This window comes from Lygodium microphyllum, chromosome 20, assembly GCF_053477565.2.
Source record: "Lygodium microphyllum isolate KBCC chromosome 20, Lygodium_microphyllum_v1.1.10, whole genome shotgun sequence".
NCBI classification, from domain to species: Eukaryota; Viridiplantae; Streptophyta; class Polypodiopsida; order Schizaeales; family Lygodiaceae; genus Lygodium; species Lygodium microphyllum.
Window position 1 is genome coordinate 51,978,899 of NC_141154.1, and position 144,179 is coordinate 52,123,077.

The following is a 144,179-nucleotide window of genomic DNA, read 5'->3' on the forward strand; positions in this document are numbered from 1 at the left end:
TTTAAATTGAATTGTATTGACTGAAAAGTAAAATGTCACAAGGATAGCAAAACCGTGACAAGACGATTAATATTACCTTCCAAGAGTTAACTAAACCAATCTAAACATAGAAATATTCATACCCTAAGCACTTGACTACTTTCCTTATTGTAGGGTCAATAAATTCGTAAAGATAAAGAACTAGGATTTGTCCCTAAGGTTCTTTAAAAAAAAGAAACCCTAGGCCCGACATACGTCAGCTTAAAGGATCTAAAACAGATTATTCCATCGCAGGACTTGCGCAGCAAGTACGAAATCATTTAGTCTTGTGATTGATTCACAAGGAGAAAGGGTAAAAACCCTCATCAAGGATGGCAGATCCCTACGCAAGTTATCTTGCAAAAGGACGTATTTTTGGATATCCTTCTAAATAAGGAAAGTTGTAAACCAGAAACTAGCATATCTAAGGAACTTTAGGGTTGACCAAGTTGGGTTAATAAGGTACGCCCTACACCGAAATGTAAAGGATCTTGCCAATTTACAAGACACCTTGGGAACGAGTGCTAATACGCTCAAAAGGAAAGAACACTTCCTTAGCAGTTTGCCAAACAACTCGGTTGATTAACGGAAATGTTTGTGCTTGCTAGAGATTTTAGGGCTCTGTTTGAATTATGAATTACAAATTAAATGAGTACCTATACTTCAAGTTAAAGGCCTGAAGGGAGAGGCAGCTTCAGTTACCCCCGACTGCCTGCCTGACCCTAACCAAGGGGGTTGTTGACCGCGCCGGGAACGTGGACCGAACCCGCCGTGAGAGGTCTCTCCGTTGAGTTCTACTTGGAGCAGGAGGACGCTTGGGTGCCAGGGGGGGCTCTGGCCGTAAATCCCTCGCCTTCCAGGTCCTGCACAAGAGGCTAACGTGACTCGGGATTGGACCTCGAGGCCTGCATACTAGTTTACGGGCGGAAGCTTAGAATAGTGATCCCTGGGAATCACTGGATAGCCTTCGGGCGGATTATGGACAAGCCTACGGGCGGAACTCCTTGTATTTCAAAGATAAAATGATGAAATGTAAAAAAAAGAACTTGCTTGATATTGTTTTTCTATGTCACGTGATAAGATTACGTGAAGGAACCAGTGCTTAACATGATTAATTAAAGAAGCTGATTGTTATATGTCAAATTAATGTGTTAGATAATTACATAACTAAAAAAAACCGATGAAAGTGCGGAGGATGGGCCATGGGTCCGTCCTACGGTTGGGTGGTCCCGGTTAGCCGGGAACTTTTCTCAAAAATCTCAAAGAACAGCGGGATGATCATCATCATAAAACGAATAACGAGAGCGATGACCTAGAGTTATGTCTTACCCGATTTACGCTATTTTAGGGAAACGGAATGGGATTATGCCTTATGGCAGAGAGGTTGAGCCTTGCATCCCTCTCGTTTCCCATTCTCCTTGAACCAAGTGCAGCGTGAATCCGCTTCGGACCTGGTGTTTCTGCGTAAAGTAGTTCGCTCGGGTCTGACGCTAGTTGCTGTTAGCTAATGACCAATCAGGAAAATCCTAATTCCGATCGATCCTAAGTGGGAATGGCCAGGATACTTCCGCTACGTGGCAGACGTGGGAAGACCTAGATCGCAAAACCCGTAACATTCCATGGGAGTGCTGGGCGGAGTTTTCTAGACATCCTTTCCGATGGACTGCTAAGACGTGTCCGGGATGATACTAGTGGACACGTTACAGACCTGCACAAATTGTGGGATGTTTGGTCACGAGGACCCTACATGTTGAGACCCTAGGCAATTTTCCTATGTTGCATCTTATGAAAATTGTGGGCCCCCATAACTTGGACCACAGTAAATGGATCATTTTGTTTCCCTAATTTATAGACTTATAGCCTCTTAAGTTTACATTAACCCATTTGGTATCCAATGGCCTTCAAGCCTAATCACAACTCACCCACCTAGTGATGCCTTAGTTGTGAGGAGAAGGATCATACCAACATGTATGTCTCATATGATGAAGAAGGAAATTTGGTGCTTATGGACTATAAACTAATCCCGATCATGATATTTGGATGAGGTCAAGGACATGGCATGATGGAAGCTCATGAGACCCTTTCTTGTTGGGACATGTGGCCAAACCTGGTCACATCTCAACTTGTTGTCCTTAGAAACATGAACAATTGAAGGAGAATGAAGATGACCTAAGGTGCTTTGAATGTGGAATCACTCACATGTATCTTGATTTCCTGAAGTGGAAAAGTTAGCTCTAGCAAAGCTATAGTACCCATTGTTTCCTTGACTCTCTTTGTAGTCAAAATGTTGAATGATGAGGATGTGATACCCATTTCAATTACTACCATTACTTAGCGTAAGCTAAGCAGGGTTGAGTCACTATGCCTAGCCCATCTTTGGTGACTAGCTTTGCCATTTGAAAGAACAATGATAAGATTGTTGATCTAAAGATCAAGAATGATTGCAAGGAGACTTTCGTCTCCACAGTTGCTTCAAGTGTTGAGCAAGATACATCTATCCCACATAGCAAAATGTGTGCATTAGCGAAAATAGGTGAATATTATGACCCTTAGCATCAGCTTAAGTTGATTAGTAAAGTGAAGGACTAGTTATAAGAGGCTCAAGCTAAAATAAGGGCTAAAGAAGCCAAGGACAATTTGGAGCCACATGGCCTCAATAGCATCATCAACAATTGGAACTAATATATTTGGAAGACCCACTATTGATCAGCCAAGGAAGTTGTAGTATCATGACGTAGACCCTAGCCTTTTAGCTACCTTAGCCTCTACAAGTGTCTCCATCTCATTGGGCATGCTCTTCACCACAAAAAATCTTGCCATTTGAACAAATTTCTCATAATAATGACTATCACTTAGTGAGTAGCTAGTTGTGATTATTTGAACAAAAGTTTATGTACGATGGGTGTAATGACTCGAAAAGATAGCACTTAGAAGTAACCAAAGAGGAGCAACATTTTAGAAGCCTTCTCACCAAAAGTATTGCTCTAAATGGGAGAAGACAAACAAGTTCAACTCTTTCTCCATGTGCATTCAAACTTAAAATAATCAAAAGTTGCCTTGACTTGATTTGTCTCTATCAATCATATTCTAAATGTTGACTCACTTTTTGTTGATCATGTAGGGTTGATCCTCTAATGCATATCACTACATATACCTAACCAAAATTCTTGTCCCAATAAATAACCTACCAATCACTTATCTCAAGCCACATATAGTTTAAATGAGGCCTAAAAAATAGAATTGTATCTCCAAGCAATACAGATGGTAATTGAATTGGAAATCAGAAAAGGTCACTAAGTAGCATAATCCACCTCCACAATCGTGAACTTCCACCCAAGGCTCATTTAATATTGCAATCTTCAATGGTGTAGTAATTCCATTAACATCAAAATCTCCTCCAAAGCATTGCTTTTAGAATCCACCTTGGATATCAAAAGGAGAAGAGACTTAGAAATTTGGATTCAATTCAACTCCCTGTCAATCCTCCAATCTTGATTTATTGAGCCCTAATTATATAGCAAATCTTCCCGAGTTTATAAACTTTCCCAATTGTCTCCCCTAATGTTGATGCAAGACACATGCTCATGAACACAAGGAAAATGGGGAATTCCTCAACCCCAAAATATGACCTCTCTTCATAAGGAATCAACTAACCATGCAAAGTGAATAATTTTTCAAGCATGAATAGATTAATTATTTCCACTTTATGATTGATTGCTACTGCAAAATAATGTCACTAGGAAACTTGGTTTCATGCAAACATGATTACAATATTACACAACTAGCTAGGATTATTGCACATGATTTCATTATGCTATGGAAATCAATAATGAAAATGAAGTGAGAGATGAAAGATTCTTGTGGAGATGAGCTAACAAGAGGTTGATAAACACGGATGCTTGAGCAAGGTCTAGCTCTGGGGGATGGAAGTCAATGATAAGAAGCATGATGAGAACTGACACTAGATAATCTTAGTTACTCAAGTGAATTAGGTTCCAAGATCGATTATCTTGGACTCATAAACACAATCTTGAGTATGTTGAGAAATAGACAAATGATGTATGCTCCAAGAGGAGCTGTCCTGAATCCCATATGCACAGTGAGGAGAGTGGAACAACTCAAAGCCTATAAAGCATTGTACTTGACTATGAAATGAACACAATATCATGATGCTTTGTACTTTCAGTTAAGTGTCTGTCATTGTCAATTCTACACAAGATTGTGTTTATGAATCCAAGCTAATCTATCTTGGAACCTAATTCACTTGTGTAATAGTTTGTTTCTACTTGTCCATGTCATTATGAACTAGGTTTACATCTTTGATCCACCATAGCTTGTGTCATGTCCTAGATCCACATAATTTAACATGGTATTAGAGCCCAGTTGGGCATGGCATAGCTCACTCTCTGAATCTCTAGTCTCCCTTCATCTCTGGTGATCTCTAACCAGCCCACATTCAGCTCATATCTTCAGTTTCAACTTCAAATCTCAGTTGGACCTTGTGGCAGCCATAGCCAGCAGCACCCTGTCATCTTGAAGCTCCTGTATCTCACTCCACATACCAAATCTCTCTGAGCTTCCTTCTGAAAATTTGTTCTCCACCTCACAAAGCTTCCCTATATCACATCCATCCATGAGATTTGGCTATCTGGACCTCAACATTGTCACTATTGTCAGTTGCTACCATAGCCCCAGTTTGTGGCCTGCAGGACATACCTCACTTTGAGCTCTCATATCTCTCAAATCAGGCAAGATTTCAGTGTGCTTTCTTCAAGAGGATTGTTCTTCTACTCAAGGATCTTCTTCCTATCACATCTAAGCCTGAAATTGGATACGTACAAGCCTGGCATTGCCGAAATTCAACATCGCTGCCATAATTGCGCCTGGTTACGTTTCACTGATCTGCGCGCATGCTGCTGTACCCGATCTTGACGATTATCATGGGGCTCTTATAGAGCATGGAGTAAGCTATATTTTCATAAAAAAAGTTTTCAAAATGATCAACTCTAGCTCTAGATATCTGAAAAAAACAAGGCCTGGGTCAAAACCCTAATCTAGGAAGCCATAGCCATCAAGGTGCAAGCTCATTTTTTCTTCAATTTCTCATTCACTTCAACTCAGGGCAAACACTGCCACTCTTATCTGAGTTTGAACTCAGTTCCCAGCAAGATTAGCACTTCAAATCAACAAGCAAGAAGAAGATCAAGCACCGACATTCAATACTAAGCTCAAGAATAGTATCTATTGATACTCAACTAGTGTCAGTTGACACTAACCTCCTTGTGACACTTCACAAAGCCCCCTTGCTGGTCTTTTCTCAGTTAATTGGAGCTGCTCAACATGGCAGAACTTGAGCAAATAGCAAAGTTCAATGGAGAAGGCTTCCATTCCTGGAAGGAAAAGACCATGTACCACCTGATGCGCCGAAAGGACTTATGGGACTTGTTTGAAGATGATGCAGATAACAAGAAGGAAGATGATGAAGACGGGTTCGTTGAAGAAGACCAGTTCAAATCCAAAGAATGGAAGAAGATGAATAATAAGGCACTAGGCATCATTGCTTGGGGATTAAGTGATGATGTGCTACATCATATATCTGGCATTAGAAATGCTAAAACCACCTAGGAGGAACTTGATAAAATGTTTGGTACTCAAGCAAAGAATTCAAAGGTAAAACTTCTCATGTAGTTTTATAAACTGGATATCAAAGACAGTGCTTCTATGACCATACACATTAATAAGTTTAAGATTTTAAAAACTCAACTTACATCTCTTAAAAAGAATATTGAGGAAGATGAAGCAATAGCCATATTGCTTGCAAGTGTAAACAAGGATCCATATGAAAATCTTGTGTCCACTTTGAGTAATGTTCCAAGCCTCACACTTAAAGATATTGAGCACTCACTACTCGATGAAGAAGGCAAAGTAAAAATCAAGAATGCAAAAGACAATGTCTCATCATCTAGGGACAATCTTTTGTACACCAAAGGAGCTGTTGGACCTAAAGGAAGAGGTCGAGGATTCATCAACAACAATAACAAGGATCGGATTACATGTCACTATTGTGGTAAGACTGGCCATGTAGCCAGTGAATGTTTCCACAAGAAGAGAGCCCAAAAATTGCAAAGTGATCATCACCAGAACCAATTCATGGAAGAAGGAGAAGAAGAAGAATATGCTTCCACTACCATCAACAACTCTGACAGATTGTTTTGAAGAACTTTCATTGTATCTTTTATATGTTTTTCCCATAGTGGATCTTTCTTTTCTTTAGTGAATTTGATTTGTACAACCCTTGCCAAGATGTAAAGTCTCAAGCTTTAACTTGACTAGGCTGCCTATGAGCTAGTCTTCCGGGCCATGTTATCATGAAGGGGGGGCAAAAGCCAGCAAGTGTAGGGACTCATCATTTGAGGGGGGGTGTTGAGAAATAGATAAATGATGTATGCTCCAAGAGGAGCTGTCCTGAATCCCATATGCACAGTGAGGAGAGTGGAATAACTCAAAGCCTATAAAGCATTGTACTTGACTATGAAATGAACACAATATCATGATGCTTTGTACTTTCAGTTAAGTATCTGTCATTGTCAATTCTACACAAGATTGTGTTTATGAGTCCAAGCTAATCTATCTTGGAACCTAATTCACTTGTGTAATAGTTTGTCTCTACTTGTCCATGTCATTATGAACTTGGTTTACATCTTTGATCCACCATAGCTTGTGTCATGTCCTAGATCCACATCATTTAACAGAGTAGAGAGACAAGACTAAAGATACAAAGTACAATAGCATTCATCATTTAATTCAATGTCAAGTACATGCTTTTATAGTTGTAGGATGCTTTCCTTTTTCTCATTGTGCCTATGGGATTTAGATATCTTCCCTAGGATATTTCATGTCCCTTGCCCTATTGTTGCATATAGAGAGGATGTCTTAGGAGTGTGATTATATAAACCTCAAGTTACAATGTAGAAGATAGAAAACTCATCCAAATTTATGTACAGAGGGAGATGCTCAATGTCCCTTTTGATTTGCAAGAGTCGTTGGGTGGGTGATCTTGATGAGAAGTTTATGGAGTAGAAAGAATTTTATTCTAAACATGTAGAGTCTCTCTTAATTAACAATGATGTCTGCTTTAATGATGTGATAAAAGCAACTAATGCTTCCGGAACAAATTTACTTATGAGGTATTATCTTATTAATAAAGAGTTGAGAAGGCATGAAATAAACTATATTTTTCATAGGGATAAGTAGTAGTGCCTTCTCATTCAAAGAGAGATATGTTTTCTTATGTTTCTCCAATATATAAAGGATTCTCCTTTAGAGAAAGGATGAAGATGCTTCATATATGGATAAGAAGGTTGAAGACAAGGTAGAGATGTTTCAAGAGGATGTTGGGAACTAGCTATGCAAGGTTTTGATCCTGTTGTGTTCAAGACCAAGAACATCACAAAGATTGAAGAAGAAGATATAAAATTAAGTACATGGATTAAAGAAGGCTCGTTGGACCGTGTGATCTCTACATGTCCTACCTACCTTATCAACAAAAAAAGATATGTATTACTCAATGACATTCAACATCTACTTGATCTCAGAGAAGATTACTGCTTAGCCATCCTAGTAGCATGGGGCTAGACTAATGAGAATTACATAAGTTATAAACCATGCCCACTAGTATCTTTAGATGTTGAGAGGGAGAATTGTCACGATAGCTCCATGGCCTTGCACACATGTATCAATGAGATTGTGGACAATGAGAAGAAGGGACTACCCATAGAAGAAGAGTTTGTTAGAGGTTCCAAAGAGGCTTAGCATTGAGGGAATGGGATATGAAGACACACTAAAGCATCCATCAAAGAAGAAGCCAAAGAACTCAATAAGTCTCGATGATGAGAACCTTCTTGAAGATAATGAAAACCTAAAGGTATTAAAAATATTTTCAATATCTTCCTAGGCTTGATAGTAGGTATTAAAGATAAGTGACTTTAATATTTTCATCAATTGACAAGGAAAACTTTCTTCTTTCTTAGGCATGGAAGATCATGATAATGTTCTTAGAAGAGCCAAGGGCTCTAGGCCATTGAAGCTTAGAGAAAGTTAAGGACTTGGCCACTGTATTGAAAACTTAAATAATCAAATTGTTGCAATTTATCACAACATATTCTCAAGCTCTCCAAATTTTCCAATGGTGGCTTTAAAATCTATTTGCAAATTCAATGGATCTTAAGTTTTCAATAGACGAATTGGGAATATCATTTTGGTAGAGAAGGAAGAAGCCAAAATGGTCTTTGGCTACATGCATGGTTGCCTGCATGGTTGCAGTGGGTCTAGAGTTGGATACTTTGGAATCCTTAGCTCCTATTTACTCTCCCAGATGGGACATGCAAATAATTTGAATCTTCTCTTGAGCTTTAAAAAGCAAGAGTTCTTGAAATATAGAGATCTTATTCAGTCATATGAATCCAATGATTCCTCTACGCAAAAAAGACAAATTGAAAGATCCTAAAGAATCAAAGATTTATTGAAACCCATCTTCTCCCTTCTCTTTTTTTAGTTTGTAACCATTCTAGAAACCTCTTCTTTTTTGCACAAGAGTTTCAATATCCCTCTTTCCTTTTCTTTGTAACAATTTGTATAGTCTTTGCCAAAGATGATGTATTGCATGATGTAACTGTATCTTTAAGTTTGGATTTATGCCAAGTTTTTCTATCAAACCATTCAAAGACCTTCAGTAAACTATTTTCTTTGACTCTTCCTCCTCCATGTCTTGTTTGCCTAAAGTATTTTGTTCTTACTTCATAATGTGACTTTTTCATACCTCAGGTTGACAAGATGAATAATCTTTCATACTATTTGATAAAATATATAGCATGGTTGTGAAAAATATGTTGCACAATTAGCAAACAAAGTGAGTTAGTTAAAAATATTATATGAGTTAGAAAATAAAGAAACATATCAACTTCTTATCATACAAAAATAAGAACTTCTTACTATATAATGACTGAAGTGTTGATTACCTCAAGCTTCTATCATTGCCTTTTTGAAAAGGTCCAATTGGTCTTTAAAGTCTTTGAGAACATCATCTTTCCTATCAATTTTATGGCAAAAAAAGAATATTTTATCTAGTGCTTCCAAAACTTTGGCTTTTCTATTTTGAGCCTATCCATTATCAATGTGATCCTTACTTGCATTATGTAGGGATTTCCACTAATTATATATAAGGGTTGAACCCCCATTTCTAGAGTTAATCTTGCCAAACTTTCCATGAAAGCCTATGAACCTTCTAGCCTTCACCCCACCAATAGATGGATTTTTGGGGATACAATTTCCATCCTTAGACTTTTCAAGATCTAGTTCAATAATAACATTATCTCCATGTAAACCAATTGTAGATAAAACTTGCTTGATATGTGATGTAGTATCTTCTCATGGCAGTTGATTAGTGTTTCAGCTTTCAAGCAAACCCTATGTAAAGATGAAAGAGATTTTCAATTATTCTATAGAGTAGTGCATGAAGTGTACATATATGAGCATTGGCCAAAGGAATATCTAAAATTGGCTTGAATTGATGGACTTTGATATTCCTAAAGGGGTCTCTATTCCACTTGCTTGAGCTCAACTATGAAAATACTATGGATATGCAATAAAGATAGGGAAATCTAGATTTTTCTTTTTTAGATACATTGGACATGCATTAGTGTATCTTTAAGTCACCAACTATGTACCATTCGACCTTGTAGTTCTCGAATCCCTCAATAAATAGCTCTTCTCCTGCTTGTTGTTGGATCTTAATCACATCACGTGTTAAAGTTTGACAGAAAACCTAATACAATATATCAAAATGCTCTATGTATACTATAAAAGCTCCTAACTACTAGATATTATATTCAAATTGAATGTTAAATGAAATTGAACAATTGCAATGACTTAATGAAAAAACTCTATTCATCAAAGTAATGGAGACTCTGTCTCTATCTTTGTATACTTTAAAATCTCACTTTTATGAAGTTTAATCACAAACATGGCTACTCCTTGTGCCTTTTCTAAAGACAAATCATAGAATCTAATCATCAAACATTAGGGGGGAGAAAAATCAAGAAAAATGCTATTAAATTCATCGTAAAAAATCTCTTTCTTCATGCTCTTGAAGTTAGCCTTGATATGGAGAGGCTCACCCAAACTTCCATCACCTTGCCATTGACTCTTTGCCTAACACTCTTCACCAATGATGGCCGTGGAAGTAAATAATTTTTTATTTGACCCTATTTCATATTTGATTGCATTAGCTAGAAAATTTGTGTATGTGCATCCTAACTAATACCCATATTATCCGAAGTTTTCTGCACTAGCTTAGAATCCAAATAATGATCCCTAATAAAAGAATCCAAGAACTCTCTTTACTTTTTTAAATTTTTTCTTTTCAAGAATATCCTTCGGCATTGCTGAGGAAAAGAGATGATAATAAAACTCACATGTATTTGAAGTATCTCTCTCACTTAAATTCAGTTGAAGAAGAGACCTAAAAAAGATCAACATCATAACTTCAATACTATTAGAAGCAAAGTTATCTTCAACAATTCTTAAGTAAAAAGATATACATTGCTGCTTTGATTCTTTTACAACAACCACCTTCTTCTCATTTAAGATTCTCAATATTCTTGGGAAATCTTGATCAATTTTAAAGGCCTAAACTAGTTTGTTTTCTTTGGTATGCTTTGATGTATTTCTTCAATGAATGATTCGTTTGTTGAAAATCCTATAGCTTTGCAACAATGCATCTCTATGTTTTGTTAACAAGTGATTCTCCAATTCAAGAACATCCTTCTCTGTAATAAGATTAAATATATAGCCCAAAAATTCATTATAGCCATCACCAATAAACTGCATTAGTGAAGAGCTATTATAGAAACGAGGAGCACTATTTTTGATAGGATCTTTGGGGTATAATCTTCCTTCCAACCAAACATCAATATATTTCTTTTCTTCAAATTGAATACATGTTTCATGGACTCTAAAACAATATTTAGTGTTTTTATATTTTCTAATTGGTTCATACTCACATTCTAACTCAATGTGAAGGTGATAGAGAGCTCTTTTGTACGTGTTACAATGACCATTGGATGATTTATCCATAGCTAAAGATGTGATTTGCAACTCTAAATAATAATAGTATGTGAATTCAAAAAAGTCAAATAATGAGTAAGTAAACAACAAGGAGAAGAATAAGGAAAGGAGCAAACGAGAATGGAGGCAGGTAATGAGATGTCAAAAAAATTCAAATTGAATACTCAATTACACTTATATCAAGAAAAGATAGGATCCTTATTAAATCAGTCATTATCATCTTTACAATAGCCTATATTTCTAGGTTTGATGCAAGCTAGAAGAATATTATGATAACGATATTTTAACAATTTTAGATATGCTTATCTATCAAAATATAATTTAAAAAAAAACTCCAAAATTTTTTCCTAAAATATTTTCTCTCTCTAGGATCTTTTATAAGGCATTCTTAAAGACCTAAAATCTCCCCTAATGGATCAAATGAAATGTTTTTACATGGAGTGCCAAAACTGTTGAGATATCGAGCTCCACTCGTGATACGCCAGGGTGACCGTTGTGTATTTATGTCACCGACTTGTCAGTTGCAGACGCGGTTGGTACACCGCCCATGAATAATAGCTACATGACAGCTATCCTTATCTACTCTAGTTCGTGGCTCAGTTAGTATGCCACCTTAGTTAGTTGAGTTTGGTTTGAGACCCATATATAGGGTTCTTCTATTTCTTTGTATATGAGTTCTTTTTGGCTTACACAACTAAGAAGAGAAAAATTGTTTTCAGCCTCCATCTCTGTGTGTATTCCCCCATTATGCAAGCAAGAAAGCTACAAGTGAGACTCCTTCCCTCTCTCCCACAATCTTGACATGGTATCAGAGCCTTGTTCGTGGTAAGGAGCTCAAGAAAGCAAGCCAAGCTCGCGGTGTTCTGGTAAGAGGAGCACTGTTGCTTTCATTTTCTGTTTTGGGAGCAGATCTCTGCAGGTAGCACAGCCGGAAAGTGCAGGAGTGCATTGTCTCAGGTTGAGACGCCCTTCGCGGTGAAGCAAGAGGGCAGTATATGCTGCGGGCAAGGGCTTTAGCCCTTGGCGACCTTGTTTTTTTTATTTGAGGCCATTTCGGGGCCTGTTTTGGAGGCGGAAGTTTTCTGCACGCACTCAAGAAAAGGCCCAGTTTTATGCTGTGCAGCCACTGTTCTACAGGTCGGTGAAAAGTTACTGTAGAAATTGCATCGTATGCTTGTGCGCAGAGACATTGGGAGTTACAGAATCATCCTTGTTGCCTGTTGATGCAAAATCGTCACTAGGAAGTGACTGTGTGGTCAAATACCACTCTCGTCAGTTTTGCAGATTTGCCTTTGTGAGGCTGAAGCTGTGTTCTTTGCAGTGACAGAATTTTTTGTAGTGTTCTGTAATGGCGTCTGACTCTCTTTCACAGATTGTCACTGAAAAGCTTGACAAGAACAACTTCCAAGCATGGAAGTTTAGAATGACGAATTTCCTTATGGGAAAAGGATATTGGGAATTTGTTGCAGGAAATGAAGAAGAACCAGTTTTTCCTGATGTTCCCAATCAACAGCAAATGCAGGCATTTAAAGCATGGCATGAGAGAGCCAGGAAAGTTATGTACTGGCTGTCTATCAGCATTTCAGACTCTATGATTGTGCATATTCAAGATGCAAGTACGCCAAAGGAGGCATGGGATACTTTGTCAAAAATGTATAGCACAAATACGCAAGCCAGGAAAATGCAGCTCAAGCAAGAGTTGCATAATGTGCAAAGAGAAAGTATGAGCATCAATGACTACCACATGAAGGTGAAGAAGATTGCAGATGCACTTGCTTCCATTGGGTCGCCAGTGGAAGATGATGATTTAGTTTCTGTGACCTTGAATGGTCTAGGAAAGGATTATGCGCAGTTTCGGACATCCATTTCAGTTCGTGAAAGATTTCCTGATTTTGAGGAGTTGATTGCTCTTCTAATTTCTGAGGAGCAGAGAAATGGTGGTGCATCTTCTTCAGGAGGAACTTCAAAAGAAGTTGTCTTCTACTCAAATGCTGGAAGAGGTAGAGGCAGAGGTAGAGGAGGCCGTTTTGGAGGCCGTGGTAGAAATCAGAATATGCAGCAAACTCAAGAAAACCAGTCCTATGGAGGAGGACGTGGTAACTCTAGAGGCAGGGGGAGCCAAAGAGGTCGTGGTGGATGGCAAAGAGGCCAAAATACAAACAGTAATGTTGAATGCTACTACTGTGGTAAAATGGGTCATATGGCTAAAGACTGCTATAAAAAGCAGAATGACATCATGAATGGAAAACTGCAACAAGGGAATTATGCATCTTCTAGTAGACAGGGTGATGACAGAAATGAGCATTTGTTTATGGTACAACACATGAACAATTCTGTGACAAGTGCAGAAGAAAGCAATGATGTATGGTATGTTGACTCAGATGCATCAAACCACATGATAGGTCATGCAGAATGGATGGAGGATGCAAGGAAAATGGAAAAACCAGGATTTGTGGAGACTGGTGATGATACTGCACATCCTATTGTGCAGATTGGAAAATTTCCTTTGTCTATGCAGGATGGGAAAAAGAAATACCTGTCCGATGTATTTCATGTCCCGAATATCACCAAGAATCTGGTTTCTGTTGGTCAAATGGTTGAGCAGGGCTTGCAAGTCAGATTTAATCCTCAAGGATGCTTTGTTGAGGATATGAAAAATAAAGGTCGCTTGATAGCAAAAGGAAAGAAGAAGGGCAGAATGTTCACGTTGGATGCAGACATGCCTGAATTGAGTGCAACAATGTTTGCACATGGGACCGGTGTAGTTGCAGATATTGATATCTGGCATAAACGCATTGGTCATGTTAATGTACAGCGACTTAAATCAATGCAGGCCCAAAATATTGTTGCAGGATTGCCCAAATTCAAGGTTGCAGAAATGCATAAGGTATGTGAAGCCTGTCAGTTTGGAAAACAGGCAAGGAAACCATTTCCTAGACATGTTCAAGAGAGTGAGAAGCCATTGGAATTAATCCACTCTGATGTGTGGACTACTAAAGCTGCATCTCTTGGAGGCTGTCATTATTTTGCCACTTTTATTGATGACTATAGCAGAAAAGTTTGGGTGTATTTTATGAAAAAGAAAAGTGAAGTTTTTGGGCACTTCAAAACTCTTAAAGCTATGGTTGAAAAAGAAACAGGCATGCAGATAAAATGCCTAAGGTCAGATGGAGGGGGAGAGTACCTCTCAAATGAGTTTGCAAGGTTCCTGCAGGAGCATGGCATAAAGCAGCAATATTCATGCAGTCATACCCCACAACAAAATGGAATTGCAGAAAGGAAAAACAGGCATATTGGAGAGGTATCTCGTGCCATGCTCAATGAAAAAGACTTGCCAGATTTTTATTGGGCTGAGGCAGTTGCTACAGCAGTCTACATAATGAACAAGACTCCCACTACAGCAATACATGGAATGACTCCAGAGGAGAGGTATACTGGTAGGAAACCAGATATTTCTCATTTGAAAATTTTTGGTTGCATTGTCTATGTACATATGCCAGATGAGTTGAGATCCAAGTTGGATCCAAAAGCTGAGAAGTGCATCTTTATTGGTTACTCTCTGCAGCAAAAAGGGTATAGATGCTATAACCCTTCGACTCGTAAGTTTACAATGAGCAGAGATGTTGTTTTTGATGAGATGAGTAGCTGGTATAAACCAGTAAATGTGATTGATGATGTAGATGCACAAAATGGTAATGCTGCACAGAATTCACAGCAGCAGTCACAAAATATTAGTGGACCTGGAGCGTCCTCTAGCAGTGGTTCACATTCTTCACCATGGACAGGCAGATTGAGATCAGGAGAATCTTCTCAAAGCAATGCAGATAGTGGTATGGAGGTATCACGAAAAGGAAAAGAGAAGGTTGATCAGCCCATGTTTGATGTGAATGCAGGTCACTCTTATGTGGATGGTGAATCCAGTGGCTCAGAACAGAGCATTGATGATGAGTTGGGTATTCCTTCTATTGTTACACCTGGAGTAAGGAAGACCAGGGATGTTTTGAGAGCACCTGGGAGTGAACCTACTTTGCGCAAGTCTACGAGAGCTAGGTATCCTGTGGATAGGCTGAAATATGATGATTTACAGCCATTCACTATGCATATATGGTTAAAGTGATACAGGAACCAGAACCCACTTCTTTTGAGCAAGCCATGGGAAAAGAAAAATGGGAGAAAGCCATGGATGAAGAAATGGATGCCTTGGAATCAAAGGCTACATGGGAATTGGTACCTTTGCCTAAAGGTAAAAATGCAATTGGCTGTAAGTGGATTTATAAGGTGAAGCACAATGCAGATGGTTCTGTGAACAGATACAAGGCAAGATTAGTAGTCAAGGGGTATGGACAAATGTATGGCATTGACTATGAAGAAACATTTAGTCCAGTTGCAAGGATGGCAACCGTAAGAGCAGTCATTGCTATGGCTGCATCAAAGGGATGGTCTTTACATCAGATGGATGTAAAGAATGCCTTCTTGCATGGTGATTTGCAAGAAGAGGTCTATATGGAGCAGCCACCAGGTTATGTGCATGCTGTTCATCCTGAGTTTGTTTGCAGGTTGAAGAAAGCCTTGTATGGATTGAAGCAAGCACCTAGAGCATGGTCTGACAAGATAGGACAGTATCTTGTCACTATTGGCTTTCAGATTTCCAAGGCAGATTTCTCACTTTATGTGAGAAAAACAGAGAAAGGTATTATGCTACTTGTCATTTATGTTGATGATTTGATTATGACAGTGACAGTGATGAAGATATCCTTCATGTGAAAATGCTATTGAAGCAGAAGTTTGAGATGAAGGATTTGGGAGAGCTGCGTTATTTCTTGGGTATTGAGGTGATTAGATCACCAAGTGGGATACAGCTCTTGCAGAGGCAATATGGATTGGACATGCTGTCCAAATATGGGATGACAGGCTGTAAGCCTATTTCAGTTCCTTTGGAGCAGAATGTGAAGCTGAGCACAGATGCAGGTGGGCTTCTAGAAGACCCTACTATGTACAGATGCATAGTAGGAAGTTTGATTTATATGACTATTACCAGGCCAGATTTGAGCTATGCTGTTGGATTGGTAAGTCAGTTTATGCAGGCTCCAAGGAAACCACATTTGGATGCGGCTAGACGCATACTCAGGTATGTGAAGTCCACATTGCAGTATGGACTATTTTATGAGACTCGGGTTCAGATACAGTTGCATGGATACACTGATGCTGATTGGGCTAGTAGTATTTCTGATAGACGATCTACCAGTGGATATGTGTTCTCTTTTGGGAGTGCTGCAGTCACTTGGAGCAGCAAGAAACAGCCTACAGTTGCCTTGTCGAGCACAGAGGCTGAGTACAGGGGTGCAGCAATGGCTGCATGTGAGGTAGCTTGGTTGCATAAGCTACTTTATGATATGCATCAGTCTACAGATGGGCCAGTTGTCATTTATTGTGACAACATGAGTAGTATACACTTGGCAAATAACCCAGTCTATCATGCTAGAACAAAGCACATTGAGGTGCATTATCACTATGTGTGAGAGAGGGTTTTACTAGGTCTTATTGATCTAGTTTATGTCAGCACAGAGGATCAGGTAGCTGACATATTCACGAAGGCATTGGGCGCAGAGAAGCTGCGCAAATTCAGAGACCTGCTTGGTGTGCAGGAATTGGGATTGAGCTCGAGGGGGAGTGTTGAGATATCGAGCTCCACTCGTGATAAGCCAGGGTGACCATTGTGTATTTATGTCACCGACTTGTCAGTTGCAGACGCGGTTGGTACACCGCCCATGAATAATAGCTACATGACAGCTATCCTTATCTACTCTAGTTCGTGGCTCAGTTAGTATGCCACCTTAGTTAGTTGAGTTTGGTTTGAGACCCATATATAGGGTTCTTCTATTTCTTTGTATATGAGTTCTTTTTGGCTTACACAAATAAGAAGAGAAAAACTGTTTTCAGCCTCCATCTCTGTGTGTATTCCCCCATTGTGCAAGCAAGAAAGCTACAAGTGAGACTCCTTCCTTCTCTCCCACAATCTTGACAAAAACTTCTTCAAAATATGCATTGGATCAAGCAAATGAGTGATCTTTTAGTCTTTCCCATACTCTAAAGACTATGATATGGACAATGATAGGGCCACTGACCATTTTTCAATGGCTTGTAAGCTTAGCTTTCACTTGTATTTCTTGTGAGGATACTAAGGAGAACCCCTTCTCAGGGTGTCTTGAGGAAGTTGGGTTTTATTGAGAAGGGCGTGGTTCATTCCTAGACTATGAAGTGCCATTGTCCAAGACTCCATGAAGATTAATATGATATGGAGCTCTCAGGGAAAGCTTCCTCATGGCTATCTTAGACCTAGCCATCTTCTCTACACATAGCAAGAGATTTGAAATCTCAATGAATAAGATAGAAAGTAAAACCATCTTATATAGTACTTAAACTTTAATACTAATTCACATAGATGTACTCTCTTTCTCTCTAAAATAATGAATTGCATTCACACTAAATGCATTCTTCATCTTACTATTTTAGCTCTTTTCAAACCCATTTGTTGTCTTCTTGAAACCTTGCTTCTAGCCACTTGGCATGGTTTTCTTTGGCACTAAGGCATCATAATGTACTCTTTTAGTGACACGAAATGATTCAATCATGTCTAGAGTCGACTCATCAACACTTTTATTTACACTCTTCTACGATTGTTGAGATTCATCTACTATTATGATTTTTTACCATCTAGATAGCAATTTTATCATTGAATTATTGCAATTTACCTCTCCACCATGATTGGTGAATCGTTGATATGCAGTGGGCGCTATCCAATGTGAATTTTCTATCACTTGTGTGCATCAATCTCTGATGCTTCCTTTCTCTAAAAAGTATGGCCCATGTACCTCAAGTATATGATACAAAGACACATATCATATATAAATAAAAGTATGCTCAATAATTTATACAATTCATACACTTTTAAATTATTGACTTAGTACACACCATATAATGTGTAATAGAACATTTTCTGTATGTCTCCTCCATGTTTTTGTAGAAGCTATACATAACATCTATAAAATCTAGCTTATCTTCATTTTCAAACACTATCTTTCAAAGTAAAGGAGTCAACTTATAGAGACTAATCTATGCTTGAACCATCTTTTACCTCCATTACTTCAATCAGGAGAGTTGCACTATGCACCTTTTCTCATCGACAAACTCTGACATTTCCTTCCTTACTAATGGATGTAAAAAGAACCTTCCTAGCCTTTGCTCCTTCAAAGTAAGGCTTATTTGTGGAAAGTTACCATTTTCCTTTCTCTCTTCTAATCTATTTCAGTCATTACTTGATGCTTGTATAGCCCAATTTTTAATAGCATTCACTCCACATTCCTACATGTTGTTAATGAATTTATTTTTTGATTGCATCCTGAAAGCAAGGAAAATTATGCTCATACAAAAGTTTCTCCATGATTTTGACAAAAGCATGCAATAAAAAAATATGAATATGATTCAATGAAATATTGAATATGGGCTTCAAACTGAGACCTTCTTTATCACGCATCGCTACAACACTTGTAACCCTTTACCAGTTCTTCTTCCTATCCTTTCTTTCCACCCTCTCTATCAAGCAATGTAGGCATGTATGCTTTATATTTGCACATTTGGAGAATCTACACATGCATTTTAAAGTTTCTAAGTCTTGTAAGATCCCATTCCACTAAATATTGACCATACCCTTCAAGTGAGAGAATATTATCATTTTTCTAACAATGGATGATGTTTGGAATGCTTATGTGCATAAAGAACAGCTATAGAATCTCAAATGTTTTTTTCAAGATCTCAAATATAGCAAGACATGTTGTCGTGATCTAAAATGGGCCCGACACTAGCTCTATGGCATTAGCCAGGCCTCTACTACTCATCTAAAACAACCCCACATGGCCTTGCGTGGCCAGGAGCATCTAAGAACTTTATGCTTGTACGACTTGTAACCCAACAAATAATCTTTCCCACACTCTTCAGAGGAATTCCTACACATATTAGTTTTATACACCATGTAGACACACACAAAGGGAGCATGCCTTGACTAATCACCACAGCTCCATTACAACTCTCCTACACCTTGGGGATTGACCCCAAGATACACCATGAACATAGAGCACATTGGAAACAAACCCCACTTTTTCAATTGATCAATCTAGGTGATGATAGATAAACCTCACCAAATATCCCTCAAATAACCAAATATCTAAACCTATAGCTTGGGATACCTCACACTCTCAACGTAAGTCATCACTCATACAAACAGGTGCTATGCATCCAGGATATGATGCCATATGTTGCATGCAATGCAATTGTGAATGACTACCATACTCAAACAAGTTTATTCATTAACAATCAACATCATGAAAGCACAAAGATAGTTCGTTTTCGTGCTTTTCTTGTAATATGTGATTGCTTCCTTGCTTAGGGCTGGTATTGAGCTTTCTCATGCTACTGGTAGACCCTTTCAATTTTAGAAAACAACGAACTCTATATGTCATGAATCATAAAATATTAGAATTAAATGTATTTTAAACACTCAACAACCCCCTTGTCCCTACTATTTAGAGTTATGCATTCATTGGTAAGTTCAAGGCATAATTTTCATATATTTTTATTTTGCAAAAAGCCATAAAGACCCAATTTAACAAATAGATAGGGTTGAACTAAGGCTAAACCTCATGTGTGAGCTATAACAAACATTCACAAATATAAATATTATTTCTTCTTATTTTTTGAATGCTAAAAATCTATTTTTCTCTTTTTAAAATTTTTCCTATTTATTTATAAAAATTTACTAATAATTACTAATTCACTAGTTTTGATTGATTGATCTTACTAAAAATGATTTTTTAATCATGTGTTAACCCATGAGAACAGTATACGTACGACAAAAACCCAAAAATCGCATATTTTTCCTTAAACTACATACTCTCTTGTTTTGCATGTTTCGCATAAAATCATTATATGACTGAAATTTTGTGATTTCACGATGACTCATGTAATATATCAAATGGAATAATGCAATTTTTTTTTATTTTCCCTCCCCAAAACTGACTGTCGTGCTGTAAGGGGAGGGAAATAGAATGGAGGACTAAGCTCCTTGATGGAGCTCGGCGCCTTCCACCGCCATGCATTTTGACACATAAGGAGGGGGAGGATTCCCCTCCCTCCCCTATTTAAGAGAGGGGGGTTGCTGTCGTGTAGAAGAAGGAAGAGAATACGGGAATACTGTCAGAGGGAGAGAGTTGAGGATTCTGTGCCAGCCGCCGACGCCGTAAGAAGGGTGAAAGGAGAGAGAGAGTTGGTCGTGTACTGCGCCGTGCCAAGGGAGAGTTGTGGAATCCGAAGGGGAGGAAGAAGCTCCTGTCGCCCGTGGAGCCGCCGTGCAAGAGGGGGTTGCTAGTCAGAGCAGCGCCACCTGTGGCATATGAGTCCTTGCGCCTTGAGGAAGAAAGGGAGCCGCCAGCCGGTCGTTTGTATTCGCCACCGACCCCCCATACTCCACGTCAGTACCACTCATCCCTCTTCCACGTGGGCATCATACTTTCCCCCCTACCACGTTGAAGCATAGAAGCTTCTTAAGGGGGTTAATTAAGCCCCATTTCACCCCCCCCGTGTCCCCTTTTATTCCTTTCCCCCCCCCCCCCCCCCCCCCCCCCCCCCCGGGTTTTTAAGACCCTTAAGCTCCATTTATTTTTCACCCGCCTTTCCAAAATATCCATGGGACTTGGCTTTCTTTTCCCTACTCGAAAAAGAGAAGAAGAGTATTGACGTGCAAGGGAGCGACGGTGGAATTCCGAAAAAGAGTGTAAAGCTGCTTCCACGTTCGAAGGACTACAATTGCAATGCCTCCTAAGAAAGTCCAAGGAGTAGCTGTGGGAGGGTCATCTCTCGGTATCCATGTGGATATCTCACCCCAAACCCAAGTTTTTTCTTCTTAATTTTATATGGTTATAATTCAATCATGCAAGATGAATTGTTAGGGATAGGATATATTTTGTCCTAGTTGTTCACGACGAAGGAATTTAGTTTAAATGAACATGCGAAATAGATAAAGCATACGCGTAATTTTTTTTCAAATAGCTTTATGCATGGAAAATGCAAATCATGAAAGGACTCTTACGATGCATAAACTTTATGAAATTATCATTGTTAACTGAAATAACTTAGCAAGGAAAAGGTTGCTTATTTAGCATGAGTTTGTTTGCAAAGAAAAGGGAAGATTAGTTGGATTTAACCTAACCTCAAATCAATGAAGTATAAGATTGAAAAGTCAATTGACATAGATAACAAATCATACGGAAGTAATCTCAAAATTACCTTCTAGAGTTAACCAAATTAAAATGCTGCGAAATATTCGTTGGGAATGAGTTAAAATTCCAAGAAACATCTATGCCTTAAATACTTGTCCACATTCCCTGAATGTAGGGTCAGTAAATTGTAACTGAAAAAGGAACTAGGGTTTGTCCCTGAGATTCATACAAGAATGAAGCTAGGAAACCCTAGGTCTAACAACATCAGCTTAAAGAACCCGAAACAGATTGATTCATGATTCCATTATCGCATAGTACGATGCGGCACTTGCACAGCAAGTACGATGGTCTTGTGATTGGATCACAAGAAGGAAGGCCAAATTCTTGCAATGAGGATGGCGGATCCTTATGCAAAGTTATCTTGCAAGAGGATGTGTACTTTGATATCCTCCTTGGGTAAGGAAGATTAATTGGAGATTAAACTGAAGTACCCAATGAACTTTGAAGTTTGACCAAGTTGGGCTAATAAGGTACACCTTAACCCGGAATATAAGGGATCTTGCCAAGTTGCAAGACACCCCGGATCGAGTGCTGGATGCATTCGAAAGGAAGGATTCCCTCCTTAGCAGTTTGCCAACAGCAAAATCGATCAATGGAAATGTTTGTGCTTGCTAGAGATTTTAGAGCACTGTTTGACTTGTTTGACCAATGAATTACAAAATAAATAAGTATCTATACTTCAGATTGAAGGCCTAAAGGTAAGAGGCAGCTTCAGTTACCCCCGACTGCCTGCTTGACCCTAACTAAGGGGGTTGTTGACCGCGTCGGGAACGTGGACCGAACCTGCCGTGAGAGGTCTCTCCATTGAGCGCTACTTGGAGCAGGAGGACGCTTGGGTGCCAGGGGGGGCTCTGGCCGTAAATCCCTTGCCTTTGGGTCCTGCACAAGAGGCTAACGTGACTCGAGATTGGATCTCGAGGCCCGTATACTAGTTGTCGGGCGGAAACTTGGAATAGTGATCCCTGTGGATTGCTGGATAGCCTTCAGGCGGAATGTGGATAAAGGATACTGGCGGAACTCTTGTATTTCAAAGTTAAATATGATGACCTATTATAAAGAACTTGTCTGATATTGTTTTTCTATGTCAAGTGAGAAGATTACCTGAAAGAACCAGTGCTTAATGGGTTAATTAAAGAAGCTAGTTGTTACATGTCCAACTATAGTGTTAGATAATTACATAACTAAGACAACCTGAGGAAAGTGCAGATGATGGGCCATGGGTCCATCCTACGATTGGGTGGTCTCGGTTGGCCGGGAACCTTTTCTCAAATCACGAAGAATAGTGGGATGATCATCAAAGGACATGAACAACAAAAGCGTTGACCTAGAGTTATGTCTTATCCCGATTTACGTTGTTTTAGGGGAACGGAATGGGACTATGCCTTATGGCAAAGAGGTTGAGCTTTGCATCCCTCTCGTTTCCCATTCTCCTTGAACCAAGTGCAGCATGAATCCGTTTCGGACCTAGCGTTTCTGTGTAAAGTAGTTCGCTTGGGTCCGACGCTAGTTGCTGTTAGGAAATGACCAATCAGGAAAACCCTAATTCAGGTTGATCCTAAGTGGGAACGGCTGGAATACTTCCGCTACATGGCAGACGCAGAAAGCCCTAGATCGCAAATCCTGTAACATTCCATGCGAGTGCTGGGCGGAGCTTTCTAGACATCCTTTCTGATGGACTGCTAAGACGTGTCCTGGATGATACTAGTGGACACGTTACAGTTGGTATCATAGCCGACCAACAACGGAATTGTTTTTTTTATAATAAGATAAAGTAAAGCAAATGTTGCTGTCCAATCATTTCCTTACCTTCAATGCTGTCTTGCAGAATTACGAAGCGTGGAACAAGTTCTTGGTATTTCGAGACATGTTTATGACTGCAATGCATTCTCCGCTTTATAGACAAAGGATTGGGATGATGAACATCCTGGAGCAAATCTATAATCCATCACCTTTGTACATGGAAGGAAGATGGACGGGTGCTTCAGGAATCTACTATATAGCCACCCACCGGTTTGCTTATCTACAGACCAACCTAAAGAGGATCAAGTGGTTGGAAGACTTGAAAGTCGTGAAGCTGTTCATTTTTGTGGAAGCTCACGTAAATTCGACTTTACATATTCGAGGTTGGAGGGTTGAGATGAACTCATATGTATATGAGGAAGTAACCCGTGTAATCCCCGCCGACAAAATTAAAGTGTTGGGCTGCCACGAGAAGTATGGATTCCAACGGAAAGGATATCCTGAACTTCCAATGACTTACCGATTCCTGAAGATCCATGACCCGAAACCTTATTATTATACAGTCCCTGTAGATAAATGTAATACAACGTTGTTCTCCCCAAACTAAATGTAACAATTGGCTTATCATCGCATGAAACGTTGTATTCAAAAGGGCTATACCCATATAAATACAACTAAAGACTTCTTTTTATGTCTGATTGTGCATAAGAGTTGATAAAAAGTTAAGTAGCTACATTGGTTACATGATAGCGGAATTGAAGATATAATAACGTTAAGAAAACCTTTATTCAGACACAACCCTAGGTACAGGTTCCTAATTCACCTCCTACATTAAGTACTGCTGTAATCCAAGAGAAGAAGTTCCTTCTCAAGCAGATTAAGCCACCCAAGTTTGACGGGAGAGGCAGATTCGTCCAAGCTGATGCTGAAATTTGGATTGAATCCCTAGAGGATTACTTTAAAGTAGCCGATATTGCACCTGCCAATCAGGCTATGCTCGCCAAGTTAAAGCTCACCGGCGAAGCCAGACTTTGGTGGAAGCAATGGTGTAGGGATCAAGGAATCACAGAGGGATCCGTTACCTGGGAGAAGCTGAAGAAAGCTGTGCAGGGAAGATACTTGCCACCTGCATATCGCACTCAAAAGATGAATGAGTTCTACGAGCTAAAACAGCTGGGACTCACTCTTGACGCATACTACTCTAAATTCATCTTACTTTTAAAGTATGCGCCACAGATGGACATGGCACAGCAGGTGTCCAAATTTTGTGCGGGTTTAATCCACCAGTAAATACCCGTCTCGAATCTATGCGTCCATCTGATCTTCAGGATGCACTCATTCGAGCGGCGCCTATAATTCAGGAGATGCAGTCTAGACCAAGGGGTAACAAAGCTTGGCCTTACAATGGCCCGAACAGAGGGGCATTCAGACCTCAAATTAAAAGAGTTCAAGGTCATAATCAGGGACAAAGAAAGAAAGCAAGGACGAATAATGTCAACAACTTTGTTCCTACTCAAAGTAATGGCCAAAACCTCCGTTGTTTCCACTGCAACGAACCCGGTCACTTCAAGAGGAATGTCCCAAGCTTGGTGGAGGACATCGCCAAGTGCCTTTCCAAGGAACAGGCTATGGTCAAGGAGCCGCTGCCCAAGGAAGAGGAAGAACCACCTGCATTGCCAATAGGCAAATGTGCGAAGAAGGAGAAGAAGAAGATCCGACCATGGAAGCAGAATTCGAAAGAGCAACAGTCCATGTTGCTTTACACAAGAAAGGGCTGAATCGCCAGTTCTCGGTGATTCAGACACCGTCAGACTATCAAGGTAAAGGTTTCAAGACCTTGATTGATTGAAAGAAGACTTCGGTCAAATTCAGAGTCATGAATTTAGGTATCCATGAGTGTCTACTCAAAATGGATTGGCTTAAGCCTAACGACGCCCACATTCACTGTGGAAAGGGTCAAGTTTCCTTTCGAAACTCCGAAAGGGAATTAATCACAACTCAAGGTGAGGCTAGAGTGTCGAGAATCCAATTGGTCAAAGTATCTCGGATCATAGAAGGAGTCAGAAAAGGATTACCTGTTTACTTGATCAAACTCAACAAATTAGATCAGAAGCAAGAGTCTCATGAAGGACCTTCTTGGCTAAAGGAATACGTGGATGTATTCCCTGAAGAGTTGACTGAACTTCCGCCTCAAAGAGAAGTGGATCATGAGATTAGGTTAGTACCAGGAGCTGCGCCAATTGCAAAAAGACCTTATAGAATGTCCATGCCAGAAGCAATTGAGCTGAAGGAACAACTCAAGCAACTACTAGATCAGGGCTACATCCGGCCTAGCAATTCACCGTGGGGAGCTCCAGTACTATTCCAAAAAAAGAAGGATGGGACACTTCGACTATGTATTGATTACCGAGGGTTGAATCAATCGACAATCAAGAACAAGTATCCTATTCCTAGAATAGATGAGCTTCTTGATCGTCTCCAGGGTTTGAAGATCTTCTCCAAGATTGATCTCAGGTCAGGTTACTATCAGATAAGGATCAAGGAAGAAGATATCCCAAAGACGGCCTTCAATACAAGATATGGGCACTTTGAGTTCCTAGTTATGTCATTCGGGCTTACGAATTCACCTGCCACCTTCAATAGGTTAATACAGGATATCTTTAGGCCATATCTTGATGATTTTGTGCTTGTCTTCTTCGATGACACTTTAGTCTATTCTAAAAAGGAAGAAGATCATGAACCCCAACTTCGGATTGTCCTTGAGACAATGAGGTCACATAAGCTGTATGCTAAAATGAAGAAGTGTGCATTCTTCAAGCGTCAGATTGAATACCTGGGATTCATAGTATCAGCAGAAGGAATATCAGTGGACCCAGCAAAGGTCAGAGATGTGCTTGAGTGGCCAATACCAGTATCCGTCAAAGAGATACGTAGCTTTCTTGGATTGACAGGATGGTAGAGGGTCTTCATCAAAAACTATGCTTTGATTGCAGCACCTCTGACGGACTTACTGAAGAAGCAAACTTCCATTGCATGGTCAACTCCCGAACAAAATAGCTTCGATAGATTGAAGCAAAGTTTGGTATCAGCACCTATTCTAAAACTTCCAGACCTCAATAAGGAGTTTGAGGTAGTAACTAATGCTAGCATTCTTGCCTTGGGGTGTGTACTTATGCAGGAAGGTCATCCAGTAGCATACTCTTCAAGGAAATTGAAGAGTCATGAAAAGAATTATGCTACGCATGATCTGGAATTACTAGCTGTCATCCATGCTCTAAAGCTTTGGAGACACTACCTGTTGGGTAACAAGTTTACTCTAGTAACCGACCATAAGAGTCTCAAATGGATCTTTACCCAGAACGAGCTCAACATGAGGCAACGTCGCTGGATTGAAGTATTGGAGGAATATGACTTTGAAATCAAGTACCGACCAGGGAAAGAGAATGCAGTTGCCGATGCACTTAGTTGCAAGGCATTCCTAAATTCCCTAATCTTGCAGAATCCATCAACAGTCAGATCTCTAGCTACAAAAGTATCAATGCCAAAAAACCCTATACTTGAGTTAGCTAGAGAGGAAGCATGCCATGATTTGGCCTACCAAACAATGCTAAAGGAGATCTCTATCAAGGAGCAAAACCAAAAGTTGCAAGCTAAGTATCAGGAATTTTCCATTAATAGTGGACTTGTCTACTATAGAACAAGACTGTGTATACCAGCAACAAGCAAGTCACTTAAGCAGAAGATATTGTGGGAAGCTCATGATTCTCCTTTCGTAGGACATCCTGGCTATGCTAAGACTCTTAATGCAGTTAGGAAGAGCTACCATTGGGAGAGACCCAAAGGTGACGTTCTCAAATATGTCACTGAGTGTTTGTCTTGCCAATGTATCAAAGCCGAACATGTCATGATGCCAGGGAAACTGCAACCGCTTGACATTCCCCAAATGAAATGGGAATTCATCAGTATGGATTTTGTTGTAGGCCTACCCCAAGTCCAGGGAGGATAAAACTCCATCATGGTTGTGGTTGACATGCTTACTAAGGTTGCACATCTTATTCCAGTAAAGACAAACTATAAAGCCTCAGATATTGCAAGATTGTTTATCAAGGAGATGTTCAAGCTACATGGTTTACCCAAAAGAATCATTAGTGATCGTGATTCTCTCTTCACATCACACTTCTGGAGAGCTATCTTTGAAGCTATTGGGACTCAACTCTATTTTAGTACCACCTACCATCCCCAAACGGATGGCCAAACAGAGCGAGTAAATCAAGTCATCGAGGATATGCTTAGGGCATACTGCTGTCGAGAGCCGAAGAGGTGGATTCAATACTTGCCTTTGGTAGAATTTGCATACAATGCTTCTTACAAGCCGAGCATTCAGATGACCCCTTTCCAAGCATTGTATGGACATGATTGTCGAAGTCCCCTAAACTTTTCTGATCCAACCCCAAGGGTTGAAGCTTCAAGGCTAATGTTGGAAGAGATGTATAACCAAGTTAAGTCAATAAGACAAGACATAGAAGCGGCTAAGGATAGACAAAAGGCATACGCGGATTTGATGCGTCAAGAAAGGATCTTCGAAGAAGGAGACATGGTCTTCATTCATGTACGCCCTAAAAAGAGTTCTCTATCCTTAGGAGATTGCAAGAAGCTAAGTCCAAGGTATTGTGGGCCATACAAGATCCTCAAATGCCTAGGACTTAATGCTTATAAACTGCAACTTCCTGAGGACCTAAAAGTTCATAATGTATTCCACATTAGCCTATTGAAAAAGTATGTACCTAATCCTAACCATGTACGTGATGATCAAAAAATTGTAATGACTAGTCAAAGAATCCTTGAACTAAGGCCTGACAGGATCTTAGATGTTAGGGAGAGAGAATTAAGATCCAAAACCCTGAGAGAATGCCTTGTCCAGTGGAAAGATTATCCCGAAGAGGATGCCACTTGGATAGATGAAGGCACACTCAACCATCAATATCCCCAGCTTATCTCGAGATGAGGTCATCTCAATTCCTCTAAGGGGGAGAGAATGTAATATATCAAATGGAATAATGCAATTTTTTTTAATTTTCCCTCCCCAAAACCGACTGTCGTGCTGTAAGGGGAGGGAAATAGAATGAAGGACTAAGCTCCTTGGTGGAGCTCGGCGCCTTCCACCGCCATGCATATTGACACATAAGAAGGGGGAGGATTCCCCTCCCTCCCCTATTTAAGAGAGGGGGGTTGTTGCCGTGGAGAAGGAGGAAGAGAATACGGGAATACTGTCAGAGGGAGAGAGCTGAGGATTTTGTGCCAGCCGCCGACCGTTGTAAGAAGGGTGAAAGGAGAGAGAGAGTTGGTCATGTACTGCGCCATGCCAAGGGAGAGTTGTGGAATCTGAAGGGGAGGAAGAAGCTCATGTCGCCCGTGGAGCCGCCGTGCAAGAGGGGGTTTCCAGTCAGAGCACCGCCACCTGTGGCATATGAGTCCCTGAGCCATGAGGAAGAAAGGGAGCCGCCAGCGTCATCTATATTCGCCGCCGACCCCCCATACTCCACGTCAGTACCACCCATCCCTCTTCCACGTGGGCATCATACTTTCCCCTGCCACGTTGAAGCATAGAACCTTCTTAAAAGAAGCTTCTTAAGGGGGCTAATTAAGCCCCCTTTCACCCCCCCTTGTGTCCCCTTTTATTCCTTCCCCCCGGGTTTTTAAGACCCTTAAGCTCCATTTATTTTTAACCCCCCCGTTCACACCCCCGCCCCCCCCCCCCCCCCCCGGTTTTATCTTCTTAAGGGCCTTTCAACCCCTTGTGTTGCCCTTCATCTTTCCCCCCTGGGTTTTAAAACCCCTAAGGCCTTTTCACCCCCCCCATGTTCACAACCCCACCCCCCCCCCATATCCTAAAATCCCTCCAAGATCCCCCTTTTTATACCTTTCACTCCCGTGTCCAAAAATCTCCCAAGGCCCCCTTCTTATGCCTTTGGAACCACACACACACCCCCCCATGTTTTAAGCCCCCTCATCCCATGGGTGTTGGAACCCCGTAATTTAAACCTTTCCTCCCCCGTATTTAATCCTTAAGCCCCTTTCTTTTGGGCTTGTTACTTTCCCCCCCCGTGTGTAAAACCCTATAGGGCCTTTTCCTTGGGCTTTGTAAACCTTAAGACCTTAAAGGTCTTATTACCCCCTCCTCGTGGTTAAACCCTTAACGGTTCCTTGCCTTTCCAAAATATCCTTGGGACTTGGTTTTTTTTTCCCTACTCGAAAAAGAGAAGAAGAGTATTGATGTGCAAGGAAGCAACGGTGGAATTCCGAAAAAGAGTGTAAAGCTGCTTCCACGTTCGAAGGACTACAATTGCGATGCCTCCTAAGAAAGTCCAAGGAGTAGCTGCGAGAGGGTCATCTCCCGGTATCCATGTGGATATCTCACCCCAAATCCAGGTTTTTTCTTCTTAATTTTATATCGTTATAATTCAATCATGCAAGATGAATTGTTAGGGATATGATATATTTTTTCCTAGTTGTTCACGACGAATGAATTTAGTTTAAATGAACATGTGAAATAGATAAAGCATAAGCGTAATTTTTTTTCAAATAGCTTTATGCATGGAAAATGCAAATCATGAAAGGACTCTTACGATGCATAAACTCTATGAAATTATCATTGTTAACTACATAACTTAGCAAGGAAAAGGTTGCTTGTTTAGCATGAGTTTGTTCGTAAAGAAAAGGGAAGATTAGTTGGATTTAACGTAACCTTAAATCGATGAAGTATAAGATTGAAAAGTCAATTGACGTAGATAACAAATCATACGGAAGTAATCTCGAAATTACCTTCTAGAGTTAACCAAATTAAAATGCTGTGAAATATTCATTGGGAATGAGTTGAAATTCCAAGAAACGTCTATACCTTAAATACTTGTCCACATTCCCTGAATGTAGGGTCAGTAAATTGTAACCAAAAAAGGAACTAGGGTTTGTCCTTGAGATTCTTACAAGAATGAAGCTAGGAAACCCTAGGTCTAACAACGTCAGCTTAAAGAACTTGAAACAGATTGATTCGTGATTCCATTATTGCATAGTACGATGCGGCACTTGCACAGCAAGTACGAAGTCATATGGTCTTGTGATTGGATCACAAGAAGGAAGGCCAAATTCTCGCAATGAGGATGGCGGATCCTTATGCAAAGTTATCTTGCAAGAGGATGTGTACTTTGATATCCTCCTTGGGTAAGGAAGATTAATTGGAGATTAAACTGAAGTACCCAATGAACTTTAAAGTTTGATCAAGTTGGGCTAATAAGGTACGCCTTAACCCGGAATATAAGGGATCTTGCCAAGTTGCAAGACCCCTGGATCGAGTGCTGGATGCATTCGAAAGGAAGGATTCCCTCCTTAGTAGTTTGCCAACAACAAAATCGATCAATGGAAATGTTTGTGCTTGCTAGAGATTTTAGAGCACTGTTTGACTTGTTTGACCAATGAATTACAAAATAAATAAGTATCTATACGTCAGGTTGAAGGCCTAAAGGTAAGAGGCAGCTTCAGTTACCCCCGACTGCCTGCTTGACCCTAACTAAGGGGGTTTGTTGACCGCGCAGGGAACGTGGACCGAACCCACCGCGAGAGGTCTCTCTGTTGAGCGCTACTTGGAGCAGGAGGACGCTTGGGTGCCAGGGGGGCTCTGGTGGTAAATCCCTTGCCTTCCGGGTCCTGCACAAGAGGCTAACGTGACTCGAGATTGGATCTCGAGGCTCGCATACTAGTTGTCGGGCGGAAACTTGGAATAGTGATCCTTGTGGATTGTTGGATAGCCTTCAGGCAGAATGTGGATAAGCCTACGGGCGGAACTCTTGTATTTCAAAGTTAAATATGATGACCTATTATAAAGAACTTGTCTGATATTGTTTTTCTATGTCAAGTGATAAGATTACGTGAAAGAACCAGTGCTTAACGGGTTAATTAAAGAAGCTCGTTGTTACATGTCCAACTATAGTGTTAGATAATTACATAACTAAGACAACCTGAGGAAAGTGCAGAGGATGGGCCATTGTCCGTCCTACGGTTGGGTGGTCCCGGTTGGCCGGGAACTTTTCTCAAATCACGAAGAACAGCGGGATGATCATCAAAGGACACGAACAACAAAAGCGTTGACCTAGAGTTATGTCTTATCCCGATTTATGCTGTTTTAGGGGAACGGAATGGGACTATGACTTATGGCAGAGAGGTTGAGCTTTGCATCCCTCTCGTTTCCCATTCTCTTTGAACCAAGTGCAGCGTGAATCCACTTCGGACCTGGCGTTTCTGCATAAAGTAGTTCGCTTGGGTCCAACGCTAGTTGCTCCTAGGAAATGACCAATCAGGAAAACCCAGGCCGGAATATTTTCGCTATGTGGCAGACGCGGAAAGCCCTAGATCGCAAATCCCGTAACATTCCATGGGAGTGCTGGGCGGAGCTTTCTAGACATCCTTTCCGATGGACTGCTAAGATGTGTCCTGGATGACACTAGTGGACACGTTACAACTTACCGTCATGAAATCGTGCCTTATGATATACATCTTTCAAAATTGGGGGCTTGCCGACGCTCTTCCATAGTCGCTGATGATCCATCCAACCTCGTTTTATATCCCTTTTGACTCTTGCATCATCACACAATCAAAATTTTTCCTCTTAGTCCAGCTCCTTCTCCCATACAATAATCCATGAGAATAAACCATAAGAGGAGAGAGGAGAGAGAAATACTGAAATCAGATATTTTGATTTGATTCATCATTTTTGCTCATTTATGCAGCAATGGATGGTGAAGAAATTAGAGATATTGTTGCCTAGGGTATTCATTAGAGATATTGTTGCCTAGGTCATTCCTTTCATCATCAAGAGCAAAAAATTGACTTTTATTATTATTATTATTTTGGGCGGGCGATTAACGATGCTCCCCCCACATTTCAAAAATTTGTGTCTCTTCATTTCCTAAGCTAAAACTAGTTGAAGCTTTTAAACACAAAATATTTAGTTCTTCCTTAACACGAAACCTTGTAGGGATTAAATGGGGGGTTAAACAGACTGCGATCGACAAATCAAGAGCTGCATTGGATTCCTAGCATTGAACTCCATCTAGGAAAACTCCAACTCATCGATCCACAACCATTTAATTTTGCACGAAAATTTGGTATTTTATAGTCTCCAAGGCTCTTTTCCGCTTCAAAAAATGGCCTATAAAATTTTCTCTCATTATCGACCATAGGATAGGGCGACTCAGTCTGTCGAATCCCATGAACTGATTTGCACAAGAAACAATCATAAAAAGTATCGAGCTACCACAAAATAGAATACTCAACAAAACACAAGAGCAGCTCTCACCCTATCCCCTAACAAAATTAAAGCATGAAAATCCATAAGGGATAGGCCTAGCATATTCTGATATGAATCGAGAGGGAGTTGCTAACCAACTGCTTCAACACAAACTGGCTAAAAGAACCTTCAAAGAGGTCATCCTATTAGTGGCTTGAACTACCTATCTAACTTAAGACAACTAGACTAGGAACTCCTACTAGTTGAGGATTCCTATAGCCTGATCATCAGATATTTCCCTTTAACACACTTTCTTTTAAAGTTTCCATAATCATGCATGTGAAAAGGAGGGAGCTGAGCATGGATTGACCCAAGGAGAACAAGGCATTGGTCTCAGGTCTCCTAGCTTGGTATTGAAGAACTTACCAAGCTCTCACAATGCGATACTTAATCCTTTTCTATTTTGTTCACTTTTATTTTCACTCCAACCTTCCTTATTCCATTATTTTTGCTAGATGCTATCCCAAGGAAGACAATGCATCCCTGACTCGTCCTTAGGTACCTACTAGGTCTTCGTAAGGCAAGAATCAGCTGCTCTTAGGATTTTTCTTTCTTTTCTTTTCTTTTTTGAAGGGGTTAGAACCCCATTTTACACATATGTGTATTTTTATTGTCAAATTTATTTAGAAATTTCTCTTCTTTTGATTTTGTCAAGCTTCTCTAACTGCCTCACACTAACAGGGACTCTTAGAACAATTGCCTAGCAAGATAGCAGAATAAGGTCACTAGGACTACCTTCTAAAATAGGTCTTTCAATGCCTGGGAATGTCTTTACCAGGAGGTGGACAACTACTTGAACCTCCCTCAGATATACCTAATCTAACCTTAGGACTTCATGCCTTAATTGCTAGTCCCCAACAAAAGGACAATCCCTCACAAGTACACAAACCCATATAGCATAAAGAAAAAGTACTTATAAAGAAAGAACATCACTTGGAATGGCCAAAGAAGCTTTCAACGCAGAGCAAAGGCTACCTCAAGGTTTTATTGAATCTGTATAACACAATACTAAAACAAAAACCATTAACCGCACCTATACTAAACAAACACATGACCTTCTTGGCCTACTGAAATATAACATTTCACTACAGAATAACTGGCCCTCTTGGACTAATGAAATAAATGATATTATGACAAAAGAAATGGCCTTTATAGATTAGTTCACTCTAGCCAAATATGGTCTATTTGGCATGTAAAGTGCATCTTATCTGACTAACCAAGCTAAACCAAAGTCACATATGGTGTGGGGGTAATTTTGTTATTGAGTTTTAATCTTGGGTGTAATATTCCGCATTACAAAAAAAAATGTGATAAATGAATTTTTTTTTTATATTCCCCCCCTTATCCCTCCAGCCGACTGACGAGCTGGAGGGGGAGGGAAATAGAAGGAGTAGCTAAGCTCCTTGGTGGAGCTGTGATAGAGGGGAGGACATGTGTGTCGACACGCAAGGAGGGAAGATCCCCCTCCCCTCCACTATTTAAACGAGGGGGGGCCGCTGGTGAAAGGAGGCGGAGCCGTGAGAAAAGAGGCCGAAGGAGACAACCCTGCCGTGAGGAGAGTGCCGCCACATCACCGAGCTGAGGGAGGAGGACGGAAGGCTGTTGCCGCCTACATCCTGAGACCGCCGTTGCCATCATCAACCAGTCCACAAAGAGCCGTGAGGGATTCCGTTGTCCTCCACACGCCACGTGCATTCAGAAGCTTCTTGGAAGCTTCTAAGGGGGGGATCTTTAAGCCCCCTTTTCCCCCCCCAAAAAAAAAGAACTCATACCTTAAAGGTCTTACTATCCCCTCCCCCCATGTCTTAAACCCTTCCAAGCCCCCCTTCATGTGGCTCTTGAAACCCCCTCCCCCGTGTTCTAAAATTTCTTTTAACCCCCCTTCCTTTGTGCTCTTGAAACCCCCCTCCCTCAAAATTTTCCCTAAGGGTCCTTAGGCCCTTACCTATAGTCTTTAAAGCTACTTTTTCCCCCATGTTTTAAGCCCCTAGGCCCCTTTTTCCACCCCCTCAAAAGCTTTTTTCCTATAGCTTTTTTTTTTGTTGTAAGTTCTCCCTTAAAGGACCTTATTTCCCCTCCCCCGTATCTCAAATCCCCCCTAAGGGCCCCCCCTTAGCCCTTTCCTTTCCCCATGCAAAATACCCTTGGGGCTTTGCTTTTTTGTTTTCCCCCACTCGTAAAAGGAAAGATAGTGTTGAGGGTCTTTTTTTAACACCTCCCTTTCCCACTCAAAAACCCTCATAAGGTATTCCACACTTTTATTTTATTTTATTCCTTGTTTGTGCGAGTTTTACAAGGCCATTAAGCCCCTCCTATGGCTTTAATGGGTCTTATCCGCAAAAGATTGTGAATCACCCCCTTCCGAATTCCCTACTTCAAGGAGGAAGCCTTCTAAAACTACTTTCGACGGATGGTGCAAGTTATTGCAAAAGGGAGCCAGGGTGGAATTTCAAAAGGAATTGTAAAGCTACTTCCACGATGGAAAGACTACAACTATGATGCCGCCTAAGAAAGTCCAAGGTGTAGCTGCGGGAGGGTCATCTCCCGGTATCCATGTGGATATCTCACCCCAAAACCAGGTTTTTCTTCTTAGCTTTAATTCGGTTTTAAGCTGATCATGCAAAGAAAAACTGTTAAGGATAGATTTGTTCGAGTTATTGTAACGAAGGAGTTTAGCTTATGAATGACGATGTATAGAACTTACTTTTCTTCAAATTGCATCGAGCATTATAAATAGAACTTAGTTTTCTTCAAATTGCATCGAGCATTATAAACTACGAACAAGATTATCTATTTAATATAGTAGTATATTTTAGTTAAATCCTAAGGTGTAGGAATTATATCTTGCACCATTAGTCTTATTCCTTTCGCAACGAATCATGGTAAATGGCTAAATTCATGAAAGGTTTCTTTCGATGCTCAAATTACTAGGGAGTTATCTTTGCTAGTTGCACATCTTAGCAAGGCAATTGCTGTTATTTGGCATGAGTTCATCTTTAAGGAAAATGGAAGTTAAATGTTAGGAATTAACAAGTATAAAAATTAGATATACGAACTCATTTGGAAAGAAAATGTAATGGGGGATCGCTGGATGACACTCTATTAACACTTTTCCCTTGCTATTTGAGGACTTGGGGACTAATAAAGTGTGTATAAACCAATTTCACAGCTAGGCCTTTTTGTCCCAAGGAGTATTGTCGCTCTTTGTATCACCTTGGCATGATGCTATATGCCAAATTAAATTGTATTGATTGGGAAAGTAAATTGTCACAAGGATAGTAAAACCGTGACAAGATGATTAATATTATCTTCCAAAAGATAACTGAACCAATCTAAACATAGAAACATTCATACCCTAAACACTTGGCTACTTTCCTTACCGTAGGGACAATAAATTCATAAAGATAAGAAACTAGGGTTTGTCCCTAAGGTTCTTAAAAGAAGAAACCCTAGGCCTGACATACGTCAGCTTAAAGAATCTAAACAGATTATTCCATCGCAGGACTTGCGCAACAGGTATGAAATCATTTAGTCTTGTGATTGATTCACAAGGAGAAAGGGGAAAAACCCTCATCAAGGACGACAGATCCTTACGCAAGTTATCTTACAAAAATACGTATTTTTGGATATCCTTCTAAATAAGGAAAGTTGTAAATCGGAAACTAGCATATCTAAAGCACTTTAGGGTTAACCAAGTTGGTTATGCCCTAACACCGGAATGTAAAGGGATCTTGCCAATTTACAAGACACCTTGGGAACGAGTGCTGATACACTCAAAAAGGAAAGAACACTTCCTTAGCAGTTTGCCATACAACTGGGTTGATTAATGGAAATGTTTGTGCTTGCTAGAGATTTTAGGGCTCTATTTGAATTATGAATTACAAATTAAATGAGTACCTATACTTCAGGTTAAAAGGCCTGAAGGGAGAGGCAGCTTCAGTTATCCCCGACTGCCTGCCTGACCCTAACCAAGGGGGTTGTTGACCGCGCCGGGAACGTGGACCGAACCCACCGCGAGAGGTCTCTCCGTTAAGCTCTACTTGGAGTAGGAGGACGCTTGGGTGCCAGGGGGGGCTCTGGCCGTAAATCCCTCGCCTTCCGGGTCCTGCACAACAGGCGAACGTGACTCGGGATTGGATCTCGAGGCCCGCATACTAGTTGTCGGGCGGAAGCTTGGAATAGTGATCCCTGGTGATTACTGGATAGCCTTCGGGCAGATTATGGACAAGCCTACGGGCGGAACTCCTTGTATTTCAGAGATAAAATGATGAAATGTTAAAAGAACTTGCTTGATATTGTTTTTTTATGTCACATGATAAGATTACGTGAAAGAACCAGTGCTTAAAGGGATTAACTAAAGAAGCTGATTGTTATATGTCAAATTAATGTGTTAGATAATTACATAACTAAAACAAAACGAGGAAAGTGCGGAGGATGGGCCATGGGTCCGTCCTACGTTTGGGCGGTCCCGGTTAGCCGGGAACTTTTCTCAAAAATCTCGAAGAACAGCGGAATGATCATCATCATCAAAACGAATAACGAGAACGATGACCTAAAGTTACGTCTTACCCGATTTACGCTGTTTTAGGGAAACGGAATGGGACTATGCCTTATGGCAGAGAGGTTGAGCTTTGCATCCCTCTCATTTCCCATTCTCCTTGAACCAAGTGTAGCGTGAATCTGCTTCGGACCTGGCGTTTCTGCGTAAAATAGTTCGCTCGGGTCTGACGCTAGTTGCTGTTAGCTAATGACCAAACAAGAAAACCCTAATTCCGGTCGATCCTAAGTGGGAAACGGCCAGGATACTTCCGCTACGTGGCAAACGCGGAAAGACCTAGATCACAAAACCCGTAACATTCCTCGGGAGTGCCGGTCGGAGTTTTCTAGACATCCTTTCTGATGGACTGCTAAGACGTGTCCTGGATGATACCAGGGGACACGTTATAGGTTGGTATCAGAGCCAACCAACAACGGAATTGTTTTATGAGATCTTAAAAAAATGAAGTAAAGAAATTGTTGCTATCCAAACATTTCCTCATCTTCAATGCTGTCTTGCAGAACTATGAAGCGTGGAACAAGTTTTTGGTGTTTCGGGTCATGTTTATGACTGCAATGCATTCTCCCCTTTATAGACAAAGAATTGGGATGATGAACATCCTGGAGCACATTTATAATCCATCACCTTTATACATAGAACGAAGATGGACGGGGTTTTCAGGAATCTACTACATAGCTGCCCACCGGTTTGCTTATCTACAGACCAACCTAAAGAGGATCAAGTGGTTGGAAGACTTGAAAGTCGTGAAGCTGTTCATTTTTGTGGAAGATCACGTAAATTCGACTTTACATATTCAAGGTCGGAGGGTTGAAATGAACTCATATGTATATGAGGAAGTAACCCGTGTAATCCCAGCGGACAGGATTAAAGTGTTGGGCCGCCATGAGAAGTATGGATTCCAACAGAAAGGTTATCCTGAACTTCCAATGAACTATCGATTCCTAAAGATCCATGACCCAAAACCCTACTATTACACAGTTCCTGTAGACAAATGTAATACAACGTTGTTCTCCCCAAATTGAATGTAATGATTGGATTATCATCACACGAGACGTTGTATAAGGCTACGCCCATGTAAATATAAATAAAGACTTCTTTTATCAATATCTGGCTGTACATCAAAGTTGTTAAAAAGTTAAGTAGCTTCATTATTTACGAGATAGCTGAACTAAAGCTAAGCTAACGCCAATTATCATATAATAACGTTAAGAAAACTTTTATCCAGGCACAACCCCAGGTACAGGTTCCAAATTCGCCCCCTACATCAAGTACTGCTGTGACCCAGGAGAAGAAGTTCCTCCTCAAGTAGATAAATCCACCCGAGTTTGACGGGAGAGGTATATTCGTCCAGTCTGATGCTGAAATTTGGATTGAATCTATGGAGGATTACTTTGAAGCAGCGGGTACTGCACCTACCAATCAGGCCATGCTCGCCAAGTTAAAACTCACGGGCGAAGCCAGACTTTGGTAGAAATAATCGTGTAGGGATCAAGGGACTTTAGAGGGGTCCGTTACCTGGGAGAAGTTAAAGAAAGCCGTGCAGGAGAGATATTTGCCACCTCCATATCGTACACAGAAAATGAATGAGTTCTATGAGCTAAAACAGCTAGGACTCACCCTTGACGCATACTACTCTAAATTTGTCTCACTCTTAAAGTATGCGCCACAGATGGACACGACACAGCAGGTGTCCAAATTTTGTGCGGGCTTAAATCCACTCGTAAATACCCATCTCGAATCTATGCGTCCATCAGATCTTCAGTATGCACTCATTCGAGCGGCCCCTATAATTCAGGTGGTGCAAGCTAGACCAAGGGGTAATAAAACTTGGTCCTATAGTGACCCGAACAGAGGAGCATTCAGACCTCAAGTGAAGAGAGTTCAAGGTCACAATCAGGGACAAAGGAAGAAAGCAAGGACAAATAATGTCAACAACTTTGTTCCTACTCAAAGTAATGGCCGAAACCTCCGATGTTTCCACAGCAACGAACCCGGTCACTTCAAGAGGCAATGTTCCAAGCTCAGCGGGGGACATCGTCAAATGCCTTTCGAAGGTGCAGGCCGCGGTCAAGGAGCCACCACCCGTGGAAGAGGAAGAACTGCCTGCATTGCCAATAGGCAAAGATGCGAAGAAGAAGATGAGGAAGATCCGACTATGGAAGCAGAATTCGAAAGAGCGACAGTCCATGCCGCTTTACACAAGAAAGGGCCGAATCGCCAGTTCTCGGTGATTCAGACACCGTCGGACTATCAAGGTAAAGGTTTCAAAACCTTGATTGATTGTGGCAGTACACATTCCTTTATCTCACCAGCATGTGCAAAAAGATTAGGAATAGCCACAGTAGAAGCACCTACCCTGCTTGTGGAATTGGCAAACGGTCATGAGGTAACTTGTACCAGGCAAACTGCTAAGGTGGAATTCTTTCTGGGAGGAAAGAAAACCTCAGTCAAATTCAGAGTCATGAATTTAGGTATCCATGAGTGTCTACTCGGGATGGATTGGCTTAAGCCTAATGACGCCCACATCCATTGTGAAAAGGGTCAAGTTTCCTTTCGAAACTCTGAAAGGGAATTTGTCACAACTCAAGGTGAGGCAGGAGTGCCAAGAATCCAATTAGCCAAAGTATCTTGGATCATAAAAGGAGTCAGAAAAGGATTACCGTTTACCTGATCAAACTCAACAAGTTAGATCAAAAGAAAGAGTCTCATGAAGGACCTTCTTGGCTAAAGGAATACGCTGACATATTGCCTGAGGAATTGATTGAACTTCTGCCTCCAAGAGAAGTAGATCATGAGATTAGGCTAGTACCTGGAGCTGCACCAATTGCAAAGAGACTTTATAGAATGTCCATACCAGAAGCAATTGAGTTGAAGGAACAGCTCAAGCAACTGTTGGATCAGGGTTACATCCGGCCTAGCAACTCACCGTGGCGAGCTCCAGTACTATTCTAGAAAAAGAAAGATGGGACACTTCGACTATGTATTGATTACCGAGGGTTGAATCAATCAACAGTCAAGAACAAGTATCCTATTCCTAGAATTGATGAGCTTCTCGATCGTCTTCAAGGTGCAAAGATCTTCTCCAAGATTGATCTCAGGTCAGGTTATTATCAGATAAGGATCAAGGAAGAAGATATTCCAAAGACGGCCTTCAATACAAGATATGGGCACTTCGAGTTCCTGGTTATGTCATTCGGGCTTACCAATGCACCTGTCACGTTTAATAGATTAATGCAGGATATTTTTAGACCATATCTTGATGATTTCGTGCTTGTCTTCTTCGATGACACTTTAGTCTATTCTAAACAGGAAGAAGATCATGAACCTCAACTTCGTATTGTCCTTGAGACAATGAGGTCTCATAAGCTGTATGCAAAAATGAAGAAGTGTGCATTCTTCAAGCGTCAGATTGAATATCTAGGATTCATAGTATCATCAGAAGGAATATCAGTAGATCCAGCCAAGGTCAGAGATGTGCTTGAATGGCCAATGCCAGTATCCGTCAAAGAGATATGTAGCTTTCTTGGATTGATAGGATGGTATAGGGTCTTCATCAAAAACTATGCTTTGATTGCAGCACCTCTTACAGACTTACTAAAGAAGTAGACTTCCATTACATGGTCAACTTCCGAACAAAATAGCTTCGACAAATTGAAGCAAAGTTTGGTATCAGCACCTATTCTAAAACTTCCTGACCTCAATAAGGAGTTCCAGGTAGCAACTGATGCTAGCATTATTGCCTTGGGGTGTGTACTTATGCAGGAAGGTCATCCAGTAGCATACTCTTCAAGGAAATTGAAGAGTCATGAAAAGAATTATGCCACTCATGATCTGGAATTACTAGCTTTCATCCACGCTCTAAAGCTTTGGAGACACTACCTGTTGGGTAACAAGTTTACTCTAGTAACCGATCATAAGAGTCTCAAATGGATTTTTACCCAGAACGAGCTCAACATGAGACAACGTCAGTGGATTGAGTATTGGAGGAATATGATTTTGAAATCAAGTACCGACCAGGGAAGGAGAATGTAGTTGCCGATGCACTCAGTCGTAAGGCATTCCTAGATTCCCTAATCTTGCAGAATCCATCAACGGTCAGATCTCTGGCTACAAAAGTATCTATGCCAAACAACCCTATACTTGAACTAGCTAGAGAGGAAGCATGCCATGATTTGGCCTACCAAACAATGATAAAGGAAATATCTACCAAGGAGAAGAATCAGAAATTGCAAGCTAAGTATCAAGAATTTCCCATTGATAATGGACTTGTCTACTACAGAACAAGGCTGAGTATACCGACAAGCCAGTCACTTAAGCAGAATATATTATGGAAAGCTCATGATTCTCCTTTTTCAGGACATCCTGGCTATGCTAAGACGCTTAATGCAGCTAGGAAGAGCTATCATTGGGAGAGGCTTAAAGGTGACGTTCTCAAGTATGTCACTGAGTGTTTGTCTTGCCAACATATCAAGGCCGAACATATCATGATGCCAGGGAAACTGCAACCGCTTGACATTCCCCAAATGAAATGGGAATTCATCAGTATGGATTTTGTTGTGGGCTTACCCCAAGTCCAAGGAGGATACAATTCCATTATGGTTGTGGTTGACATGCTTATCAAGGTTGCACACCTGATTCCAGTAAAGACAAACTATAAAGCCTCCGACATTGCAAGATTGTTTATCAAGGAGATATTCAAGCTACATGGGTTACCTAGAAGAATCATTAGTGATTGAGATTCTCTCTTCACATCACACTTCTGGAGAGCTATCTTTGAAGCTATTGGGACTCAACTCTGTTTTAGCACCGCCTACCATCCCCAAACAGATGGCCAAACAGAGCCAGTAAATTAAGTCATCGAGGATATGCTTAGGGCATACTGCTGTCGAGAACCTAAGAGGTGGATTCACTACTTGCCTTTGGTTGAATTTGCCTACAATGCTTCTTACCAGCAGAGCATTCAAATGACCCCTTTCCAGGCATTGTATGGCCATGATTGTCGAAGTCCCTTAAACTTTTCTGATCCAACCCTAAGAGTTGAAGCTTCAAGACAAATGTTGGAGGACATGGATGATCAAATAAGGTCAATAAGACAAGACATACAACCGGCCAAGGATAGGCAAAAGGCATACGAAAATTCGAAACGCCAAGATAGAGTCTTCAAAGAAGGAGACATGGTCTTCATTCGTGTACGCCCTAAAAAGAGTTCTCTATCCCTAGGAGAATGCAAGAAGCTAAGTCCAAGGTATTGTGGGCCATATAAAATCCTCAAATGCCTAGGACCCAATGCTTATAGATTGCAACTCCCTGAGAACCTAAAGGTTCACAATGTATTCCATATGAGCCTATTGAAAAAATATGTACCCAATCCTAATCATGTACTTGATGACCAAAAAATTGTAATGCCTAGTCAAGGAGTCCTTGAACTAAGGCCAGATAGGATCTTAGATGTTAGGGAAAGATAGTTAAGATCTAGAACCCTGAGAGAATGCCTCGTCCAGTGGAAAGATTATCCCGAAGAGGATGCCACTTGGATAGATGAAAGCTCTCTCAGCCATCAATATCCCCAGTTTATCTCGAGATGAGGACATCTCGATTCCTCCAAGGGGGAGAGAATGTAATATTCCGCGTTACAAAAAAATGTGATAAATGATTTTTTTTTAAATATTCCCCCCCTTATCCCTCCAGCCGACTGACGAGCTGGAGGGGGAGGGAAATAGAAGGAGTAGCTAAGCTCCTTGGTGGAGCTGTGATGGAGGAGAGGACATGCGTGTCGACATGCAAGGAGGGAAGATCCCCCTCCCCTCCACTATTTAAACAAGGGGGGGGCCGTTGGTGAAAGGAGGCGGAACCGTGAGAGAAGAGGCCGAAGGAGACAACCCTGCCGTGAGGAGAGTGCCGCCATATCACCGAGCTGAGGGAGGAGGACGGAAGGCTATTGCCGCCTACATCCTGAGACCGTCGCTGCCATCGTCAACCAGTCCACAAAGAGCCGTGAGGGATTCCGTTGTCCTCCACACGCCACGTGTATTCAGAAGCTTCCAAGAAGCTTCTTGGAAGCTTCTAAGGGGGGATCTTTAAGCCCTCTTTTCCCCCCCAAAAAAAAAAGAACTCAGACCTTAAAGGTCTTACTATCCCCTCCCCCCGTGTCTTAAACCCTTCCAAGCCCCCCTTCCTGTGGCTCTTGAAACCCCCTCCCCCGTGTTCTAAAATTTCTTTTAACCCCCCTTCCTTTGTGCTCTTGAAACCCCCCTCCCTCGAAATTTTGCCTAAGGGTCCTTAGCCCCTTACCTATAGTCTTTAAAGCTACTTTTTCCCCCATGTTTTAAACCCCTAGGCCCCTTTTTCCACCCCCTCAAAAGCTTTTTTCCTATAGCTTTTTTTTTGTTGTAAGTTCTCCCTTAAAGGACCTTATTTCCCCTCCCCCGTATCTCAAATCCCCCCTAAGGGCCCCCCCTTAGCCCTTTCCTTTCCCCATGCAAAATACCCTTGGGGCTTTGTTTTTTTGTTTTTCCCCACTCGTAAAAGGAAAGAGAGTGTTGAGGGACTTTTTTTAACACCTCCCTTTCCCACTCAAAAACCCTCGTAAGGGATTCCACACTTTTATTTTATTTTATTCTTTGTTTGTGCGAGTTTTACAAGGCCATTAAGCCCCTCCTATGGTTTTAATGGGTCGTATCTGCAAAAGATTGTGAATCACCCCCTTCCGAATTCCCTACTTCAAGGAGGAAGCCTTCTAAAACTACTTTCGACGGATGGTGCAAGTTATTGCAAAAGGGAGCCAGGGTAGAATTTCAAAAGGAATTGTAAAGCTACTTCCACGACAGAAAGACTACAACTACGATGCCGCCTAAGAAAGTCCAAGGTGTAGCTGTGGGAGGGTCATCTCCCGGTATCCATGTGTTTATCTCACCCCAAAACTAGGTTTTTCTTCTTAGCTTTAATTCGGTTTTAAGCTGATCATGCAAAGAAAAACTGTTAAGGATAGATTTGTTCCAGTTATTGTAACGAAGGAGTTTAGCTTATGAATGACGATGTATAGAACTTAGTTTTCTTCAAATTGCATCGAGCATTATAAATAGAACTTAGTTTTCTTCAAATTGCATCGAGCATTATAAACTATGAACAAGATTATCTATTTACTATAGTAGTATATTTTAGTTAAATCCTAAGGTGTAGGAATTATATCTTGCACCATTAGTCTTATTCCTTTCTCTTTGGCATGAGTTCATCTTTAAGGAAAATGGAAGTTAAATGTTAGGAATTAACAAGTATAAAAATTAGATATACGAACTCATTTGGAAAGAAAATGTAATGGGGGATCGCTGGATGACACTCTATTAACACTTTTCCCTTGCTATTTGAGGACTTGGGGACTAATAAAGTGTGTATACACCAATTTCACAGCTAGGCCTTTTTGTCCCAAGGAGTATTGTCGCTCTTTGTATCACCTTGGCATTATGCTATATGCCAAATTAAACTGTATTGATTGGGAAAGTAAATTGTCACAAGGAGAGTAAAACCGTGACAAGACGATTAATATTACCTTCCAAAAGATAACTGAACCAATCTAAACATAGAAACATTCATACCCTAAACACTTGGCTACTTTCCTTACCGTAGGGACAATAAATTCATAAAGATAAGAAACTAGGGTTTGTCCCTAAGGTTCTTAGAAGAAGAATCCCTAGGCCTGACATACATCAGCTTAAAGAATCTAAACAGATTATTCCATCGCAGGACTTGCGCAACAGGTATGAAATCATTTAGTCTTGTGATTGATTCACAAGGAGAAAGGGGAAAAACCCTCATCAAGGACGGCAGATCCTTACACAAGTTATCTTGCAAAAAGACGTATTTTTGGATATCCTTCTAAATAAGGAAAGTTGTAAACCGGAAACTAGCATATCTAAAGCACTTTAGGGTTAACCAAGTTGGTTATGCCCTAACACCGGAATGTAAAAGGATCTTGCCAATTTACAAGACACCTTGGGAACGAGTGCTGATACACTCAAAAAGGAAAGAACACTTCTTTAGCAGTTTGCCATACAACTGGGTTGATTAATGGAAATGTTTGTGCTTGCTAGAGATTTTAGGGCTCTGTTTGAATTATGAATTACAAATTAAATGAGTACCTATACTTCAGGTTAAAAGGCCTGAAGGGAGAGGCATCTTCAGTTATCCCCGACTGCCTGCCTTACCCTAACCAAGGGGGTTGTTGACCGCGCCGGGAACGTGGACCGAACCTACCACGAGAGGTCTCTCCGTTAAGCTCTACTTGGAGTAGGAGGACGCTTGGGTGCCACGGGGGCTCTGGCTGTAAATCCCTCGCCTTCCGGGTCCTCCACAAGAGGCTAACGTGACTCGGGATTGGATCTCGAGGCCCCCATACTAGTTGTCGGGCGGAAGCTTGGAATAGTGATCCCTGGTGATTACTGGATAGCCTTCGGGCAGATTATGGACAAGCCTACGGGCGGAACTCCTTGTATTTCAAAGATAAAATAATGAAATGTTAAAAGAACTTGCTTGATATTGTTTTTTCATGTCACGTGATAAGATTACGTGAAAGAACCAGTACTTAAAGGGATTAACTAAAGAAGCTGATTGTTATATGTCAAATTAATGTGTTAGATAATTACATAACTAAAACAAACCGAGGAAAGTGCGGAGGATGGGCCATGGGTCCGTCCTACGGTTGGGCGGTCCAGGTTAGCCGGGAACTTTTCTCAAAAATCTCGAAGAACAGCGGAATGATCCTCATCATCAAAACGAATAACGAGAACGATGACCTAAAGTTACGTCTTACCCGATTTACGCTGTTTTAGGGAAACGGAATGGGACTATGCCTTATGGCAGAGAGGTTGAGCTTTGCATCCCTCTCGTTTCCCATTCTCCTTGAACTAAGTGTAGAGTGAATCTGCTTCGGACCTGGCGTTTCTGCGTAAAATAGTTCGCTCGGGTCTGACGCTAGTTGCTGTTAGCTAATGACCAAACAAGAACACCCTAATTCTGGTCGATCCTAAGTGGGAAATGGCCAGGATACTTCCGCTACGTGGCAGACGCGGAAAGACCTAGATCAGAAAACCCGTAACATTCCTCGGGAGTGCCGGGCGGAGTTTTCTAGACATCCTTTCTGATGGACTGCTAAGATGTGTCCTGGATGATACCAGGGGACACGTTACTGTTGGTATCAAAGCCGACCAACAACGGAATTGTTTTATGAGATCTTAAAAAAATGAAGTAAAGAAATTTTTGCTATCCAAACATTTCCTTATCTTCAATGCTGTCTTGCAGAACTATGAAGCGTGGAACAAGTTTTTGGTGTTTCGGGTCATGTTTATGACTGCAATGCATTCTCCCCTTTATAGACAAAGAATTGGGATGATGAACATCCTGGAGCACATTTATAATCCATCACCTTTATACATAGAACGAAGATGGATGGGGTTTTCAGGAATCTACTACATAGCTGCCCACCGGCTTGCTTATCTACAGACCAACCTAAAGAGGATCAAGTGGTTGGAAGACTTGAAAGTCGTGAAGCTGTTCATTTTTGTGGAAGCTCACGTAAATTCGACTTTATATATTCAAGGTCGGAGGGTTGAAATGAACTCATATGTATATGAGGAAGTAACCCGTGTAATCCCAGCGGACAGGATTAAAGTGTTGGGCCACCATGAGAAGTATGGATTCCAACAGAAAGGGTATCCTGAACTTCCAATGAACTATCGATTCCTAAAGATCCATGACCCAAAACCCTACTATTACACAGTTCCTGTAGACAAATGTAATACAATGTTGTTCTCCCCAAATTGAATGTAATGATTGGATTATCATCACACGAGACGTTGTATAAGGCTACGCCCATGTAAATATAAATAAAGACTTCTTTTATCAATATCTAGCTGTACATCAAAGTTGTTAAAAAGTTAAGTAGCTTCATTATTTACGAGATAGCTAAACTAAAGCTAAGCTAACGCCAATTATCATATAATAACGTTAAGAAAACTTTTATCCAGGCACAACCCCAGGTACAGGTTCCAAATTCGCCCCCTACATCAAGTACTGCTGTGACCCAGGAGAAGAAGTTCCTCCTCAAGTAGATAAAGCCACCCGAGTTTGACGGGAGAGGCAGATTCGTCCAGTCTGATGCTTAAATTTGGATTGAATCTATGGAGGATTACTTTGAAGCAGCGGGTACTGCACCTACCAATCAGGCCATGCTCGCCAAGTTAAAACTCACGGGCGAAGCCAGACTTTGGTGGAAACAATGGTGCAGGGATCAAGGGACTTCAGAGGGGTCCGTTACCTGGGAGAAGTTAAAGAAAGCCGTGCAGGGGAGATATTTGCCACCTGCATATCGTACACAGAAAATGAATGAGTTCTATGAGCTAAAACAGCTAGGACTCACCCTTGATGCATACTACTCTAAATTTGTCTCACTCTTAAAGTATGCGCCACAGATGGACACGACACAGCAGGTGTCCAAATTTTGTGCGGGCTTAAATCCACCCGTAAATACCCGTCTCGAATCTATGCGTCCATCAGATCTTCAGGATACACTCATTCGAGCGGCCCCTATAATTCAGGAGGTGCAAGCTAGACCCAGGGGTAATAAAACTTGGTCCTATAGTGACCCGAACAGAGGAGTATTCAGACTTCAAGTGAAGAGAGTTCAAGGTCACAATCAGGGACAAAGGAAGAAAGCAAGGACAAATAACGTCAACAACTTTGTTCCTACTCAAAGTAATGGCCGAAACCTCCGATGTTTCCACTGCAACAAACCCGGTCACTTCAAGAGGCAATGTTCCAAGCTCAGCGGGGAACATCCTCAAATGCCTTTCCAAGGTGCAGGCCGCGGTCAAGGAGCCGCCACCCGTGGAAGAGGAAGAACTGCCTGCATTGCCAATAGGCAAAGATGCGAAGAAGAAGATGAGGAAGATCCGACTATGGAAGCAGAATTCGAAAGAGCGACAGTCCATGCAGCTTTACACAAGAAAGGGCCGAATCGCCAGTTCTTGGTGATTCAGACACCGTCGGACTATCAAGGTAAAGGTTTCAAAACCTTGATTGATTGTGGCAGTACACATTCCTTTATCTCACCAGCATGTGCAAAAAGATTAGGAATAGCCACAGTAGAAGCACCTACCCTGCTTGTGGAATTGGCAAACGGTCATGAGGTAACTTGTACCAGGCAAACTGCTAAGGTGGAATTCTTTCTGGGAGGAAAGAAAACCTCAGTCAAATTCAGAGTCATGAATTTAGGTATCCATGAGTGTCTACTCGGGATGGATTGGCTTAAGCCTAATGAGGCCCACATCCATTGTGGAAAGGGTCAAGTTTCCTTTCGAAACTCTGAAAGGGAATTTGTCACAACTCAAGGTGAGGCAGGAGTGCCAAGAATCCAATTAGCCAAAGTATATTGGATCATAAAAGGAGTCAGAAAAGGATTACCCGTTGACCTGATCAAACTCAACAAGTTAGATCAAAAGCAAGAGTCTCATGAAGGACCTTCTTGGCTAAAGGAATACGCTGACATATTCCCTGAGGAATTGATTGAACTTCTGCCTCCAAGAGAAGTAGATCATGAGATTAGGCTAGTACCTGGAGCTGCACCAATTGCAAAGAGACCTTATAGAATGTCCATACCAGAAGCAATTGAGTTGAAGGAATAGCTCAAGCAACTGTTGGATCAGGGTTACATCCGGCCTAGCAACTCACCGTGGGGAGCTCCAGTACTATTCCAGAAAAAGAAAGATGGGACACTTCGACTATGTATTGATTACGGAGGGTTGAATCAATCAACAGTCAAGAACAAGTATCCTATTCCTAGAATTGATGAGCTTCTCGATCGTCTTCAAGGTGCAAAGATCTTCTCCAAGATTGATCTCAGGTCAGGTTATTATCAGATAAGGATCAAGGAAGAAGATATTCCAAAGACGGCCTTCAATACAAGATATGGGCACTTCGAGTTCCTGGTTATGTCATTCGGGCTTACCAATGCACCTGCTACCTTTAAAAGATTAATGCAGGATATTTTTAGGCCATATCTTGATGATTTCGTGCTTGTCTTCTTCGATGACACTTTAGTCTATTCTAAACAGGAAGAAGATCATGAACCTCAACTTCGTATTGTCCTTGAGACAATGAGGTCTCATAAGCTGTATGCAAAAATGAAGAAGTGTGCATTCTTCAAGCGTCAGATTGAATATCTGTGATTCATAGTATCATCAGAAGGAATATCAGTAGATCCAGCCAAGGTCAGAGATGTCCTTGAATGGCCAATACCAGTATCCGTCAAAGAGATACGTAGCTTTCTTGGATTGACAGGATGGTATAGGGTCTTCATCAAAAACTATGCTTTGATTGCAGCACCTCTTACAGACTTACTAAAGAAGTAGACTTCCATTACATGGTCAACTTCCGAACAAAATAGCTTCGACAAATTGAAGCAAAGTTTGGTATCAGCACCTATTCTAAAACTTCCTGACCTCAATAAGGAGTTCAAGGTAGTAACTGATGCTAGCATTCTTGCCTTGGGGTGTGTACTTATGCAGGAAGGTCATCCAGTAGCATACTCTTCAAGGAAATTGAAGAGTCATGAAAAGAATTATGCCACGCATGATCTGGAATTACTAGCTGTCATCCATGCTCTAAAGCTTTGGAGACACTACCTGTTGGGTAACAAGTTTACTCTAGTAACCAATCATAAGAGTCTCAAATGGATTTTTACCCAAAACGAGCTCAACATGAGACAACGTCGGTGGATTGAAGTATTGGAGGAATATGATTTTGAAATCAAGTACCGACCAGGGAAGGAGAATGTAGTTGCCGATGCACTCAGTCACAAGGCATTCCTAAATTCCCTAATCTTGCAGAATCCATCAACAGTCAGATCTCTGGCTACAAAAGTATCTATGCCAAACAACCCTATACTTGAACTAGCTAGAGAGGAAGCATGCCATGATTTGGCCTACCAAACAATGATAAAGGAAATATCTACCAAGGAGCAGAATCAGAAGTTGCAAGCTAAGTATCAAGAATTTTCCATTGATAATGGACTTGTCTACTACAAAACAAGGCGGTGTATACCAGCAAGCCAGTCACTTAAGCAGAAGATATTATGGGAAGCTCATGATTCTCCTTTTTCAGGACATCCTGGCTATGCGAAGACTCTTAATGCAGTTAGGAAGAGCTATCATTGGGAGATGCTTAAAGGTGATGTTCTCAAGTATGTCACTGAGTGTTTGTCTTGCCAACGTATCAAGGCCGAACATGTCATGATGCCAGGGAAACTGCAACTGCTTGACATCCCCAAATGAAATGGGAATTCATCAGTATGGATTTTGTTGTGGGCTTACCCCAAGTCCAAGGAGGATACAATTCCATTATGGTTGTGGTTGACATGCTTATCAAGGTTGCACACCTGATTCCAGTAAAGAAAAACTATAAAGCCTCCGACATTGCAAGATTGTTTATCAAGGAGATATTCAAGATACATGGGTTACCTAGAAGAATCATTAGTGATTGAGATTCTCTCTTCACATCACACTTCTGGAGAGCTATCTTTGAAGCTATTGGGACTCAACTCTGTTTTAGCACTGCCTACCATCCCCAAAGAGATGGCCAAACAGAGCGAGTAAATCAAGTCATCGAGGATATGCTTAGGGCATACTGCTGTCGAGAACCTAAGAGGTGGATTCAATACTTGCCTTTGGTTGAATTTGCCTACAATGCTTCTTACCAGCAGAGCATTCAAATGACCCCTTTCCAGGCATTGTATGGTCATGATTGTCGAAGTCCCTTAAACTTTTCTGATCCAACCCTAAGAGTTGAAGCTTCAAGACAAATGTTGGAGGACATGGATGATCAAATAAGGTCAATAAGACAAGACATACAACCAGCCAAGGATAGGCAAAAGACATACGCAAATTCGAAATGCCAAGATAGAGTCTTCAAAGAAGGAGACATGGTCTTCATTCGTGTACGCCCTAAAAAGAGTTCTCTATCCCTAGGAGAATGCAAGAAGCTAAGTCCAAGGTATTGTGGGCCATATAAAATCCTCAAATGCCTAGGACCCAATGCTTATAGATTGCAACTCCCTGAGAACCTAAAGGTTCACAATGTATTCCATATCAGCCTATTGAAAAAATATGTACCCAATCCTAATCATGTACTTGATGACCAACAAATTGTAATGCCTAGTCAAGGAGTCCTTGAACTAAGGCCAGATAGGATCTTAGATGTTAGGGAAAGATAGTTAAGATCTAGAACCCTGAGAGAATGCCTCGTCCAGTGGAAAGATTATCCCGAAGAGGATGCCACTTGGATAGATGAAAGCTCTCTCAGCCATCAATATCCCCAGTTTATCTCGAGATGAGGACATCTTGATTCCTCCAAGGGGGAGAGAATGTAATATTCCGCGTTACAAAAAAAATGTGATAAATGTTTTTTTTTTTTGCCCCCCTTATCCCTGCAGTCGACTGACGAGCTGGAGGGGGAGGGAAATAGAAGGAGTAGCTAAGCTCCTTGGTGGAGCTGTGATGGAGGAGAGGACATGCATGTCGACACGCAAGGAGGGAAGATCCCCCTCCCCTCCACTATTTAAACGAGGGGGGGGCCGCTGGTGAAAGGAGGCAGAGCCGTGAGAGAAGAGGCCGAAGGAGACAACCCTGCCGTGAGGAGAGTGCCGCCATATCACCGAGCTGAGGGAGGAGGACGGAAGGCTGTTGTCGCCTAAATCCTGAGACCGTCACTGCCATCGTCAACCAGTCCACAAAGAGACGTGACGGATTCCCTTGTCCTCCACATGCCACTGCATTCAGAAGCTTCCAAGAAGCTTCTTGGAAGCTTCTAAGGAGGGATCTTTAAGCCCCCTTTTCCCCCCCAAAAAAAAAGAACTCAAACCTTAAAGGTCTTATTATCCCCTCCCCCCGTGTCTTAAACCCTTCCAAGCCCCCCTTCCTGTGGCTCTTGAAACCCCCTCCCCCGTGTTCTAAAATTTCTTTTAACCCCCCTTCCTTTGTGCTCTTGAAACCCCCCTCCCTCGAAATTTTGCCTAAGGGTCCTTAGGCCCTTACCTATAGTCTTTAAAGCTACTTTTTCCCCCATGTTTTAAACCCCTAGGCCCCTTTTTCCACCCCCTCAATGTTGAGATATCGAGCTCCACTCGTGATACGCCAGGGTGACCGTTGTGCATTTATGTCACCGACGTGTTAGTTGCAGATGCGGTTGATATACCGCCCATGAATAATAGCTACATGATAGCTATCCTTATCTACTCTAGTTCGTGGCTTGGTTAGTATGCCACCTTAGTTAGTTGAGTTTGGTTTGAGACCCATATATAGGGTTCTTCTATTTCTTTGTATGTGAGTTCTTTTGGCTTACACAACTAAGAAGAGAAAAACTGTTTTCAGCCTCCACCCTTGTGTGTATTCCCTCATTGTGCAAGCAAGAAAGCTACAAGTGAGACTCCTTCCTTCTCTCCCACAATCTTGACATGGTATCAGAGCCTTGTTCGTGGTAAGGAGCTCAAGAAAGCAAGCCAAGCTCGTGGTGTTCTGGTAAGAGGAGCAGTGTTGCTTTCATTTTCTGTTTTGGGAGCAGATCTCTGCAGGTAGCACAGCCGGAAATTGTAGGAGTGCATTGTCTCAGGTTGAGACGCCATTCGCGGTGAAGCAAGAGGGCAGTATATGCTACGGGAAAGGGCTTTAGCCCTTGGCGACCTTGTTTTTTTGATGAGGCCATTTCGGGGCCTGTTTTGCAGACGGAAGTTTTCTGCACGCACTCAGGAAAAGGCTCAGTTTTATGCTGTGCAGCCACTGTTCTACAGGTCGGTGAAAAGTTACTGTAGAAATTGCATCGTATGCTTGTGCGCAGAGACATTGGGAGTTTCAGAATCATCCTTGGTTCCTGTTTATGCAAAATCGTCACTAGGAAGTGACTGTGTGGTCAAATACCACTTTCGCCAGTTTTGCAGATTTGCCCTTGTGAGGGTGAAGCTGTGTTTTTTGCAGTGACAGAATTTTTTGCAGTATTCTGTAATGGCATCTGATTCTCTCTCATAGATTGTCACTGAAAAGCTTGACAAGAACAACTTCCAAGCATGGAAGTTTAGAATGACGAATTTCCTTATGGGAAAAGGATGTTGGGAATTTGTTGCAGGAAATGAAGAAGAACCAGTTCTTCCTGATGTTCCCAATCAACAGCAAATGCAGGCATTCAAAGCATGGCATGAGAGAGCCAGGAAAGTTATGTACTGGCTATCTATCAGTATTTCAGACTCTATGATTGTGCATATTCAGGATGCAAGTACGCCAAAGGAGGCATGGGATACGTTATCAAAAATGTATAGCAAAAATACGCAAGCCAGGAAAATGCAGCTCAAGCAAGAGTTGCATAATGTGCAAAGAGAAAATATGAGCATCAATGACTACCACATGAAGGTGAAGAAGATTGCAGATGCACTTGCTTCCATTGGGTCGCCAGTGGAAGATGATGATTTAGTTTCTGTGACCTTGAATGGTCTAGAAAAGGATTATGCACAGTTTCGGACATCCATTTCAGTTCGTGAAAGATTTCCTGACTTTGAGGAGTTGATTGCTCTTCTAATTTCTGAGGAACAGAGAAATGGTGGTGCATCTTCTTCAGGAGGAACTTCAAAAGAAGTTGTCTTCTACTCAAATGCTGGAAGAGGTAGAGGCAGAGGTAGAGGAGGCCGATTTGGAGGCCGTGGTAGAAATCAGAATATGCAGCAAACTCAAGAAAACCAGTCCTATGGAGGAGGACATGGTAACTCTAGAGGCAGGGGGAGCCAAAGAGGTCGTGGTGGATGGCAAAGAGGTCAAAATGCAAACAGTAATGTTGAATGCTACTACTGTGGTAAAATGGGTCATATGGCTAAAGACTGCTATAAAAAGCAGAATGACATCATGAATGGAAAACTGCAACAAGGGAATTATGCATCTTCTAGCAGACAGGGTGATGACAGAAATGAGCATTTGTTCATGGTGCAGCACATGAACAATTCTGTGACAAGTGCAGAAGCAATGATGTATGGTATGTTGACTCAGGTGCATCAAACCACATGACAGGTCATGCAGAATGGATGGAGGATGCAAGGAAAATGGAAAAACCAGGATTTGTGGAGACTGGTGATGATACTGCACATCCTATTGTGCAGATTGGAAAAATTCCCTTGTCTATGCAGGATGGGAAAAAGAAATACCTGTCCGATGTATTTCATGTCCCGAATATCACCAAGAATCTGGTTTCTGTCGGTCAAATGGTTGAGCAGGGCTTGCAGGTCAGATTTAATCCTCATGGATGCTTTATTGAGGATATGAAAAATAAAGGTCGCTTGATAGCAAAAGGAAAGAAGAAGGGCAGAATGTTTACGTTGGATGCAGACATGTCTGAATTGAGTGCAGCAATGTTTGCACATGGGACCGGTGTAGTTGCAGATATTGATATCTGGCATAAACGCATTGGTCATGTTAATGTACAGCGACTTAAATCAATGCAGGCCCAAAATATTGTTGCAGGTTTGCCAAAATTCAAGGTTGCAGAAATGCATAAGGTATGTGAAGCCTGTCAGTTTGGAAAACAGGCAAGGAAACCATTTCCTAGACATGTTCAAGAGAGTGAGAAGCCATTGGAATTAATCCACTCTGATGTGTGGACTACTAAAGCTGCATCTCTTGGAGGCTGTCATTATTTTGTCACTTTTATTGATGACTATAGCAGAAAAGTTTGGGTGTATTTTATGAAAAAGAAAAGTGAAGTGTTTGGGCATTTCAAAACTCTTAAAGCTATGGTTGAAAAAGAAACAGGCCTGCAAATAAAATGCCTAAGGTCAGATGGAGGGGGAGAGTACCTCTCAAATGAGTTTGCAAGGTTCTTGCAAGAGCATGGCATAAAGCAGCAATATTCATGCAGTCATACCCCACAGCAAAATGGAATTGCAGAAAGAAAAAACAGACATATTGGAGAGGTGTCTCGTGCCATGCTCAATGAAAAAGACCTGCCAGATTTTTATTGGGCTGAAGCAGTTGCTACAGCAGTCTACATAATGAACAGGACTCCCACTGCAGCAATACATGGAATGACTCCAGAGGAGAGGTATACTGGTAGGAAACCAGATATTTCTCATTTGAAAATTTTTGGTTGCATTGCCTATGTACATGTGCCAGATGAGCTGAGATCCAAGTTGGATCCAAAAGCTGAGAAGTGCATCTTTATTGGTTACTCTCTGCAGCAAAAAGGGTATAGATGCTATAACCCTTCTACTCGTAAGTTTACAGTGAGCAGAGATGTTGTTTTTGATGAGATGAGTAGCTGGTATAAACCAGTAAATGTGATTGATGATGTAGATGCACAAAATGGTAATGCTGCATATAATTCACAGCAGCAGTCACAAAATATTAGTGGACCTGGAGCGTCTTCTAGCAGTGGTTCACATTCTTCGCCATGGACAGGCAGATTGAGATCAGGAGAATCTTCTCAAAGCAATACAGATAATGGTATGCAGGTATCACGAAAAGGAAAAGAGAAGGTTGATCAGTCCATGTTTGATGTGAATGCAGGTCACTCTTATGTGGATGGTGAATCCAGTGGCTCAGAACAGAGCATTGATGATGAGTTGGGTATTCCTTCTATTGTTACACCTGGAGTAAGGAAGACCAGGGATGTTTTGAGAGCACCTGGGAGTGAACCTACTTTGCGCAGGTCTACCAGAGTTAGGTATCCTGTGGATAGGCTGAAATATGATGGATTTACAGCCATTCACTATGCATATATGGTCAAGGTGATACAGGAACCAGAACCCACTTCTTTTGAGCAAGCCATGGGAAAAGAAAAATGGGAGAAAGCCATGGATGAAGAAATGGATGCCTTGGAAGCAAATGCTACATGGGAATTGGTACCTTTGCCTAAAGGTAAGAATGCAATTGGTTGTAAGTGGGTTTATAAGGTGAAGCACAATGCAGATGGTTCTGTGAACAGATACAAGGCAAGATTAGTAGTCAAGGGGTATGCACAAACATATGGCATTGACTATGAAGAAACATTCAGTCCGGTTGCAAGGATGGCAACCGTAAGAGCAGTCATTGCTATGGCTGCATCAAAGGGATGGTCTTTACATCAGATGGATGTAAAGAATGCCTTCTTGCATGGTGATTTGCAAGAAGAGGTCTATATGGAGCAGCCACCAGGTTATGTGCATGCTGTTCATCCTGAGTTTGTTTGCAGGTTGAAGAAAGCCTTGTATGGCTTGAAGCAAGCACCTAGAGCATGGTCTGATAAGATTGGGCAGTATCTTGTCACTATTGGCTTTCAGATTTCCAAGGCAGATTTCTCACTTTATGTGAGAAAGACAGAGAAAGGTATTATGCTGCTTGTCATTTATGTTGACGATTTGTTATGACAGGTGACAGTGATGAAGATATCCTTCATGTGAAAATGCTATTGAAGCAAAAGTTTGAGATGAAGGATTTGGGAGAGCTGCGTTATTTCTTGGGCATTGAGGTGATTAGATCACCAAGTGGGATACAGCTCTTGCAGAGGCAGTATGGATTGGACATGCTGTCCAAATATGGGATGACAGGCTGTAAGCCTATTTCAGTTCCTTTGGAGCAGAATGTGAAGCTGAGCACAGATGCAGGTGAGCTTCTAGAAGACCCTACTATGTACAGACGCATAGTAGGAAGTTTGATTTATATGACTATTACCAGGCCAGATTTGAGCTATGCTGTTGGATTGGTAAGTCAGTTTATGCAGGCTCCAAGGAAACCACATTTGGATGCGGCTAGACGCATACTCAGGTATGTGAAGTCCACATTGCAGTATGGACTATTTTATGAGACTCGGGTTCAGATACAGTTGCATGGATACACTGATGCTGATTGGGCTGGTAGTATTTCTGATAGACGATCTACCAGTGGATATGTGTTCTCTTTTGGGAGTGCTGCAGTCACTTGGAGCAGCAAGAAACAGCCTACAGTTGCCTTGTCGAGCACAGAGGCTGAGTACAGGGGTGCAGCAATGGCTGCATGTGAGGTAGCTTGGTTGCATAAGCTACTTTATGATATGCATCAGTCTACAGATGGGCCAGTTGTCATTTATTGTGACAACATGAGTAGTATACACTTGGCAAATAACCCAGTCTATCATGCTAGAACAAAGCACATTGAGGTGCATTATCACTATGTGCGGGAGAGGGTTTTACTAGGTCTTATTGATCTAGTTTATGTCAGCACAGAGGATCAGATAGCTGACATATTTACGAAGGCATTGGGCGCAAAGAAGCTGCGCAAGTTCAGAGACCTGCTTGGTGTGCAGGAATTGGGATTGAGCTCGAGGGGGAGTGTTGAGATATCGAGCTCCACTCGTGATACGCCAGGGTGACCGTTGTGCATTTATGTCACCGACGTGTTAGTTGCAGATGCGGTTGATATACCGCCCATGAATAATAGCTACATGATAGCTATCCTTATCTACTCTAGTTCGTGGCTTGGTTAGTATGCCACCTTAGTTAGTTGAGTTTGGTTTGAGACCCATATATAGGGTTCTTCTATTTCTTTGTATGTGAGTTCTTTTGGCTTACACAACTAAGAAGAGAAAAACTGTTTTCAGCCTCCACCCTTGTGTGTATTCCCCCATTGTGCAAGCAAGAAAGCTACAAGTGAGACTCCTTCCTTCTCTCCCACAATCTTGACACTCAAAAGCTTTTTTCCTATAGCTTTTTTTTTGTTATAAGTTCTCCCTTAAAGGACCTTATTTCCCCTCCCCCGTATCTCAAATCCCCCCTAAGGCCCCCCCCTTAGCCCTTTCCTTTCCCCATGCAAAATACCCTTGGGGCTTTGTTTTTTTGTTTTCCCCCACTCGTAAAAGGAAAGAGAGTGTTGAGGGTCTTTTTTTAACACCTCCCTTTCCCACTCAAAAACCCTCCTAAGGGATTCCACACTTTTATTTTATTTTATTCCTTGTTTGTGCGAGTTTTACAAGGCCATTAAGCCCCTCCTATGGCTTTAATGGGTCTTATCCGCAAAAGATTGTGAATCACCCCCTTCCGAATTCCCTACTTCAAGGAGGAAGCCTTCTAAAACTACTTTTGACGGATGGTGCAAGTTATTGCAAAAGGGAGCCAGGGTGGAATTTCAAAAGGAATTGTAAAGCTACTTCCACGATAGAAAGACTACAACTACGATGCCGCCTAAGAAAGTCCAAGGTGTAGCTGCGGGAGGGTCATCTCCCGGTATCCATGTGGATATCTCACCCCAAAACCAGGTTTTTCTTCTTAGCTTTAATTCGATTTTAAGCTGATCATGCAAAGAAAAACTGTTAAGGATAGATTTGTTCGAGTTATTGTAACGAAGGAGTTTAGCTTATGAATGACGATGTATAGAACTTAGCTTTCTTCAAATTGCATCGAGCATTATAAATAGAACTTAGTTTTCTTCAAATTGCATCGAGCATTATAAACTACGAATAAGATTATCTATTTACTATAGTAGTATATTTTAGTTAAATCCTAAGGTGTAGGAATTATATCTTGCACCATTAGTCTTATTACTTTCGCAACGAATCATGGTAAATAGCTAAATTCATGAAAGGTTTCTTTCGATGCTTAAATTACTAGGGAGTTATCTTTGCTAGTTGCACATCTTAGCAAGGCAATTGCTGTTATTTGGCATGAGTTCATCTTTAAGGAAAATGGAGTTAAATGTTAGGAATTAACAAGTATAAAAATTAGATATACAAACTCATTTGGAAAGAAAATGTAATGGGGGATCGCTGGATGACACTATATTAACACTTTTCCCTTGCTATTTGAGGACTTGGGGACTAATAAAGTGTGTATACACCAATTTCACAGCTAGGCCTTTTTGTCCCAAGGAGTATTGTCGCTCTTTGTATCACCTTGGCATTATGCTATATGCCAAATTAAACTGTATTGATTGGGAAAGTAAATTGTCACAAGGATAGTAAAACTGTGACAAGACGATTAATATTACCTTCCAAAAGATAACTGAACCAATCTAAACATAGAAACATTCATGTCCTAAACACTTGGCTACTTTCCTTACCGTAGGGACAATAAATTCATAAAGATAAGAAACTAGGGTTTGTCCCTAAGGTTCTTAAAAGAAGAAACCCTAGGCCTGACATACGTCAGCTTAAAGAATCTAAACAGATTATTCCATCGCAGGACTTGCGCAACAGGTATGAAATCATTTAGTCTTGTGATTGATTCACAAGGAGAAAGGGGAAAAACCCTCATCAAGGACGGTAGATCCTTACGCAAGTTATCTTGCAAAAAGACGTATTTTTGGATATCCTTCTAAATAAGGAAAGTTGTAAACCGGAAACTAGCATATCTAAAGCACTTTAGGGTTAACCAAGTTGGTTATGCCCTAACACCGGAATGTAAAAGGATCTTGCCAATTTACAAGACACCTTGGGAACGAGTGCTGATACACTCAAAAAGGAAAGAACACTTCTTTAGCAGTTTGCCATACAACTAGGTTGATTAATGGAAATGTTTGTGCTTGCTAGAGATTTTAGGGCTCTGTTTGAATTATGAATTACAAATTAAATGAGTACCTATACTTCAGGTTAAAAGGCTTGAAGGGAGAGGCAGCTTCAGTTACCCCCGACTGCCTGCCTGACCCTAACCAAGGGGGTTGTTGACCGCGCCAGGAACGTGGACCGAACCCGCCGCGAGAGGTCTCTCCGTTAAGCTCTACTTGGAGTAGGAGGACGCTTGGGTGCCACGGGGGGCTCTGGCCGTAAATCCCTCGCCTTCCGGGTCCTGCACAAGAGGCTAATGTGACTCGGGATTGGATCTCGAGGCCCGCATACTAGCTTGGAATAGTGATCCCTGGTGATTACTGGATAGCCTTCAGGCAGATTATGGACAAGCCTACGGGCGAAACTCCTTGTATTTCAAAGATAAAATGATGAAATGTTAAAAGAACTTGCTTGATATTGTTTTTCTATGTCACATGATAAGATTACGTGAAAGAACCAGTGCTTAAAGGGATTAACTAAAGAAGCTGATTGTTATATGTCAAATTAATGTGTTAGATAATTACATAACTAAAACAAACTGAGGAAAGTGCGGAGGATGGGCCATGGGTCCGTCCTACGGTTGGGCGGTCCTGGTTAGCCGGGAACTTTTCTCAAAAATCTCGAAGAACAGTGGAATGATCATCATCATCAAAACGAATAACGAGAACGATGATCTAAAGTTACTTCTTACCTGATTTACGCTGTTTTAGGGGACGGAATGGGACTATGCCTTATGGCAGAGAGGTTGAGCTTTGCATCCCTCTCGTTTCCCATTCTTCTTGAACCAAGTGCAGCGTGAATCTGCTTTGGACGTGGCGTTTCTGCGTAAAGTAGTTTGCTCTGACGCTAGTTGCTGTTAGCTAATGACCAAATAAGAAAACCCTAATTCCGGTCGATCCTAAGTGGGAAACGGCCAGGATACTTCCGCTACGTGGCAGACGCGGTAAGATCTAGATCACAAAATCCGTAACATTCCTCGGGAGTGCCGGGCGGAGTTTTCTAGACATCCTTTCCAATGGACTGCTAAGATGTGTCCTGGATGATACCAGGGGACACGTTACATTGGGCTTTTTGTATATCCACAATTCCAAGCCTTCCCATTGTTGTTTTAGCTTCCCACATGCCTCTCCTATAGAGAGATCAACGAATTTTTCCCTCATTTGACCATTCCCTATTTTGATTTTTGAATGCCTCATTGGTAGTACCCAAACTAGGTAGGGATTCAATTCTAGGCCCATCACAATGATGCATCCTAAAGGAGTAGTGCATATTGTTAGATATATCAATATGGTCTTTGGTCTCATCCACTTAGGAAATGACTAGGGTATAGCCACTTGGAACTCTTTGCTTCTCATCTAGCACATCAATCATACTTTTAGAGACTTTGGGCCGTTAAACCCATTCCTTTTAATCTTTGCATGGCTTGATTGGTTACCACCACTCCTACTATTTTTATACTCTTTCATGATGACCAATCTATCTCGACTCGCTTGCTGCCTATCACTTCCCCTAAAGCAAATCCTTTTACTAGATTCAACTTTAGGTGTATCATTATCATTGTTTGTAAATTGTAGGTTCCCTATTGTAATATTTCCGCACGAAATATTAAAGAACTTTGATCACTACACGCCCCACGCAAAAACTGTGTTAAGTCATCTTCCGCAATGGAATAATGTTAGTGGCTAAATCCTTACCCCGCGCTCGCGATAATGAACCCCATCTGCGTTGTGCAAATAAGGCCGAGGTTAAAACCCGCAAGCCGCACAAGAGACACCCCTTACATAAAGACAAATGGATAAAAGATTAAAGTAGTGCAAATTTTTAAATAAATTACCCCTCCCCTCACTCGATGCATGGCAGGGGGAGAGGGAGTGTGTGGAGGAGTGAGTTAAGTGGATAGAGGGAGGAGTGTGGTGTGGGGATGCATGAGGGAGGAAAGGCATGAAAGCCCTCCACGTTTTGTGGATCTCCCCCCCTTACACACTATAAAACCTCCCCCTTGGAGCTTGAGGGGGGAGGTACAAAGAGAGATAAAGAGGAGGCTCTGCCATGCCGTGCTGCCCAGGCTGTCGCAAATTCTGGCACACTGTCCGTTTGTAGCCGCACTGCTGCTGCCCACTTCATCATCCTCATCATTGTCCGCCTGGTCATCCTCCTCTCTCCAATCATTACCCCCCCTCCATGTCATTCTGTAAGAAGGAGAAGCTTCTTTAGAAGCTTCTTAAGATAAGCTCCCATAGGCCTTGTGCACACGGCCTTTTTCCCATTCTTAAAACCCACATCTGTAAAGGGAATTCCTGCACAACTGGGAAATATGCAAAATTTAAGGTTGATTTGCCTAGAGGAAGTGTAGAGATCGCATAGAGGCAAGGACAAATCGCGGAGTCCGAATTCCACAACATCAACGATGGCTCCAAAACAAAAGATGCAAGGCGCACGCGCAGAAGTGTCCAACCCGAGCATACGCGTGGACATCCCTACGAGCCCTCAAGCCCAGGTTCTTAAAAGAATGATTCCGCATTAAAGCAATGCATTAGGCACGTTAAATTTTCATGGGAAGAATGCATTTATGCATGTTTCTAATTCACGTAGTCTAGTTAAAATACATTTGGGAAATTATATCCTTGAACGATTTACAAGAGTTAGTGCATGTCATGCAAATTCCGTTGCTTGCATTTCCAAGTTGAAATTCCTAAGCGCATATTGCTTAGGTTTAAAGGATGAAATTGTTTAAATGCATCTTTGATTGACCGCAGAAAAGAAAAGCGCATAAGGCATTTAGGTAATTTTCTACTTGTAGAATTCGAATGACAATATAATCGTTGTCGATGTTGTCCAAGCAGTTGTATTGCATGGAAATGAAACCATGGACTTGCATGTTGCATGAGAAGATGCTTGTATTTTAAGATGGATTAAGTGCCGTAGGATGGATTAAGTCAACAATAATCTTATGATATTCGTCATGTATGAACTTCATCTATCGAAGTTGTATCTAAAAAAGGTTGCATGTCATATGAAAGCCTGAAATTCAATTGCATTAAACGAAAGGTTGTAGGCAAAGTTCTTAGTGTAAATCTAAGTAGGTTTTATGTAGGTTACCCCCAAAATTCTCAATCATTATGATTCTAGCAAGGAAAGAAAATGGTCAATTGCGAACCCTATAGTTGCATTGAAGGAAAAGTATATGATTTGCAAACTTACATGGAATGTTGCATTCTGAATCTATTTATTTGCATCTCTTAGGAAAAGTATTTGCATCTCTTTGAGCAAAGATCATTCTTGTTGCAAGACAAGTAGACCGATTTGGCTAGATCACTTGTAAGGGTATAACCCTCAAGGGATTCCTAAAAGCATAAGTAGTTAATACAAGGAATACCTGAAAGTGCTAGCTAGGGTTTAGCATGTTAGAAATTCTGCCTAGTATCGCACTTGGTTGCCAAGTCGAGACCCCCAAACCCAAAGGTCCTACCCACATTCACAGAATGTTTGGGTTAATTGGACACCCATACAGATCTAGGGTTTTACCCTAAGGATTGATCGACCTAATACTAAACTTCTGATTGATTTTAGAATCCCTAGGGCCAAGCGTTGTGACCTAGTAAGGTTAGGGATTGGGTTGGGTAAGAAGATACCCCAAACCCTACATCTTGACTAAACATACTTCTTGACCAAGGAACGTCTTTGATGGGAGATTGATCCCACAAGTTAGATGCGACTCCTATGCAACAAGTTGCAACGTCGCATGGCTTTGTGTTTAATCACAATATAGATTTGCGACTCCTTGGAATAACGTTGGGAGGCTCTATGCAAGCCTATTGTGCAAGAGGATGAGTAGACATCCTGCTAGATCACCCTTCTTGGGTTGATTTGCCAAGATGGGGTGACTATGAATTGCCTACCAAGCAATTGAAAAATCAAGTTAGAGCGACATGGTTGCCAGGATCTACTGTCTTAATTTAAGAAACCTAAGGTGTTGGTTAATTTGGGTTAACAGGGTATAACCCTAACCCAAGGATACAAGGGTACACAAACAACGAAACCCTTGGGGATCTTGCCAAGTCGCAATTGATCCCGGATCGGATGTTGGACACATTCGGAGAGAAGGATTCACTCCTTAGCAGTTGGCCAAATAAATGACCACTGGATTGATTGTGTTTGTACAGTTTAGGAGCACTTTTTGTATTCCTTTGCTCAAATAACTAAAAATGAAAAATTAATTAATGCTTCAGGTTGAAGGCCTGGAGGGAGAGGCAGCATTAGTTACCCCCGACTGTCTGCTTGACCCTAACCAACGGGGTTGTTAGCCGCGCCAGGAATGTGGACCGAACCCGCTTCGAGAGGTCTCTCCGTTGGGCACTACTTGGAGCAGGAGGACACTTGGGTGCCAGGGGGGGCTCTGGCCGTAAATCCCTTGCCTTTTGGGTCCTGCACAAGAGGCCGACATGACTCGGGATTGGATCTCGAGGCCCGCATACTAGTCTACGGGCGGAAACTTGGATTAGTAATCCCTGCGGATTATGGATTGCCTTCGGGTGGATTATGGATTAGCCTATGGGCTGAATCATATGATGTATTCCAAAGATAAATAAGATCAATTGATGTAAAGAAACTTGTTTGACACTATTTTTCTATGTCAGTGCTCAGATTATGTGAAGGAATCGGTGACTAATTGGCTAATTAAGGAAGTTGTTTTATGCGTGTCGAACTAAATGTGGTAGGTAATTAGACAACTAAAGAAACCCTGAGAAAAGTGCGGTGGATGTGGCCATGGGTCCATCCTACAGATGGGTGGTCCCGGTTGGCTGGGAACTTTTCTCGAAGGAAATGAATAGCAAGGAATGTTGACCTAGAGTCTAGGTTACTAGAATCCCGATTTATGCTGTTTTAGGGAAACGGAATGGGACTATGCCTTATGGGTAGAGAGGTTGAGCTTTGCATCCCTCTCGTTTCCCATTCTCCTTGAACCTAGTGCAGCATGAATCCGCTTCGACCCTGACGTTTTTGCGTAAAGTAGTTTGCCTGGGGTTCGACGCTAGCTGCCATTTTAGGAATTTGACCACTAGAAAAACCCTAATTCAGGTCGATCCTAAGTGGGAATGGCCGGAATGCTTCCGCTTTGTGGCAGACTTGGGAGGACCTAGATCGCAAACCCCGTGACATTCCGTGGTAGTGCCGGGCGGTGCTTTCTAGACTCTCCTCCTGATGGGCTGCTAAGACGTGTCCTGGAAGTGAACAGGTGGACACGTTACAGTTGGTATTAGAGCAAACCAATGAGGATTTAATATTTTGAAGGAAACTTAATGGGGAGAAGTAGAGAAAATATTGCTGTTAAGATCATTTCCTTACTTACTTATCAATGCTGACTTCTAGAGTCATGAAGCATGGAACAGATTCTTGGTGTTCCAAGTTATGTTTATGACTGTGATGTGTGCTTCATATTATTGATGGAGGATCAATATGATGAATATCCTAGACCACATCTACAATCCATCACCCCTGTATGTGGAATGGAGATGGATGGGTGATTCAGGAATCTATTACATAGCTGCCCACCGATTTGCATACCTTCCAACCAACCTAAAGAGAATTAAGTCGTTGGAGGACTTGAAGATCGTGAAGCTATTCATCTTTGTTGAGGCTCACGCAAACGCAACCCTACATGTCAGAGGTCGGAAGGTCAAGCTGAACACATATGTGTACGAGGAAGCGACCCGAATAATCCCTACCGACAGAATCAAGGTGTTGGGATGTTTTGAGAAGAACGGGTACCAAAGGAAAGGATACCCTAATCTTCCAATGACCTATCGATTCCTAAAGATCCATGACCCAAATCCATATTATTACCCAGTTCGCGTAGCTAAATGCAACACAACCTTATTCTCCCCAAATTAATGTATCAGCATGTTCCATCTCCCCAAGAATAATTGTACTCCGAAAGGGCTATGTCCATATAAATGTAATAAGACTCTTTTTATCAATGATTGTCTTGGCTGTGAGTATTGATAAAAAAAAGTGTGATTAGGTCTCTTGGCTGAAAGCTGAATTGGACATGAAATGTAATGTGAGAAACGTTTAGCGAGTTGTTAACATTAAGAATCTCAATGCCGAGGCACAACCTCAGGAACAGATTCCTAGTCCGACCCCTACACCAAGTACGACCGTGATTCAGGAGAAGAAGTTTCTTCTCAAGTAGATCAAGCCACCAGAATTTGATGGCAAAGGAAGGACCGTCCAAACTGATACTGAGATTTGGATTGAATCCATGGAGGATTACTTCGAAGCGGTAGGTACTACACCTGCTAACCAGGCTATGGTCACCAAGTTGAAGCTTATCGGCGAAGCCAGTCTTTGGTGGAAGCAATAGTACAAAGACCAAGGGATCTCGGAAGGATTAGTTACTTGGGAGAAGCTTAAAAGAGCTGTGCGCAGAAGATATTTACCACCTACATACCGCATGCAGAAGATGAATGAGTTCTATGAGCTGAAACAGCTTGGTCTATCTCTTGACGCATAATACTATTTAACGTTCGTCTCTCTTTTGAAGTATGCGCCACAAATGGATATGACACAATAGGTATCGAAGTTTTGTGCTGGATTAAACTCACCTGTAAATACCCGCCTCGAATTAATGCACCCAACAGACCTTCAAGATGCACTCATTCGAGCTGCACCCATAATATAGGAAGTGCAGACTAGGCCAAGAAATAACAAGACTTGGTCTTACAAGGATCAAAACAAGGGAGTGTATAGGTCCCAAGCACAGAGAGTTCAAGGTCAAAACCAGGGACAAAGGAAGAAAGTTAGAACCAACAATGTCAACAATTTTGTTCGTACCCAAGGTAATGGCCGTAACCTCCGTTGCTTCCATTGCAACGAGCCCGGTTATTTCAAAAGGCAATGTCCCAAGCTTGGTGGAGGACAATGTCAAGGACCATTCCAAGGAACCGCCCGTGGCCAAGGAGCCGCCACCCGGGGCAGAGGAAGAACCGCTTGTGTTGCCAATAGGGAAATGTGCAATGATAAAAAGTCCCGACCATGGAAGCATACTTTGAGAGGGCAACAGTCCATGCCGCCCTTCATAAGAAAGGCCCGAATATGCAGTTTTCGGTGATTCAGACACCATTGGATTATCAAGGTAAAGGCCTTAAAACCTTGATTAATCGTGGTAGTACGCATTCCTTTATTTCACCAGTTTGTGCAAGAAGATTAGGAATAGCCACAAAAGAAGCACCTACCTTGCTTGTGGAATTAGCAAATGGTTGTGAGGTCACTTGTACCAGGCAAACTGCTAAGGTGGAATTCCTGCTGGGAGGAAAATTGACTTCGATCAGATTCAGGGTTATGAACCTAGGTATCCATGAGTGTTTACTCGGAATGGATTGGCTTAAACCTAATGATGCCCACATTCATTATGGAAAGTACCAAGTTTCCTTTCGAAATGTTGAAGGGGAATTGGTCACAACTCAAGTAGAGGCTGGAAAGCCGGAAATTCAATTGGCCAAAGCATCTCGGATAATAAAGGGAGTTAGAAAGGGGCTACCTGTCTATTTGATTAAGCTTAATAAGCTAGATCAGAATTAGGAGTCTAGTGAAGAACCTTCATGGCTAAAGGAGTACGCATACGTATTTCCTGAAGAGCTGACAGAACTTCTGCCTCAAAGGGAAGTTGATCATGAAATCAAGCGAGTGCCAAGAGCTGCGCCAATTGCAAAGAGACCATATAGAATGTCCATCCCGGAAGCAATTGAGTGGAATGAGCAACTCAAGCTACTGTTAGACCAAGGCTACATTCGTCCTAGCAGTTTGCCATGGGGAGCTCCAGTGTTTTTCCAGAAGAAAAAAGATGGAATGCTTCGATTATGTATTGATTATAGAGGACTGAATCAATCAGCCATTAAGAACAAGTATCCTATTCCAAGAATAGATGAACTTCTTGACCGTCTTCAAGATGCAAAAATCTTCTCCAAGATTGATCTTAGGTTTGGATACTATCAGATAAGGATCAAGGAAGAAGATATCCCAAAGACGACATTCATCACAAGATATGGGCATTTTGAGTTCCTGGTCATGTCATTCGGGCTGAAGAATGCACCTGCCACCTTCAATAGGTTAATGTAGGATATCTTTAGGCCATATATTGATGACTTTGTACTTGTCTTCTTTGACAATACCTTAATCTACTCCAAACAGGAAGAAGATCATGAAACCCAGCTTCGCATTGTCCTAGAGACAATGAGGGCACACAAGCTTTATGCCAAAAAGAAGAAGTGTGTATTCTTCAAATGACAGATTGAATATCTGGGATTCATTGTATCAACGAAAGGAATCTCAGTAGACCTGGCCAAGGTCAAAGAAATTCTGGAGTGGCCAATACCAATAACTGTCACAAAGAAATACATAGTTTTCTTGGATTGACAGGATGGTACAGGGTCTTTATAAAAAACTATGCTTTGATTGCAGTGCCACTGACCGATCTACTGAAGAAGCAAACATCAATTGTATGGTCAACTGCTAAACAATCTAGCTTTGATAAACTAAAACAAAGCTTGGTATCAACACCTATCCTGAAACTTCCAGACCTTGGTAAGGAGTTTGAAGTGATAACTGATGCTAGCACACTTGCCTTAGGATGTGTGCTTATGCAAGAAGGTCATCCTGTAGCATACTCTTTGAGGAAACTGAAGATCCATGAAAGGAATTATACTACCCACGATCTGGAGCTGTTAGCTGTCATCCATGCTCTCAAGATTTGGAGACACTACTTGCTGGGTAACAAGTTTACCCAGTGACAGATCATAAAAGTCTCAAATGGATCTTTACCCAAAATGAGCTCAATATGAGGCAACGTCGATGGATTGAAGTGCTGGAGGAATATGATTTTAAAATCAAATACTGGTTTGGAAAGGAAAATGTAGTTGCCGATGCACTCAGGTGTCGCAAGGCATTTCTAAATTCTCTAATCTTGCAATATCCATCAATAGCTAGATCTCTAGCCACAAAGGTATCCATGCCAAGCAACCCAATACTTGAGCTAGCTAAAGAAGAGGCATGCCATGATCCAACTTACCAGAAAATGCTAAGGGAGATCCCTATCAAGGATCAAGACCCAAAGCTACATGCAAAGTATCTAGAATTCTCTATCAATGGTGGACTTGTCCACTATAGAACGAGATTATATATACCGGCAAGCCAGTCCCTCAAGAAAAAAATACTTTGGAAAGCTCATGACTCCCCTTTTTCAGGACATCCTGGCTATGGCAAGACCCTCAATGCAGTCAGAAAGAGCTATTATTGGGAGAGGCTTAAAGGTGACGTTCTCAAATATGTCACTGAATGTTTGTCTTGTCAACATATTAAGGCTGAACATGTCAAAATGCCAGGGAAATTGCAACCACTTGACATTCCCCAAATGAAATGGGAACTCATCAGTATGGACTTTGTTGTTGGCCTATCCCAAGTATTGAGGATACAACTCCATTATGGTCATGGTTGATATGGACACAAAGGTTGCACATCTTATTCCTGTTAAGACAAACTATAAAGCCTCAGACATTGCAAGATTTTTCATCAACGAGATATTCAAACAGCATGGGTTACCCAGAAGAATCATTAGTGATCGTGACTCTATCTTCACATCACACTTCTGGAGAGCCATCTTTGAAGCCATTGGGACTCAAGTCTGTTTTAGTACAACTTACCATCCCCAAACCGATGGTCAAACAGAGTGAGTCAACCAAGTTATTGAGGATATGCTAAGGGCACATTGCTGCCGTGAACCCAAAAAGTGGATTCAATACTTGCTACTGGTTGAGTTTGCCTACAATGCTTCTTATCAACAAAGCATTCAGATGACCCCTTTTCAAGCATTGTATGGACATGCGACTGTCGAAGTCCTTTAAAATTTTCAGATCCAACCCTAAGGGTTGAAGCTTCAAAGCAAATGCTGGAAGATATGGATGATCAAATGAAGTCAATAAGACAGGACATCCAAGCTGCCAAGGATAGACAGAAGGCATACGCAGATTTGAAACGTCAAGAAAGATCCTTTGCTGAAGGAGATATGGTCTTCATTCGCGTATGCCCAAAGAAGAGTTTCCTATCCTTAGGTGAATGCAAGAAGCTAAGTCCAAGGTATTGTGGACCCTACAAGATCCTCAAGTGCTTAGGACCTAATGCCTATAGACTACAACTCCTCGAGAACCTAAAGGTTCATAATGTATTCCATATCAGTCTACTGAAGAAGTATGTACCTAACCCTAGTCATGTGCTTGATGATCAACAAGTTGTAATGCGTAGCCAAGGAGTCCTTGAGCTACAGCCTGATAGGATCTTAGATGTTAGGGAGAGACAATTGAGATCTAGAACCTTGAGAGAATACCTCGTCTAGTGGAAAGATTATCCCGAGGAGGATGGCACTTGGATGGATGAAGGTACTCTCAACCAACAATACCCCCAGTTCTTCTCAAGCTGAGGACATCTTGATTCCTCTAAGGGGGAGAGAATGTAATATTTCCACACGAAATATTAAAGAACTTTGATCACTACACACCCTGCACAAAAACTGTGTTAAGTCATCTCTTGCAACGGAATAATGTCAGTGGTTAAATCCTTACCCCGCGCGTGTGATAATGAGCCCCATCCGTGTTTTGCAAATAAGGCCGAGGTTAAAACCCGCAAGCCAGACAAGAAACACCCCTTACATAAAGGCAAATGGATAAATGATTAAAGTAGTGCAATGTTTTTTATAAACTACCCCTTCCCTGATCAACCGATGCATGGCAGGGGGAGGGAGTCTATGGAGGAGTGAGTTAAGTGGAGAGAGTGAGGAGTGTGGTGTGGGGATGCATGAGGGAGGAAAGGCATGAAAGCCCTCCATGTGTTGTGGATCTCCCCCCCCTTACACACTATAAAACCTCCCTCGTGGAGCTTGGAGGGGGGGAGGTATGAAGAGAGAGCTTTTTCCCATTCTTAAAACCCACATCTGTAAAGGGAATTCCTGCGCGAGGGGAAAATATGCAGAATTTCAGGCTGATTTTCCAAAGCTTGGAGAAAGTGCAGAGATCGCATAGAGGCAAGGACAAACCGCGGAGTCCAAATTCCATGACATCAACGATGGCTCCAAAACAAAAGATGCAAGGCACACGCACGGAAGTGTCCAACCCGAGCATATGCGTGGGCATCCCTATAAGCCCTCAAGCCCAAGTTCTTAAAAGAATGATTCCGCATTAAAGCAATGCGTTAGGCATGTTAAATTTTCATGGGAAGAATGCATTTACGCATGTTTCTAATTCACGTAGTCTAGTTAAAATACATTTGGAAAATTATATCCTTGAATGATTTACAAGAGTTAGTGCATGTCATGTAAAGTGGGTTGCTTGCATTTCCAAGTTGAAATTACTAAGTGCATATTTCTTAGTGTTAAAGGATGAAATTGTTTAAATGCATCTTTGATTGACCGCGGAAAAGAAAAGCACATAAGGCATTTAGGTAATTTTCTACTTGTAGAATTCGAATGATATAATCGTTGTCGATGTTGTCCAAGCAGTTGCATTGCATGGAAATGAAACCATGCACATGCATGTTGCATGCGAAGATGCTTGTATTTTAAGACGGATTAAGTGCCGTAGGATGGATTAAGTCAACAATACTCTTATGATATTCGTCATGCATGAACTTCATCTATTGAAGTTGTATCTAGAAAAGGTTGCATGTCATATGAAAGTTTGAAATTCAGTTGCATTAAATAAAAGGTTGCAGGCAAAGTTCTTAATGTAAATCTAAGTAGGTTTTATGCGGGTTACCCCCAAAATTGTCAATCATTATGATTCTAGCAAGGAAAGAAAATGGTCAATTGTGAACCCTATAGTTGCATTGAAGGAAAAGTATATGATTTGCAAACTTACATGGAATGTTGCATTCTGAATCTATTTATTTGCATCTCTTAGGAAAATTATTTGCATCTCTTTGAGCAAAGATCATTCTTGTTGCAAGACAAGTAGACCGATTTGGCTAGATCACTTGTAAGGGTATAACCCTCAAGGGATTCCTAAAAGCATAAGTAGTTAGTACAAGGAATACCTGAAAGTGCTAGCTAGGGTTTAGCACGTTAGAAATTCTGCCTAGTATCGCACTTGGTTGCCAAGTCGAGACCCTCAAACCCAAAGGTCCTACCCACATTCACAGAATGTTTGGGTTAATTGGACACCCATACAGATCTAGGGTTTTACCCTAAGGATTGATCGACCTAATACTAAACTTCTGATTGATTTTAGAATCCCTAGGGCCAAGCGTTGTGACCTAGTAAGGTTAGGGATTGGGTTGGGTAAGAAGATACCCCAAACCCTACATCTTGACTAAACGTACTTCTTGACCAAGGAACGTCTTTGATGGGAGATTGATCCCACAAGTTAGATGCGACTCCTATGCAACAAGTTGCTATGTCGCATGGCTTTGTGTTTAATCACAAGATAGATTTGCCACTCCTTGGAATAAGGTTGGCAGGTTCCAGTGCAAGCCTATTGTGTAAGAGGATTAGTAGACATCCTGCTACATTGCCCTTCTTCGGCTGATTTGCCAAGATGGGGTAACTATGAATTGCCTACAAAGAAATTGACAAATCAAGTTAGAGCGACAAGGTCGCCGGGATTTACTGTCTTAATTTAAGAAACCTAAGGTGTTGGTTAATTTGGGTTAACAGGGTATAACCCTAACCCAAGGATACAAGGGTACACAAACAACGAAACCCTTGGGGACCTTGCCAAGTCGTAATTGATCCCAGATCAGATGCTAGATGCATTCAGAGAGAAGGATTCACTCCTTAGCAGTTGGCCAAATAAACGACCACTAGATTGATTATGTTTGTATAGTTTAGGAGCACCGTTTATATTGCTTTGCTCAAATAACTAAAGATGGAAAAATAATTAATACTTCAAGTTGAAGGCCTGGAGGGAAAGGTAGCATCAGTTACCCCCGACTGTTTTCCTGACCCTAACCAAGGGGGTTGTTAGCCGCACTGGGAACGTGGACCGAACCCACCGTGAGAGGTCTCTCTGTTGGGTGCTACTTGGAGCAGGAGGACGCTTGGGTGCCAGGGGGGCTCTAGCCGTAAATCCCTTGCCTTCCGAGTCCTGCACAAGAGGCCGACGTGACTCGGGATTGGATCTTGAGGCCCACATACTAGTCTACGGGCAGAAACTTGGATTAGTAATCCCTACAGATTATGGATTGCCTTCGGACGGATTATGGATTGCCTTCGGGCGGATTATGGATTAGCCTATGGGCTGGATTATATAATGTATTCCAAAGGTAAATAAGATCAATTGATGTAAAGGAACTTGTTTGATATTGTTTTTCTATGTCAATGCTAAGATTACATGAAGAAACTGGTGACTAATTGGCTAATTAAGGAAGCTGTTTTATGCGTGTCCAACTAAATGTGGTAGGTAATTAGACAACTAAAGAAACCCTGAGGAAAGTGTGGTGGATGTGGCCATGGGTCCGTCCTACGGATGGGTGGTCCAGGTTGGCCGGGAACTTTTCTCGAAGGAAATGAACAGCAAGGAACGTTGACCTAGAGTGTAGGTTACTAGAATCCCTATTTATGTTGTTTTAGGGGGAACGGAATGGGACTATCCCTTATGGGCAGAGAGGTCGAACTTTGCATCCCTCTCATTTCCCATTCTCCTTGAACCAAGTATAGCATGAATTTGCTTTGACCTTGACATTTCTGCGTAAAGTAGTTCGACACTAGCTGCTGTTCTAGGAATTTGACCACTAGAAGAACCCTGATTCAGGTGGATCCTAAGTGGGAATGGCTAGAATGCTTCTGCTTTGTGGCAGACTTCGGGGGACCTAGATCGCAAACCCCGTGTCATTCTGTGGGAGTGCCGGGCAGCGCTTTCTAGACTCTCCTCCCGATGGTCTGCTAAGAAATGTCCTGCAAGTGAATAGGTGGATACGTTACACCTATTACCTTGGCTCTCAATGGTTGAGGTAGCCTCCACATACTTTTTTTTCAAACTTAGACCATTGATAGGTTGCATAACCACTCTGCTCCCCCCAATAGGTCTACATCAACTTCCATCTAGCTCATGGCTTTGAGACATAAGATTGGTTGCACTAGGATGTTAGGGTTCCTAGGTCTTAAGTTCTTTATAATTGATGCTAGGCTCCCTAGTATACCCATCATTTGCACCTCCAGCATGACTAACACTCAGTTAATGTTGCCAATCATTATGGATTCAAGGGTGTAGGGAAGACTTCAATATCCCTCACAACACCTCTGAACATATCTCTCATAATCTTATGCTTCAACCTTTGCCAGAGACTTAAGGTTTCTCATCCTAACTTCGAAGTGTGTTTAATTTCCAAGCCACTAACAAAGAGTTCACCAAGTACATCTTTTGGTAATTGATTGACTTTCCTTGGCCAAAGCTTTAGAATGTCATCAAAGGCTCTCGTGTACTCTTATATTCATCCAAAAATCTATCACATAATTCCTCAAATAATTTGATTGACCCTCTTGGGAGGCTCCAATACCATTTCCTGGCCTCTCCCTCTGGGATACTTGAAAACTCAAGCATCTGATAACATAGATCGTCAAACCCACTTGCAAGGCAAGTTAGGCCATATTCTTTCAAGTGTAGTGTCGGATCCTCATCTAGTAGCCCATGAAACACTAGGAGATCATATAAGGAGAATGACATATATGCCTCTTCTTTAGGATCGAGACTATGCCATCAAAATCTTTCTATTCCTCTTGACTTAACAATTGTATCCGAGGGCCTCTAATCTCTTCCATTTCCACCTTTATCAGTGTAGGAATGTTACTTGCTCCATGGATTTCCCTTTCTGTCAACTCACTCAATGGTCCAGGGAGTCCTATAACTTTCAACATGTCATTCCGATCTCTTCTTAGAGGATCTTCCATACCTTGCCTACTCAAAGGCCATTCCATAATGGATTTATGCAATAGCTTTTTCCCTTCATCTAAAGCAAATATATCAACATTATTTAGAGCTTGAGGATTAGGTCTTTTGAGCAAAAACTTTCTCTTAACAACTAAGGCTTCCAATGTCCTTGTGAGGTCTAATATTTTAGCATGGTGACCCACCATTGGGGACGTTTCAGCCACAACAAAATCCCATTGTATGTCCATACTTTTCCATGGTGTTATGGCTTTAGCATGATCATTTGTCGATGTCATGACTACCACAGGTTCCAACATGCTTGTTGCATCTCCTCTAGGTTGATGGATGGTCGTGTATAATGTTTCTTGAATAGAGACCGCACCAAGGACATTCCATCCTGCTAGAGGAGGAACTAACTGCTAAATGCTTATTTTCCATGTTACATAAATCATCTCTCATAGAGAATTCAATCTATACATAATTAATTAGGTCTATTAGGAGATAATGAATAGGGAAAGCCAAGTGTTTGAAACCTTGGATAAACCTCATTTTACAAATACTTTAGCGCATCCCTGATGGATAGGGTTATAAATTTTAAGTCCCTTTCCATCCGAGGTTTGGGAACCGCCACTTATTAGACCACTCCTGGCAAATGCACCATTTTTTTGGACCTAAAACAGGCCGACATTGGCTCTATGGCACTACCCGGCTTTACTAACCTAAAACTATCCCACACGGCTTTGCATCCAAGAGAGTCTAAGAAATTTGTGTTTGTAGTCTAACAAAAAGTTTCTTCCCCACACTCCTCAGAGGGTGTCCCTAAACATATTGGTGTTATACACCACATACGCACACACAAAGGGAGCATCCCTTGACTAATCATCGTGGCTCCACTACAGCTCTCCTACACCTCGAGGATTGGCTCCAAGATGCACTCAGAACATAGAACACATTTGAAACAAACTCCACTCTTTTAATTGATCGATATTGGAGATAATAGATAAACCTCACCAAATATCCTCCAAAAAACCAAATGTCTAACCCTATAGCTTGGGATACCTCACACTCTCAACATATGTTATTACTCATGAAAAAAGGTGCTATGCATCCAAGATATGATATCATATGGTGCATGCAATGCAATTGTGTATGACTATTGTGCTCAAACAAGTTTTCTCATTTTAACAATCAGCATCATGAAAGTGCAAAGATAGTTCTTTTCATGCTTTTCTTCTAAAACACCATTGCTTCATCACATAGGGCTAGTATTGAGCTTTCTCGTGCTACTAGACCCTTTTAATTTTAGAAAACAACGAACCTTATATTACATGCATCACAAAACATCAAAATGTAGCATACTTTAAACACTCAACAACCCCTTTCTCCCTACTATCATTTAGAGTTATGCATTCATTGGTAGGTTTAAGGCATAATTTTCATGTATTTTTCTTCTATGAAACCGATAAAAATCCACTTTAACAAAGATATAGGGCTAAACTAAACCTGATGCTTCAAGTCTACCATACATTCACAAACATAAATCTTATTATTTTTTATTTTTTGCATACTAGAAAGCTAATTTTTTCTATTTTTTCTTTATTTTTTCTATTTATTTATGGAAAATTATTGATATTTACTGATTCGCTGGTTTAGATTGATTGATCTTACTAAAAATGATTTTCTCATCATGTTTTAACCTATAGGAAAAACATACGCACGACAAAAACCCAAAAACCACATATTTTTCCTTAAACGATATACTTTTGGGTTTTGCATGTTTAGCATAAAATTATTATATGGCTGATTTTTTGTGATTTTTTCAATATGGCTGATAAATAAGAACATTGGAAATTGAACACAATCATTTCCAACTAGTTCCAATAAGAATTTTTCATAAAACAATGAAATTGATGACTTACTCATCATGCAATTGCGCCTTGTGACGTATGTATTTTGAAATTGGAGGCCCGATAACACTCTTCCACAGTCAATGTCAATCCATCCAAGCTTGATTTTTTTCTATTTTCACTCTCGTATCTTCGCACGATTGAAATCTTTTCGACACCCCCTTCTCTCATACACTAATCCATGAGAACAAACCACAAGAGCAGAGAGGAGAGAGAAATACTCAAAGCAATTTTTTTGATTTTATTCATCATTTTTGCTCATTTCTGCAGTGATGGATGGTGAAGAAATCAGATATCCTATTGCTTAGAGCATTCCTTTCATCATCAAGAATAGAAAATTGACATTTTTAAATGATTTTAGGGCGCCGAAAAAAACATCGCCCCTCTGCCCCTACATTTCAAAAATTCGCTCCTCTTTATGTCCTAAGCTAAAACTCTCTTAATGTTTTGAACAAAAAATATATGGTTCTTGCTTGGAGGTTTCACACTTTGGCAAAGTGGTTTTTTCACAAACGGAGGCCAGAACGAACTCCAATTCGAGATGTGACTAGACGGCTAGCTTCACAACATCAAAATCTATAGACTTGGCCACCTTCATGCACTTTTCGACTCTTAGATCCCATGACTGCTTCATAATGCAAGACCTTTGTGTGGATTAAATGGGGGTCAAAGGGACACGGATCAACAAACAGAGACTTGTGTTTGATTATTGACATCGAACTCCATCTAGAACAACTCCAGCTCATCAATCCACAATTGTTTCATTTTGCACAAAAAATTTGTCTTTTACGACCTCCCAAGCTCTTTTTCGCTTAACAAAAAGGCCTATCAAATTCGCTCTCACATGTGATTGAGCACTAAAGTTCCCTGGGTTGTCCTTGTAAAATTGTAAAGCTTTATTTATTAAATGTACACAAACTCTTTCAAGCTTTGCTCCTTTGAAGACCTCACTTTCATCTAGCTTCATGACAAACTACAATTTAGAATAATTATATTTTTCAATAGGTATATTGTAGTACATTACCATTGCCATCTACACCTTGTATAAATCTAGATAATAATTATTGAGCTTGATATACTTCACCTGATCATATGCCTTTTTATCCTAGCCCTTAGTGTTTTCATTCCTTGAATATGCATGGGATCTCCTATCAGCTCCAAAACCTTTTTATTAAGTTGTCATTGGGTCTTTATCAACTTTGAAGGTCTAAGAAGAGGCATGATCATATTTCTCTTTCACACATGACTAAATCCAATGTTCACACCCTTCAATATTTTTGAGTAAGTTGTTGCACTAATACTAGCCTTGTCATAAATGGATTGTGCATCAACAGACAACTGAGCATTTATTTGACATATCTATTAATGTGAACTCAATCACCTTCTCCTTCATAGCCTTTAATTTCAAATAGCTCAATGTGTTTTCCAATGTACTTGCCTTTATAATAATCTTCTAATAGATGATCTAGGCTAACCCTTACCTAGGTTTTCATTTTAAGCTTCCCTGCATGCTTTAATGTGTCACTTCCACCATTGGCTACTACTCACAATTACTTCATTGATTGGCTTCTTTTTTTAATTCTTCTTCTGTGTTAGCTTATTTTTTATCTCTCTAAGGTAATCCAATTGGGTCTTTCCCTCCTCAGATGAAATATCAATGTCATGGATAGTTTCTTGCATTGTGATGATATAATTATTTTATTAAATTAGTCTCATTCAAATGTGCCACTTGTTGCGTGAGCTGTTGTATATGAAGTTGATGTGCAAAGATCACATAATGATGATTTTTAAGGATTACTTAGCAAGTTGTAAACACTTGGAATACTTGATCATTGAGCCTCTTAGTGTAACTGAGAAACCAATTATTACTCTCACACACATACTTTAGAAAAATTTTAATTCCTAAGAAATTTGGAGCTTTATTGGTTATGGGATGAATTGTGTAGATTCCCCCATTAACCTATAAGTCCAAGCGCTTCAATTCCATTTGCGTATAACTCTGTCAAATACAAGGGTTGTGATTGCTACATCAGGTCCTTTTAAAGAATGGAGCATATTCAACCTCTAGTGCAATATGCAACTCCTTGATTTTTGTATTCATTTTACTTATTCCTTGTGCCCCTCTTGTAGGTATATGAATTGATTATGTAGAGATGCCATTGAGAATATGAGGTTTAGTATGTACAGAGTTAGACAAGAGAGATGCCAAATGAAACACTTATATATTAATAGTAATAGGGCTAATGATTTGATAGTGATAAACTAGAGATGCACATATAGAGATATCGAGATATACACATTAAGACATTAATGGAAGTAGTTAGTTTGGAGTCTACATCGAGATGGTTTGGAGGGATACATAGAGATATTAATAAAAGTGGAGAGCTAAGATTGGTTTTCTAAGGAGAAAGAGTAGAGATGCACAAAGAGGCACAAAAAAGTAACAAGGGGAAGGAGGTAGCTTAGTGTGTTGAGGAAGGATAGATAGAGAGACATATATAGACTGCATATAGTGGATATGGATTGGTGATTGTGAGCAAGAGAGATGTGACTGATTTTTTGTGTTAATGAAGGTTGTGTAATCATAGAGAAGAGGTCACAATAGAGCCATGAGAGAGTAAAGAAACAAGAAAAAATGGCTTGGAGAGTAGCAATATCCAAGAGTTCTCTTATTTAAGAAAAGTTAATTTTATCTCCAAAAACACCTCCATAAGATAAGAAAATTGACCAATAATATTTTTTTTGAACCAATAGCTATGATTTAAAAAAATTTCTAAAATCTATTTAAGAAAATTCTATTTTTTTTAAATTTTTGATTGAAATATCAATTACTTTATATCTACTAATCATTTTGCATTGGAAAGCAAGCACTACATTTCCATACCTAACTCCTTTTTTAATATAAAATTTGATTGAAATGAGTTTCATTACAAGAAAATGAAGACATATTGATGGTTGTTTCTGAGAGGAATTGGTACAGTCACTAATAGCATCGCTACTTGAAATACTTCTTTACCAATACAAATAGTAACACTTTTAGCGATATTTATTGCAACAGTGAATTGAGGAAAAAAAAATGACAAAAACTTAAGTGTGACATTTTAATACTAATCGAGTAAAAGAGAATGAAAGAGAGAGGGAGAGAACACCATGGCCACTATAGCAGGCATTCACAAGAAAAGAGGAGAGGAATGCAAAGGAAAAAAAGTAAGACAAGCCACCAAGGCAAACAAGTTCTTCTATAAGACTTCCAAAAAGGTGCATTGTCTCTCCTCTCTTTGTTTTTCTATTCTCTTCTCTTTTATCTTTCTTTTTGTTAATGCAGAGATGCATTGAGAGAGAGAGAGAGAGAGAGAGAGAGAGAGAGAGAGGGACAAAGAGAGGGAGAGAGGAATAGAAGGAGAGAAAGAGAGAAGAATTAAGGGAGAGAAAGATAGGAGGGAGAGAGAGGAAAAGAGATAAAAATAGAGACAAAAAGAGAGAGAGGAGGGAGAGGGAGAGAAACAAAGAGAAAGAGAAGGAGAGAGAGGAAGAGAAATAAAGATAGAGGGGGAAGAGAGATAAAGAGAAAGAGAGAGAGGAAGGAAGAGATAAATAGAGAGAGAAAGAGAGGGAAATAAAAAAGTAGAGAGGGAGGGAGACAAATAGAGAGCGGGAAAGATACAAAGAGGGGAGGAGAGAGAAACAAAGAGAGGGATGAAGAGGTAGAGAGAACAAACAAAGAGATTGATGAAGAGGTAGAGAGAAAAAAAGAGTGATAGAGGGAGGAAGAGAAAGATAGAAACAAAAGAGAGAGAGGAGACTCATATAAAGATGTGGAGAAAGAGAGAGGGAGGAGAGAGAAAGCTAGAGAGAGAGAGAAAAAGAAAGAGATAAGAAGAGAGATACAAAGAGGAAGGGAGAGAGAAATAGAGAGAGGAAGAGAGGGAGACAAAGAGAAGACAGAGAGAAACAAAGACAGACAAAATATAGAGGGAGGGAGGGAGCGAGGGAGGAAGAAAGGGAGTGATAAATTGAGAGAGAGAAGTGTGTTGTCTGCCACCTTGTAACATAGAGAAAATGGACATTGATAAGGGCCATGACCTTTAAGATTGAGAGGTATATCTCAATCAGTGTGTTCCATGTCCTTGCACTTAGTGCAAGCTTCTAATTGGATGAAAACATCACCTATCTATAGACCACATGCGATTGTTTAGTGAGTTTCAGTAAAAAATAATTGATATTGAGATTTTGGATTTTGAGTTAACAATGAGAAAAGTGTGTATCAATCATTCTTTGCAATCAAAATCTTATTAGAATAAACTTTAATAACTTTAAATGTATCCTAGAAATGTCCATAAAGAGGTGTCGATCCATCCCAAGAAATGCACCTGTTGCGGACCGTAAGAAGAGTTTGTGGTTATAGAATAGAAGGAGCACTCGAGCCGATAAATCCATTGGAAGGCACTCTACTAACTCGTCTCTCAATACCAAAAGACATTGGAGATCTTTGAGATATTTCTCAAAACTTGAAGCTTGAGATGGAGGCAATGATCAATACATTATTACCCATGGATGTGGATCATCCAATACATTCAAAGAGAAAAAACATCATCATGGGAGATCTTAAAAGTATTTGAAATGATTAAGTGTAAGGACATAGCTACACCTATGGAGGTCAATGTAAATCTATCTATTAAGGATACATCAGTAGTAGTAGACATTGGAAGGTATAGGATGTTGGTTGGTAGCCTCATCTATGTGTGTAACACTAAGCCATGATCAAGTGTAAGGAGATAGATAAGCCTATGGAGGTCAATGTGAAGTTATCCATTCACAATACAATTTAGCACTAATAAACATTGTGAGGTATAGGAAGTTGGTTGGCAACCTCATCTACTTGTGTAACAGTGAGCGAGATATGAGTTTTACTATTAGGGTTTTGAGCACCTTATCAAACAAACCTTGAGAAAGTCATTAAAAAGTTGGGATACATGTGCTCAGATACTTGAAGGGAAGTCTTGAGTATGGTACCACATACAGTTTTGAAAGTGCTCTTATGGATAAGTGTGACTCCTATTGGGTACATGACATTGATTCTTGGAAACCCATTTTTGGATATTTTTTCCCTTTAGGTTTAGGAATCTTTTCTTAGATAAGTAAGAAGCAAGAAATTGTGGCATTGTCTCCTACCATAGAGAATAGGATAGCTTGCTTTGCTGCATGTGAAGCAGTGTGGTTAAGGAGTATCCTATGGCATATTGTAACATTCCCGAATTTAAAACATGCATACTTTATATGAATCTCCTCTTAGGAGGCTAAAAGGTTTGGATAATGGCAATTTTTTTAAATTATTTATCCCTCTCCCCTCCAGCCGACTATCGTGCTAGAGGAGAAGGGAATAGTAATGGCCACCAAGCTCCTTGCTGGAGCTGGCAAGCGGTTGGATGCCATGCACGTTGGCGCGTGGAGGGAGGGAGGTACCTCTTCCTCTCCCTATAAAACCCATGGCTATGAGAGCTTTGGGGAGGAAGGAAGGAGTCGAGACACTGCCGTTGAGAGGGAGGAGCCAAGCACTATCACGCCAGCATCTGCCGCCATTAGCACTGCCGAATCAAGGAGCAGCTGCCATCATACGCCCCGCCTGCGTGTATTGGCGGCCGTCCCAGTCTGGCCACGTGCTGGGCCACAAACCATTAGAAGCTTCTAAGAGGCAGCGGGAGGGTCCTTTAAGCCCCTTCCCCCCCCCCCCCCCCCCCCAACACACAAAAAATGTCTCCTCTTAAGGGTCTTTTACACCCTTTTTCTCCCCCAAACAAATTCCCTCCTAAGGATCTTTTACACCCTTTCTCCCCCACATAAAAACCCCTCTTCAAGGTCTTATACACCCCTTCCTTCCCCCCTTTTTCCCCCTTTTTCCACCTAGTGCATCCTAAGACTACCCCCCCTCGGGGTCAAATAAAAAATAGCTCCATTCCCTCGGCTTTAATAAGCCTTACTCTCAAAAGGTTTTCCTACCCCCTTCGTGGGATTTAAAACCCTTCCCATAGGTTTTTCCCCCACATATCGTTTTAGGGTCCTTTAAGACCTTTTTTTTATTACTACAAAGTCCCTCAAAGGCTTATCTTAACCTCGGGGTCCCTTAGAACCCCCTTCCTATTGACCTTCCCAAAACACCCTCTTTTCCCCCTTTTTACATACCACAAAGTTACTTCCTTTTCCCCCTTTCCGTGTATACAATTTGCTCCAGAGCTTCTATGAAAGGAAGGAAAAATAAATTCATAAAGGACGGTGGAATTACAAAGGGAGTTTCATGTGCAAAGGAGACGGCCAACATCATAAATCTACATCCAAGACGGAAAGGCCGCATTCGCGATGGCTCCTAAGAAAGCACAAGGCGCAACCACAGGAGGATCGTCTCCTAACATCCATGTGGACATTTCACCACAAGTCTAGGTTGTTCTTCCTAATTTTGATTTACATCGTTATAATTCAATTGTGCATGGATCATTTTTGGAGATAGGATGCATTTTTCATTTTAAATACTTTGACTAATTTAAGAGAGATAGCTCACGATGGAAGAATTCGATCATTAGTATTTTTTAATAAAACAAACAAAATAAAGCAGGCATAAGATTTCTATGCATGTCTAGCAAGTGGGTTTTATGCATTAATTAGATTAATTAATGTCCATCTTTACAAAACGGAATTATGATAGTACACTTCAACATGGAAGGAATAAACCGCATATCGCATTATTGAACATCTTTTTCGAAAGGATTCTTAAAGAAAGTTATTAGCAATCGTAGCAAATTGCTAGGACTGCATGAAGAAGATTTAACTCTAGGCAAGTGACCTAAAAACTCAAAATCAATGAGGTGGTCTAAGTTTGCATACAACAAATTCATTCGGAAATGAAAGTAGAAAAAGGCTACATGTTTTAGCATGAATCTTGTTTGCATGTTCTAGGATGATCAATTGGAATTAGGCTATAACTTAACCTATGCTTGACCTTAAACCGAAAAGTTAGGGTTTGTAAATCAACTTACACGTAGACAATGAATCATGTGGTTACGGAAATGGTAGCGTAATTATCTTCAAGAATAGAAAGGTTAAATTGGTTTAAACCTAAACACCTAAAACCACGAGGTACTCGTTTAGGAAGGGTTAATTCAATGGAACATATCCCAAAGAGCTAACTAGGGTTAGCACATTGAGGACAGTTACCTAGTCGCTCGTATTGCCAAAGCTGAAACTCTTATACCCTAAAGACTTGCCCACATCCACGGAATGTAGGGACAGTAGGACATACTTGCAAGAAAAGATCTAGGGTTTTTACCCTAAGGATCTCTCGCTAAAAAGATGAAACTCAGAACCCTAGGACTGACAATGTCGGTCTAATACAATCAGGAACGGATTGTTATATCTAATCATGATACCGTGATTAGAAGACACCGTTGATGGGTAGAATAGTCCCATAGTTTGATGCGACACTTGTGCAACAAGTTGAAGAGTCGCATGATCTTGTGATTTGATCACAAGGGAATGGCCAATTCCTTTGAATGAGATTGGCATATTCTTACGCAAGTTTATCTTGCAAGAGGATGAATAATTATCCTGATATAGTACCTTTCTTGGGTAAAGATCATTGCTTGGAAGCAAAAGACCAATCAATAAATTGGAATAACATATGAACTTAAGGTATTGATTAAGTCGGGTTAATAGGGTACGGCCCTAAGCCAAGATATAGGGTTAACAAATAAACCCTTGGGGATCTTGCCAAGTCGCAATTGATCCCGGAACGAGTGTTGGATGCATTCGGAAAGAAGGATTCGCTCCTTAATAGTTGGCCAAAAATAACGACCAATGGTAATGATTGTGTTTGTAACAATTTTAAGAGCACTATTTTGCTTTGTTTGCTTAAAGAATTAAAGGATAAATGGATATCTAATGCTTCAAGTCGAAGGCCTGAAGGGAGAGGCAGCTTCAGTTACCCCCGACTGCCTGCCTGACCCTAACCAAGGGGGTTGTTAACTGTGCCAGGAAGGTGGACCGAACCCGCCGTGAGTGGTCTCTCCATTGAGCGCTACTTGGAGCAGGAGGACGCTTGGGTGCCAGAGGGGGATCTAGCCATAAATCCCTCGCCTTCCGGGCCCTACACAAGAGACCAATGTGACTCGGGATTGGATCTCGAGGCCCGCATACTAGTCTATGGGAAGAATCTTGGATTAGTAATCCCTGTGGATTGCTGGATAACATTCGGGTGGATTATGGATAAGCCTACGGGCTGGAATTTATGTATTTCAAAGATAAATATGATAACCTATTGAAAAGGAACTTGTTTGACATTGCTTTTCTATGTCAAGTGCCATTATTACGTGAAGGAACCAGTGCCTAACGGGTTAATCAAGGAAGCTGTTTGATGCATGTCCAACTAAATGTGGTAGGTAATAAGATAACTAAAAAAACCTGAGGAAAGTGAGGTGGATGTGGCCATGGGTCCGTCCTACGGATGGGTGGTCCCGGTTGGCTGAGAACTTTTCTCAATCATGATGGACAGCAAGAAGATCGTTCAAAGAACACGAACAGCAAGAGCATTGACCTAGAGTCCAAGTTATAAATGATCCTGATTTACGCTGTTTTAGGGGAACGGAATGGGACTATGCCTTATGGCAGAGAGGTTGAGCTTCACATCCCTCTTGTTTCCCATTCTCCTTGAACCAAGTGCAGCGTGAATCCGCTTTGGACCTGGCGTTTCTGCGTAAAGTAGTTCGCTCGGGTTCAACGCTAGTTGCTGTTAGGAAATGACCAATAGGGAAAACCCTAATTCAGGTCGGTCCTAAGTGGGAATGGCCGGAATACTTCCGCTATGTGGCAGATGCAGAAAGTCCTAGATCGCAAGTAACATTACATGGGAGTGCCGGCGGAGCTTTCTAGACATCCTTTCCGATGGACTGCTAGGACGTGTCTTAAAGATAACAGGTGGACACATTACATATATGGGAGTATAGGATGAAGATCGAATAGTGCTAAGATGGTACAATCAAAGTTACATCGCCTAGTTTTTCATCTATGCACCAAACACATTGAGATCTAGCATGACTATGTGTGTGATTTGATCAAGGATGGGATAGTAGAGCTAGCGTCTATTGTCCAAAGAAGGAGAATGGAACAAATATCTTCACCAAAGCTCTTACAAAGGGTCTCCTTCGAATTCATCTTTTGAGACTTGATGTTTGACGGAGAATGTTGTTCACCTCTACGAGTGGACATTGAGGGGGGTTGTTAGATATCCTCAATACCCCATTCTTGGAAGATGCCACAAATGATCCATGGTGATTTAAGTTAAAAGGCTCCCATCTTAGAAGAAGCCATGTGTGAGTACAGACATTGGGTGGGTCCTGAGTTGTATATTAGATGAGGTCTATGTGACGAGATGGCAAAGAGCTCACCTTTGGGTTAGATAGGGTAGTTATACTAGTAGGTACCTAAGGCACAATGCATCGAGTTGTGGGGTGTGGTAGTTATCATGGGCCCCTATTTGGGGGTCCAAGAGCCTTAGGATCATGGGGGATCTCATGGAGGGGCATCGAGTTGTGGGGTGTGGTAGTTATCATGGGCCCCTATTTGGGGGTACAAGAGCCTTAGGATCATGGGGGATCTCATGGAGGGGACTAGCCAATGAGACTATTTGACCTCTCAAAGCCATCATCAATTTGTCTTTCAGCTAGTCAGAGTTCTTCTAGCTACCCTTAAGATCTTCATCTAGATTGCCATCTAAGCTTCACAATCGAAGTGCATGGGTAGACAAAGCAATCTTTATATTGGTTTTTTAAAATTAAAATATTATTTTCTCTTCTCATATTTTTTGTGTGCTCTCTATTCCCTACTCAAATTTTGTCTATTGTACCATGTAATTTCTACAAGTGAAGGAATCTTTGGCTTGGTCTTGCTATGTCTAGTGTGAATCCATTGGGACTTTTCTCAACTTCTTATAATGTCTGGAAAGTAATCCTTGTGAGCTACAATATCTCACCATGGCTTTCTACAAAGAAAGGACACTTTATCCTTATCTTGCTTGATCTTAGGCTCTATAAAGTCAAGAATATAGATGCCTTTCCCCATCTATTAGTTAACGAGCTCAAGATTTTGTGGGAGGAGGGGATTACTATGTAAGATATGAGCAAGTATATTAGGAGATGGTCCATTAACATAAAAGCCATTTTTATGTGCACTAAGTATGCCTTTTCAAGATTTGGAGGTTTCTCAAGTATATGAGTTTTAATTCTCATTGTTGGTACCTAACATGACTTGTTTATGTTTGTGTTGACTACTTACCATCCATTGTGTGGATCAAAGTTAGACTCTTAAAGATCATAGATCATGAAGAGAATGCTCTATGAGGTGCATGTTGCATTCTTACTGAAGGGACATGATTGTGATAAGCCTACTTACCATCCATTGTGTGGATCAAAGTTAGACTCTTAAATATCATAGATCATGAAGAGAATGATCTATCAGGTGCATGTTGCATTCTTACTGAAGGGATATGATTTGAGAGTGGTATTCCTTGGTTACTTCCTACACGAATGAATGCCCAAAGCCTATATGAGTGGAAGATGATTCACAAGGGGTCACTTCCAAGTGGAATGTGATAGTTTGTAGTTTTCTATGAGTTGCCATATTGAGTCCATGTATGAGTGAAACATGGTCCACAAGGTGTCACTTCCAAGTGGAATGGGATAGTTCTCACTTTGTGAGTTTCCATATTGAACCCATTTATAGATCATCAATCAACTGTTGCTAGATCCCATTCACATTTTTAAGAATTTTGGTATCTTATTGTGGAACCATATAACACAAAAGATAAACACTCTAGGGGCATGGATGGATTTGAAGGGGGTAGGCAAGATGGAGGTGCTTTGGCCACAAACCAGCTCTAATGGTCATGTGTAACTCCCTTGTGCTCCTCGGGTCCTATTCACTAAAGAGAAGTGTATGGTGAAGCAAATTATCAAGTCTATCTACACATCGACATGTATAATATATTCTCTTAGGTCTGCATTTTCTAAAGATGATCAAATAATAGAATTGAAATCCCATGATTGGCACAAGATATGCCAAGATTGTTGCATCCTTGATAGCAAGTACATCTATTATTTGATTACTTTTTGTCGATCTATAGTTTATAATGCAGTACATTTTTAGAGTTCATACTTCTTATCATAATCACAAGGTCTCTCACTCTAGAGATACATTTGATGATTTATAAGTCTTTGAGTTGAGTACAGTGTATGTTGTAGATGGAGATCAACACATCCTCCATTAAAGAATTCACAAGGCAAGGAGTAGTGGAGATAGTCTCTCTTTGAGAAGTGCTTACCCACAAACATGCTCATGATAGAGACTCACCTTGTAGTACATCTCATGAACAAAGTAGAGCTTGCAAGTCTAGTCCATAATAGATATATTCTTGGAGCATTTCATGAATACCTTAAAAGGCTTTGTGTGACAATGGCCTCGTCTAAAGAGTGGTATGGTGCTCGAGGCAATAGGGTATATTTAGAATGGTGTCCAACAATTAATTTAGATAACATGATACTGTGGAAGCTGAAGGATGATGTTAAATGAATAAGAGATATGATGTTTAAAAATGGAATAGAGAAGAGGATGGATAGCATCATGGCGAGAACATGCATCATTTTTATATGTTACACCATGCATTCATGGAGAGATGGCTAGAAGGGAATGGAAGGAAATACGATTAGAATTTTAGCATAGTATACACTTTTCACTAGTTTGATGTCTTAAGGGCATAGAATAGTTTCCAAGATTTATGCCTATGAGACAGTTGCATGATTCCTTGACTATAGCTTCACACTAAGGGATGGAAGGGAGGAGTGGGAGTTCTAGAGGGGATGCAATTCAAAGGTAATTGTGTGCTTTCTTTATTGTTGTATCTAGCAATTATACACAACAACTAGCCTAAGCATTTTTAAATATAGTATAAAATCAATAGCACAACGTGGATGATATTTTTGAGTTGAATGCATTCAAAAAATATGCTCCATTGTTTTAGTAGATGGTAGCTTCTCCATAATCATATTGGATGTATAATTGTTTAAAGTGGTATATCAGAGCAAGGGCAACCATTTGTCATGTACACTTTGATTTCTTCGAGGTAGAATCCAATAAAAGATGGAATGATTCGTGTGATATATTTGTCTTTCTGGTCCTGTGAATAGGTGCATGATCTTTTTTGTTAATTTTTTCACAATAAAAAACAATCACAAATGTTTTTTTCTTCTTTATAGAAGGCTTTTGTTTGATATTAAACTAGTAATCTTATTGAGACAAAATTTAAACACTAGAAAAATGCTTAAAAGTTCCAAATGGTACAAATTTAAGTTAGAATTTAAAGATCAATAGAATTGCAAAATGCAAATCTGACAATTTTAAGTGGTCATAAAAAATGGGAATTCAAATTACTTTAAAAGATAGACATTTGTAGTGGTTATAGATTGTTCATAATTTTTTTGAGTATCGAATTGAAGTAGGATGTTGGGACCTAAAATGGGCTTGATAGGTGGTGCATTTTCCAGGAGTCACTAATAAGAGGCGGTTTTCGAATCTCGATCAATAGGGACCGATTCATTAGTGTATGCCAAAAGACCATAAAATAGAGTCAAAAGACCATCAAGTGGATCTTTCGAAGCAAGAAAGAGCTCAACATGCTAGACAGAGGGCCGAAATAATTAAAAGATATTATCCACAAAAGATTGCTCTAATATCCTTACAAGGGTAGGGTCATAGTAACCCTAGCTTGACACATAGTTTATTATTATGAGGAAGTACTAGTACTTCTCCTCTTCCAATTAGTCTCCTCACTTCAAGGGGAGTAGTAGTTGTGATCATTCAAACTCCTTTAGCGAATTGGGTTATTACCATGGTGCAACCCATTGCACTCCTAGCAAAGACGTTGGAATTGCTAGCCTGAGGGTTCCCTCTACCCATTTTCAATGGGTTAGTAGAGGAATATGCTAACTTTATATAAATGAATTCCAAAAGATAATGTTTAACTCTCGAATTCAAAATGAAGGACACTTGATGATCTTAAACATGACTTTGAAAGAACGAGCTACATTATGGTATCACAACCTAGAAGCTAGAACCATAACTATGATTGAATTATTCTTTGTAGCCTTTTAAATAGAGTTTTTCCCTAAAAGGGGAGGTCAGTATTGGCTACATGTCCTTAATGTAACATGTCAAGAACCTTATGAGAATGTTCGTGGGTATGCCAAGAAATTGAAGGAAGTGTTTTGTAAGTTGAAAACCTATATTCCCATTGCACCTATTGCTAAGTTGTAATACTTTTTGAATGGGTTAGATGTTAACATTCAAGTGTAGTTGAGCACTGTTGCTCTTTCCCACATCAACATGGATATTACAAGAGTAGAAGAGGTAGAATCACGATTGCAAGTAGCTCTAGGGCAAACTAGAACCTGAGCCTTAGGGCTAGATATTTGATTCCTTCGCATTTATTTTGTGAGGTTTATATATCATCTCTTGGATTGATTTATCAAAAAAGTGAAATTTGTTTCCAAAGTGCTTTATGTTCAATCACGACGCATCTCGAGGCCAATCCCTGAGGTGTAAGAGAACCGTAGTGGAGCCATGGTGATCAAACCGAGGGGTGCTCCCTATGTGTGTGCTACATAGTGTATAACACCAACATGTTTAGGGACTCCCTTTAAGGAGTGGGGAAAGGAGTTATTCTTTGGACTACAAAAAAGGATACAAACACAAAGTTCTTAGATACTCTTGGCTACTAGGCCATGTGGAGTGGTTTTAGGCAAGTGGTAGAGTCTCCGCTAGTGCCTTAGAGCTAGCCACTTCTCCTCAAGTAAGTTACTCATGAATATATGTATGCATCACATGAGTTAAAAATAAGGTATTTTTAAAATACCATTTTGATACATTTTTTAATACAAAAGGGTGTAATATAAAGGGGTTATCTACAGATCGAATAGAAAAGGGTTATATTCTATCATGAAAATTTTAGAGATAAGGATATTTATAAATAAGCCTTGAACGCATATGATGTAGATGATATATGTAATAAACGAGTTCTCACAGCAAATCAATTAATGAAAAATTCATGAAATATACCATTCTTTCAAGAAATACAAGAAATACACCATGTTTGTAAAATAGCCATAGCCAAGGTAGCTAAGCTTGAAGTAATATTGCCATGGAAGGCTGAGAATCAAAGATGTAAGCTGCAACATGAATATTCACCTCATGTCAAGGTGGGACATGGTATGCTCCCCATATCTTTGTGGCTAAGAGCATGCACCCTCTTAGTTGGTGGGAGGAAGGAGCCTCAAAACATGTATTGTTGAAAAATGGCAAAAAAGATCCCTCACAGGTTACATATCCCCCTTTTATACTTAACCCAAGCCTACTCTAAACTAAGGTGACTTATGCTTTATTACAAGCCATCCCGGCCTAAAAGAGCTTTGTCCTCAAAGCTAAATTGGGAAAAAATTACAAGGATGATTATAAAGATAGCTTGAAGAATTCAGAATTCATGCTGAAATAAAGCTCCATGTTGATGAAGATCATAGAAGTTGATGAAGATGGACCCTCTAAATGGAACAATTGCTGTAAACTGTCCAAAACAGGCTGTAGTACAAAAATGGGCTATACCTTGAGCTAAAAGTGGCAGATTTCCATGTTTGAGATATAGAAATGTAGAAGATGACATGTAGTATGCAGCCATGCCTTCAAAATCAAAGTTTGAAGCCAAAAAGACAATTTACTTTGTCACAGAAATTTAATACAACAAGTTATTTACTACTCTGTTTATGAACTGGCCTCTTTTGCTGAAGCCATGGAAATTGTTCCAAATATGATGTTTGTTGCCATGAAGACTCTTCAATAGGCAAACCCTTCCATTTGATAAGGTATTCAGCAAAGAATAGGGTTCCTTCGAACCTTCTTCCGCTTGCAAATAATCTTCTTGGGCTCATAGATGATTAAACCATCATCATTTAAGGGAGATAATTCTTCAAGAATTTGAATTTGAGGTCCCCCATACTTTTTAAGTTAAGACACATGAAAGACATTATGGATTCTTGTGTTGGATGATAAGTCTAGTTGATAAGCAAGATCCCCAACTCGCTTGATAATATAATAAGGGCCATAAAACCTATGAGCAAGTTTGTTCTGTCCTCCTTTAAGAGAAGCATAATGTGACTTGGGAACCTTCAAGAATACCCATTCATCTTCCTCAAAATCCACATGTCTCGTTTTCTCGTCCACGTAGACCTTCATTGTCTCTTGAGCTTTATGAATGCTGTCCTTGCATTGCTTCATAAGGACCTCCATATTTTCCAACTCCTCATGGGCTTGTGGATTTACATCTTCATGAAACAATGTGGAAGGTACTTGTGCTTTGTAGCCATATAAAGCTTCAAAAGGAGACATTCCAATGCTCATATGGTAAGTATTGTTGTAACAAAACTTCGTAAGATGGAGCCATTGGTCCCATGCATTGTGTTTCTCATGGAAAAAGTGCCTCAAATAAACCTCTAGCCATTTTTTAACTCTTTCAGTTTTCCCATCCATTTGCGGGTGATATGCGGTACTAGGAGTCAAAAGAGTCCTGGTTGAAGAAACAAACTTTTTCAAAATCTGCCCATAAACTTAGTGTTGCAATCACACACAATCTTCATTGGCAAACCATGAAGCTTGAAAATACATTCCATAAATTGTTGATCCACTTGCTTTGCTGTAAATTGGACCTTTAAAGGGATGAAATGGGCTGATTTAGTCAACCGATCAACGACTACATAAATGCTATTCCACCCATGCCACCAGGTAGAAGAGATGAGTCTTTATTTTGTTGATACGGAAGGCATTGCATTACATAATCCTTTACATCCCACCAAATGCCCTTCCACTAGAAGATCTTATGGATGTTTTCAAACATTTTGAACAACCCATGATGACCCGCTAAAGGTGAAGAATGCATCTCATGCAAAATATGGTCTTTGAAAGAGGATTGTGGTGCCAAGTAGATTGTACCATGATACCATAAAAGACCATTTTGCCAATTAAAATTGGGATATTCTTTGTCTTTTCCTTGATGAAATTCCTTCATCATCTTTGATGCTTGCTCATCAAGCAAATATTCTTCTTAGATGTCATGAATCCAATCCTTATGTATGATTGAAACTGAAAATAAAGAATATGCTCACATATGTGATAAAGTATCCACCATAACATTATCTTTTCCAGCCATGTAAGATATTTCAAAATCATAGATTTGAAGAGTAGCTAACCAACTTCTTTGTTTAGGGGATAAATTTGGTTGGGAAAGGAAGTATTTCAGCATACGATGATCACTTTTCACCTTGAAATGGTTGCCATATATATAGTGATGGCACGTTTTGATAGCATACAAAATTGCTAACATTTCTTGTTCATAGACATGTAGTTGACATTCATTTTCATCAAGCTTGCAACTTTCATAGGCTATAACTCTATGGTCTTGATACAAAATAGCCCCAAATCCTCATCCAAGAAGGATAATTTTTTATAAACCTTCTATAGAAGGAAGATAATCCAAGAAAACCCCTTAAGGAAGTAGAATTCGTAGGAGTAGGCCACTCTTTGACACATTTCACCTTGTTAGGATCCACACGAATCCCTTGCTCTCCAACAATGTGACCCAAGTATTCCACTTCATCTTCCATGAAAGAACGCTTTGACATTTTGGCAAAGAGTATATGTCTTCTTAATGTGTCAAAGACCTCTCAAACATGCATCAAATGCTCAACCTTGGATTTACTATAAATGAGGATATCATCAAAGAATACAAGGATTGTTTTGAACAAGAAAGATTGCAATATCTTATTCATGAGTGCTTGAAAAGTAGAGCGTGCATTTGAAAGCCCAAATGGCATAACCAAGAAGTGATATAACCCTCTTTCAGTCCTAAAGGCTATTTTATATTCATCCCCTTTTTTCATTCAAATTTAATGATAACCCAAATGAAGATCAATCTTAGTGAAGACCTTTGTATCTTTGAGCTCATCCAAAAGGTCATCAATGTGAGGAATCCGGTATTTGTTTCTCATCATGGACTTGTTAAGCTCCCTATAATCAATGCACATGCAAAAAGATCCATATTTATTCTTTACCAAGAGCATAGGAGAGGCAAACAGAGATTGACTTGGCTGAATTAAACCCATTTGCAACGATTCTTTAACTTGTCTTTCCACTTCTTTCCTTTCAAACTTTGACAGACGATAGGGAGATTTGTTGATGGGTTTTGTGTTGGGTAGCAAGTCAATAGGGTGGTCTACCTCTCTCTTTGGAGGCAAAAGATGATGGCTGCTAAAATAAATCTTTGTATTCTTCCAATAGCTTTTCCATTCTTGGATCCTTTTGCTTTGAAGAAGATGATGGCTTATTTGGTGACTACTCTTCATCCACTTTTGCAAGCAAAAGAGTGAATATGCATGACCGTGCATTGATTTCTTTACACATCTTCGTCCTAGAGATGAATTCCATTTGCTTTTGATCAATGGCCTTCAACATCATAGGCTATCCATTCCATTGGAATTACATCAGTATGTTTTGTAAATCCAAAGCAAAATTTCCAATGGTTTTCAACCAATCGCAGCCAATAACAATATCTATGGGACCCATTTTCAAGCTGATCAAGTCCACTTCCATAACACATGAAGGAGATAGGGTAATAGGAGTTTGTAGGCATACTTCTTTATCCCAATGTTCAAGATACACATCTCTCTTGAAAGCATGTACTGTTTAAAAAGATCGTGAGTCCAAGGATTTCCATCATTACCCAACTATGCACTATGGGCATTACCAATGCTTATATCATCATCTTATTGGTCATGTTTGAGGGCTTCATTAGTATTGTTTTGATTGTTGATATATTCTCTGATATATTCTTGAATGGTTTCCATGACATGATCTTTTCTCTTGTGTTTGGCCATTAAGAATAGGTGCTCTCAAAATGACTGTGGAGAAGAAAACTATCAATAACCTGCTTAGTATTGCACCAATGCCAATGATTTACTGACCCAAATGAAGCTTATATATCAGGGATATTCCAAATTAGTAATATCTCAACTTGCAATAGGGTATATGGGTAGAATAAACTCAAACAGTGCATCTAAGACAGCCTGTTTAGGTGCAATCCACTAGACCCCCCGTTAGTAAATTGGCCATAACATTTTATCACGATGTCAGATTACTAATTTTTTTTATTAAAATGAAATTCTAATATCCCAAATCAGATCATGATATAATTTTCTATAATAGAAATTGTGTACCTGTCCAGACAATTCATGCAACCTATTAACACCTTGTGGGAACCTTGTTTGACCCTAAAATGAATCCTGTAGTACTTGTAGACCTTCAAAGCAATTAATAGACCTGTGATAGGTGCTAAGGCACCTGTGAGTATTTAGTAAACACCTCCAACTGATAAGTACTTGTGTGGAAAGACCTATAAATCAGCCCAAGGATGTCACAAACTGCCTTAGTCGCTACTCCTAGTCTTCAAATCTTCATCCACTCTTTCTCAAGTGGTCTTTCGTGGTCCACCACCTATGGTGAGGGATAAAACAGCAAGACAGGCACGTAAATGGGGTCTGAAACTCCGAAAGGTGTGCAAAGTTCCTTTCGCGCCAGATTGTGCACCCCTACGGAGTCTTAAATAGCAAGGGAGGGTCACCTCTCTTTTGTCTTGCTATCTCGTCCAGCTTCAACCTTTTTCCTCGGTCAGAATATACATGGCAAAGCTAGTGTTCTAACAATCAAGGCATACAATGCATGGCTAAATCACGATTTTTCCATTTCATGGTATGCAAGAATTGAAAGGTAAAATGTATGAAAACTGAGGATGAGAAAGGCTTACCAATAATAATCAATGACTAACTAATTTACTATGCTCATCTTTTACAATTCATTGGGTATTCTCAATGGGTTGAATCACAAAAGACCCTAAAGTTAGAGGTTAAGAAATTCTTCAGCATCAATGAAAAGAAATTGCATGAGCTTATAATATGGGCTAATGAAGCACAAAGCAAGGAGTAATGAATCAATCAATGTCAACAAATTGGCCTAATTTTCAATCAATTCGTGCTTGGTTAATTGAGGATTATGGTTCAATCATTCAATGATGAAATTGAAGCTCAATGTAATCAATCAATGATCAATCAACAATGCAGTAGTACTCTATTTAACCTCTCCTTCAGCAATAGGAAATGCAACAACAATTGAATGAAGGTTGGAGAGATTTAAGAAGAGTAGTAGGAATACCTCTTTCAATAATTGAAGAAGAATACTTGTTTGAGTCAGTCCTCAGTCACAAAGTTTGATAGATCTTCCTCTTGAATAAAACAGTTGATAATGATAAGAATAGCTCCATAACCAACTCATTAGCTTCAAATTTGATCCAAGGATGAAATATACATCAAAACTTCAGCTCCATTGAATAGCATAGATGATAATCCCTAAAATTTGAAGCCTATTTTGTAATATTCCCACCCGTGAATATTGACTTCCCGCACACGACGTAAACCTTGTGCAAATGTTATCTCTCGTATTGAAATTATCGGCGGTGTATTGTGTGACCTGCACGCGAGAAATGGGGTCCTCCGCATTGGTAAATCAAACCCGAAAGTTAGAAACCGCAAGTCTCACATAAACACCCTCTTGGAAGGGGCAATTTGAATATTCAAGGCAAATTTTTTTTTATTTTATCCCTTTTTCCCCAGCCGATGCACGACTGGAGAAAAGGGAGTGTGGGAGAAATGGGACTTGAGGGAGTCGTGGACTCCATGGAGAAGGGGGAACCCATGCAAGGGCCACGTGGGGGAGCCCTTCTCTCTCCCCCCCTTGCCTATATATACCCCCACTAAAGTGGGAAGGAGGGGTAGAGGAGAAGGATAGGAAAGGCGACACTGTTGCCCACGCCGTGTTGAGGGAGGAAGGAAGCACCATTGGCTGCTACCTTCGCCGAGCTGGGGGGGGGAGAATAAACTGCTAATGGTCGACGCTGTCATACTGGGAAGCCGCCGTGAGGACGCCATATCCGTCGCCGTTACTGACAAGAACCGCCGCCACCACGACCAGCCTTCAATCCGCCGCCATCACGTCACAAATCCTTCCTGTCTCAACGCCAATTTCCCCCTCCTCAACCTTTACCTTTAATCCACGTGGATTTGTGGGGGAGTAACAGCCTCCCAGAAGACTTTGGAAGCCTTTAAAATACAAGGCTTAAGACCTTGTGCACACGGATTCCACCAGGGGGGGATTAAAAAGGCCTCCCTTAGAGCCTTTTCCCGCAACTTCTCAGGGATAAGCTTTGGCCTTGTTCCTGCGGCCTTCTCAGGAATTTCCTGCGTACAAGGGAGAAGGCACATCTCAAGGCTGTTCGGAGAAAGCGTAGAAGCAAGGGCAACCGCAAAGCTTGTGACCACGCCTACAATGGCTCCCAAGAAGACGCAAGGCGCACCTGCGGGAGGTTCTTCCCCGGACTTACACATGGATATCACCGCGGATCCACAAATCCAGGTTCCGTAAATATATTTCCACATAAAGAGATGTTTTAAATACGCTTAACTCCATAGGGAAATTCATACTACATTATCATTAATTCATGGGTAGTGTTAATAGTACATTCCATAAAATATAGATAAAGGGTCCGTGCATATCATGCATCTATAAAGTTATGAATAGAAAGCACCTATGCATGTTCAAATTTACCAAGCCGAATTAAAAGGAAATTGAGGAAAATTTGTCTATTTGACTGATTACTAGAATTATCTCATGACATGAAATGGAGTTATTAATATTTTCAATATGATGAACGTGAGTTGTCTATCCATCTTACGACCTTAGTATTATGTTGCCTTATCATGCATTTCAAAGTGACGAGCCTAGAACACCTACCGCCTATCATTATAAGGCTGAAGTTATTAAGTGTATTTTTGACTAGACATGGAAAGAATAAGCTTATGTCGCAATTTAGGAAAAATCTTTATTGTAATGGTTCATGGGGAAAGTTGTTAACACCCGTAGGAGGTTATCCGAAAAGTAATGGTGGTGTATCAAAAATGAATCTATGGATTGGCATGTGGCATGTGCTTGCAAGAAAGAATATACCAACACTAACTCTACTATAACCTCATTTAACTACGTTGTAGTTATGAAAGGGTTGCATGTTGCACTTTCATCGTGCATAAAATTCATTCATCAAGTGTTGCATTTGGGAAAGGTTGCAGGATTTAAACAAAGCATGAGATTCTAAAGTGTAGATAACAAGGTAGTAGACATGATTATTTGAAGTAAGTCCTAGTAGGTCCTAAGAAAGTTGGTATCTAGCTTATCATGTATTTTTACTTTACCAATGAAAGATAGAGTGAGTCGCATGTTTACATGTATGGTGATAGTCGAAACTATTTTTCTTCTTTAGATCTAGTTATTACCTCTAGGGAAGGATTCATCCTTGTCGCGAGACAAGCATAGTGAATTACCCAAATCACCTAGCCGCAAGGGATTCGTATGGCATGGTTCAGTCAACACGATAGATACCCCAAACACTAACTAGGTATTAGCACGTTAAGGATTCGGCCAAGTTTTCCAATTGTCGCTAAGTCGAAACCTTCATGCCCAATGGCCCTAACCATATTCCCGAAATGTTGAGTCAATTGGGTGCTCATGCAAACAATAATCTAGGGTTCCTACCCTAAGGATCAATCGTTCAAAATGATGAAACTCGAATTGAGTTGGAACCCTAGGACTAAACGTTGTCGATCTAGTGAAATTAGGGATGGGTTGGGTAAAAAGACACCCTAAGCCCTGCTTCTCGTCTGAAGATAATTCCGTGACCAGAAAACGCCATTCAATCAGTGAAATGATCTCTTGGAATGGAGGCGACACTGGTGCAACAAGTTGCAACGTCGCATAGACTTGTGGTTTGATCGCAAGAAAGTTTTGCCATTCCTTGGAATGAGGTTGGCGGGTTCTTGCGCAAGTTTAACTTGCAAGGGGATGGTTAGTCATCCTGTTACATCGCCCTCATTAGGGAAAACTTGCCAAGTTAAGGGAAGTTAAGTAATTGCTCGGACGCAAATGATTAATCAATTAATTATAGCGACATGGCCGCCGGAACTTACTATTAAATAAAACCTAAAGCATTGGTTAAGTTGGGTTAACAGGGTATGACCCTAAACCAAAGACAATAGGAAACTTGCCAAGTTGCAACTGATTCCGGATGGAATGCTGGATGCATTCGGAGAGAAGGATTCACTCCTTAACAGTTTGCCAACTAAACGACCACTGGAATTGATTGTGCTTGTAACAGTTTGGAAAGCACTGTTTGCATTGTTTGTTCAAGGAACTAAAGGATGAAAGATATATAAATGCTTCAGGTTGAAGGCCTGAAGGGAGTGGCAGCTCAGTTACCCCCGACTGCCTGCCTGACCCTAACCAAGGGGGTTGTTGACCGCGCCGGGAACGTGGACCGAACCCGCCGCGAGAGGTCTTTCCGTTGAGCTCTACTTGGAGCAGGAGGACGCTTGGGTGCCAGGGGGGGCTCTGGCCGTAAATCCCTCGCCTTTCGGGTCCTGCACAAGAGGCTAACGTGACTCGGGATTGGATCTCGAGGCCCGCATACTAGTCTACGGGCAGAAGCTTGGAATAGCGATCCCTAGCGGATCACTGATAGCCTTTGGGCGGATTATGAACAAGCCTACGGGCGGAACCCTCTGTATTTCAAAGATAAAATGATGATATGATAATGAAGAAGTTGTTTGATATTGTTTTTCTATGTCACGTGATAAGATTACGTGAAGGAACCAGTGCTTAACAGGGCTAATCAAAGAAGCTGTTTGTTATATGTCAAATTAACGTGTTAGGTAATTACATAACTAAAACAAACCGAGGAAAGTGCGGAGGATGGACCATGGGTCCGTCCTATGGATGGGTGGTCCCGGTTAGCCGGGAACTTTTCTCAAAATCACTCGACGAATAGCGGGATGATCATCATCATCAAAGCTAATAATGAGAACGATGACCTAGAGTTACATCTTACCCGATTTACGCTGTTTTAGGGGAACGGAATGGGACTATGCTTTAGGGCAGAGAGGTTGAGCCTTGCATCCCTCTCGTTTCCCATTCTCCTTGAACCAAGTGCAGCGTGAATCCGCTTCGGACCTGGTATTCCTGCGTAAAGTAGTTCGCTCGGGTCTGACGCTAGTTGCTGTTAGCTAATGACCAAACAGGGAAACCCTAATTCCAGTCGATCCTAAGTGGGAAACAGCCAGGATACTTCCGCTACGTGGTAGACGCGGGAAGACCTAGATTGCAAAACCCGTAACATTCCAAGGGAGTGCCGGGCGGAGTTTTCTAGACATTCTTCCCGATGGACTACTAAGACGTATCCTAGATGATTCTAGTGGACACGTTACAGTTGGTATCAGAGCCGACCAACAACGGAATTGTTTTCGTGAGATCTCAATAAAATGAAGTAAAGAAATTGTTGCTCATCTACAATACTGTCTTGCAGAACTATGAAGCATGGAACAAGTTTTTGGTGTTCCGGATCATGTTTATGACTGCCATGCATTCTCCGCATTATAGGCAGAGAATTGAAATGATGAACATCCTGGAGCAGATTTATAATCCATCACCTTTATTCATAGAACGAAGATGGACCGGGTCTTCAGGAATCTACTACATAGCTGCCCACCGGTTCGCGTATCTACAAACCAACCTAAAGAGGATCAAGTGGTTGGAAGATTTGAAAATCGTGAAGCTGTTCATTTTTGTGGAAGCTCACGTAAATTCGACTCTGCATATTCAAGGTCGGAGGGTTGAATTGAACTCATATGTATATGAGGAAGTAACCCGTGTAATCCCAGCCGACAGGATTAAGGTGTTGGGCCGCCATGGGAAGTATGGATTCCAACGGAAAGGATATCCTGAACTTCCAATGAAGTATCGATTCCTAAAGATCCATGACCCAAAACCCTACTATTACACAGTTCCTGTAGACAAATCCAATACAATGTTGTTCTCCCCAAACTAAATGTAATGATTGGATTATCATCACACGAGATGTTGTATAAGGCTACGCCCATGTAAATATAAATAAGGACTTCTTTCATCAATATCCGATTGTGCATCAGGGTTGTTGCGAAAAGTTAAGTAGCTTCATGATTTACGAGATAGCTGAACTGAAGATAAGCTAATGTCAATTATCATACAATAATGTTAAGAAAACTTTTATCCAGGCACAATCCCAGGTACAGGTTCCAAATTCGCCCCCTACATCAAGTACTGATGTGATCCAGGAGAAGAAGTTCCTCCTCAAGCAGATAAAGCCACCCGAGTTTGACGGGAAAGGCAGATTCGTCCAGTCTGATGTTGAAATTTGGATTGAATCTATGGAGGATTACTTCGAAGCAGCTGGTACTGCTCCCACCAATCAGGCCATGCTAGCCAAATTAAAACTCACCGGTGAAGCTAGATTATGGTGGAAACAATGGTGCAGGGATCAAGGGGCTTCAGAGGGGTCCGTTACCTGGGAGAAGTTAAAGCAAGCCGTGCAGGGGAGATATTTGCCACCTGCATATCGTACACAGAAAATGAATGAGTTCTATGAGTTAAAACAGTTAGGACTCACCCTTGACGCATACTACTCTAAATTTGTCTCACTCTTAAAGTATGCGCCACAAATGGACACGACACAGCAGGTGTCCAAATTTTGCGCGGGCTTAAATCCACCTGTAAATACTCGTCTCGAATCTATACATCCATCTGATCTTCAGGATGCACTCATTCGAGCGGCACCTATAATTCAGGAAGTGCAAGTTAGACCGAGGGGTAACAAAAATTGGTCTTATAGCGACCCGAACAGAGGAGCATTCAGACCCCAAGTTAAGAGAGTTCAAGGCCACAATCAGGGACAAAGGAAGAAAGCAAGGACAAATAACGTCAATAACTTTGTTCCTACTCACAGTAATGGCCGAAACCTCCGATGTTTCCACTGCAATGAACTCGGTCACTTCAAAAGGCAATGTCCCAAGCTCAGCGAGGGACACCGTCAAGGTGCAGGCCGCGGTTAGGGAGCCGCCACCCGTGGAAGAGGAAGATCTGCCTGCATTGCCAATAGGCAAAGATGTGATGCAGAAGGAGAGGAAGATCCGACTATGGAAGCGGAATTCGAAAGAGCGACAATCCATGCCGCTTTACACAAGAAGGGGCCGAATCGCCAGTTCTCGGTGATTCAAATACCGTCGGACTATCAAGGTAAAGGTTTCAAAACCTTGATTGATTGTGGCAGTACACATTCCTTTATCTCACCAGCGTGTGCTAAAAGATTAGGGATAGCCACAGTAGAAGCTCGTACCCTACTCGTGGAATTGGCAAACGGTCGTGAGGTAACTTGTACCAGGCAAACTGCTAAGGAGGAGTTCTATCTGGGAGGAAAGAAAACCTCAGTCAAATTCAGAGTCATGAATTTAGGTATCCATGAGTGTCTACTCGGGATGGATTGGCTTAAGCCTAATGACGCTCACATCCACTGTGGAAAGGGTCAAGTTTCCTTTCGGAACTCTGAAAAAGAGTTTGTTACGACTCAAGGTGAAGCGGGAGTGCCAAGAATCCAGTTAGCCAAAGTATCGCGGATCATAAAAGGGGTGAGAAAAGGTTTACCCGTTTACCTGATCAAACTCAACAAATTAGATCAAAGGCAAGAGTTTCATGAGGGACCCTCTTGGCTAAAGGAATACGCTGATGTATTCTTTGAGGAATTAACTGAACTTCCACCTCCAAGAGAAGTTGATCATGAAATAAGGTTAATGCCTGGAGCTGCGCCAATTGCAAAGAGACCTTATAGAATGTCCATACCAGAAGCTATTGAGTTGAAGGAACAACTCAAGCAACTGTTAGATCAGGGTTACATCAGGCCTAGCAACTCACCATGGGGAGCTCCAGTACTATTCCAGAAAAAGAAAGATGGGACACTTCGACTATGTATTGATTACAGTGGGTTGAATCAATCAACAGTCAAGAACAAGTATCCTATTCCTAGAATAGATGAGCTTCTTGATCGCCTTCAAGGTGCAAAGATCTTCTCCAAAATTGATCTTAGGTCAGGTTACTATCAAATCAGGATCAAGGATGAAGATATTCCAAAAACGGCCTTCAATACAAGATATGGGCACTTTGAATTTTTGGTTATGTCATTCGGGCTTACAAATGCACCTGCCACCTTCAATAGATTAATGCAGGATATTTTTAGACCATATCTTGATGATTTCGTCCTTGTCTTCTTCGATGACACTTTAGTCTATTCTAAACAGGAAGAAGATCATGAACCTCAACTTCGGATTGTCCTTGAGACAATGAGGTCTCATAAGCTATATGCAAAAATGAAGAAGTGTGCATTCTTCAAACGTCAGATTGAATATCTAGGATTCATAGTTTCATCAGAAGGAATATCAGTAGACCCAGCCAAAGTCAGAGATGTGCTTGAATGGCCAATACCAGTATCCGTCAAAGAAATACGTAGTTTTCTTGGCTTGACAGGATGGTATAGGGTCTTTATCAAAAACTATGCTTTGACTGCAGCACCTCTTACCGACTTACTAAAGAAGCAGACTTCTATTACATGGTCAACTCCCGAGCAAAATAGCTTCGACCAATTGAAGCAATGTTTGGTATCAGCACCTATTCTAAAACTTCCTGACCTCAATAAGGAGTTCGAGGTAGTAACTGATGCCAGCATTCTTGCCTTGGGGTGTGTACTCATGCAGGAAGGTCATCCAGTAGCATATTCTTCAAGGAAATTGAAGAGTCATGAAAAGAATTATGCCACGCATGATCTGGAGTTATTAGTTGTCATCCATGCTCTAAAGCTTTGGAGACACTACCTGTTGGGTAACAAGTTTACTCTAGTAACCGATCATAAGAGTCTCAAATGGATTTTTACCCAGAACGAGCTCAACATGAGGCAACGTCGATGGATTGAAGTATTGGAGGAGTATGATTTTGAAATCAAGTATCGACCAGGGAAAGAGAATGTAGTTGCCGATGCACTCAGTCGCAAGGCATTCCTAAATTCCTTAATCTTGCAAAATCCATCAACGGCCAGATCTCTGGCTACAAAGGTATCTATGCCAAGCAACCCTATACTCGAACTAGCTAGAGAGGAAGCATGCCATGATTTGGCCTACCAAACCATGATAAAAGAAATATCTACCAAGGAGCAGAATCTGAAGTCACAAGCTAAGTATCGGGAATTTTCCATTGAAAATGGACTTGTCTACTACAGAACAAGGCTATGTATACCAACAAGCCAGTCACTTAAGCAGAAGATATTATGGGAAGCTCATGATTCCCCCTTCGCAGGACATCCTGGCTATGCAAAAACTCTTAACGCAGTTAGGAAGAGCTACCATTGGGAGAGGCTCAAAGGTGACGTTCTCAAATATGTCACTGAATGTTTGTCCTGCCAACGTATCAAGGCTGAACATGTCATGATGCCAGGAAAATTGCAACCACTTGACATTCCCCAGATGAAATGGGAATTCATCAGTATGGATTTTGTGGTGGGCTTACCCCAAGTCCAAGGAGGATACAACTCCATTATGGTTGTAGTTGACATGCTTACTAAGGTTGCACACCTGATTCCAGTAAAGACAAACTACAAAGCCTCCGACATTGCAAGAGTGTTTATCAAGGAGATATTCAAGCTACATGGGTTACCCAGAAGGATCATTAGCGATCGAGATTCTCTCTTCACTTCACACTTCTGGAGAGCTATCTTTGAAGCTATTGGAACTCAACTCTGTTTTAGCACCGCCTACCATCCCCAAACGGATGGACAAACAGAGCGAGTAAATCAAATCATTGAGGATATGCTTAGGGCATACTGCTGTCGGGAGCCGAAGAGGTGGATTCAATACTTGCCATTAGTAGAATTTGCCTACAATGCTTCTTACCAGCAGAGCATTCAAATGACCCCTTTCCAGGCATTGTATGGTCATGATTGTCGAAGTCCCCTAAACTTTTCTGATCCAACCCTAAGAGTTGAAGCTTCAAGACAAATGTTGGAAGACATGGATGACCAAATAAGGTCAATAAGACAAGACATACAAGCAGCCAAAGATAGACAAAAGGCATATGCGGATTTGAAACGCCAAGAGAGGATCTTCGGAGAAGGAGACATGGTCTTCATTCGTGTACGCCCTAAAAGGAGTTCTCTATCTCTAGGACAATGCAAGAAGCTAAGTCCAAGGTATTGTGGGCCGTATAAAATCCTCAAATGCCTGGGACCCAATGCTTATAAATTGCAACTTCCGGAGAACCTAAATGTTCATAATGTATTCCATATTAGTCTCTTAAAAAAATATGTACCCAACCCTAATCATGTACTTGATGACCAACAAATTGTAATGCCTAGTCAAGGAGTCCTTGAACTAAGACCGGATAAGATTTTAGATGTTAGAGAGAGACAGTTAAGATCTAGAACCTTGAAAGAATGCCTCGTCCAGTGGAAGGATTATCCCGAAGAGGATGCTACCTGGATGGATGAAAGCTCTCTCAACCTTCAACATCCCCAATTTATCTCGAGATGAGGACATCTCGATTCTTCTAAGGGGGAGAGAATGTAATATTCCCACCCGTGAATATTGACTTCCCGCACACGACGTAAACCTTGTGCAAATGTTATCTCTCGTATTGAAATTATCGGCGGTGTATTGTGTGACCTGCACGCGAGAAATGGGGTCCTCCGCATTGGTAAATCAAACCCGAAAGTTAGAAACCGCAAGTCTCACATAAACACCCTCTTGGAAGGGGCAATTTGAATATTCAAGGCAAATTTTTTTTTATTTTATCCCTTTTTCCCCAGCCGATGCACGACTGGAGAAAAGGGAGTGTGGGAGAAATGGGACTTGAGGGAGTCGTGGACTCCATGGAGAAGGGGGAACCCATGCAAGGGCCACGTGGGGGAGCCCTTCTCTCTCCCCCCCTTGCCTATATATACCCCCACTAAAGTGGGAAGGAGGGGTAGAGGAGAAGGATAGGAAAGGCAACACTGTTGCCCACGCCGTGTTGAGGGAGGAAGGAAGCACCATTGGCTGCTACCTTCACCGAGCTGGGGGGGGGGAGAATAAACTGCTAATGGTCGACGCTGTCATACTGGGAAGCCGCCGTGAGGACGCCATATCCGTCGCCGTTACTGACAAGAACCGCCGCCACCACGACCAGCCTTCAATCCGCCGCCATCACGTCACAAATCCTTCCTGTCTCAACGCCAATTTCCCCCTCCTCAACCTTTACCTTTAATCCACGTGGATTTGTGGGGGAGTAACAGCCTCCCAGAAGACTTTGGAAGCCTTTAAAATACAAGGCTTAAGACCTTGTGCACACGGATTCCACCAGGGGGGGATTAAAAAGGCCTCCCTTAGAGCCTTTTCCCGCAACTTCTCAGGGATAAGCTTTGGCCTTGTTCCTGCGGCCTTCTCAGGAATTTCCTGCGTACAAGGGAGAAGGCACATCTCAAGGCTGTTCGGAGAAAGCGTAGAAGCAAGGGCAACCGCAAAGTTTGTGACCACGCCTACAATGGCTCCCAAGAAGACGCAAGGCGCACGTGCGGGAGGTTCTTCCCCGGACTTACACGTGGATATCACCGCGGATCCACAAATCCAGGTTCCGTAAATATATTTCCACATAAAGAGATGTTTTAAATACGCTTAACTCCATAGGGAAATTCATACTACGTTATCATTAATTCATGGGTAGTGTTAATAGTACATTCGATAAAATATAGATAAAGGGTCCGTGCATATCATGCATCTATAAAGTTATGAATAGAAAGCACCTATGCATGTTCAAATTTACCAAGCCGAATTAAAAGGAAATTGAGGAAAATTTGTCTATTTGACTGATTACTAGAATTATCTCATGACATGAAATGGAGTTATTAATATTTTCAATATGATGAACGTGAGTTGTCTATCCATCTTACGACCTTAGTATTATGTTGCCTTATCATGCATTTCAAAGTGACGAGCCTAGAACACCTACCGCCTATCATTATAAGGCTGAAGTTATTAAGTGTATTTTTGACTAGACATGGAAAGAATAAGCTTATGTCGCAATTTAGGAAAAATCTTTATTGTAATGGTTCATGGGGAAAGTTGTTAACACCCGTAGGAGGTTATCCGAAAAGTAATGGTGGTGTATCAAAAATGAATCTATGGATTGGCATGTGGCATGTGCTTGCAAGAAAGAATATACCAACACTAACTCTACTATAACCTCATTTAACTACGTTGTAGTTATGAAAGGGTTGCATGTTGCACTTTCATCGTGCATAAAATTCATTCATCAAGTGTTGCATTTGGGAAAGGTTGCAGGATTTAAACAAAGCATGAGATTCTAAAGTGTAGATAACAAGGTAGTAGACATGATTATTTGAAGTAAGTCCTAGTAGGTCCTAAGAAAGTTGGTATCTAGCTTATCATGTATTTTTACTTTACCAATGAAAGATAGAGTGAGTCGCATGTTTACATGTATGGTGATAGTCGAAACTATTTTTCTTCTTTAGATCTAGTTATTACCTCTAGGGAAGGATTCATCCTTGTCGCGAGACAAGCATAGTGAATTACCCAAATCACCTAGCCGCAAGGGATTCGTATGGCATGGTTCAGTCAACACGATAGATACCCCAAACACTAACTAGGTATTAGCATGTTAAGGATTCGGCCAAGTTTTCCAATTGTTGCTAAGTCGAAACCTTCATGCCCAATGGCCCTAACCATATTCCCGAAATGTTGAGTCAATTGGGTGCTCATGCAAACAATAATCTAGGGTTCCTACCCTAAGGATCAATCGTTCAAAATGATGAAACTCGAATTGAGTTGGAACCCTAGGACTAAACGTTGTCGATCTAGTGAAATTAGGGATGGGTTGGTTAAAAAGACACCCTAAGCCCTGCTTCTCGTCTGAAGATAATTCCGTGACCAGAAAACGCCATTCAATCAGTGAAATGATCTCTTGGAATGGAGGCGACACTGGTGCAACAAGTTGCAACGTCGCATAGACTTGTGGTTTGATCGCAAGAAAGTTTTGCCATTCCTTGGAATGAGGTTGGCGGGTTCTTGCGCAAGTTTAACTTGCAAGGGGATGGTTAGTCATCCTGTTACATCGCCCTCATTAGGGAAAACTTGCCAAGTTAAGGGAAGTTAAGTAATTGCTCGGACGCAAATGATTAATCAATTAATTATAGCGACATGGCCGCCGGAACTTACTATTAAATAAAACCTAAAGCATTGGTTAAGTTGGGTTAACAGGGTATGACCCTAAACCAAAGACAATAGGAAACTTGCCAAGTTGCAACTGATTCCGGATCGAATGCTGGATGCATTCGGAGAGAAGGATTCACTCCTTAACAGTTTGCCAACTAAACGACCACTGGAATTGATTGTGCTTGTAACAGTTTGGAAAGCACTGTTTGCATTGTTTGTTCAAGGAACTAAAGGATGAAAGATATATAAATGCTTCAGGTTGAAGGCCTGAAGGGAGTGGCAGCTCAGTTACCCCCGACTGCCTGCCTGACCCTAACCAAGGGGGTTGTTGACCGCGCCGGGAACGTGGACCGAACCCGCCGCGAGAGGTCTTTCCGTTGAGCTCTACTTGGAGCAGGAGGACGCTTGGGTGCCAGGGGGGGCTCTGGCCGTAAATCCCTCGCCTTTCGGGTCCTGCACAAGAGGCTAACGTGACTCGGGATTGGATCTCGAGGCCCGCATACTAGTCTACGGGCAGAAGCTTGGAATAGCGATCCCTAGCGGATCACTGATAGCCTTCGGGCGGATTATGAACAAGCCTACGGGCGGAACCCTCTGTATTTCAAAGATAAAATGATGATATGATAATGAAGAAGTTGTTTGATATTGTTTTTCTATGTCATGTGATAAGATTACGTGAAGGAACCAGTGCTTAACAGGGCTAATCAAAGAAGCTGTTTGTTATATGTCAAATTAACGTGTTAGGTAATTACATAACTAAAACAAACCGAGGAAAGTGCGGAGGATGGACCATGGGTCCGTCCTATGGATGGGTGGTCCCGGTTAGCCGGGAACTTTTCTCAAAATCACTCGACGAATAGCGGGATGATCATCATCATCAAAGCTAATAATGAGAACGATGACCTAGAGTTACATCTTACCCGATTTACGCTGTTTTAGGGGAACGGAATGGGACTATGCTTTAGGGCAGAGAGGTTGAGCCTTGCATCCCTCTCGTTTCCCATTCTCCTTGAACCAAGTGCAGCGTGAATCCGCTTCGGACCTGGTATTCCTGCGTAAAGTAGTTCGCTCGGGTCTGACGCTAGTTGCTGTTAGCTAATGACCAAACAGGGAAACCCTAATTCCGGTCGATCCTAAGTGGGAAACGGCCAGGATACTTCCGCTACGTGGTAGACGCGGGAAGACCTAGATTGCAAAACCCGTAACATTCCAAGGGAGTGCCGGGCGGAGTTTTCTAGACATTCTTCCCGATGGACTACTAAGACGTGTCCTAGATGATTCTAGTGGACACGTTACATATTTGATGAAGATTTTCAGTAAATTTCTTCAATCCCTGTCATAGTTACAATCCAAGAGAAGATTAAGCTTCAATCTTGAATACATTGCTTGGATTCTTCAATATCTTGAATGGTTGAAGTAGAAGGAAGATCCCTCCAGTGGTTTAGAGTAAAAGCCCCATGAAATTGAAAGAAATAATCCAAAAATTGGATTCTTAAAGTTTGCTGCCCTGTTTTTGACTCCATAGCCACCATTCTTTGAAGCTTCAAAGTCCAAAAATGCATCAATGTCGGTCCCTTGAGTGGCGAAGAAGCTCCAATATACTTGTTAGAATAAAAGCCTCTTTATCTTTGAAGAAATTTTTAAAAAAATCAGTACTGTCCTGAATCTGCCATAGCCAGGTTTTTGAAAGCTCAAGAATGATCAAGGATGATTAAGGAGTGTAAAGAAACCATGTATGCTTGCTAAAGACCTCTAGTAAAGATTTCTTAAGCCTAGTATGCCTTGCCTTTACCTCCAGTTCACCAAGGCTATGTGATAGGCTACTCTAATTGAAGCTCATGGCACAAAGAATCAAGCTTTGATGTCTCCTCAGTGGGAAATGGCCATTGGAAGAAGATTGCAGCAATTGAATCCATGGATTCTTGGAGAAAAGCTTGAGAGAAAGAAGAGAGAAAAACTAGTCCCCAAAAAGTATTCTCAGTTTAATCTCTTTAACCCCACTTAGACTCCAATTAGAGTCAAAAATATTCAAAATGGACCTCCATTTGACCATGTCGAGCTATTTAACCAAGAACCTCCATCTTTCTCAAGATCTTCTTCAAGAAACCTCCAAAATTAGTCTCGACTTGTTGCATAGATCTCTCAGTAGTCATGGTTTGAACTGTACCAAACCTTGTGGTGAAATCTTGGTGCTCCAATTAACTAGTTCCTGTCCTTGTGACTAAATTCTCCATGAAAATTGACTCTTCCCATGGATCAAAGTCCATGCTCTTATACCAATGTAATAAAAGAGTTCTCATAACAAATCAATTAATTGGAAATTCATGAAATACGTCATGTTTGTAAAATAGCCATAGCCAAGGTAAGCTTGAAGTAATATTGCCATGGGAGGCTGAGAATCAAAGATGTAACCTACAACATGAATATTCATCTCATGTCAAGGTGGAACATGGTATGCACCCCATATCTTGGTGGCTACGACCATGCACCCTCTTAGTTGGTGGGAGGAAGGAGCCTCAAAACATGTATTGTTGAAAAATGGCAAAAATATCCCTCACAAGTTACATCTCCCCCATTTATACTTAACCCTAGCCTACTCTAGACTAAGGTGACTTATGCTTTATTACAATATACATACACTAACTTCCCTGAGAACTTGTTGAGACCTAAAATGGGCCTAACATAGGACAAGTTTGTGGTAGTTTAGAACTTGAAGATGGACACATAGAAATTTTTAGAATTGAAATTGAGCACCGAACATATGGAAGAAGAAAAAGACCACACACTCATGGTATAAAGGGACTTTGGGAGACTTGAAACAACATGGCACTTGGGAGCCTTAGTGCCCCAAAATTTTTTGATTATGGGGGGGGGGGGGGGAGCATTTTTTCAAATGGTGATCAGAAAACAGAAGGGCGCCATGTTGGTTTGATGGAGAGGGGGTTTGGGAGCTAAAAGAAACCTATCAATTTGAAGATACAAGCATGCTTCTCCAAATTTTTACTCTGATTCGTGAGTCTTTGATAAGAAAAATGGTAGGTTATAGATAAAATGTAGAAATCATTATTTCTCTCTCCTCCATCACTCTTCTCCAAGAGACCATTCATGTGGGAAATAGAAAGGGAAGAACGAGATGAAGAATGCTTGTCGGATCAATGCAAGATTGAGAGAAAACTAAGAAATGATGTCTAGCAATATGTTGAGATCAATGGCAAGTCTAATGGCTATCCACCCATTCAAGCTTCTTGACCTCTAACATGCAATTTAGTGATATGTCTATTTTATGAAGAAAATTTTCTTGTTTTTTATATTTTATGGTCCAAATGAAGTACATACAGGGTAAAAATTTATATAAACCTTCTTTGGCATGTCTTTGAGCCGGCTACCTAAGATATAAAAATTCTTCAAAAATAGAATCCTCTTTCTATGAGGATCTATGTATAGACCTTTCAATGTGTGTTGAGTTATGCGAAGAGCTTGTCTTGGAGTCGTAGGACCGGGCTTGTTGTCTAATCCATTGAGTATCTACTTATATTAGTATTTTATTATAAGTTTTTAAAGTAACATTCTTCTTTAGAAATATATGTTTTTGTGCTTTATCTTCACCCTTATATTTTTAACATTGGTTTTTGGTTATGTAAGTCACTATAGACAATCCAGATAATAGGATGAGCCAAACGATGATAGTTGAGAAGTTGCAAGAGATCTTCATGCATATGCCCCCGGATCAGATGGTGTGCTTTATAGATATGACATTGTCTAGATTGTTGTCTAGACGTTTTGCACATTCTACCTTGGTACGCTTTGACATGTCAATCTCTAGCCACAAGAAGAGTTGATACTTTAGGTTAGCCATGAAGGGAGGCTTAGGGATGCATTACTCAACTGGTGGAGGTTGTCATTGTGCCAGATTCCTTGGAGAGCCATAGACTTTCTCTCTTTATCATTCTAGCAGTGATGTGCAAATCGAATGTTGTATGCGTGCGTAGCGAGTGTCGAAAGGTACCCAAGAATAAAGAACTCTACTTTAAGCTCAAAATTAAAGAGAATAGACTTGCACGACGACAGGAGGAAAAAAGACCAATTGGATACAATCTCCCCCCATGCCTTGTGTGAGCACTCCACAAAGCATGTATTTAATAATTTATTCATCTCTAGGCCTAAAAATAGCCCAATTTTACAATTAGCATGCTTTAGCTATTATGTTTACTTTTGTCCAAATAAAGAATAAAGCGATTGGGTGGCCCAAAAGTCAGACAATGCCCAAATACAATGTCCAATAATGAATATTTAAACTATGCGCCCATGCGCCTACAAAATAATAGATATATGTCAAGTGCTTCAATAACACTTAAGATGCGTGCCCATAAAAAATGATAATGTCTTCTAAATAATATAAATATATGCTATCGCCCAGTGCTTCCTAGTACCACCGCCGCCTGCTCTACACATCAACTGAAGCATTCACAATTGTTAGAAAATAATAAAATTAAATCGACAAAAGTGAATACCTAGCAGTCTTCAGCTACAAAATAAAAAAATAGGTTGGAACTCTGTCCTAACCTTAATTTAATACGAGTGCGCACTCTAAACTCATAAACATCCATTAATTTATATATGTATTTTTCGAAATCACTCGCTATGGAATCACCCACTTACACATTAAATTAACGTGATGCCCAAAAAGGACAGGCGTCCCTGTCAACTTTTCACACAAGGAATCCACCTTGTGTATGAGCCCTAAAAAATAAATATAGTTTTACAGAATCCACCACAAAAACCTAACAGAATCCACCGTGGAATATGCCTCCTAGCATCATACCTCGGGGATATGATGGCAAGAGGCATATTCCATGGTGGATTCTGTGAGACCTCATGGCATTATACCCCGGGGATATGATGCCAGGAGGCATATTCCACGATGGATTCCATGAGATTTTTGTGGTGGATTCAGTAAAACTATATTTATTTTTTGGGGCTCACACAAGGCATGGGGGGAGATTGTACCCAATTGGTCTTTTTGCCTCATGTTGTGCAAGTCTATTCTCTTGAATTTTGAGCTTAAAGTAGAGTTCTTTGTTCTTGGGGACCTTCTAGCACTCGTTACGTAAGCATACAATATCCGATTTGTGCACTAGCCTTGTAAACCCAACTTTGAGCTACGCTCATCCCGCTAACAACATTTCGAGTGTGTGAGGTTGTTTGAAATTTTGTAGGATGACCGATCAAAATATTGAAGATTTTATGGCCAAAGGTGATTTATCAGAACCAATGATGGAGCAAAAATTGGAATGATGCCAGGAGGCATATTCCATGGTGAATTCCGTGAGAACACAGTGGATTCCGTAAAACTATATTTATTTTCCCAGGCTTTTACACAAGGTGGATTCCTTGTGCAAAAAGTTGACGGGGACATCTGTCCTTTTCAGATGTCACATTAATTTAATGTGCAAGTGGGTGATTCCATAGTCGGTGATTCCACAAAATACATATTTAAATTAATGGGCGTTTATGAGTTTAGACTGCACACTCATACTAAATTAAGGTTAGTATAGAGTTCCAACCTATTTTTTAATTTTGTAGCTAAAGATTGCTAGGTATTTGCTTTTGTGGGTTTAATTTTATTATTTTCTAACAATTGTGAATGCTTCAGCTGATGTGTAGAGCAGACGGTGTCATGATGTTATGAGGACAAAGTGTGAAAAACTATGGAATGCATCATCATCTGAATTCTTTATTGATCTAGAGAGTCAATGTGATCTGAGCCATCAGTACTAGTGTGAGTTGCATGGATTATCCAAAAATACTAGATTTCTGGATAACTTTGGTCTATTTTTGGTATTATTTATTGTAAAAATTTGAAAAAGTTAGAAAAAGCTTCTAGATTAAGATGGCATGCAAAAAGCTAGTTGCTTTTTCAGCCAATTAGGGGATTTTCACAAGAAGGACAGATTGACGAAATCGTGCACGTCACGACTGCTATAAACAGGCTGAAAACTGCAGATTGAACTGAAAGAAGAAGGAGTGATCTAGGAGATCCGTGACCAGGTGTCTTGTAGTTTTACCCCCCTTTTGGAGCCAACATAGCCATTAGATTTGGTTTCCGAGCAACAGAGAAGGAGCTGTAATTTTTATGCATGTTTTGTTCTACGAAGAAGCTCTAGGAGATCTAATGCTTGGAGATTGCTTCTGAGTAGTGTGAAGATTCCAGGTTCTTTCAATACATATTGATTCAATTCATTGTGATTTGTTTTTGTAGTGTTTTCCACTTGGGTATTCTCTATCTTCTCTTCCATCTCCTATCTCTTCTTCCTTCTACTTTTGATCCCCGGTGGATTTGACCTTTCGACAAAAACCCCTCCGACATTGGTGAACCGATGTGAAAGGTCGTCACAGAAGAAGGAAAGATAAGATGGGAGAACCTTGGAATACAATCTCGAGTGATGTTTTGCAACAATTGGTGCAAAATATGAATATTCTTATGCAAGTATAACAACAACAACAGGTGATGCAAGCTACAGCTCAAACAGAAAGTGTTGTGATGAATGCTTTGCAAGCAGTTGAGCATGAGGTGAAGTTATTCAATGGCAGGAATGTATCTACATATGTACATACCTATGCTCAGAAGATGCAATTATACTTTTAGTTTATAATCTTTTTTCTTGATCTTTTTAGACCTTCTCAATTGCAATTCACTATGCGATTGTCTCTCATGAGGCAGCACATACTTGCTTTGCCTTGCACTAGGCATCATAACTGATGACACTATGCCCAATTCACTATAAAAAATATCCCTCCCAAGTGACTCATATCTAGTTGTAAGCGGGCGAGTTACATCATAAAACACCTTCTCTTTGCCTTTATCTAGTCTCCCCCTCACTAACATATCCATGTCAATGGATACAGAAACATGATTGCATAGTCTTCATGTCTAAGGACAACTAGTAGAAGTACCATCACCTATAGGTCCAATCATAGTAGTACTATAGACTCCCACGAAAGTGTCGTTCGCTCTCCATCAACACCCAACTCTGAATGCTTATCCCTTACCATCCGACAAGCCCGCAAAGAATCGTCATGTGCAAAATCCCCAACAAACCAATACTTGTGCTGGCCATCAATGCAATCCCCAACACAGAATAGCGCTACCGCCATGGGTCTTGGCGGTTGAGTGAAAGCTCCCACAAGCATCTATATTTAGAGTAGCATTACCACTAAGGCTAAGTGATCCAGTAAAGTAAAGGTTATTGCATTACTGATTGGCAAGAAAAATCTTTTACATGGGATATTCAAGTCTATTGCCACCATTTTCATAGGGTTCTTACAAGCATCCCTATTGAGTTTAGTGATGAAGGAAGGATTGTACCTATCTTACACTGTTATAAGACATGTCACGGACATGGACCATGTAGCCAATGAGAGGCAAAGAAAGACTAAGGAAGCCCAAGTCAAAAAGTGAATAAAGAAACTCATTCTACCCAGGCAAGAAAAGTGGAGGAGAAGGCAAACTCAGAAAAAATGTGGGAGAGCATCGAATATTCTAGCAAGGTGCTCTCATTCAAGGATGAAGGAGGTTCTCTCAAGGATGAAGGATGCTCTCTCAAGGATGAAGGAGAGCCTTTCAGGGCTCTTGCAAAGAAAGCAAAGGAGGGCACAATGTAATTCATTTTATAAGAAGGCCATGTTCCTTCATGCGTAGGTTGTAAAGTCTAAATGGACATATGTGAAGGGATAAGGCAACTACAAGGGAAAAGGGAAAGAGGACCTTTGAAAGATACCCGGTGTTGTGCCACTAGACAGGCATAGTGTGAAAAACTCTAGAGTGCATCATCATCCGACTTTCTTATTGATGTAGAGAGTCAATGTGATCAGAGTCATTAGTGATAGTGTCCATGGCATAGATGGTCCAAAAATACTAGATTTTGGGACAATTTTTTCCTATTTTAGATATGTTGGATATTATTTATTGTAAAAATTTGAAAAATGTAAGAAAAATTCTATATTAGAAAGACATGCACAAAGCAAGTTGCGTTATTAGCCAGTTATGGGATTTTTCATTAAAAATACAGATGGGCAAAATCGTGTGCATCGCGATTGCCAGTGAGACAGGCTGAAAATTGCACTTTGAACAGGAAGAAGAAGGAGTGAATTGGGAGATTCTGGACCTATTCTACAGGTGTCCTTAGGTTTTACCCCCTTCCGAAGCCAACAGAGCCATCATATTTGGGTTTTGATCAGCAAAGAAGGAGTTATTCTTGAGCTTTAAGAGAAGCTTGATGATTTCCTGGAGAATCAGACTACAGAGACATGTTTGAAAACAGAGTGGAGACATATCAAGGAAGCTGTTACTGCACTTGTGAAAAATCATAGAAGAAGAGAAAGATTATATGTCTCTAGTCTGCCCACTGTTAAGGGCAAGATAGTTGATGCGTCTAGTAAGCTAGCCACTTCTGTGGCTAACCCTATTGTTATACCTACTATTGTTCCCTCTATTAGGGAAGATGTCTTGGATGAATTGGTCAAAGGCATACGTGATCTTCAATTGAAGTTCTGACATACTGCTCATAGTCATCTTGCTGCTCATGTACAGCAGATGGCTATCCATGCTCATGACCATAATGCTCATGCTGTCCATATGGATGGTCATACCAATGTGGCTGTTGCTCATAATGATATGCATGCTGTCCATACTGCATATGTTGATAATAGCCCTGCTGCACATCACATGCATAACCGTCATAAGCATGCTGCCTTTGATCATTGATCCCATAGCACTGGTCATGCTGTCCATAATCTCTATGAGAATGCATGTCACAAAAATGTTCATGCTGCTGCCCAAATACATCTATTTGCTGTTGCCTACTACCAAAACCTTGGCCATATTGTTGCCCATAAACATGATGCCCAAGATTGCATGATGATTGTCCAACATAACTACAACAGTGTCCTTGCATCCTAGGCTGACCATAATTATGATGATTGGCAAGTCCATGAGCATAGGTATGGGCATGATGTTAGTCATAATCACTTGCTTGCAACTCCTGCATTACATCAAAGTCTCCATGAGGCAGCTGCCCATATGGTTGCGTGGCATAAGAATCTCCATATGCATGCTGCTGATCCATATGATTGGCAAGTCCATGAGCATAGGTATGGGCATGATGTCGGTCATAATCACTTGCTTGCCACTCCCGCATTGCATCAAAGTCTCCATGAGGCAGCTGCCCATATGGTTGCGTGGCATAAGAATCTCCATATGCATGCTTTTGATCCATAAAGTCATAGGATTCTTGATGATTTCCATAGTAATAATTCCCAGCATGTTTATGAGAAGGCTCAGGCTGCTGCCCATAATAATCAGGCTATCCATGTGCATGGCAAGGTACAACATGTATGACCAAATTTGGCATAAACATAATCATTATGTCACTGTCCAGACTCTTGATGCAACAGTTGTTGCTTGTAATGTGCTATTGGTTGTTTAAGCTGTTGGGTAAAAGGATGCCATTGCACCTCAAAAGGCTGGTGTGATTGCATTGACTGTTGCTGAATTACCTCAGAAACTTCCTCCATCTTATGCATGTTACGCATGGTGTGTGACATTATCATGTAGCTTGCATATCCATTGAGAAAACCTTTTCATTCCAAAATGAATAGCATGGTATGTGACATTATCATGTAGCCTGCATATCCATTGATTATTTCAATTTGCAAACCATGGCAGCCAACCACACCAAAGACTTGCAGATTTGCATTCAGAACAGTGCCACTCTAAGCTGACACCTCAGATCTTACAAAGACGTTTCCAAGCCTGCTTTTCTCTAGTAATAAGCCTGACAAGGTAGTTTCCAATTGTGCCTTCTCTGCTGATAAAGAAGTGCTACCAACTACTTGGTAATAACTAGGGTTTTTAGAGATGTTGAGTTGTATTCAAGGCCCAAATGACAATCTCCATTATTGCAGCCCCTAGGGAGTTTGACTTCGACCTCTGGATCATGTAGGAATCCAGGGGGACGGGTTATTGGTGCAAGAACACGGGGTATTAGCATTTGAGAGCCGAAAATTGGATGATAAAGAGAGAGAGTTGCATATCTATGATCAGGAGATGTTGACAGTCATTCATGCTATCAAAAAGTGACATCACTACTTGCATGGTAGCAAATTTAAGGTGAAAAGTGACCATCGTGTGCTCAAATACTTCTTGATTCAGCCCAACCTCACTCCCAAATAACGTAGATTGGTGGCTACCCTACAAAACTATGACTTTGAGATTACCCACACCCGTGGCAAGGACAATGTAGTGGCTGATGCACTCTCTCGCATGTGGGCATGCAAGGTTTCATCCATCACTGAAGTCCACCATGATTGGATTGAAGAGCTCCAAGAGGCATACTTGCTTGATGCTGAATTCAGCCCTCTTTTCCAGAAATTACAGCAAGGTGTCATGGATGACAACTCCTAATATCAGCTCCATAACGGCCTCATTTGGATCCATGGCTATATTGTGATTCCCCATGCCTCTCTTTTCACCCAAAGGATCCTTGAAGAGATGCATTCTTCGCCGATTGCTAGCCACTTAGGGGTCTTCAAAACATATGACCAAGTTTCAAAAAGCTTCCATTGGTAAGGCCTACGGCGGGATGTTAAAGACTTTGTGTCTAGATGTGTGCCTTGTCAACAAAATAAAGATAGCACTCTTAAACCGGGTGGATTGTTGCAGCCCTTACCTATCCCCAAAGGAAAATGGACCCACATTACCATGGATTTCATCACTGGTTTACCTAGAACCAAGAAGGGTTGCGATAGCATATATGTGGTAGTTGATCGACTCACTAAAGCAGCCCATTTCATCCCTACAAAATCCCAGTTTACAACATCTCAAGTTGCCACTCAGTTTATGGAGCATGTTTTTAAGTTGCATGGCTTACCCCACGTCATAGTACATGATCGGGACACCAAATTTATGAGTCAGTTTTGGCAGACAATTTTCAGCTCCATGGGGACCAAATTGGTTCCATCTACAACCTATCATCCCCAAACGGATGGGCAGACCGAGAGAGTCAATAAGTGGCTTGAAACCTATTTGCGACATTTTTGTCATGACGTGCAGAATTCTTGGGATGTATGGCTGCACTTGGCTGAATTTTCTTACAACAACTCCACTCATTCGAGCATTGGAGTCTCTCCCTTCAAAGCATTGCATGGTTATCGGGTGCCCCTTCCTACCGTAATCTTCAATGAAAAGCTCAACCCCCTTGGAAAAGAAGAGTTGTGGACCGCATGCAAGCTTTACTTCAACAATGCAAGGTAAACCTTAAAAGGGCTCAAGAGCACATGAAGCTCCATGATGATGCAAAAAGAAGACCCCTTGACTTTCAAGAGGGTGAATTGGTACTCCTCAAGGTTCTCAAGTCCCGTTATGCTACACTAAAGGACGTTCTTGCAACAAGTTGGCACACCGTTACTATGGGCCCTACAAAATCATTAAGAAGGTCGGGGACTTGGCTTACCATCTCCAACTCCCTCCCACTACTAAGATCCATGATGTCTTCCATGTGAGCCAATTGAAACCTTTCATTGGCACTCCCAAAGATCATGTAGAGGAGCTACCACCCATAGGTGAGGAGGGCCTTATCCAGTATATTCCTGAAGCGGTCATTGGGCAACGTGAAAAGCAACTCTGCAGTCGTTCCATACATGAATACCTGATCAAATGGCAAGGCCTACCAATAGAGGAAGCCTCTTGGTGCCCAGTATCTATTTTGGATGAATTTCCACACCTCAAGGAGGCCGTATTGGCTGGAACTTAAGCATGACACCTGTTTTGGGTTGCAGTTTGCATCTGGACAGCCATATGTTTTGCACCAGTTTTGGTCCTGGTCCATTTTCAGCCCCATCCTCCATACATGGACTGAAAGTACACCTCGAGGGCTCCGTGCCAACACCTTACTTGCCCCAATCGGATTTTCCTAGTGGAAGGTATGGTTGTTTTTCTCCAGCCATACCATCTGGGACAGCACACTAGTAATTCCTAGACAGCCCTCTATTTTGTAACAGTTTTGGTCTTGACCTGATTGCAGCCCCGCCCCACCCACATGGGCTAAAAGTACATGTCATGGGCTCCGTAACGACACCTCAACTGTCCCATTCGGAGTTTCTCACACAAAGTTATGGCTGATTTCCTATAGCACACCCTTACAGTCCATGACTACATCCCTTGTTTTTTAGGACAAAAACTTTATGAGACGGGATGGTTTGTAATGAACGGGGATCACACGAACATGGATGGGAACATACCATCAACTGTAATGAAGGAGACCTAGGAGAGAGGAGGAGAGAAGGGAGAGATTGCAGAGAGGAGAGAGAAAGGAAAGAAGATGAGGGAAGAAGAGAGAGAAAGACTAGCTGAAGAGAGAGAAAGACAAGAAGAGGAGAGAGAAATGGCTGGCAGCCATGGAAGGACAAGGAAGAAGGTGAAGAAGGTGAAAGGACAGATGTATATTTATCAAAATGGTCCCCTAACCAGGTCCTTGTACACCTTAAATACCCCATCCTGTAGCCGGGTATTTGCATGTGTTATCCCTATGTTAACCTCGTGTAAGACCCTCTAATCCCCTTCTTTTTAGAAGAGGATATATTTACCATTATGAAAAATCCTAAACTGGCCTACAATTCTCAAAAGGAAATCAACTTTTTGAAATAGTGTGGGATTACAAGAAATTAGCTAGATACTTTTCTCACTAATTATGTTTTGGTACCCTTGATGTCAAAGAAAGTGAACTAAAACACAAACACTTTGACAACGCAAACCATTTTCCTTAGGGCTTTGATTTCTATCCCATTTTTTATTACAAAAAATTGGTATTTTTCACCTCAATCAAGCATGATCATAGGTGAGATGGGGAAATGTGTCTTTTAACTCTAACCTGATTTGGGATAATTAGAGTTAGTCTAACAAACTAAAATATGTGAGAAAATGCCAAGGTCTTACCATCATGACCACATGTTTATGTAAGTTGATATATTTCTTTCAAAGGCTAGTTATGTTGAAGTTTTCCATAGACGTAGACATAATATGTTGATGCTTAGTTCACAACATTTACCTTATAAGAAAGAGGATTCTTTTAATCTCCATTTGCAATGAACACGCATAAGAAACTTATGAAAGAAGGCACAAAAATGGAACACTAGAATCGATCTTCAAACTAAAATCTATTGGAAATGACTTTTTTCATCCTAAGTTGGGTTTACTAAGAGTTGGTCCAATATTTATCCTAAGTATAGCAGCTCATGGATAACCTTCTCTCTTGAGGAAAGAGAGCACATGCTTACAATATTACAAGATCATGCACTTATTTGGTAACAAGACAATGTAAAGCTACATAAATATATAAAGGAGGACCCTCATGAGAGAAACCAAGGTACGCTTTATAATATAGTGTCATAAATATTTCTAGCACCTCCTCTTCATACTCTACATAAGTACTATAGTAATAAGTGATTACAATCTTATGAATAAGTCAATATGCTTCTAAAACTATGAATGCTTGAGTCTCACACATAGTTTAGATATTCCTTGAAGACAATGCAAAGAAGACTCGATAAGTATGAAGCATGGGATAATAAAATAACTCCCTAAATGTGGTAGCTTACTAATCGCCAAGATGGTATAAATAAGAGTTTCTCAAAGCTCCAAGCATACCATTAAAAAATTCTGAACCATATGTAGTACTTGGAAGGCCACATAGTGTTAAAGAAGATTTGATGCCCAAGCTATTGATCATAGCAAGGACTAGACTCGTAAATCAGACCTAGAAACATACATTTGGACTCACGATCATCCCCAAGAACATGAATTTAAGTGAAAAAAATATGTGCTCGAAAGGTACCAATCAAAATTCATTCCTCAAGGTGAATGATAAATATTTCATGGAAATGTAGTGATTTTTCCCTTGAACCACCACTCTCGATGCCAAATCTCACACTCTTTGTGATTTATGTGTGTACATGCATTTGTGTGTGATGAACATCTAACTTGATAGATTTATTCTCCTTTTGCACATTCTTGCCCTCGTGATTATTGGAGAAAAGTTGAGAAAAGCCATGATGGATCATTGTGCACATCCTCAATCGTTCAAATGAAAATGACATATGTTTTTCATTCATATTTGATCAATTTGTTTGACATCATTGGCATGCTTATTATAAAGAGACATGATATGGAGTCTTTCCACAACATTGCCATGTAGGCTACACATTAAAGCAATGAATTTGTTTTCCATATTATCATGTTTCCTTCCTCAGGTCTCTGTTTGTACGGTTCCCTCCCTAATCTACAATTTCCATTTGGTCCAGCTTGCATGCAAGGATTCTTGGTATGATATAATGCAATAGCCCTTTACTTTAACCCATTTGCAACTAAAGCAAGTAGCTTGCAACAACCTCCATTTCCTTTTAACATGGTAGCACCACATAGGTGCCCAACATGTAAAACCTTGAGAATTATCTAAGTATCATCTATTTTATGTGTCACACTATATGATGACATAGGATAAGATTTTAATGTGAATCAAGCCAACTTAGCAAGTTTCTTTCTCTCTCTCTCTCTCTCTGATGCCAGGAGGCATATTTCACGGTGGATTCTGTGAGGTTTTATAGTGGATTCCGTAAACTTTGATGACCGGGGCTAATACACAAAGTGGATTCTTTGTGCGAGAAGTTGATGGGGACGCCTGTCCTTTTCGGGCGTTTCATTAATTTAGTGTGTACATGGGTGATTCCATAGCGGGTGATTCCGCAAAATACATATTAAATTAATAAACGTTTATGAGTTTAGAGTGCGCACTCGTAATAAATTAAGGTTAGGATTTATTTCTAACCAGTTGATTTATTTATGTAGCTGAAGACTGCTAGGTATTCACTTTTGTAAGTTTAATTGTATTATTTTACTAACGATTGTGAATGCTTCAGTTGATGTGTAGAGATAGCAGCAGTGGCGAAGGAAAGCATTGGAGTCTAGCGAGTATTCGACCTATGGATTATATTTTGATAGGCGCCACGCCTATATTTTGTCATGTCTATTGAGGCATCGATTATTTATCATTATTTTGTATGCGCCTATGCGCACGGATATGTTATTTCTATTTGGACATTGTGATTGGGCGTGCCAGACTCTTTGGGCACCGTCCACTAGCTTTATTTCTATTTTTGTAAAAGCAAACTCAAAAGCTAAAATCTTGTCATATTTTTGTAAATTGGGCTATTATTGAGCATGAAGATGGAAATATACATAAAATACATGCTTTGTGAAGCGCTCACACAAGGCATGGGGGGAGATTGAACCCAATTGGTCTCTTGCTCTTGTCGTTCAAGCTTTTTACATTGTAATTTGTGCAAAAAGATAGAGTTTATTGTTCTTGGGGACCTTTCGGGATTCACTACGTGAGCATACAGCGACCGATCTACGCACCAGTGGTATCAGAGCAGAGCTGAGATCAAGAGCTTCCAATCGCTGCCCATCTCGTGCGAAGGCGGAGCTCCTGGAACGATCGGGCTCTACGGTCAATCTCGTCGCGAACTGTCGATACAAGCAGACTTCTGGCAATCAAGAACCCCTGTTTCTATCATCAGATCGTGAAGGACCAGGCAATACAGGCGGAGGACCACTCCCTCATCTCCATAAACAAGTCGTGGGCAAACTGTGAGAAATTCCATATCTCCTCTCTTCCAAAGTTTAATCTTCAAGTTTATAAGCTTGGTAAGAAGCTTAATAGCTTCAACAAATCATCGTGAGGTATCCAGGGATGCCCGAAAATTCCGCGTGGCGGAAAAAACGGCCCCCCCCCACGACTGCGCCGTTTTTCATCAAATAAGCCCCCCTTCTCAAGCTTAAGCAATTAAGCTTAATTCATTAAGCTTTAAACAAGTCAGACAAATCATCTCTGGTCAACAAACTCCAGGTCCCGCGCTTCATAAATCAAGTTCTGCAAGTTCACTAAGTCGGCTAAGTTTTGCAAGTCTGCAACTATGCAAGTCATCTAAGTCTGCAACTCTGCAAGTCAGACTAGTCAACTGGAGTCAGAACTGACTTGTGCTCAAAACTCCTAGAAGGGCTGTTCCTGTGCAAAAACTCCGAACTGCAAAGTTGTTCGTTGGAAGGTATTCTACCCATACGCAGGTTTGGTGAAGTATTTTCAGCATACGAAGAAGGAAAAATCGCAGATTTTTTGAAGATTGAGAAAGAAATACCCAAAAAAACACATAAGCCTTGTAACCCCGAACTTGAGCTACGCTCATCCCGCTAACGTGATTTTGAGTGAGAAAGGTCTTTTGAGTTTTACAGGATGAGGGAACCACATATGGATGATCCTATGGCTGAAGACGACCTACCTGAGCCTACGATGGAGCAAAAGCTGGACTTAATCATGATGCAATTGGAAGAAGAACGAAGGGCTAGGCAAGCATTGCAAGCGCAATTGGCAAAATTACAAAGCGCGTCTACCGACAAAGAAGAACCTCAAGCTGAAGATTTGATTCGACGTACCATCGACGCCACTCTTGAAGCTCAAACCATTCGCAAGGAATCAAAGATAAGTAAACGAAGTTTCAAATTTCGCACTTTCAATGGCATACGAGAAGGAAAGACTGTTCTAGCATTCATTAGTCAGTTTGATGACTATTTCCATGAGGAAACTTATCCAGAAAAAGATAAAATCAAGTGTGTTACTAATCATTTGGTAGACGGAGCATCACTTTGGTGGACTGTAGTACGCAAGAGCATAGAATGTCCTGCTACTTGGGAAGATTTCAAGAAGAAGTTCATGCAGAATTTCCTTCCATCGCAATTTCATGAGAAGGCTATCAAGCAATGGGATCTACTCCAACAACGGGATCGTGAGCCTATACCTCAATATATAGAGTGTTTTTGGAATGCACTCCTCCAGCTACGCATGCTTGAAGACGTACCAGAGACGACACATAAGCGGAAGTATATGTCTGGACTTCTTGGACATTACTACGCTGAAGTGAACATGTTCAAGCCTGCTACCCTTGAAGAAGCCATTTCACTAGCTCACGACACTGAAGATAAGCTACGAGGTAGAGACAGACGACCACAGCAATTCCAAGTCAATGGTAATTATGGATCTAAACAATTCAATTCCAATTTTAGAAGATTTAATCCAGGTTGTTTCTCTTCATCATCTTTCCACAAGAATTGGGCTAAACCACCTGCATTACCATCCAATATCAAGCCAAATCCTAAGCCTATTCCACAGCCAAATCCAAATGTACCTAGACTTCCCGCCATTGCAAATAATGTAACCAAAGCCAAGCCAATAGTATGCTATAAATGCCACCAGCTTGGACATCTCGCAGCAAACTGTCATTCAAAGAAGCCACCAGCTCATATCAACTATCTTGGAGCCATGGACGAAGACGAACATGAGGATATGCCTGATTTCACTGAAGATGAGGACGACACTACTACTATTTTCGATACTTTACCAGGCATGCCTACTCCACATTCATTATTGACTATGAAATGTTTGGTGCATGGAAAGGAAAAGACTATTTTGCATGATGACGGTAGTACTCATGATTTTATTTCAGCAAAATTGGTAAAGGAATTGAAATTACAAACTATACCTACGCATTATCGCATAAAAGCTGCATTCTTAGGCACTAGGTATAATGGTACACAGGAAGTGCAAGATTTACAGATTCAAATTGGTTCATACACCGAAAGAAGAAATTTCTTAGTTGTTCCATTACAGTCGAGTGACATTATTTTAGGAATGCCTTGGCGACACCAGCATAATCCAGATATAGATTATTCCACACACACAATGAATATTAATTTTCAAGGAAAATCTATTACATTATATGGTATGCATGCATCTAATTTTTTTCCACTGCTTTCGCATACTCAAGCTAAATGTGCATTACGCAAGAGTACTAAATCCTATCTCATTTGGGTGAATGAATTGCAAGTAAAGGAAAGTCATATGCACCCTAGGCATAAGGAATTTCTTGCATATTTTAAGGATTGTTTTGCAGAAGACCTACCACCAGGTTTACCTCCTTCACGTCTAGAAGACCATAAGATAGATTTGATCCCTGGCACACAACCACCTTGCAAAGCACCATATAGGCACAACCAGATAGAGCAAAAAGAAATCTAGAGTCAAGTTGAGGAATTACTAAATAGAGGTTTGATTTGACCTAGCAGTTCTCCATTTGGTGCACCTGTACTGTTAGTCAAGAAAAATAATAATATCTATCGTATGTGTATTGACTACCGAGCTTTAAATAAGATCACTGTAAAGAATAGGTATCCTATTCCTAGAGTTGATGACCTTATGGACAAACTGCAAGGATCTTCTATATTTAGTAAAATTAACCTTAAGTCTGGTTATCATCAGGTGAGGCTAGATAAATCTGACATATTTAAGATTGCATTCAGAACACAGTTTGGTCATTACGAGTTTTTAGTCATGCCATTCGGATTGACTAATGCACTTGCTACCTTTAGTAGAATGATGAACCGTATCTTTTTGAAATATCAGTATTGTGTAATTGTTTTCTTTGATGATATTTTGGTGTTTAGTCAAAATGAGAAAGAACATTATGAGCATTTGTCATTGGTTGTTCAGTTATTGAAAGAAAATCAACTGTATGCAAATCCTGAAAAGAGTGAATTCTTTAAGACACAAATTGAGTATTTAGGTCATATTGTATCATCTGATGGAATTAAAGTTGATCCTAAGAAAATTGATGCAATATTGAATTGGCATGTTCCTAAAAACGTGCATGAGTTACGCTCATTCCTTGGTCTTGCTAGTTTCTATAGGAAGTTTGTACGTAATTTTTCATTACTTGCTTTACCATTAACCAAACTTCTCAAGAAAGGAATAGTTTATCAATGGACCGAAAATCAACAGAAATCCTTTGACTTACTGAAACATGCATTAACCAATGCCCCTGTTCTACAATTGCCTGACTTTAATAGACCATTCTTTCTAGTAGTGACCGATGCTAGTGGATCAGGAATAGGAGCCGTACTTATGCAAGACAATCATCCTATAGCATATTCTAGTTGTAAGCTGAAACCTTCTGAGCTGAAATATTCCACATATGACAAAGAACTATTAGCAGTTGTACAAGCATTAAGACAGTGGAAACACTACTTAATGGGTTCAGAATTTATGATAAAGACCGATCAGCAAAGTATTAGACATTTACTTAGCCAACCCCAAATCTCTGACCGTCATATCAAATGGGCTTCCTTCATTCAAAGTTTTCATCCTATCATATTCAATATCAACCTGGAAAAGAAAATGTAGTGGCTGATGCATTGAGTAGAAGACCTGCCATTCATCTTTTGATTCTTTGATTGCTATGAAAGATACATATCACCAGGATATTACTTTTCATTCTGATTGGAATAAATTAGTTCAAAATAATTTCATTCCTGTTGATTCACTGTCATATAATGATGGATTTATGTTTTATGAAAAGAGACTGTGTGTTACTATTCCATTCCGATCTTTTGTTTTGAATGAAATTCATTGTCCTCCATATCAAGGTCATAGAGGTATCATATCTACATTACGTATGTTAACTGAAGATTTTTATTGGCCGCATATGGATGCAGATGTATCTAATTTCGTTTCTGAATGTTTGATTTGTCAAAGAGTTAAGAGACATCATGGTAAACAGTATGGATTACTTATGCCTTTGTCTATTCCATCTAAACCTTGGGAACAAATTTCTATGGATTTCATTACTGGTTTACCAAATACTAGATCTAACCATGATATGATTTGGACAGTTGTAGATAGATTTAGTAAACAAGCATATTTCATTCCATGTAAGAAAACTTTAACAGCATCACAAGCAGCACAATTGTTTTTTAAAACTGTTTTTACTAACCATGGATTGCCAAAAGTTATCATTTCAGATCGTGATTCTAGATTTTGTAACAATTTTTGGATTACACTGCTTGCTAATCTAGGCACAAAGATTGATTTCTCATCTGCATTTCATCCAGAAACTAATGGACAAACAGAAGCCACAAACAGCACCATTCTAGATCTTTTACGTGCATATACTATCTCTAAACCTCAGACATGGGACACTCATTTGCATTTATTACAGTTTGCATATAACAATACACCGCACACATCTACAAAGAAAGCACCATTTGAAATCATTTATGGATATAGATTATCTGCACCTGTTGCATCTTTGTCTAATAGAATTCAGAGTGCTGATGATATTGCTAGTATGCATAACAGTATTTTTGATGAGGTTAAGGATATGATTGCTAAAGCCCAGCAATCATATACCAAACAAGCCAACAAGAAAAGACAAGCCATGAATTTCAAAGTTGATGATTATGTTTGGCTGAGAATAGAAAAACGTAGACTGCAAAGTGTAGATAGACATCCAGTTGTCAAACTAGCTCCTAGATTCTATGGACCATTTAGAATCATTCATAAAATTAATGATAATGCATTCAAGTTAGAATTACCATCTCATTGGAAAATTCACAATACATTTCACATTAGTTTATTGAGACCATTTAGAGGCCAATTACCTATCCACCCTGTTTATGAAAACCCACCTTTATTAGAGGAAGAGACTGAAATACTTGAACCAGAAGCTATCATAGACACTGACTTTATGACCACTAGAACTGGCCGAAGGTATTCTAGATATTTAGTTAAATTTAAGAACCATCCTGTAGAGGAAGCACAATGGATGCACGCTAGAGACTTAAATGCTTTCCCCACTCTGTTAGCTCCACATTGAGCTAATAGCAATTGAGGTCAATTGCTATCCCACCCCGCGGGTATGATGCCAGGAGGCATATTTCACGGTGGATTCTGTGAGGTTTTACAGTGGATTCCGTAAACTTTGATGACCGGGGCTCATACACAAAGTGGATTCTTTGTGTGAGAAGTTGATGGGGACGCCTGTCCTTTTCGGGCGTTTCATTAATTTAGTGTGTACATGGGTGATTCCATAGCGGGTGATTCTGCAAAATACATATTAAATTAATAAACGTTTATGAGTTTAGAGTGCGCACTCGTAATAAATTAAGGTTAGGATTTATTTCTAACCAGTTGATTTATTTATGTAGCTGAAGACTGCTAGGTATTCACTTTTGTCGGTTTAATTGTATTATTTTACTAACGATTGTGAATGCTTTAGTTGATGTGTAGAGATAGCAGCAGTGGCGGAGGAAAGCATTGGAGTCTAGCGAGTATTCGACCTATGGATTATATTTTGATAGGTGCCATGCCTATATTTTGTCATGTCTATTGAGGCATCGATTATTTATCATTATTTTGTATGCGCCTATGCGCACGGATATGTTATTTCTATTTGGACATTGTGATTGGGCGTGCCAGACTCTTTGGGCACCGTCCACTAGCTTTATTTCTATTTTTGTAAAAGCAAACTCAAAAGCTAAAAGCTTGTCATATTTTTGTAAATTGGGCTATTATTGAGCATGAACATGGAAATATACATAAAATACATGCTTTGTGAAGCGCTCACACAAGGCATGGGGGGAGATTGAACCCAATTGGTCTCTTGCTCTTGTCGTTCAAGCTTTTTACATTGTAATTTGTGCAAAAAGGTAGAGTTCATTGTTCTTGGGGACCTTCCGGGATTCACTACGTGAGCATACAGCGACCGATCTGCGCACCACTCTCTCTCTCTCTCTCTCTTTCATTGACCTCTTGGAGGAGAAGGAGGATCTATGAAACACAATTTTAGTAAATCCTAGTGAATAAAAAAGGGTGCACTACCTTCACTTCATAGAATACATGGTGCTCACATACATACATGACTATAGACCAAAGGAAGTAAACCAAAAGTGGGTGGAAATGTTTCATCATTTAATAATGCATACCTTCACAAAAAGGTAAGAAAAAGTATTCACATCATAAGTGTTATCATTGTGATAGCATCCCAAGCTTCTAATGATTTTAAGCTCATGTACAACCATTTCATGACTAAAATTACATCACAATCCATACCATGTACAACCATTTAATGATTATAATTACATCACAATCCATACCATGGGCAAGGGCACAAATATGTTTACAAAGTGAGTCAAGGAGGACATGTAACTTCATTGGCATGCCACCTATGTATAATAATTATATCACTAAGATTAGGTCCCACCTAGTAACTAATAGCAACGAACACTCAATGGGATATGATAGTGGAGAGAACTCAAAGTTTATTTCCATATGACAGGGAGTAACACAAATAGCTTTATTAATAATCGATGTATTTTCACATGTGTACATATGTATATCCTTATATATACAAACTAGTTGATCTAGTCATATCATCAAAAATTTTATTTAGAAATGTTTTTTAATGTAAATATAGGGAAATCATTGGGCATGTTCTCCACCATTACAATCATCAAACTAGGGAAAATATTCTCCTTCTTAGGATACCATTCTACATGAGGAGAAGTAAAAAATCTACTAATCTTCCTTATCATGAAAGAAGTAGGCTGGTATGGAGCTGCTATTGATAACTATGAATTGCTATATGCTCCACCATTACAATCATCAAACTAGGGAAAATATTCTCCTTCTTAGGATACCATTCTACATGAGGAGAAGTAAAAAATCTACTAATCTTCCTTATCATGAAAGAAGTAGGCTGGTATGGAGCTGTTGTTGATAACTATGAATTGCTAGTTGTGTCTTGCTCCAACAATTTGACCTGAAAAGATAGAGGTTGCATTGTAAGTGTGAATAAATGTTTCTTTTATAGTTGTAGTCTTTATTGGCTACTATGATAGGAACATAATCTATTTGTAACTTGTACAATAGGACTAGATCCTTCACCAACAGGTTTAATAGCTTATCTACATTGGATCCATGATGTAGCATTGCAAGAAGCATTCAATTTTGTGCACAATGTGCATCCTTTTGCTCCTACCAATGGTTGAGGTGAATAATGTCTAGCACTTTAATAGTGGTGCTTTTAAGAAAATTATCTCTCATAGTGTATTATTTATCTCTACACGAGATGCAAGGGTAGTATTGGTGTGGGAAGTCCTAGATAAAATAAGGACTACCAAAGTGATGAAAACATGGCAGTAGGCTCTTGTGGATGTGATGAGTCAAATTGGAGTGAACATGGCTACCCAAACAACATGAATGGATTGAGTTTGAGACTTAACTTAGCAGCAGATATCCAAGGACTAAGATGGTTACATCAAAATAGTTACAATAGGTTTTCACTAGTAGTGGAGAATACCTTTGATATCTTTGTAATTCCCTAGACTAGTACACAATTGCTTGAAATTAAAGCATCATCTCTAGTTAGCAGATTGCAACAGTAGCAACATTGGAGCAAGGAGCATGTATTTCAAGAAAGTGAATTGATAGGACCGATCAAATGTGAATACGATAAAATATTAGTGTCACTTTCTTTCTACCATTTAACATATACCTTCTATATCGTGATCAAGAAAGATTATCTCTAAATCACTTGTGGAAAGTAGAATTGTTTACTTTACTTCCTCAATGGACAAGGTCTTGAAAGTGACTTGCTTGCTGGCTACATGATCTTAAGAGAGATGATGCATGTGAGTTTTGGAATGAGAAGTAGCCAACTAGAAAGTCTCCAATTTCATCAAATCTATAGGCATCAAAAGTGATAGTTTTGGTGATCTACTTCAAAGGGCTAAAGAAAGACAATATTGGCTCCATCTATGAAGACAAACCACAGCAAGTATGTGAAGGAAGAGACAAGACATTCAACTTGTAGCTACAAATGAAGACAACTTGTAACCAACTTGGGATTGCCATGTACTTTCCTATTATGTTTGCTCCAATTATGCATTGGACTATGTTTGAAACTTTAGAGCATATCTTTCCTCTCTCTCAATACTAGGTGGTAAAGTTTATATAGTTTATGAAGTGGTTTGAGAAAACTTTTATGTTGTGTTATAGAGCATGGTTTTTTGGCTCCATGTTGTTAGGGTCCTTTCCTGAATATTTTGAAGCTTGTGGCAGCATATGAGCAATTGAGAAGGGAAAATAAGTACATGGACATACTAAAGTCTTATGCTAAGAAAATAGATATTCACAAGGGTAGAAAATTTCTTGTTTACATTATCATATTAGTTTTTCTCGAAAAAAAACATTTATATAGGTAACAACTTAAGAATATGTGTGCTAATTACAATTCACTTACAAACACAAACGAGATTTGGAATATGGGGCCATGAAATGCTTGAATTGCAGGATATATAAAATATGGGTATGGAGAATAGGCCTTGACATATTATGAATAGATGCAACTTGAGGGTCTCTTCACCTTTGCTTATGCCTTGAAGGCATGTGGTGCTAGGAAAAGAATATTATTGATGGCACTACATTGGTTGATAGATATGTGAAATGTGATTTACTTCTAGCAACATAACAAGTTTTTAACCAACTTCTAGTCCAAGAGATGATTTTGTAGAGCTCCCTAATAGTAGCATAAAAAATCACATTGGTCTGATAATAAAGCACTAAACTATTATGAAAGAATATAGTGATACGAGGGCATATTTCCAAATACTAATAGCCTATGGTTGTATCAAAGCCACAAGTGAGGGACAATATATATATTCTGAGATAGAAAATACCCAAAACCAATCCAAGAAATTAAAAAAATATAAAATCATATTGTTTTGTATATTTGCTAGATGATAGTAGCTTGTTATGTATACCTTTTGCATTGTCATGTCACTATGCACACACCGTGCAAGAGAATCTAGAGTGTGGCTTCCTTTTAGATTTAGAGAGCCAATGCCACTTTAGGCATTAGTTTTAGTGTCCATGGTTCAAAATATTATATTTTTTTGGACAATTTTTTTGCCAATTTTTTATATTCTAGATATTATCTCTTGTAAAAATCAATAAACTATAGATAACTTCTAGATTAGGATGACATGTAAAAGAAAGCATGCAGCTTTTAGCCAATTTGGGAGGATTTTATGTAAAAAGAGAGATTGACGAAATCGTGCAATGCGCAATCGTTTTTTTCAGACAGTGAACAACACTCCGAAGGGGGAGATGAAGAAGGAGTGATCTCGCAGAATTCTGGTTAGGTATGCTAGTATTTTACCCCCCCTTTCGGAGCCAATGGAAACATCAGATTGGCAATCTGAGCAGCATAGAGGAAGGTATTATTTTATACACGTTTTTTTCTATTAGAGTTATATCTTCTCATAATGCTGAAAGAAACTGACATGCTTCATCTCTGTTAGTATTATTTTATATTTTCTAATTTCTTTTTTGTAGTATTCTTCTACGTCTTTAATTTATTTGAATCCCTTCTCTTTCGTCTACTCCCCTCCTTGAATCTACCTTCACCCTATTGTCTCTTATCTTCAAGAACTTGGCTTGAAACCTTCAACCCTTCTCTTATCTCTACCATCTCTTCAGTCTAAGCTTCTAAACCCCCATACATTCTTCTCTTGCCAAACCCCTTTGGTGACCTTTAACCCTACGCATTGTGACATTGGTGAACTTGACGTGAAGGTTGGTGTAAGAGAACTCCAAGATGGGGGATTCTTCAGGAGATACTCTACAACAATTGGTGCACATACTGCAACAGAATCAGCAACAATAAATACAAATGTTACAACAACAACAACAAAGGTAGGATGAAGAGAATATTGATCCCATAGATATCAAGACCCTAGAGGAAGTTGGACGTGAATTAAAACAATTTAATGGTCAAAATGTCTATGTTTTTATTCGCTTGTATGTTGAAAAAATGCTCTTCTTTGGTGTACCACAATATGCATGGAGTTTCTATTTTGCCGGACTAGCCAAGCATGATCTTCAAGAAAGAATCCATGGTTTTTTTCAGCAAGATGCGGATTGGGATGCATTGAAAAAATCCCTACACGAAGAATTCTTCTTAGAAGACTCTAGCCTAATGACGAAGAAAAGTTTCACTGATTGGGTTGAGAAACCCAACAAAGGTTAGCTGCAACAGCTTTATACCATGAATTTGAAAGTAAATTTGGACAACTTGATGTTGAAGACCAACAAAGTATGGAAGGTTAGAAGATTGATTTATTCATTAAGGCTGCAAATCCCATTCTGCAAGAGAAGCTTTCTTATTGCCTAGAATATGTCACCTCCAAATCAAGAGTCAAGACTGCATAGAAAGATGTTACTAATATAGTTAACATGATTCCTCGAAGAGAGCAGATGCGACTAAGATTGGGCTCTACTTCAACTTCAACAACTCCATTGATGGAGCTTGTTCCACCTTCAAAATCCCCTGTTCCTTTAACTAATCAACCAACTCCTTCTTCTTCTGTTCCTTCTAAAAATGATATTATGGATGAAATCTTTAAAAGCATGCGTGACCTTCATTTGAATCTTAAAGAAATTAGTTCCAAGGTGGAGAAGCTGGATGTCAAAGTTGAAGAACGAGGACCTTCAACAACTCAAAAATCCATGAGAGAAGGCTTTAAGAGGCCCTGTATTTGGTGTGACAGCCAACAACATTACAAGAGGGAGTGTTTTGCCTTCCGTGAGTCTGAAGCAGAAAAGCTCATCTTTTGAAAGACGAGTTGAAAATGGTCTTCCAGTGGAGCCAAATTTTGGCAATGGTGGAATGAAGAAAATATTGGAATATTTAGTTGTAAAGAATGCCTATGGAGTAAGTGATGCAACTACCTATGGGCTACAAATTGAGCCAATTAAATCAAGTTTGAAAGCACATACAGCTAATGTGAAATATAAAGTATGGATGCATGCACTAGATCAAATGGAATGTGGTAAAGCAGCCAAGGTTAATGCTAGTCAGTGCATTCGAGGAATAACTAGTTGAAATGAACCGATAGATTCTTTTTTCGCCTTTGCACATTTGGCTAACGTCAATCATGAAGAAGTCTTGATTGAAGAAAAGAGAAGAAGAGAAGATGAACCAGGGCCTTCGTCTGCTTGCCCTCTGAAATAGGTAGCTAGAAGAATGCCCGAACAACCAAATCTTATTGAAAATATAACCCTAGATCAAGAGATGGAAGATGCACTGCCTATGCAACAATTGATGCAGCTACCTATGGGCTGCAAATTGAGCCAATTAAATCAAGTTGGAAAGCATGTAAAGCTAATGTGAAATCTAAAGTTTGGATGCATGCACTAGATCAAATGGAATGTGGTAAAGCAGCCAAGAAGATTTGCCAGTCAGTGCATTCGAGGAATATCTGGTTGGAAAGAACTGATAGATTCTTTTTTCACCTTTGCACATTTGGCTGATGTCAATCATAAAGAATTCTTGATTGAGGAAAAGAGAAGATAAACCACGGCCTTCGTCTGTTGGCCCTCCGAAACGGGTAACTAGAAGAATGCCTGAACAACCAAATCTTGCTGAAAATATAACCCCAGATCAAAAGATGGAATATGCGCTACAAATAAAGAAGACCGAAGGAAAGAAGAAAGGTAAGCAGCTAGGCTACAAATTGCAATCTGATATAGAATCTGCAACCGATCTCAAACGAGTCCTAAAAGAACAAATTCTGGGAAGCAAAATTGAATTCACCTTAGGCAAAATTCTTGGAATTGCCAAATGTGAATTCCATGATGTAATTATTAATGTAATCAAAAGAAAAAGACAATATGTTGGTGATGAAGTTGAAGAAACAGTGAATGCTTTTTTTCAAGTTCTTCAAGTTTTTGTGTAGGATGAAGAAAAGTTGACTTTATAAGGAATTCATCTTGAAGTAGTTAAATAATTAATTGCAGCAATTGAAGCTGAAGATAAAGAAAGCATGAATACAAAAATTAAAGAAGTGAAAACTGAAAATGTAATGGTCAGCTCGTCCAAACTAGTTGGGCAGTCCACCTCTCAAAAAGAAGGCCGTCTACAGCACATGCATGAGGAGGAAGAGGCTAGGTTTATTCCAAGCAATCATTACTCCCGTACGCATTGGGCAAGAGAAACAATGGAGACAATCGTAAAATTTGGAGAAAAAGAAACACCATGTATTGCACTCTTAGACCATGGCTCGAAGATAAACGTCATGGAAAGGAGTCTCTATGAAAGTGGCGGATGGCCCATAGATGTTGATCCAGGTTGGCGAATGATAGCTGCAAACAACTCTTCTGTAGAGTTACATGCTACATGTCCTAATGTGCAAGTAACTATTGACGACATAAACGACAATTTTCACTTTTTTGTTCAAGACTCTTGTAGTTATCCTATCATTCTTGGGTTCCCTTACATTTCTGAAGCCCGCTTGGAAACAAACGCTCTTGATGATGGTTCTTCCTATGCTCGAATCCGAAGCAAGGATAATGAATGAGCTATCTAATTTCTTACTATGTGTATTAACCATTATTGAAACAGAGATTGACTACATGATTATCTTGTGCCTCCTAATGCCTGAGAATTCAAGGATTTTGGGGCTGCACTGCTATAAAAGGAGGCTATGGTAGTGCGATTGAACCTCCTTATGCTACAAAAAGTGTGTCTCTAGCAAATCTGTATGTATGTATAACAAATAGTATGGGTTGTTATAAGTCTCTTCTAGCCATGACTAAAGTTGAAAGAAAATACTTATGTCATGTAAAAAGGGAGCTAAAAACTTATGACATGATGGCTGAAAATGAAGATATTTTGGGCATTTTTTTGGACTGATTACTACTAACACATTGGCTTAAATATATGCAGTGCTCATACAGAAAATCAGGCTGAAAATTAGTCTGTAGAAGTATGTACATTGAATTTTTATCAAGCAGTGCAAGAATTTGTTGAGCAAGAAGACATGGGTTTACTCAACAAGGCTGAAGTGCAAGTGGAGACAATATACAAGACAATGGATAAGAAAGTCAACCCTGTGGCATTCCCACTGCCTCTTGAAAGTGAAGGGCTGGCTGATAGGGCAGCAAATCAGCCAAGCCTTCGTGATCCTTCCAACATTGGTCACAAGTTCACATCTGAAAGTATAAAAGAGCTCAAAATAGGTGAAAATTCATTCCTTTCTCTGGCTGAAAAACACTCTTATATGCACATGCTAATGAAACATGGAAAAACTTTTGCATTTCAACTAAGTGAAATAGACTGTGTGGATCCAAATATTGTGGCTCCTATGGTCATTTTTACAGTTCCACAGGTGCCTTGAAACCTCAAGCCCATTCCTGTTCCAAGGGCGCATTTGCCCAAATTATTGGAACTTCTAAATGAGAAGATTAGAATGAAGATTTTAGAACCTTCTTCAGCACCTTACTCAAACCGATGGTTTACTGTGCCCAAGAAAAATGGATCTTTACGATTCATTCAAGATCTACAGCCTGTTAATCGTGTCACAATCCGAAATGTTGGTTCGGGTCGCAATTTATTTTATGGGCAATCTATATTCAGGATATGACCAATTTCAGCTTTCATTAGAAAGCCGAGACATTACCACAATGAAGACACCTCTTGGATTGGTCTGCATGTGCACTCTACCACAAGGTGCAACAAACTGCGTAGCCCATATGATGAATGCCATGCACAAAGTCTTAAGGGACTTTAATCCACAACTTACTCTTCCATTTCTTGATGATGTACCTATCAAGGGATGTGAAGTTAATGAAAAGAATGAGGAGCTTGACAAAAATGGCTGCAGGATATTTATAGTTAACCATATTCATGATTGTGACAGGATTTTAACAAGGCTAGAAGAGGTACATCTTACCCTTTTTGGAGCTAAGTCAATTTTTGGAGTAGAAGAAGTCCTAGTCGTATGGCATTTGTGTGGCCCCTACAAATGTAAACCTTCACCAATCAAGATAGGTGCCATCAGCAGAATGCAAGAAAAATGCATAAATATTTTAGAGGTGAGAAGATTTCTTGGTGCATGTGTATTCTATCTCATATGGATACCACATTTTGCTCATATAGCCGAAAATCTCTATCAATTATTAAGAAAAGGCCAAAGATTCTATTGGGGGGAAGAGCATACTCTCACTATATGCAAACTAAAGAAGTTGTTAATTTCAGTCCCCACTCTCAAAAGGGCTGATTATTTAAATGGTCAACCCATCATCCTTACTGTGGATACAAGTCCCATTGGGATAGGATGGGCTATTGGCCAAGAAGACCTTGAAGGTAACAGGTATGCAATTCATTTTGGAGCAAAGGTTCTCAAGGAACGCCAAGGAAGGTATGCACAAGTAAAAAGGGAATTGTGGGGAGTTGTAACAACATTAAAGTGTGATCATGAATACTTTATAGGTGCTTCTGTAGTGGTAAAAACTCATTATCTTCCACACTTGGGCATGATTGCCAACTGCTCTACACCTGACATTGCTATGCTAAGATGGATTGCATATATTAAATCTCTCAACCTCGAATTAAAGCATATTGCAGGAAAAGTGAATCCAATTTGCTAACATGCTATCACATGCAAGATATGACAGTGAAGAAGAGCTAGTGGAAGAAGATGAAGCTAAAGAATCTATACTTGCTGACTTTCATTCTATGGCTGCTGAAAATACATTTTCAATTACTGCATATGCTGGTCCAAAGCTGAAAACAATAGGGTTGTCAACTAGAAGCCACCATTCTCATTGTGTTGCTCAAGTTCTAGTTCATTTCCTTGAAGAAGCTTATGAAGAAGATTTGGCTGAAGATCAGCTAATATTTGAGCACAATGAAGAAGAAGGAGACTTGGATTGATGAGGATTTCAAGCATATCAAGAGGAAAGCTTATGGATTTTTTCTTAAAGAAGGACATCTATGGAAGCATGCAAAGAAGAAGAAAGGCGTGCATGTCCGAGTTTTAGGTAAGAAAATATTGCAACAACAGGTAATGAAGGAATTTCATGAAAGCCTGTGGGCTGGCCATAGAGCCATATGGTGAACCTTTAGTAAAGTCAAATAAAAATATTGGTAGCAAGACATGTATCGGGACATAGCGGATTTTGTTGAAACCTATTGTGTGTGTTAGATATATTCTATGGTCAAGCATCGATATGGGTTACAACCGACTTATCCCTTGTCTATACATTATAGATGGGTTATTGATCTTGTAACCATGCCTACATAAATATGGAATATGGGGTATTTAGTGCTTGCAAGAGAGGATCTAACCAATCAAGTTGAAGACAAAGCCTTAAAAACCAAGACCGCTCAAGTTGTTTGTTATTTTTTGCTTGAATATGTGCTTTGCAGATATGGTTGTGTAGGTAAAGAAATTGCAAATAGAGGAGAATTGGATGTTCATGAGGCACACAAATTCTTTGTTTTTTTTTTGGGTATCAAGTTGGATTTGGCATCAGCCTACAATCCTAAAGGCAATGGAAAGAGTGAGAGAGATCATGATTCTCAAAGCTCTAGAAAACTCTCGTAGAGGAAAGATCAAAGAATTGCCTAAAATGCTACCTTTTGCATTATGGGCTGATCAGACTACTCATAGTTCAGTGACTGGCTATATTTAGCTAAACTTATGCATGGACAACAACCAATTATGCCAATTGAAGAATCTATTCTCACATGGAGTCTTCAATAGTAGAAAGGAGTTGCTGACTTAGCGTATATGACAGCTAGAAAGAAGGCCTGAAGATGTTCAAGCAGCTATTCAGAAGCTAAAGACAGCAAGACTAAAGAACAAAAGAAGATTTGATAAGCGACATCGACTTCGGCCAAGAGCAATTCAAGAAAATGACTAGGTACTTGTCTATGACAGCAGTCTAGACAATCAGTACAGTGCTTCTAGGAAGATGGTAAAGTGTTGGTTTGGCCCGTATGTGGTAAAGGTCATTCATGACAATGCCACATATTCATTGGCTGAATTGGATGGGACCAGCATAAAGATACCCATAGTTGGCAAAAGAATCAAGCTCTTCAAACGAAGAGAAAATTCAACCTATGATTTAGAAGACTTGAATATAATTCAAGAGCATGAAGACATAGAGAAAGAAGAAGAGGCAAAAGATGAAGACATTGACATGGCATAATATACTTCTTCTGACACTGCCAATTCGTAAGACTTTGGCACATACCAAAGGATGTGCAGGTTAAGAGGGGGTGGATGTCATGCCACTATGCGCACACCATGTAAAAAAATCTAGAGTGTGGCTTCCTTTTAGATTTAGAGAGCCAATGGCACTTTAGGCATTAGTTTTAGTGTCCATGGTTCAAAATATTATATTTTTTTGGACAATTTTTTAGCCAATTTTTGATATTCTAGATATTGTCTCTTGTAAAAATCCATAAAACTATAGACAAATTCTCGATTAGGATGATATGTAAAAGAAAGCATGTAGCTTTCAGCCAATTTGAAAGGATTTTATGTAAAAAGACAGAATGAGAAAATTGCGTGATGCGCGATCGTTGTTTTTAGACAGTGAACGTCACTTCAAAGGCGGAGATGAAGGAGTGATCTGGCAAAATTTTGGCCATGTATGCTTGTATTTTACCCCCCTTTCGGAGCCAATGGAAGCATCAGATTGGCGATTTGAGCAGCATAGAGGAAGGTATTATTTTGATACATTTTTTCATCTATTAGAGTTATACCTTCTCATATTGCTGAAAGAAACTGACAAGCTTCATCTCTATTAGTATTCTTCTACATTATTAATATTATTTTTTAGTATTCTTCTACGTCTTCAATTTCTTCGAACCCCTTCTCATCTGTCTACTCCTTTGCCTGAATCTACCTTCACCCAGTTGTCTCTTATCTTCAAGAACTTGTCTTGAGACCTTCAATCCTTCTCTTATCTCTACCATCTCTAGATTTTAAGCTCTTGAACCCGTATACATTCTTCTTTTGCCAAACCCCTGTGGTGACCTTTAATCCTACGTGATGCGACAGCGTAGTGCTAGTGACATTGTGCCACGTAGCTAGAGATTAGGGAGAAACTATATTTTGTGTTATGGGGAGCAGATTATGAGATGCAATTTTGAGATATCATTATTTTTTGGAGCACATTTCAATGTACATGAATAATTTATTGTTGGAGAGTGCTTCATAGCGTGAAATTGATGTTGTAACCTTTATACAAGGCCTAAAGGACTAAATTATTATTTTTGTAAGCCTTAGGATAGATCTACCAGATAAAAATTAGATATTATTAGACAAGACCATGGTGTTAATGTAAAGAAAGTAAGAATCCTAAAGAGAAACATTTTAAAATGGTTGGTTAGCATAAAGGCTAATATAAGTTATGAACTCATTAAAAAAGTTGTATATCATGTTCGAATTGTGCAACCCCTTTCCATGATTAACTCCATATAATTTGTGCTAATTTTATTTTGTAAGTTTCTTAAAATAACTATTTAGGAACAAGTATTATTGCCACCACAAGGAAACTATCCTTATCTTTTTTTTGAAATTTTTCATGATGTTTTCTTATAATGGTTTCTTATCACTGAAAGGTAATCACTCTCGAAGCAATGAATTGAGAAACTAGTCTATATTTTTGAGGTGTTCAATGTTACACTTGGTGATCATCTATTTGCCTTGTTTTTTGTAAAGTTAACCAATATTGGAGTTTTGGATCTAATTAGCACTTTTTAAATGTCGTTCTAATTTGTATCACCCCCATTTCATAAAAATCAATCATGCATGTTCCTTTATACATTTCCATGTCCCATGATATATAAATAAATGCTAATAGAGAGGCATCATGAATGGATGGAATATGCTATAGGTAGTTGTGCTAAGTTTATGAAACTAGCTTGGATTGCTTGGGTACACAGGGTTGGGTAGTAGAAGACAAAAAGTTTTAACTGCTACAATAGAGGTGGAAGTAGGATGTTGATGAATTTGGAATGTGATAAGGTCATCTATGTGAGCAAAAGCAAAAAATCAAGGGAGTAGGCCTAGAGACATGCATATTACTATGTAGAGAGAGAGAGAGAGAGAGAGAGAAGGGGGGACTAGGATGTTGTTTTTTAGATATCACAAAAGAAATCTATTGTTAGGGGTATGTTAGTACAACCATGGTGGACATATAGAACCACAACATTTTTTTTCTCTTACCACACATGTATCATTATGTAGTAAGGAATACAATGTGTGACGACCTCAAATGTGAGATAGGAGAGAAGTGCATCCACTAAAAATATATACCATATGTACTCTAGCACACTGAAATTAGTGGGTTCTCTCTAGTAGTTTGATGTTGCCTACCACAAATTAATTGCCCATATGCTCTATTCAAGGTTTCATGCCCATATTTTTTATTTGAATGACTCTTTAAGGTTGAGTGGTATGTCTCTTTGGAGCATAATTTGTGCTAGTTCAATATGTAGCAAAGCAATTTTCCATCATCTCTTTGCTTAGATTCATGTCACATTAGACTAAACTTTGTTCAATCTAGACTCCATCAACCCTATAATCTTGGAAGGGTCATTTCTTTGAACATGCTCATCTCAAGAAATCCTATAGTGCATGTTCATCAATAAAAAATGTAGAACGAAGTATCCTCCTTGATAATTATGTCTAAGCACAAAGGTCCGATGCCACGTTTTCTATCTATTCTAGAGGATAGTCCCTTGGAGAAATTAGGGCTTCTATCCCCTAACGCAAGCTCGGATAGTGGACAGTGCGCTATAAAGCTCGTTGTCATGCGCGAGAGGCGGGGTGCTCTTCGGAGGCCAATAGCTAGTACTTGCGGAGGAGCCCGAGTTTAGGCAACGGGTTGTCTGTTGAAGGTATGTGTCTATGAGTTAGAGGCGCACAGAAAGATCTATGTCTAACTTGTTACATTTTTTCCGTTTCCAGTGTGCAGGAGCAAGCGTTTCGAGCTATGGCTGCCGTGCAAACGCAACGTCATTTTGTCTCATCCTCTGAACATCAGGAGGCGACCACCGTCGTCGACGGTAGCAGCATGATTATGCCCGCTGCGCAAGCTTCTTGCGTTGCAGGAGCCAAAGAGGAAACCGTGGCCGCCGTCAACCATAGCAGCGCCGGCAACCCTGGTACAGCATCAACGTCCTTACCCGGAGATATAACCCTTAGGTATTCACCGTCGACCTTGAACGCTAATGCGCAGGAGTTCATAATGCTCGAACCACATTCTAGCTGCGGGACGTTGACCCTCTCTTCGTCTGTTCGGACATTAACGTCCCTGAAGCATTCACGTTCGACCATGAACGCGAACTCTCAGGAATCATTCTCTTCGTCCGGTCGGTTCAGAGCACAGGTACTTGCTGCTTATCTATAGTCCAGTTGATAACCCATGCAGGATCTATAATACTGGCTAGCTACTAATAAATCGCATAAGTTAAATTCTTTGTCAGTCTCGATGTCGATGGCATACTTTCGACGAGGGGGAAGCATTAACAGACGTGGGAAGGACCACCCTCATGATAAAAAATATACCTTGTGCTTTTACGTAAGCTATCAAAACTATAACATGAGAAAATGTTTTAATGGGCAAGTGCTTTTTAGGTTATTCTGGACTGCGTTACTAACCAACCTGTGAAGCGGCAATGTGGCAGAATGCAAAAACTACTGGATATCATCGACCAGCATTGCTCCAAGGTTAGCGAAGGGGACGGTGAGAGCAATATTTGCTGCTACGACTACGTCTATGTTCCAATGGTTCAGGTATTCAGATTGCATTTTCACATAGCCCAAAAGGCCGTGCTAGGTCTAATTGGACTAAATGTACACTTTCCTGTTTTGCAAGGTTCTTATTCTCTCATATGTTTGTACTACACACGCAGCTCTCAACGTAACCGCGGTTACGCTTTCATTAATTTCACTTGCCCGAAACATACCCTATCGTTTTACAAGGCATTCCATGGAAGAGGATGGCCGGACTCCAAAAAATGTATTAAAGTGTGCGAGATAATATATGCAAAGGTGCAGGTAACTTTACCATCTATCCTATCTCATGTGGTAGTGTGCTATATCATATCTTGCTAAGTTTCACTTAGGATACGTTCCTAACATTTTCGTATGTCAATTTGTGTTTCTCTTCCATAATGATAGGGTATAGTAGAGGCAAAAACGCAATGGAGTACTCAAAGATGACAAATGAAGCTATATGTATTTCCGAAGGGTTCTTATAAGCTGCAGCTCTTCAACCCACCCTACTTGTACAAGCACCATCATACTTGTGCCACAATAAATGTCAGAAGAGACCGATCTTCTAACAATAGTACAATTGTAAATGTCCTAAACTTATAAACTTATTTGTGCATAACTCAAGTTAACTAGAACATCAACTATGAGAATTATCATATTTCTTCAAGATGTGACATAGATTGCATAAAGGGATAGCTTCTTGTTTCCAAGAAGCATGTTGTATGAACTTTTCCTTACATATGGCCTTCAAAAGTTCGTAGT